A 126,380-nucleotide genomic window follows, 5' to 3' on the forward strand; every position below is an offset into this window, starting at 1 on the left:
GCAGGTTCTCGCTCTGTCGCCCAGGCTGGAGTGCAGGGGCACAATAATGGCCCACTGCAGCCTCGACCTCCCGGACTCAAGTGACCTTCTTGCCTCTGCGATAGTTTTTCATGGATGCTTCTAGTAGTTTTTTGGAGGGACGGTGTGTTAGGAACAAACTGCCCAAAAAGCTTCTTGGTACTGCCGACACTTCCCCCAAACCCTTCCGTGCTGTCCACCCCTCCCCCTAATGCTCTACAACTCTTTTCCTCCCCCAAGCCTCTTTACACTTCTAAGCCCTTACGAAGACAGCAGACTTCACTTATCAGACCTTGCTGCAATAAACCCCAATTACAAACCATCCGCACGGCACGGGGAGGCGGTGGGAAGCATAAACAAATTTTACCTACACCCTCCTGTAATAAACGTCACAAGGTAATATGTGGCAAAATTAACCAGCAAACAACCCCAGGGTCTCTTTCCCCCATATAAAACCCTCATTTTGTAAGCTCAGGGGTGCCTCCTCTGTCTGTCGTGTAGCAGCCGGCAAGTTAATAAACTTCCTCGCCTGATCGCGGGTCTCTCTCTCGTCCTTTCTCTCGGCTAACCTTACATGGTGATAGATTGGAAACTTTGAAGAACTCCTCCTATTCTGAGAATTCAGAAATTTATTTATAGCTTTCGTAACACAGAGTGAAGACTCTTACAGACCTATGTTGGACTAGCAGGCGCTCAGTCTCTGTGGTCCGAGATAGAGCACGAAGATGACAGTGTATACGCATTTTGGTGCTGACGTGGACCTGGAGTGTGGACAGAGGAGTTACTATGAAGAATCCCAGAGACCAAGGATGTAAACTCTCAATTCTAATCAACACAGGTGTGGGCTCCGGGTCTGAAACACCGTTCGTCTCACACGAGTTACGGCAATACCCGACACCACCCAGCACAACAGCTGTCTCTCTACCTGGAACCCGGATCCAGCTTGCTTCGCGGGTGCCGAATGATGACGTACCCTTGCGCCTGGCGATGATTGGTTCGCGTAGAGCGGCGTCGTCCGCCAAAGCGACTCGGACCCCGGACCTATGTTCTCGCGAGAGTTAGCGGCCTCCGGTGTGGGATGGCCGCGGAGCCGGGCGGAGCTGGCCTGCGGCTCCCGTGGCCGGCTCTCCGGCCGGAGACATGGCCCGGGGGCCCGGCCCGCTAGGCAGGCCTCGCCCGGATACGGTCGCCATGCCCAAGAGAGGAAAGCGACTCAAGTTCCGGGCCCACGACGCCTGCTCCGGCCGAGGTAGGTTAGGGGGGCAGGGGCGCCGAAACATTTTGGGGCTGGCGGCTGGGAGGGGGCTGGACCGTGCGGAGGTGAGCGCGTCTGTCCGCAGCTGGAGGGCGGCTTGGTCCGGGGGCCTGCAGCGAGGAGGAGGTCTTTGGCGGGGAAGACGCTGACGAGAGAAGGCCTCTTCCTTGAGGGTTGGTGCTGTGTTGCAGTGACCGTGGCGGATTACGCCAACTCGGATCCGGCGGTCGTGAGGTCTGGACGAGTCAAGAAAGCGGTAGCCAACGCTGTTCAGCAGGAAGGTAAGCTTTGCGCGAGCCTTTAAAGACTCATGCCGCGAAGACAGAACTAGGCATTTTATTTTGTTTTTCTTGCAATCCTTTAGTCGTCTTCCTGTAACCGTGTTTGCTCTTGTCAATGTTAACTTATATATTGGGGGCGGAGGAGGATTAGTCAAGAGTAGCAGTTTCTGCAGCAGCAGTATTTTCTTTCTTTCTTTGCATTTAAAAACATGTTTGCATACTCTAGTTTCCACTGCATTGTTCTTGGGTAATCTCTTTGCTGTAGTTCACATATATTTTACTCTGCAGTTTGCTTCCTTGTTTAATAACCTTGGAGTGTTCTTTTCCTTTTCGGTGTTTCTCTTGCTTTCAGTCTGTTCACTCATGGGGCTGAGACTTGTATTTTATGACACCTACTGCCTCCAGCTCAGGACCAGGGCTAAATTGGATTCAATTTGTCTCAAACATTTCTCTGTAGAACTTACGAGAATACAAATCATCTTGTATCTTGCAGGGTTTATAGTGGAAAAATTGTGCACACCTTTTTTCTTCAGGGCTGAAAAAAGGAGTTTCTGCAACTTTGGAGTCAGTTTGCCCATTACTTTCCTTTCTTTTTTGTATTTAAAATACTAAAATCTTTATTTTTTTTGGTGATAGATTCTCACTTTTCTCTCTCACGATGTTTTTATCCCCCCTTTCCTGAATGGATGCTGATACCTTGGCTAAGTTGTTTGTATTTCTGGGTGGAGCTGTGTGCCATCTCATTCTTCTCTTATTTTCTTCTAGTAAAATCTCTTTGTGGCTTGGAAGCCTCTCAGGTTCCTGCAGAGGAAGCTCTTTCTGGGGCTGGTGAGCCCTGTGACATCATCGACAGCAGTGATGAGATGGATGCCCAGGAGGAAAGCATCCATGAGAGAACTGTCTCCAGAAAAAAGAAAAGCAAGAGGCACAAAGGTATGGAGCTTGCTCTCTTTTGGTTTATTAGACCTGCCTGTGGCTACAAATTGAAGATGTTACTTTCCCGGTAGCACAGGAGGAGGTATAAGAGGTGATACCAGGAGAGTTTGAAGAAAACTTGGCTCTCCACAAGAACCTTGGTAGTGGGACAGGATTTAATACACTTGGGCTTTCTTTTTTCTTTTGTCTGAATTCGAGAGGGAAAGAGATTAGTATGTGTTACAGAGTTCTGGAACTGTGAACTGGACTATAGTAGCCCTTCATTGAGAACATGTTATTATCAGGTTAAAAACCCACATGGCAATGTGAAAATAAAAGGCCTTTGCATTTCTGGATTTCTGAATGTTACTGTAAGGAAGCAGAGATGTAACCAAAAAATGTTTTCCCAAATATGTGGATTTTATGTTACAAGTTTTGTTACACACAAACATAGACATTATCATGGGCTTTTAAGTGCTCTACAATTAGTAATGTCTGCTTCATGTCTAGTAACTACTGTGGGAAATAGAAAAGTAGGTGATTTTTTAAATATCCTAATGGCAATGAAATGTACACAAATGAAGCAAAGAATAGTAAACTGATGGTATATAATGTGCCAAACCATCATTCAGATTCTGGGTTTTCCTCCAGACTTAATGAGTCAGAATCTCTTGGGATGGAACTCAGAATTTTTTTTTTTTGAGACAAGGTTTTGCTCTCTTGCCCAGGCTGGAGTGTAGTGGCAAGATCATGGCACACTGCAGCCTTGACTTCCCGGGCTTAAGTGATTCACCCATCTTTTGAGTAGCTGGGACTACAGGTGCTATGTCATCATGCCTGCTAATTTTTTCTATTTTTTGTAGAGACGGGGGTCTCACTATGTTGCTTAGGTTGGTTTTGAGCTCCTGGGCTCAAGCAGTCCACCCACCTCGGCTTCCCAAAGTGCTGGGATTATAGGCATAAGCTACCATGCTTAGCCCAGAATTATTAAAGCTAAAGTGGTTCTGATGATCAGCTGCGTTTAGGTGAAATAGTGAGACTGGGCGCAGTGGCTCACACCTGTAATCCCAGCCCTTTGGGAGGCCGAGGTGGGCAGATCACAAGGTCAGGAGTTTGAGACCAGCTTGGCCAATATGGTGAAACCCTGTCTCTACTAAAAATACAAACATTAGCTGGGTGTGATGGTGTGCACCTGTAGTCCCAACTACTCGGGAGGCTGAGGCAGGAGAATTGCTTGATCCTGGGAGGCGGAGGTTAGAGTGAGCCATCACATTGTGCCACTACACTCCAGCCTGGTGACAGAGTGAGACTCTGTCTCAAAAAAAAAAAATCATCATCATAATAAATGATGTATGTATTTTTGGTCTCAGATTTACCAGTACTTTCACCTGTACCTGAGAATCAGATAATAGATATTTTTATTTGTTAAAGTATATTGAAGTAATAAGTTAATGAAATTAATGGTATGATTGCTTTGGAATTACTCCAGTTATTGTTAGTCATATTCCTCTTTTTCAGGATCCAAAAATTAATACAGGTTGAGCATTCCAAATCTGAAAAGCTCCAAAATTTGAAATTTTTGGAGCACTGACATGATGCTAAAAGGAAATGCTTATTGGAGCACTTCGGATTTCTGATTTTTGATTAGGGCTGCTCAACCAATAAGTACAGTCAGGATATTCCAAAATGCGGAAAAAGCCAAAATCTGAAACACTTCTGGTCCTGAGCGTTTCTGATGAGGGATACTCAGCCAGTATTGACATTCTTCATACTTATTTGTCCTTAATTTTTAACTTAAAAGTTGCTACTTATCACCATTCTATTAGGGATTTATCTTGTTTTGTACTTGTTCCACAGAATGGCTTAGACTTAAGAAAAAATTGAGATAAAATTTATTCCTTTAAAGTGTACAATTCAGTGGTTTTAGCATATTCACAGAGTTGTGCAACCATCAACATGGTCTAAGTTTAGAACATTTCCATTACTCTAAAAAGAAACCCCATACTTATTAGCATCCCTTCTCATTCCAAACCCTCCTCCAGTCCTTGGAAACCACTAATCTACTTTCTGTCTCTACAGATTCACCTATTCTGACACTTCGTGTAAATGGAATCATACAATATATAGTCTTTTGCATGTAGCTTCTTTCATTTAGCATAATGTTCTCAAGGTTCATCCATACCATGCATGTATCAGTATCTCATTCTTTTTTATTCCTTTTTGTTTGCTGCTATGAACATTCATGGACGAATTTTTCTGTGGACGTAGGTTTTTTCATTTTTGGTTAGATAGGAGTGAAATTGCTGTATTATACAGAAACTCTCTGTTTAACTTTTTGAGGAATTGCCAAACCATTTTCCAAAGTGTGTGCATCGTTTTATATTTCCACCAGCAGTATATAAGAGTTGCAGTTTCTCTACATCCTTACCAACACTTATTATTGTCTGACTTTTTAAATTATAGTGGATGTGGATTAGTATTTGTCTCCTTGTGGTTTTGATTTGCATTTCCCTATGGCTAATGATATTTGCCCATTTTAAATTGGATTATCTTATTATTTTTTTTTAAATTTTTTGAGATGGAGTTTCGCTCTTGTTGACCAGGCTGGAGTGCAATGGCGTGATCTTGGCTCACCGCAACCTCTGCTGCCCAGGTTCAAGCAATTCCCCTGCCTCAGCCTCCCGAGTAGCTGGGATTACAGGCATGCGCCACCATGCCCAGCTAATTTTTTGTATTTTTAATAGAGATGGGATTTCTCCATACTGGTCAGGCTGGTCTCGATCTCGAACTTCAGACCTCAGGTGATCCACCTGCCTCGGCCTCCCAAAGTGTTGGGTTTACAGATGTGAGCCACCGCACCCAGCTGTCTTTTTAATACTGAATTGTAAGACTTCTTTATCTATTCAGATTACCAGTCACTTACCAGATATATGATTTGTGGCTTACAGGCTCTTAACCATAATTCATATTTTACTTCCTTATTCTGCTTTACCTCCGTTAGGGTTCTCCATTCCATCAGACTGGTCTTTTTTTTTTTTCTTTCTAGATTTCTTTTTATTTTATTATTTTAGCAGGTGTAATGTATTTTTCTTCTTTTTTTAAAAAGCCTTTTTTTTAATGACACATGTAGAAGAAGAGAGAATAGTCTGATTATAACTCCATATAACTATTAACCCAGCTTCAACAGTGATCAACTCATGGCTATTAAAAAGTTTTTTTTTTCATCTCTACTAAAAAATACAAAAAATTAGCCGGGCGAGGTGGCGGGTGCCTGTAGTCCCAGCTACTTGAGAGGCTGAGGCAGGAGAATGGCGTGAACCCAGGAGGTGGAGCTTGCAGTGAGCTGAGATCCAGCCACTGCATTCCAGCCTGGGTGACAGAGCCAGACTCCGTCTCAAAAAAAAAAAAAAAAAAAAGTTTTTTTCTCTTTCTTTTTTAAATTACCATTTTGTTTTTATATGCTATCAACTCACGGCCATTTTTACTTCAGCCATTACTCCCCCACCCCAACACACACACACACACACACACACACACACACACACACACACACACACGCTGGCCATTTTTACTTCAGCCATTACTCCCCCACCCCAACACACACACACACACACGCACACACACACACACACACACACACACACACGCTGGCCATTTTTACTTCAGCCATTACTCCCCCACCCCAACACACACACACACACACACACACACACACACACACACACACACACACACACACACACGCTGGGTTATTTTGAAACAATTTCCAGATATACCATCATCATCTCTGTAAATATCTTAGTAGTTATCTTTTTTAAAATACCATTATCACATCTAAAAGACTTAACAGTAATTTCTCAATGTCATTAAAATCTTGTTAGACTTTTCTGTTTACTGTTCTCACATGTTTTGCTTTTCTGAGTCCCTTGGTTTTGTGTTAGCATTTATTCACTTGACATGCTTTTCCTCTTAACCTATGCCTGTCAAAATTCTTCATGTCCTTCATGACTTACCTCCATGAAGCTTTCATTTACTGATTCTATTTACTTCGTTTTGAAAACTCATTTAATAATTATGTATAAAACACTGACAGTTCTTCATTGTTTACTAAATTTTGTCTCTAAAGACAAAATTTTTGATAGTACTCTGCTTTGTAAAAGTCCTTATGGGTCTCAGTAGAGGAAATTTTTGTTTGTTTTTTTGGTTTTTGTTTTGGATTTTTGAGACAGGGACTCACTCTGTTGCCCAGGCTGGATTGCAGTGATGCAGTCATGGCTCACTGCAGCCTCGACATCCTGGGCTTGATTGATCCTTGCACCTCAGCCTCCTGAGTAGCTGAGACTACAGGCATGTACCACCATGGCTGGCTAATTTTTAAGTTTTTTTATAGAGACTGTGTTGCCCAAGCCAATCTTGAACTCCTGGGCTCAAGCCATCCTCCCACCTTGGCCTCTCAAAGTGTTGAGATTACAGGCATGAGCCACTGCAGTCAGCCACAATAGAGGAAATTTTAACTGTCATTTGCCTTCTCTTTCAGAGAGAGAAGAGGTAATATGGAAGAAAGTGGGGCCTGGACATGGTAGACTGAGTCTTGCATGATTACTGGAGATTATAAGAGGGATAAGAATTAGAAAAGATGATGTTTTAGACATATTGGGTCTCTGTTGTGAAGAACCTAGCCAAAGAACTTGATCTAATCATAGAGTTGTGGGAAGTAGTTAGCTAGAAAAGCAGGGGCAACTTTGGGGAGATGGTGTAAGGGCTTTTTCCCCAGGAAGGAAGAAAGCTGATAATTTTAGGATAGTTCTAGGACTAGGTTTGAAATAAGGGTTAGGGTTAGGATTAGCTCAGATTCAGGTTATGTTTACAAAGCATGAACCCAGCATGGATATGTTGTTAAAGAATGACTAGGTGTCTCTGGCAAGGATCATAGGTCAAACTTGCAATGAAACAAGGAGAAACTAGAAGAAAAAAACATGTTTACAGGTAGTTGTGTGTAATGAGAATGCACTGTAACTTATCTGTTTTTTTAATTTAATTTGTACTTTGAGATTTCCTTATACCATCCTTTTTTTTTTTTTGAGATAGAATCTCACTCTGTCACCCAGGCTGGAGTGCAGTAGTGCCATCTCAGCTCACTGCAACCTCCACCTACCGGTTCAAGCGATTCTCTTGCCTCAGCCTCCCAAGTAGCTGGGATTACAGGCATGTGCCACCATGCCCAGCTGATTTTTGTATTTTTAGTAGAGACAAGAGTTTCACCATGAGGATGGTCTCAATCTCTTGACCTTGTGATCCGCCTGCCTTGGCCTCCCAAAGTGCTGGGATTATAGGCATGAGCCACTGTGCCCAGCCTCCCTATACCATCCTAAAGTCAATTTTGTTTTTTTCCCGACTGAAAATGTTTAGTGGGTGGAGACTTAAGAGAAACCAAGAGCAGGGCTTAATAGCATAAAGCTGAAATTCGGAGTCAGAAAATCTTGGTTCTATTTCCTTTGAGTGACAAGGTTTTTTTTTATTAGTAAAACGGGTGCAATAATATTTTTCTTATTCTATTGAAGAATTATTAGAGTTGAATGATACAATGTGTGCAAAGGCACTTTTGAAACTTAAAAATGATGGCCAGGTGCAGTGACTCACGCCAGTAATCCCAGGGCTTTGGGATGCCGAGGCGGGTGGATCACTTGAGGCCAGGAGTTCGAGACCAGCCTGGTCAACATGGTGAAACCCCATCTCTACTAAAAAATTAGCTGGGTGCGGTGGAGCATGCCTGTAGTCCTAGCTACTCTGGTGGCTGAGGCATGAGAATCGCTTGATCCTGGGAGGCGGAGGTTGTACTGAGCTGAGATTGTACCACTGCATTCCAGCCTGGGCAACAGAGTGAGACTCTGTCTCAAAAAAAAAAGTAAAACTTCAGAATGGTATTGCCAATAGTTGTTAAGTAAAGGCCTTAAGAACAAAACCTATTTACTTGGGCAACAGGAGGTAAAAGTTTCCAGCAGCTAGGATGAGCAGGAAATGATAAGTTTGAAGCGTTTCCGTGGACCTATTTAAAACCATTTTCTTAACTGTGCAATCCTCGGGAGAAATGAAATGAACGAGTATCTTCAGATATGTGTGTAGAAGATCAGAGATTATTCTTTTTTCTGTTTCAGAAGAACTGGACGGGGCTGGAGGAGAAGAGTATCCCATGGATATTTGGCTGTTGCTGGCCTCCTATATCCGTCCTGAGGACATTGTGAATTTTTCCCTGATTTGTAAGAATGCCTGGACTGTCACTTGCACTGCTGCCTTTTGGACCAGGTTGTACCGAAGGTGCGACCACAGAGACCTCACTCTTTTATCTGTGTAGCTGATTTCATTACTGTTTGTGATTTGGAGCTACTCACTGGATGGTGACCTCTTTTCACTTTCTCTACTCCATGTTGTCTGGGCATGACCCAGCTTTGGACTCCTTGAGCTCCTCTCTAATTTAAATTTGATATTATTTATTATCCAGGTAATTGTCTTCCATGTGGTTGCCTCCTTCCCCACTCCAGTATCCAGTTTCAGCAAAACGTCTTGCTTCAAGTCCCAGAGAGAACTGTCTTTGACTTTTCTTCAGAGGCTTATTTTAGCTAGAATGTTCAAAGCTGCAGATGCCTATCTGCTCATCTTTCCAGCTGGATTAGGTGTTGCTTTGATTTGCTAGTCGTCTTTAAGTATCACACAGTTTTTGTACTTATGCAGCCTTATGTATAGTTGTAGTGGTGAGGAGTAGGTAAATTATGTGATTAGTAAAAGGGCTCATTTTTGATGCTAGGTGTGGAAGTGTAGTGACAATTGTAAACTGTCAGGCTGTGGTGGGAAAGAATGTTGAAGTAGAAAGGAGTAGAGAACTCATTGTAGACCTGACAGGAGAACCTGGTGGCTCTTCTCCAGTATAGGTTCCTCTAGGACAGGTTCTCTTTGAGCAGTTAAAGCATAATATACTGATACCAAGTCAGAGTTTGCTCTTGTGTTCAGGAAAAAAGTGAGGATTTCAACTTTAAAAATGGATGGTGAACTGCAGGATTACAAGGCAAAGACGTAAAAGTTGCCAAGAGGTCAAGTAGCACTGGGGACAAGCTACCTACTGGCCAGTGAAATAGTGCAGTAAAGTTCATACAGAGACCAGGAGTCTTAGGAGACTGACCTAGAGCAGGAGAGACAGGTCACATATTGGTAGGAGTAATGTGTCATGTTTCAGGCACTACACGCTGGATGCTTCCCTGCCTTTGCGTCTGCGACCAGAGTCAATGGAGAAGCTGCGCTGTCTCCGGGCTTGTGTGATCCGATCTCTGTACCATATGTATGAGCCATTTGCTGCTCGAATCTCCAAGAATCCAGCCATTCCAGAAAGCACCCCCAGCACATTAAAGAATTCCAAAGTAAGTGAGAATTTGTGTTGGGGTTTGACTAATGGACTCTTGTATGGTAGGCCTGTTATCATGGCTTGTCTCCAACTTCCTTGATGGGGAGGGGTGTAGGTCCCAGGCTACTAAGGGACTAATGTAAACTTTCAGGGCTCAGAGATTTCACTTCTCCAAGACCTTTCTGCTGTGCTAGCTGGCTTATCTTATACTTACCTTAAAGCTTTCCGGTGCTTTTAGTGTATTCTTTATTCTTTTTATTTTATTATTATTCTTTATTCTTTTTATTTTAATTTATTTTCATACATTGTACATTGGACCCCTTTGTACATGTAGGGGTACATGTACATGTACATGTACTTTGTACAGGTAGGGGCTAGGAAGAGCATAACTGAAATGGTAGATGTATGCTGTAATTTTTAAGAGGGGCTTTAAATCACGGTACAGAGGTATGACGTGAACGTCTCACTATTTTTCTCTTTCTAATGCAACCTTGACATCAGGGATTCCCCTTTATTGTTGACCTTCTTAAAGGATTCTGGTGTAGACTTGACTTCTGTAGCATTTGGAAGTGCCCTGTGCCAGACTATTGCCAGGCTCTGGTAGGTCATCTCATAGACTATAAGGTACCCTGATTCATAAACCTTAGTTCTCTCAAGTTCTTTCTGTGTTCTAGGCTCTTTTTATCTCAGGATTTCCCTGATATTTTATATTCATACATTTATATTCAAGTCTCTTGTCATTCTTCTGATTTGTAAATATGTCTACTAGCCTTTGGTCCATTCTCTCTTTTTCTCCTCCCTGGTAAAATTACTAAATCATCTTTGCCAAACAAGGTTACTCTGTTCCTACCTCAAATCTGATGTTCCATAGCATTTCCCATTCTCTTGTAGTTTGTTTTTATGGTATTGGACATTATATAATGATTCTTCTCCCCCAGTTTAGCTCTAGGGTGATCACATTCTACCTGATACATATTAATTAAAAGGGTACTATTGATTTCAAGATTATCGAGGTTCCCCCCAGCCTTGTAAACTGAGGTGGTCAGGGCCATTGGCTGAGCTCAATTTAATATGCTAACTGGTGGATTTAGAGAAGGAGTAGAATGCCAGGAGAGTAGGATTTCACCCAGCAGCTGCTTCTGCCTGTAATATGAGTGGACAGTGTATCTTCTCACATTTACAGTGTCCCTTCCCCCCAAAACATTTGATAGTATCATATTAACTGTGGTGAGTGTGGGGATCATCCGAAAGTTAGCCATGCCAGGAGTGAATCAATTGCTGGGAGCAGAGCAGCATTGGGCAAACTCCTCATGCTTGACACATCTTAGCGGCTCCAGTGCACAATGCAAGTGCTACTGCCTAAATTCTAAAATACCCCTATCTTCATATTCTTATCATTGTCTATTAATTTTTTTAAAGTGACTGTAAAAAGCCAAAGTAGAATGAAAACTAAGGTCTTAATCCAGATAGTAAGCCCAGGCCATCTGGCTGCTGCTTTTGTGCCTTGTTAGAGATCTTCTGAAGAGGGTGTGGGGCCTGCAGTGGCAGGTGTCCCATGCTTGGCCTTGCCACTTGTATACCCATGATTGCGTGGCATTCAGGGAGTTGCCAGCATGCCTAAAGGAAGTTGTCCCATGTTCCTGGACTCCAGCTTTTCGTATTTGATTCCCCCTCTCTCTCTTTTCAGTAGCATAGCTTGTGTGGGACACTGGAGCCGTTGTGATGGCAGCAGAAGTGTTTTCCCCTTAAAGCCAAGCCCATTAATTTTGATGGAACAGCAGGACGTACAGGGCATGTCTGAAGGGCAGGACAGCTGGCACGGCGGACGACCCACCCCTTATCCCCTGGGAGGTACTTCACTTCTTGTGCTTAACCCTAGCTGTAGCCTGGCTTTCACTGAGGGGCTTATTCTAGACAGAATTCAGCCTAGCTCTGTAGTTTCCTTACTGGCTGTCTGCTCCCAGAGGGTCCTGAGCAGTTTGCTTCTATTATAGGGCCAGCCTCTCTGCCTACCTTATGGCCTTGTATCATCTTGCCTGGTGGCTGCTGGCTCTCCTTACATTTTAATGTAGAGGATTAGCCTGCTGAATCAGAGAGGATGCCCCAGTTTCTAGATACCACGTTTCTGTCTTTGAAGATAAGAACAATAGGGGTTGATGTCAGTAACCTCTGAGGTTGACTTATATTGGTCCCTCCTCTCCTTATCGAACAGCCCTGGGATTGTCTGTTTTTATGTTGAACCAGTGTCAACTTGGGAGTCTATCTGTGCCAAAGTAAAATCTCAGCATTGGGACTGTGGCTGGCTTTAGAGCTGTCAAACAGAAAGGTTTTTGCTGATTATTTTGATTAGTGTATTTTGATTTTTTTCTTTTTCTTTTTCTTGGTTTATTTTATTTTTACTTTCTTATAGTGCTTACTTTTCTGGTGCAGAAAGATTGTTGGGAACAGACAGGAACCAATGTGGGAATTCAACTTCAAGTTCAAAAAACAGGTATGTGGTCTTCTCTTTGTTTTTCAGATAACACCTTGTTCTAAGAGATTTTCCTAGATATCTTTCTTAGTCTGTTTGTGCGGCTATAACAGTACCACAGACTCTGGGTAACTTAAAAAAAGAACAGAACTTTATTTCTTCACAGTTCTGACGACTGGGAAGTCCAAATTCTTTGCAGGTTTGGTGTTTGGTGAGGGCCTGGTCCCTTTGCTTCCAAGATAGTGTCTGATTGTGTCCTTCAGAGGGGAGGAACACTTTGTCCTCACATGGTGGAAAGTGGAATGCCAAAAGGGGCTGAACTTAGTGTGGAGACTCTCTTATAAAGGCTTTAATCCCATTCATGAGGGAGGGCCTCCCCAGTAGGTCACCTCCTAAAGGCCCTACCTCTTAATACTGTTGTGTTGGAGATTAGGTGTCCACATGAATTTTGGAGGAGACATAAACGTTCAAATCATAACACTGGACATGAAGTTGCCTTACTAAAATCAAACAGTATATAGCCTAAAAATCCAAAATCTGAAATGCCTCATAATCTGAAACTTTCTGAGTGCCAACATGATGCTCAAAGAAAATGCCTTTTGGAGCATTTTGGATTTTGGGGTTGTGGATTTCAGATGCTCAACTGGTATAATGCAAATATTCCAAAATCTGAAAAAATCGGGAACACTTCTGGCCCTAAGCATTTCGGATAAAGGATACTCAACCCGAAATGCCATGAAAACAAAAACTATGTTGTATTGAAGGACAAGGATAACAACCTACTGCAAAGAGTAAATCTTGAGTGGATCCTGGATAAGTGAACAAAGCTATAAAAGACATTTTGGGGCAATTTAGGAAATCAGAATGTGCTATGGATAATATGAAATAATTGTTAATTTTCTTATGGGTGATAATGATAATGTGGTTATATGTAAGTATATGCTGAATTATTTACGAGTGACGTATAAATGTTGAGAGAACATATTAAGAGAATAGTTCCCAAAAGATTAATTGCCATTACAGGATAGCAGAAGTCTTAAGTCACCTTTACTTTGTCAATATATTTATGTATTATTTAAACTTATTTACCATTGAAAAAAGCTTTCATTATGGAGGGGGAAGCCTCATGTATTTCTGAATGTAAGCCTAAGAGACAGAAGACAAATTACATGAACTCTCCAGTTGCCAAGCCAATGAAAATTTTTTAAAACCTGGAAAAATTATGCCAGAGGCACACACATTGTTTACTAATCTGATTACTGGCCAAGCCTTGAACAGTGACAGTATTACTCAAAGGACAGCTGTATTATTAGGTGTAATTATGATCACCCTATATTCTTATGTGGAATTATGAGCAGATATGGCAATCGGTTTATAGAAACCCATAAACCCATTTCTCAGTAGAGGAGACAGGTGAAAACACATGGAGTGGGGTGGGGTGGGGGGTGCGGGGGTGAGGTGGGAAGGGAGGTGTTTTCACTTGTCTCCTCTACTTAGTGTCTCACTGATGAGACACAAATACTATTAGTTATTCCTCACGTGATGGCAGGTGGGTTACAGATAAGTTTGTAGTTAAAGTAAACCTTATTTTCTTATTGATTTATTTCAAAAACATCGTTCTGGGGAAGAATTTTAGTTCTCATATTTTGCATTTGATAAGATCTGCACAGTCTGTGGTATTCATTAGACATTGGTAGTAAGTCCACCATAGACCTTTCTGAGAAGGAATTGAGAGGCAGTCTTAGCAGTGGTGAAATGTGACTAGAAGCAGACAGTAGGATTACTGCAGGAAAGTGAATGCTGGGATTTCCTTTAGTTCCGAGACTTGTGATTCCTTTGTTTTATGGGGTCTGGAATTAGGTGGCCACTTCTGCTTCCTTCCCTTTTGTACAGCAGATGTTCTTTGGAGTCTGACAAGTTACAAGGAATTTGCAATCTTTCAAACATTGTAGAGCCTCTGGTAGAGGCTGTAAGTTTCCATTTCTTGTCAGATGGCAAGGGATACCATCTAAATGAAGTATAAACCCGCTCATCCAAATGTATTTCCCCTTCTTTCAAAGGGTAGATTTTCTTTGATCTCTGTATAGAAACATATATAAAGAGAGAGGAGATAACGGAAAAATGTATCTCACTAGCTTTAGTTGAGCCATAGGATTTTCTTTGGTAGACTCTTAGAGCCATATACATTTCTTCTAAGCCATTGAGTTAATTCTTAGTTCTCTTTAGTCCCCTAGGTTAAAGAGCAAGTGTACAGGAGGATTGCAGCCTCCCATTCAGTACGAAGATGTTCATACCAATCCAGACCAGGACTGCTGCCTACTGCAGGTCACGACCCTCAATTTCATCTTTATTCCGATTGTCATGGGAATGATATTTACTCTGGTAAGTAGGGACTCAGGATGTCATTCTCAGCTCTTTTTTTTTTTTTTTTTATTCTGAAAGGAGGTGAACCACAGCTCTTTTTTTTTTTTTTTTTTTTTTAAAGAGACATGGTCTCACTCTGTCACTCAGGCTGAAGTGCAGTGATAGAATCATCGCTCACTGCAACCTAAAACTCCTGGGCTTAAGCTATACTCTTGCTTCAGCCTCCCAAGTAGTTAGGACTACACATGCGCACCACCATCCCTGGCTAATTTTTATTTTTTGTTGCAATGGGTGTCTCACAGCGTTGCTGAGGCTGGTCTCAGACTCCTAGTCTCAAGCAGTTCTTCCACGTCGGCCTCCCAAGTGCCGAAATTATAGGTGTGAGCCACTGCCTTCAGCTTTTTTATAGACTTTTGCTATATCTGAGGTTTGAAGGATATTTGTAAGTTTAACCAAGAAGGAAAGTATCTTTAAAAAAAAAAAAAAGTTTGAAATCAGTCCTGTATATTAGCAACAGACAGATTTGTGGAGACGTTAATTATATCTGAGAATATTTTACCTTCTTTTCTTCATTGTAGGAAAGGGAATGTTTTTGCATTTTCATGTGTAGTGGTCATTAATGATTGAGAAACATTATCCTATTAGGAAGAATGATGAGATATATACATGAGCACTGTATGTCAGGACCTTGAGGCATGCATAAGGGGTTACAAATGAGATACTAAAATATAGAGTGACCGGCTCAGCTCTGTCCTTTGTGTGATATTATCACTGTTCAAGGCTTGGCCAGTAATTAGTAAACAATGTATGTGCCTCTGGCATATTTTTCCAGGTTTTAAAATTTTTTCATTGGCTTGGCAGCTGGAGAGTTCATGTAATTTGTCTTCTCTGTATCTTAGGCTTACATTCAGAGATACATGAGGTAACCCTTCCACAATGAAAGTAACTTTTTTTTTAATGGTAAATGACTTTAAATAATACATAAATATACTGACAAAGTAAAGGTGACTTAGACTTTCACTATCCTATAACTGCAATTTATCTTTTGGGAACTGTTCTCTTAATGTGTCTGTTAATATGTACGTACTCTGTCTTAAATAATTTTGTATAATTGAGATTGTGTCATATATGCAGTTTTTTTTTTTTTTTGAGACAAGAGTCTTGCTTTGTAGTCCAGGCTGGAGTGCCATGGTGCACAGTCTCGGCTCACCGCAACCTCTGTCTCTCGGTTTCAAGGGATTCTCCTGCCTCTGCCTCCGAAGTAGCTGGGATTACAGGTGCCCGCCACCACACCCAGCTAATTTTTGTATTTTTAGTAGAAATGGGGTTTGGTCAGGCTGGTCTCAAACTCCTGACCTCAGACGATCTGCCTGTCTTGGCCTTCCAAAGTGCTCATTAGTGAGGCTTTCTTTAGCATAGTTTAAACGTGAAGCTGAGAAGGCCTTATAATACTGTCCTTAATTTTTTGTATCTTTAAAGGTTGGCTGGGTGTGGTGGCTCACTCCTGTAATCCCAGCACTTTGGGAGGCTGAGGTGGGAAGATCACCTGAGGTCAGGAGTTTGAGACCAGCCTGGCCAACGTGGCAAAACACTGTCTCTACTAAAAATACAAAAATTAGCTGGTCATGGTGGTGCACACCTGTATTCCTAGCTACTCGGGAGGCTGAGGCACGAGAATTGTTTGATCCCGGGAGGTGGAGGTTGCAGCGAGCCAAGATCACATCACTGCACTACAGCCTGGGCAACAGAACGAGGTCCTTTCTCAAAAAAAAAAAAAAAAAAAAAAGATGTTCGTGTTATAATTTAGAGATTAATCTTGTGACCTAGCCAGTGTAAATTAGTGTGGACTATTTCATTTCGGAGTGAGCTGTTGGAAACCAAGGTTGTGTAAGTTGGATACTGAATCTGCTTTTCCATTTCAGTTTACTATCAATGTGAGCACGGACATGCGGCATCATCGAGTGAGACTGGTGTTCCAAGATTCCCCTGTCCATGGTGGTCGGAAACTGCGCAGTGAGCAGGGTGTGCAAGTCATCCTGGACCCAGTGCACAGCGTTCGGCTCTTTGACTGGTGGCACCCTCAGTACCCATTCTCCCTGAGAGCATAGTTACTGCTGCCTATCCCTTGGGGCAGCCCTGAGTCTAGTCCATTAGTAATCAGATTCCAGTTTGGACGGGGCGGCTGGATTGTATATCTGGTTAGTAATGTACATGCTCTTCAGGTTCTAGGGCTCCTGTTAGGGGAGGGAGAAATGTTGAATCAAGAGGAAGAACAACTACTATGATTTATAAACATATTTTAATGTAAAAATTTGCATTTAAAAGGAGTGGCCCTGTTTTCTGTGTTAAAACCCCATTTGGTGCTATTGAGTTTGTTCTTTATTCTTTTATCCCAGTGAAAATTGTTGATCTTGCTCTAGGGAAAAATTAAACTCTTTGAATCTCCAAACAAGGAAGTTTCAGCATTCCCTTATGGATTAGAGGAACCTTAGAGGCCTGAAATTGTTGCTTCCAGTTTAGCTGCCCCTCAAATTCAAGTGAATATTTTCCCTTCTCCCTTTACCCTTCTTCAGAAATAAAGCAGGTGACAGGGTTTTCAGAATCTTACCAGATTGACTTGTGTATCTTTTTAAAAAAATAATTTGTGATATTTATTGCATACATTTTCTTTTGCCAGTTTTGGATTTTAGGTATTTCTTGCATGAGGTTGATAGTGATGATGATGACTTTATACCCTTGGTACTATACTAGGAACTTTACATAGTATCTCAACTTCTTACAGTCTTGCAAGGTAGGTGGTATTATTCCCATTTTATGGTTGAGAAAGCAGAATTAGTGATTATACCTATAACACCAGTAAAGGCAGAGCCAGGATTCTGACCCAGGTCTTTTTGTTATACCACAATTTAAAAAGATGAGTCTCATTTTTCTTGTGGTAGATGGTGGTAAAAGGGTAAAAGGGAGAGTGTACATAGATAAAAAAGTAAAAGGGTAAGTGAAAAGTTGATTGTGGTATATACCTTATTCTAATCAGCCGAAAAAGTATAGAAGATTGATGAAATGATATTTTAAATATGTTATTTCTAAGTGAAATGTAAAACCAAGAAAGCTATTTCAGGAAGAATAGTGACACTTTCATTGAACTGTTAGAAAGGCATTTATTATGCTAAAATGTCATTAACAAAATGCATTGCATGTTGAAACCAGCCTCTTGAACCATAAGCACTTAGCGACTTTGCTCTGCCCTGTACTGTGCTGCTTCTGCCGTCATCCTGTGTGCCTACAGAAGCCTGGTCTTCATGCAGAAATGCTTATGTCCTCCTGTTCAGATGACTCCTGTTGTTCAGGTGTACTCTGAGAAGAGGATCACAAACATTTTTCTGTTTTGCTAAGAGGAAAACCTTGCTGCTTGTCTCTCCTCCCATCCTCCAACATCCAAAATTAACCAGTGAGCTGGATATTACCTGGATATTGCCAGGAGGTGGGCATTAAGACAATATTCTTTAAAAATGAAAATCTTGTGGAGGAGAATCTTTGAGGCAAACTGCTAAATTTGCGGGGGTTTTTTTTCCTTACCATCTTCCCCAGGAATATTCTTAGAAAGCATCTGCTTAATTTTGCTCCTAACAGCTAACCCTATCCCACGTTGAGGGTGGTAATACAAGAGTGAGCCTGGGTCGGTCAAAAACAGAATTTGGGCATTTAAGTGATAACAGACAAAAAGCCTAAGGACAATGAGCACTTTGCAAATCTCTACAATGAAAAGTTGCCTCTTTGAGGCAGGAGGAGAGAAGCACAGTCCCTGCCTGGTTGCCTGAACTAAAGATGCCATGGAGCAGGAGTGTCTTGGTGCATTGTTCCCCGCTTAGGAGTACCTTTAAAAAGGGGGTGAAATAAATTTGGCTTAATAATTGTATTCTGACTCAGCTCTGAGTTTTTTGTGTCAAATTCCATGGTACAGTGACAGATACAGTACTAGATACTGCCTCAGCTCTCTTCTCTCAGCATAATATTGACAAACACTTGGTAAAATGTGTTATCAGTGTATCTTGGCTTCAGCCTTCCTCTGCATTGACTGAGTTGCTGTTTCTAGCATGATGCATGCTTTGTTAGTGACAGGACGTGAAGTGTCTCAGGGATTTCCTTTTGGTGAGGACCCCAGACCACCCAAAGAAGAATTGGAACTTTCTGGACTACAGGTTAAAAACAGCTTTATAACTTAACATATGTATATGTTATATATTACATATATATAAATATATAACATATATATATAAATATATACCGGGATTTTGCTCTGTCAGTCAAGCAACATAAATTGACCCTTGAACACTGTGAGAGTTATGGATGCAGACCCTCTCACACAGTTGAAAATCTGCTATAACTTTTGACTGCCCCAAAACTCAGTAGCCTGCTGTTGACTGGAAGCCTTATTGATAACACAAACAGTTGATTAATGTGTATTTTGTATATGTAGTATATACCTTATTACAATAAAATAAGCTAGAGAAAAAAATGTTATGAAGAAAATCATAAAGAGGAGAAAATTACTGTTCATTAAGTGGGTCATCATGTTGAGCAGGCTGACGAGTAAGAAGAGGAGGGGTAGTCTTGCTGTCTCAGGGGTGGCGGGGAAGGAAGAAAATCTGCATGTAAGTGGCCCTATGCAGTTGAAGGCTGTGTTGTTCAAAGTCACCAATTTAGCTTCACTTACCACCCCTCAGATCAGAATTACCCAGATTTCCCTGTCTTCAAAGAGACGCAAGGAAATTATGCCAAATGGTGAATATATAGGGTGGAAGTTAAATGAGAGAAGGTTGTATGTGTCATTGATCTCAGCTATGGCATTTGCTGCTGATACAGAACATGCTGTGTATATGTCTATAAATACATACACGTGAACACATTGCATGTATATAGAAATTGTTCACACTTTTAGTGGTGCTTACTGGGTATTGGTAAAGGATTGAGTAGGCACACTGTGATGAAACTTCACAAAGCAGATGGAAAAGATGCATTAATAGCCACAGGGGGCAGGGTAAGGGAGCAATTCAGGAAAATGGAGAGGCTTAGCTAAAATTTGTCAGTCAGTAATTCTGGCATTTGAGACTTGTTTTCATACTATGTATATGTAATAGACAAACCATTTTGTAGTAACAGTGTTAGAACAGCCAGGTGCCTGAAGGCAAGCGACACAATTCACTGAACTGCATACTACAGATGTAGTATCTGGATATCAAGTTTCCCCACTTAAAAAACGGGTGCGATCAAAAGAAAAGCAAGTAATGGGCAGGAGAGAGCAAGTGTGAAAGGTGGCAAACTATTGACAACAATTACAAGGCCGAGACTAAGGCCAATTTAGGGAACAGGCTGTTAGACTCGGAACAGGGGCGAGTTCAGAGGGAGGGGGCAGAATGTTGGCAGCACTCCTGTGACCTGAGACCCTCCTGCAGGGTAAAACCCTGGCACTTTGCCACCTCCAAGGCTGAACCAAGATGGCGCGCAGCCTCAAAGCGGCGCTCTCGTCACGTGCCGGGACCGGAGGCGCTTGGGGGCGGGAGGCGTGGCCTCGGGCGCGGCAGCCCGGCCCCGCCCAGGGGGCGGAGCCTGGGGGGGTTGTCCACGGAGGAAGGGGGCGGGGCTTCGCGGCCGGGCGCTTGGGCGGCGGAGGTTGCAGCTACCTCGGCGCCGGCTCGGTTCTAGGACGTGTCGGTCTGCACCGGTCGGGGGCGGCTCCCTGCTGCCTCCGAGCCTAGCTGCCTGGCCTTCGGCATTTGCAGGCAGGTGAGCGCCCAGAGCTTGGACTGGGGTAGGATGCGTCTTTTCCCCACCTCCAACTCCCCTCGACAGTTTGGGGAGGGGTCTCGTCTATCGTGCCTCAGGAAACAGCCCTTTTTGACTCCCCATGTGCTGTCTCCGGCAGGCGTCGGTACGGCTCCCCCCGCCGCCCCTCGCCAGCCTTTGCGGTGCCCTGTGCCCTTGGGGGTGAAGATGGGGGCGATGCCCGATCTGCGGGGAGGGTGTGGGGTGCGCCCTCTGCTCCATCGGCTTCGGGGGAGGGGGCCGAGTTGGCGAGTCTCCCGGTGGGAACGGAGCAGACTGCGCCCCCATTTCCCCTCCAGGAGAGTCAGAAAAAGCGCCTCTCGGCTCCAAGGCTAACCCCACTCCTTTGGGGACGCGCTTCTGAGGAGCTGAGGTCTTCGCTCTTCGCGGGGGTCTTAATCCTTCCCGCGTTCCTCATAGCACCCCTGTTCCTGTTGCTAGCTCTCCATTCCTCGAACTGCCAGCCTCAGTCTGTGCCAGAGATGCCCCCATCTCCGCAGTGCCAGGGCGGTGGGGTGGAAGGAGCGGCCAACCCGAGGCCTGGTGGGGGTGGCGACAGGGGTGGGCGCAACAGGAAAAGAGGGCTGGAATAGAGGTGCCTGAACTGGAGGGTGGGAGTGGGGTGCTGACTGACGTCCACACAGTAGGGATGTTTTCTAGCACAGATTTTGAGGTTTTGATGGTGGTTGGGAAGAGAGAGGTCGGGTTGGAGGACTTGGAGACATGGTGTAGGTGGTTTTTTTTTGAGAAAGAAGAGGGATCCAGGACAAGGTGCCACTAGGCGCTGATGTCACCTTTGAGGAGAGGTGTGCTGGTAGTTTCCATCAGAGGAGCGGAAGAGTTGAGGCCGTTCTGTGTGGAGAGCAAGTGGTTAAGGAGCCTTTGCTTAGCAGGGAGATCCCTTCCTGGTGTGCGCTTAAGGGTCCTCTCCAGGAGCCAGGTTCCGGGGATTTCCCATAGTCCTTTCCAGAGTTGTTGGATCTGGTACCTAGTACTTTGTTCAACATCCAGCAAACATTTATTGGACACCTACTATCTGCCGGATACTATGCTCGGTGCTAGGTCTTCTGAAGGCAATTTACAGCCACGGAGCAGCTGAAAGGTACACATAGTAGGCACACATAGTAGGTATTCTGTTAACACCTCCCTCACCCCCCACCCCCATTCTGTTACATTACTGTTGGATTAGAAAAAGAAAGAAATGTGTCCACGTACTTTCAAGCAGCTGTCTGAACTAGACTGTAGCCTACACACCCCCTACCACTATTAACTGGCCAGGTAGTCCCAGGGACGCTGCCTAAGCAAAAGGGCAGCTTGAATGATTTTCCTTGGTTATTTTCTCAGATTTTGTCCTGAGGTTTGAGGAGGCTTCCTGGGATAAATGGTATCTCCAAGTAAGGAGATAGTGAATGACAAAATGGTTATTGGGGGCCAAGAATGTCCTAGACACTCTGCGTTGTGGGAGACGCCATCTCTGGAAGATGGAAGAGTGTGGGGGAGGAGGGCGTGGAAGGGAATTCTTATCCAGTGGGGTTGGGGTTTGTGCTGCTGAGCATGTCATGATGTCAGAACTGTGCAGTGCATGAGGTCTGGCTGCTGGGCTGTAAAGGAGGGCTGGAGGGGCAGGGCATGGCAGGCAGCCAGGCTCCTGGGTCTCGTCTCTGAGTTGATTGCTGAAATCTTAAGAGTTGAAAAGAGTTGTCAGGGATGGCTTGTAGTTCCTCATGGAGCCTCCGAGGATGGCAGAGCTAGAGCTAGGCAAGAGAATGAGTAGTCAGGCTGTGGTGGTGATGAGGTGGGGATGAAGGCTCAGCAGGGCCAGGGAGCTGGGTGCTAAGGGGGTTTTAAGATACGGGCGGCTAGCCGAGGCCTTCGAATGCCAAGGACATTCTCCCCTGGGCTTTAGGCCCTACTGTGTTGGCTCCATAGGTGAGTTGCTGTAGAAACAGGCATGGCAATTGAGTGGTATGGAGGAGTGTGTGTGCGTGTATGTGCACACGTGCATGTGTGTGCACATGCGTGAGTGTGTGTGCTTGTGCTTGTGTTGGAGAGGAGAAGTGGTGGGGAGCAGGGAGGATTGAGGGAGTGAAAACTGCCTCAAAGTCTGGGTCCCACATAGGGAATTGAGAGAAATGGAGGGGAGGGAGTGGGGTCAGAGGGAGGGACAAGTGTGTATTGCAGCCACATGAAGTCACCATCTGTCCCCCTCTGGCCTGCTAGCTCACTGACCTATAATTAGCTCTGGAGGGCATACGGTGCTGGCTCACAGGAGCGTGGCACTTCGGGTGGCCAGCAGAGTGGAGGATTCAGAGGGACCATGGTCCTCGATGTACTGTGGAAGGGGCTGCTTCTAGGGGACCCTCTGCATTTGCTGTACTGGGAGGGGCCTGAGGCAACTGAGAATGTCACAGGGACAGCGCTGGTGGGGGAAACAGCAGTGGGGGAAGGAGCTCTAAGCGAGGATGGCAGGAGACTCCAGGGCTGGGCTGAGCCTGAGGCCTCCCCGCTTGTTGCCTGGCTGCTGGCACAAGAAGCACGATTGCTGCCCAGCTCATTGCTCTGCTTTCAGAGAGGCTCGGGTGCTGCAACCTCAGGGCCTCCTTCACGTATCTCCATCCCCCGAGGTGAAGTCAGCTCTAGCATGTAGTAGCCACCTGCCTTTCACTTGGTGATTGAGAGGCCTTGGCTGGCGCTGCTTCGTTTTGAGAGAGCTGGAGGAGAAGCTGCCACCAGTTAATTCAGTTGGTCAAACTCCAAGTGGTGTTCAGCACTGACCCCCTGACTGTGCCAGAGACTGAGTGTTTGGTCACGTGCTTCTCTGTACTGCTGTCCAGTGATTACATGTGTATCTGTGTTCTCTCAAGTAGCCTGTGGACTTTCTGTCTTACATGTCTTTTGCTTTCGTAACAGTATCGGATGCATGGAAATCACTCAGTAAGTGATTGTTGGATTGAATTGAAGAGGTCTGTCTTCTGATCCCGAGTTCCATGAAGCAGGGCCTCCTTGCCACTGGAGATATTTAACCTGGAGCAGCGAAACCTCTGGGGACCCAGGACACTGGTGTTACATCCCTGTGGGGGCATTAGATGCAGTGGGCAGTAGATGAAGTGAAAACTCCCCAGTCTCTCATAAAGCATGGCAAATGGATTTATAACCCTGAACAGTAATATGAATGTATAGTATGGTATATACGTATTTTATATCATGTAAATATATACTGTATATACTACTGTACAGTGATTTTACAAAGAGTACATATGCACAATATAATTTTGTAGTAAAGTGTCAGATGAAATAGCCGATTTGATTTTAGAGGCCTTTACTGCTTATTTCACCCAGCTGTTAGAGTTGAATGCTCATAAGTTAGAGATCTACTTGATGTGCCTTCATGGCCACTGTCTTCAGATAGATAACTGTCATTTCAAAGAGAGATGGGTTTTCCATTCAATGGAAGAAAAAGCTTCCTTAGAACGATGAAACCTTCCTCATTTGATAGTGAGCTCCTTGTTCCTGAAGGATAATCAGGTCAAGACTGGGCTGCCAGGGATGTTGTGAAAGAAACTCCCACACAGGGTGGGAGGTGGCCTTTGTGACCTCCGAGAGCCCTTCTGAGTCCAGCTGTGGGGTGAGGCTGGATGGGAGAGGGCCTCGGCAGCTGCTTCAGAAGATGGCTCTCCTTTGGCCTAGAGGAGCGCTGCTGGGACTGGAGGCCTGGGGAGTGGGGCCGGGCCTGGAGCTTTGCCTGAGCTGTTCTGTGAGGAGTGAGCATTTTGGGACATGCAGGGGGGCGACCCCAACAATCTCATGGACATGGAGGCCTGGGCTTGGGAGATGGTGCAGTGCATCCCCGATGGGTGAGGGTAGGTAGAAAGTTGGGGTGGCCCCAGTTCCATGACTTCAGCTCAAACTAGGCTAGTTGTGGAACGCCCCAAATTTTTGGTCCTACTTTGGGGCAGAGCACCTGGAGCTAGTGGAGCTTTCATTCTTTCAGTATCACCCCCTCCCTCCTCTCTCGCTCATACCTTCTCACACAGGTTCAAGGCCACACATGGACTTACACTGTCTCATGACCACCAATACACTTTCATGATCACACACGCATGCTGGCACAAGCTCTCACAGCCCCCATGTGCTCCTGTGAGCATGTGTGATGTTATGAATCCCAGGTGCTTGTGCATGTATGAACATACACATTTACTGTCATGGCTGTGTACCCACACGTGTATTCTCATGACCACAATTATATGCAGTCATGAGCCCTGATGTACTTAGGACCACACACATCTACACACTGTCATGAGTCTATACACCTACTTGCTCTCATGCTTATGCTCTCAGGACACCATACTTATGACCATAACTTTACACACAGACATACACACAACATACACACGCTCTCTCTCTGCCCCTTTCCCCCTCTCTCTCCCTATTGCCCACGCTGGAGTGCAGTGGCATGATCATGGCTCACTGCAGCCTCAACCTCCTGTGTTCAAGTGATCCTCCCACCTCAGCCTCCCTATTAGCTGGGACTACAGGTGCATGCCACCATGCCCAGCTAGTTTTTGTATTTTTAGTAGAGATGGGGTTTTGCCATGTTGCCCAGGCTGGTTTCAAAGTCCTGAGCTTAAGCAATCTCCCTGCCTTGGCCTTCCAAAGTGCTACTGAGCCCAGGGCTTATGCCCGAGGTATGAACTACTACTGTGCTGGCTTCTCTTCCTTTTTGCCACACATATATACCATGCATTCTCACGATGACACACACGTTCTGTTGCATGAAGACACATGACACCCCCCCATTCTCTTTTCAAACTGCCCTCCACTTCTGTGACCACATACAAATGCACATTTTGTATGATGCCTACATTCCTCCCTGCAGTTCTGTACTCTGGACTTTTTACACCTGGTGCCTATTAGCACTCTGGACCGTCCTCTTCTCTGCTCTGCGATGGCTCCCTAATCTGATGGGTTGTTCTACGAATGCAGTGACTTTGAGGATCGTGTTTAATATTTGTCCCACATGGATCCCTAGTTTTGAAATATTTTTATTCTCCAAATTTGCCATGCTTATTACTTTGTTTCTTCTTCTGCAAACATTATTTGAGGACATTTGTGTTGATTAATGGCTCTGATTAGCAGAAGATGCCTAGAGTTTTCTCTGGGAATGTACTTAATGATGTAAGTTTAGCAAAAGCTGTGTCTGTGTTCGGTGGTGCAGAGTCATATTTTGGCTTGGTAACTATATGATCTCTATTAGACATTTGGAGTGTGGAAAATAGTTGGTTGGCTCCTGGTGTTACTTGTGTAGCATTCCCAGGGTTGTCATTGTTGCACTGATGTACAGCCTTTCTGAGAACGTTTTTTTTTTTTTTTTTTTTTTTTTTTAGCAGGGGTCTTCTGTAGACAATATTTAAACTAGGGATTTTCTAACCTCTTCATGGACTTGGAATCCTTTTATACGATTGAAACCTTAATCAGATGTCCCATAAAACGGACAGATTTGGAGTTGATGGGATTAAAGTAAGAAAAGGGAATTTAGAGCCTTTTGAATTTGTCACACCTCTTCACCCTCCTTTTGGCCCTGGACTGCCCCTAAAGGTACTTTGTCATAAAGCTTAGCTTGCAAACCCCAGTCTTAAGTTAAAGAGGTAGGTGTGATGTCTATAATTTTGGGTATTTCAGAAGAGGAACTATTTGCGGGTGGGAGCTCAGAGGCTTGTAATTCTGCCTTCCCCGCTGGTTTTTGTTGTTGTTGTTGTTTTTGAAATAGGGTCTTACTCTGTCACCCAGGCTGGAGTAAGCAGTGTGATCTTGGCTTACTGCAGCCTCCATCTCCTAGGCTTAAGTGATCCTCCCACTTTAGCCTCCTGAGTAGCTGGGACTACAGATGCATGCCGCTGTGCCCAGCTAATTTTTTTTTTTTTTTTGTAGAGAGGATGTTTCACCACATTGCCTAGGCTGGTCTTGAACTCCTGGGCTCAAGCAATCTCCCAATTCATCCTCCCAAAGTGCTGGGATTAGAGGCATGAGCCACCATGCCCGGCCTTCCCCATTAGTTTTGACATTAGTCCTCCTAGGGTGGCAATGACAAGGGTGACCATATGGCCAGGTGAAACCTGTGTTCTGGTGTGATTGTTAACAGTGGTTTACTGTCTAAACCATGACCCTGTAAACCAAGAGAGTCCTGGTCTGGACAGTAAGTTCTGTGCTCACTCAAGTGATAGGCCATGTCTTGGGAAGAAGTGGCCCATGTCTAACTCCTGGGGAGCAGCTGGAGAGCTGGGCTTCACAGACTCAGGCCCAGGGGAGCCTGTCTGAACAGATGCTTCCTTCCATGTCCCCTGAATGAGCCTGGCATTAGGAGGCTGAGTGTATTCAGAAGCTGGTGCTAACCTGTGCTTGGGCGGCATTTTATACTTCTCAGAACTGTTTCATGTCTGTTACCTCTTTGAGCCTCATGACAACCTGTGAGAGCGCTAGAGTGTATTGTATGTTACAGTGTTCCTTTTCCAGACTTGGGAACCTGAAGCACAGAGGGGTAAAGTCTCACTGCTAGGCGTGTCGGGGGCCTAGAGAACTGGATGCTTTTGAAGGGATCTGTGGCTAGCAGTGGAAACTCTTAAGTAGGGCTCTTCCGAGAGTTTTTTTGCTGGGAATGGCTTCCTGTAGCCAGAATAGATGTTTAATTTTCTTATTGTAGTTCATTGGGCCCAGACTTGAGGCGCTTTGGGAGCCTAGGGTGCTGAGAGTTCATTAACACTTACGGAGTGTTGCTGGGTGCTGATCTCAGCGCTTTGTGTAGGCTGACTGTAGACATCCTGTGTCCCAGCTGTCTGAGGTGGGTACTGTTATCATCCCCATTCACAGAGGATATGGGGAATGGAAGCGCAGAGAGATTCAGGATCTTCCCAGGGTCACCTGCATGGTCCGTGGGCATGACAGCCTTCGGAATCATCAGCTGCTCTGGAGTCTGCCTTTCAAGACAGGAGCAGCCCCCATCTTGCTCTCAAGAAGGTTTAATTTTCAGACCGAGTGTGGTGGCTCACGCCTGTAATACTAGCACTTTGGGAGGCCGAGGTGGGCGGAGAGCTGAGGTTAGGAGTTCAAGACCAGCCTGGCCAAAATGGTGAAATGCCATCTCTACTAAAAATACAAAAACAAACAAACAAACAAAAAACAAATTAGCCAGATGTGGTGGCGGGCGCCTGTAATCCCAGCTACTCAGGAAGCTGAGGCGGGAGAATCACTTGAACCTAGAAGGTGGCCATGTCAGTCCTGTTTTGGAGTTCCCCTTCTTTGAAGTCAGTCAGGGATGGACTGCCCTGGAATGACCGTCAGCACAGTTCTGTTCAGTTCCATGTGTGTTAGGGCCCTGTGTTAGGGTACTCAGAGATGGGTCTACAGATGAGATGATGTGAAGTAAGAGAAGTCCCACGAACAGAGGTATAACTAGAGGGCAGCGCTGGCTCAGCGGAAGGCAGATCTCACACATTGGAGGGATCAGAAGAGACTCCATGGAGGAAGTGGTGTTTGAGATGAGCTTAGCAGGGTGATCTAAGCTCCCTAGACCAACATGGAAAGGGAGATGAGAGGCAGACCAGTGAGGAGCTGGACGAACAGGAGCTATAGGTGGGCCCTGGGAACAGGCCTCAGTGAGCAGGGCTAGGGAAGGGCTAGGGAGCAGCAGGAGAGGAGGTGGGGCTGGATTTCTGGAGGAGAGGACGAATGAGGGCCAGGCTTCTGGGGGTGCAGAGCTGGACAGGGAAGAAGGAGAAACTTCTGGGCAGCCTGAGGCATGGGCAGCTGAGCTGCAAGCCCACGGCGGGGAGAGTGTCTGAGAGTCCCAAGGATGAGGGCTCCCAAGAGTGTCTGTTTCTGCAGTGCCTATGGGAGTGGGGGGCAGTGGGGGGGACTCAGGGAAGCTGCCTACAACTTGCTGTGGAACCAGCTAGGGGCTGGGAGCAGAGATTTGGGTGCATGGAGGACGGGGCCTTCCAGGGGCGCCTTTCAGTCACCCATGGCCTCATGACCATCTTGGCTGCTCTGCAGAGGCCTTCCCCCAGGCTGGAGGAGGAGAGGGACAGGGAAGGCTGAGGGGAGCTGTCCTCCGGCTGCCATCACCCTGATGAGGGTGGGGAAGGTTTGTTGGAGGAGACATGAAGTCTGAAGGGGTTGTCTTTACCCTCTCTCTTCTTCCTCCTTCTTCTACCCTTCTTTGGCATGAGACAGACGAATTGAATCCTGGTTCTTCATTTCACTAGCTGCATAGACTTGGTTACATGACATTGCATCTCAGTTCTCACTTCTGTGAAATGGGAAGAAAAATTACATCTTCCTTGCAAATAATTATGAGGATTAAAATAATTCATACCATTTGGAAGCACAGTGCTGGGCACATGGTGAATGTGAGTGACTCATAGCAGCTCTGGCGACCGTTATTTTTCTGGAAGACCCCCGCCCTCCGCATTTCCTCAGATCCTCCCCCGACCTCCAGTCGGACGGGTGTCTGACCCTCCCCTTTTCCCTCGTAGCTGCCACCTGGAGGCTCCATTTTTGCCAAGCTGAATAGCCCCTCAGACGCTCCTAGCAGCCTTGCCCCGGGCTGTGGTCTCCGCAGGGGCTGGCAGCCTTACCCTTGTCCAGCTCTCTTCATGGCCGGGCCTGCCATCTGGTAGGCAGGAGGGAGCCAGGCCTGTGTGTGGGGCCAGCCAGAGCAACAGACCCAAGTGCCCATCCCTCCTGTGTGTTAGGAAAAGGTGGGGGTGACTTTTGGGATGCCAAAGAGGCCCCCAAGTTGCCTCTTCTGTGTTTCTGAAGGCCCAAGGCCTACTTTTTGTCCAATCCCCCACCCCCTACACGCACACTCACACCCACTCACTCTTGAGCCCTCTTCTGCTGTTTCACAGCCTGCCCACACTCCTCCCCGGCAAAGCCCCTTGCAAATGCTTGCTTTGGGGACTGGCAGCTTTCGCCTCTGAATCAGGACCTGTGAGTGTTACTTAGAAATTGTGCGGGAGTTGAGGAGGCTTCTGTTAGGCCGAGATGATAATTGCGCTATTTAAAGATGGCCCTGGAGCCAGAAGGAGCCGGAAGGAGCCAGATGCCCCACGTGGCTGTCCTGGGGCCCCCTTCTGCTCACTGTGCCTGTGCAGCGGACAGGACAGGGGCAGGAGGTCCTGGACAGTTATCTCAGGGGCATCTGCCTGGCAGTCCTCTCTGGGCTATCTCCAGACCAGCTCTACATGATGCCATTTGGCCAGGGGAGGTGGAGTTGCTCCCTGGCACCTGGTTTAGAGAGAGGCCAGGAAAGGGCTAGCGAGAAGAGAAGCAACCAAAGCCAGCTTCTCAGTTGCTAAAATGACCAGGAGGATTTGGGGAGGCCAGGTTGGACCAGATAGCCAGTACCTCACAGTGGGCAGCCTGAGGTTCTGTTCTGCCTGCCTGAGAACTTCTCTAGCCCCTTTCCTGTAAGAAGCTTTAAAAACTCCACCCACAGGCGGCCAGCACTAAGGTAATTCACACTTCCATGCAATCACAGGGTGCTTTCTACTCTTCATTTACTGCCCAGCCATGAGCTCATCCCTCTAAGGTAGGCAAAACCAGGGTTGTGGGTTTTGTCTTATAGCCAAAGCCTCAGTAGGTGGTAACAAGCCTGAGGTCACCCAGCTGATCTGTGGCAGGACTGTACCCTAGTCTCCTGAGTCCCTGCTCTCAGCTTTTTCCTATATGCTACGCTGCAGGCTGCCTGGGGATCTGCTGGGCTGGGGTCATTCCTGGGGTACCTAAACTCCTTCCTGGCACACTACAGTCTTCTCCAAAGTTAGTCTTTGCCACAAGGGGCCACTTCCCCAGCCTAGTCTTCTCTTTTGGCCTCTCATGGCATCTTGGTGGGTGTGGAGGGGTGGGGGAAGATGGGGGGGTGGTGTGCCTGGATGTGGATGAACTTGGGGAGGTAGGCTGGGGCCATATGGCCTTTCAGTCTCAGGGCTGGAGCATTCAGGGTGGAGGGGCCTGGGCATGGTGGATGGGAGAATTGGGGGAACGGCTGTTATCAGCCTCAGGGAGACAGCAACTCTGGACAGACTGGGGCAGCAGCCCCTCCTCTCCACTCACAGCTGCTCTGAGGGGCAGGGAGGTGTGAGTAGGCTGCCCTGGGAGCAGCAGTACTGGGGAAAGGAGGGGGCAGACCAAGCTTCTACTTTTTACTTCTGTAGCCTTCTGGGACCCTGCCCTCCACAGTGGCCATCTGGTTTGGGAAGGATCCCCTTGACCAGAGTTTGTGTCCAGTTTCTATGCATGGGAGTGTGTATGTGGCCATGTGTGTATCTGTCCTAGGTCTCCGTGTTTCTGTCTCAGTGCATGTGTGTGTGCACGCCCACATGCCTGCTTGCACTTCTGAGCCCCCCTGGGAAGGGCTGTGAGTGTGAGCTCTGAATTTTGAAGCTGGTGCACTAACTTTCCTTGGATCTAGACCCCGTGTTGCTCCCCAGTCTCCCTCTTCCTTTCCCCTATTTCTGCCTAGAGCATTAGTACTCTGGGGAGGGGGTCCAGGTAGGAGAGGCCAGCCGTTCCCCTGCTGGGTTCAGTCCTGCCACAGGCCTGTGCAGTGTCTGACCTCTCACCTCACACTGGATCCTGATGCTTCCTGTCCACCCTGACCCTCCTAGTCTGCCTGTTATTCTCACCCTGAGGGTGGACAGAAGGCTTTCCTAGCGTCTCCCATAAGATAAAAGAGAAGGAAAGGAGGGAAAACGTCATTTTTGGGCCACCTCCAGTGTGCCCATTGCTGTGCTGGGGGCTTCACACCCCTTCTCTCCTTCTGCTGGGGCCTCTGAAGACAGTCCTCCCTGAAAAACGACTCAGGTGGTAGCTTTCTAATGTGGACAGGGAGGTTGGAATCTGATTGCAGGCAGAGAAATCCCCAGCTGCACGCGGCCTTTCTCGTTACTTCCGCGTTACTTCATCGCTGGCTTCCGTTGCTCTGACCATTGGGCCCCCTGTGCCAGGCTCAGCGTATCAGCAGAGCCAGGCTGTGCACATGCTAACTGACCTCGCTGGTGGGTTCTGCGGTGTCAGCAATGGGTAATGATGCCGAGGGAGCAGATTCTCAGCCATGATAGGGGCCACACTGTAGCCCCACCCTAGGAGAGTGGCACCCCGCACCTCTACATCACCCCTGGGTTCCTTTCCATCATTCAGTTCCTGCCAGAGGTAGGAGGCTGTGAACTCAGAATCCAAGCCTGCTGTCTGTCAGGCCTGTGTGCTGTCCTCCTTGGCAGGTTTTGGAAGTGGGGAATGACTTGAGCCAGAGCCTCCTCTCTGAATTATGGGCAATGCAGCAGGTCAGGGCTCTCTGCCTGCCCCAGTACCCAGTCTGTGCCTCTGCAAACCCTTAGCCATGTTGTGCCAGTGTCCAGGGCAGGAACTACTCTGCCCCTGTTTCCTATGACCCCAAGAGGTCCAGCCTTTAGGACTCACAGCCACTCCCACTAAGAGTCCTTTCTACCCATCTGCATTTGCTTGGTTGACTTAAGTGATGGGGAAAAGGTTGGGGGTGGCACAGAGACCCTATTTCCTCCCCTCTCACCCCCAGGTCTCAGGAGGACTCTGGGCATCCTGCCGGCTGCTCTCCTGCCACTGACTGAATCATTTCTATATTTGGCCAGTGAGCCACATGGGTAGGGGAACCACTGCTACTGCGGCTGCACTTCTGACAGCTGTGGAGAGCAGGGGGAGGCAGAGGCTGGGCAGTAGGCATGTGCATTCCTTGGGAGAACTAAGGAGGTGCCATCAGAGTGAGTAAGCCTGGAGAAGGGGCATGCACCAGCACCTCCCTCTCCTCCACTTTCTAGTTCAGGTCCTGTCTCCTCTGCTCCACCCCCTCCCCGATGCCCTTCTCCACCCAGTTGGTACTCACAGCAGTTTCTTTTCCCACAGACACACTGCCCTCCAGAAACGATGGGTGTCGCTAGATCCAGCTGGGACTCTGCCAGCCTCAGGCGCTCAGTCTAAGAGAAGGGCCATCTTCCAGCCCTGCTCTCCCTGCCTGTCATGGCCACATTCGGCTGCTGTCTGCATGTCTGGGGACACAGGGCACCCAGCCCCAGCCCTGAGAAGTTAAGCCAGGCCTTCTGGCTCAGTTCCACAGGGGCACTCCAGACCCCAGGCCCCTTTCAGAGCAAAAGCAACTGATGCTATGGGAGAAGCCCCTGCCCACCTGTCCACTCACCTGGCACTGCCCACTCTGAGACCCATGCACTGGGTTCCCCTGGAGGTGCCAACCCTGTGAGTCCCTCCCTGTCCCCTGACGCTGAGAAGGCTCTGCCCTCCCCCACCATGTGTGAGGTGATGCCCACAATCAATGAGGGGGACCCCCTGGGGCCCCCTCTTGGCGCCGATGCTGACGCCAACTTCGAGCAGCTGATGGTGAACATGCTGGACGAGCGGGAGAAGTTGCTGGAATCTCTTCGGGAGAGTCAGGAGACCTTGGCGGCCACGCAGAGCCGGCTCCAGGATGCCCTACATGAGCGGGACCAGCTCCAGCGCCACCTTAACTCTGCCCTCCCCCAGGTAAGGCCCTAAGGCCTGCGTCTCGCTTAACCCCTTTCCCTCCCCTAGCCCTGCTAGATCCACTGGGCCCTCAGCTCATCTGCGTCTATTTGCATATCAACAATTGGAATTAACCAAGCATTTACTCTCCTTCCTCTCTCTACTTGAATTCTTTCCCTGTCACTTCCAAGCTCCTCAGTCTGGAATTGGTTTCCCCTGGAGAAATGGATGGAATTTGATGTGGATAGAAAAACGCAACCATAGGTGCCAGCTGCAGTGAGCCCAAGCGGCCAGTAGGTGGCACCCTAGACTGGAAAGAAACCTCCTCCCTGCCTACTTCTCTCCAGTGCCTTGTTCTTGGAGGTGGTGGGTGGGGAATCACAGACAGTAGAGACGGGAGAAGCCTTAGAGATCATCTCATCCATCTCCATTACTGCATAGATGAAAAAAGCAAGAGATATCACATGGAAGATGATGGGCAGAGCTGAGTCTAGCGGCCGGATGTTTTGACATCCTGTCTCACACTCCTCAACAGCACAGCCACTAGCTGTCCTGTAGTCCCGTGTACTGTGTCCTTTCTGTGGACCAGGCACTTTGTAAGGATTCTCCCACTAAATTCTTATAACCCTGAAGTTGGTGCTATTACCACCATCATCCTATTGTACAAATCACGGAACTAAAGCTTGGGGAGATGAGTAAGTTGTTCGTGGCCATCCAGGTAGTGTGTGGTGGAGGTGGGAACTGAGCCTGGGGCTAAGTGCCTGGAGAGGCCAAGTTTCTCACCACCGCACCTATTTCTCCCTCACTGCATTGGCCTGGGAGCTCCCTTCTGATGCCTGCTTATCACCCACTTGGTAGATATTCTAGGCATGGCACATGCTCTGGGGATGCAGGAGGGAGTGGGAGCCTAGATGGTTTGGTTCTTGGGCTGTTTAGCTTCTGCTTGTCAAAGAAACTGTGAATTCTGCCTAATAACCAGGCCCAGAAAGGGCTGGGGGTTGTGTGTCTGTGAGACAGTGCTCACACTGACTGTGGGAGCATCCGGCCCTCTCCGCCCCTCGTATGAGCAGAGAGATGGGTATTGGAAGCTGGCTCCAATACCCTGGCATAGCCTACCCTGACCCAGTGGGGGTGCTGCTGGGGTTGGGGAAGCAGCCCTGAGGAGCCGAAGAGCTCAAGCCTCAGTGCCAGGCCCTTGCCGGTGTGTGGGGAAGAGTACCAGGGCTGGGCCTGGGTGGGTGAGTTTCTTACGCAAAAGTGATGCTTAGTGGACAAGAATATGGAGCCCTGGTGAAGCAGCCAGGTGGGCAGGTGGGGCCCTCCTCTTTCACTGTGCACGAGGCTCTGAACTTGCCCTAGAGTGAATGAACTAGTTCCTGCCCCCAAGGAGCTCATAGACTAGGAAGGAGACATACAACCCATGTGACCGGAGAGAATGCAGAGGAAGATAAGAGAGGCCCAAAAGGGTTATTAAGCACAGTATCAGTGATAAAAATAGCTGCCTTTGATGGGCTTGGGCTAAGTGCTTTCTATACATTGGCTCATTTGACTCTCATACCAGCACCTGGAGGGAGGACTGTTACCTCTGTCTTACAGATCAGAGAATGCGGCTCAGAGAGGTTAGGTAACTTGTTCAAGGTCATACAGCTAACAGGGGCAGAGCTGAGATTTGATCCCAGGCCTACTCGACTTCCCACACTGAAGCGTCATGAGGGCAGGGGTTGTGTCTTTCTTGTCACTATATCCCCAGTGACCCGCACAGGACCTGGTATGTGATAGGTGCTCACAAATATTTGTGGTTGAATGATGGGCTCCCAAGTTGGTGTTCTTGACCACTCCTCCAAATGGCTTTCTGGAGAGGGAGAGAGCCTCCCCATGGGGAGTCTGGACAGCTCCCAGCAAGGCTTTGTCCTTTGAGATGGGCTTTGAAGGATGATTACAATTTCATCAGGTGATGACAGAGGTTTTCTAGGGGGAGGGAGTCCACTGAGCCAAGATGTGATATTAGGAAGGCACACCGGTGTTTAGAAACAGCAGGTGAGGCTGGGCGTGGTGGCTCACACCTGGAATCCCAGCATTTTGGGAGGCCGAGGCGGACACATCATGATGTCAGGAGATCCGAGACCATCCTGGCTAACACAGTGAAACCTCGTCTCTACTAAGAAAAAAAAAAAAAAAAAAAAAAAAAATTAGCCGGGCCTAGTGGCAGGTGCCTGTAGTCCCAGCTACTCAGGAGGCTGAGGCAGGAGAATGGCATGAACCTGGGAGGTGGAGCTTGCAGTGAGCCGAGATCGTGCCACTGCACTCCAGTCTGGGTGACAGAGCAAGACTCTGTCTCAAAAAAAAAAAAAAAATGGAGAAACAGCAGGTGATCCAGGTTGACTGGGTCTTAGGGAATATGGAAATGACATGAGAGAGAAGTTTGAAAACCAGGATAAGAAGTTTGTATTTGTAGGCTGGGTGTACTTTGTAATCCCAGCACTTTGGGAGGCTGAGGTAGATTGCTTGAGGTCAGGAGTTCAAGACCAGCCTGGACAATGTGACAAAACCTCATCTCTACAAAAAACCAAAAATTAGCTGGGCATGGTGGCAAATGCCTGTGGTCCCAGCTACTCGTGAGGCTGAGGTGGGAGGATCACCTGAGCCCAGGCTGCAGTGAGTTGAAATTGAGCCACTGCACTCCAGCCTGGGTGACAGAGGAAACCCTGTCTCCTGTGTTTGTAGACAGCATTGTGCTTTGGGAGATTTGTAGATAGCAGTGTGTCAGATAGGTTAGAGGTGGGAGGGAGGGTACAGATATCCTGTGGTGAGGGAGATAAGACAGCTGCTGAGCTTGAGGCCAGGAGGGGGGTAGCACCAGCCTTTTGGTGGTGGTGTCATGGTGTAGGGCTAGGTGGCAGGCTGTCAAGCCCTGTCTCTGGGTACAAGCATGTGTACTTGAGTGCGTGTGCCTGTGAAAGTGTGACTGTGTTTGTGCATAAGCTGAGGGATGAGGCAGCATTAGGCCTGGGCTTCTGGAGTGTGAGATGCTTGACCTTGACCACCTTTGGCCATGGCCCTGATAGAAAGGCAGTAATCGAGTAATAATGTCAGAGGCTCATGGTTTCTCATGCTCTGGCATCTCTTGTCCCTTGTCCCCTCCCACAACCCTTCTAGCCCCTTTTGCCCTGTCTGGAGTGATGAGAGGGGATTGGGAGTTCTTCCTTTGGTCACCAATGCTTGGTGTGTGAGGGAGGCTTCAGGTTAGGACAGGGGTGAGGCCTGTTGCATTGCTCTTTGACCTCGGACATCCACAGAGTTTGGGCCACTCATTTGAAAACCTCCCTGCAAGGAGGTGATGTTTAGCTAAACAGGATATGATGAGCCTGGAATGTGGGAGCAGTCTGTCACCCCAGTATGCTTGTCCTGATGTGGGAGGGTAGGCTGACAGTGTGGAAATGGATCCCTCTAGAAATGATACTTGGTACATAGATATTTGGTAAAGCCAGGGCAAGTGCCTTGGCATTGGGAGCTGGGACACAGCCCTTGCTTGGTTGAGCAGGGCTCCTAGAAAGCCTGACTGGGCAGGTCTGCATGCTCTCTTGCTCCTATGTAGGTAGGTCCTTTGATCTGCTTATTTCAACAACTACTTGCAGTTTGCAAAGCCCTGGGATAGGGCTGGAAGAGCTCCCTGGGTCACTCATGCAGACATTATCTTCAAAACCTCTTTCTCTTCCCCCTTATTTATTTATTTGAGATGGAGGCTCACCCTGTTGCCCAGGCTGGAGTGCAGTGGTGCTCACTGCAACCTCCGCTTCCCGGGTTCAAGTGATTCTCCTGCCTCAGCCTCTGGAGTAGCTGGGATTACAGATGTGCGCTACCACGCCTGGCCAATTTTTGTATTTTTAGTCGAGACAGGGTTTCACCATGTTGGCCAGGCTGGTCTCGAACTCCTGACCTCAGGTGATCTGCCTGGCTCAGCCTCCCAAAGTGTTGGGATTACAAGTGTGAGCCACTGTGCCGGGCCTTCTCTTTCCTCTTTCATATCCATCAGTTTCTGTTTGGACTTTACTCCACCAAACCAGAAGCGAAACTCCCCTCCATCAGTTTCTAAAAGAAAATGTCATTGAATTCCTGGAGAAATGGAAATGCCAAGTGGGAGGGAGGAAGTGATCTGGTCATATTGGTAGCTGGATGGGGAAGGGTCTGCAGAGCAGACTCAGTGACTTTCTCACTCTTGTGTACAACTCTGTTCCCTTGGATTCTAACACATGGAATGCATGGAGGACCCAGAGATGTGGACCCCTCTGGAGGAAGCACATGCTAGCTACAGGTTTACTGACCTGCAGTGTGGATGGATTGGGATTTTGTGGGGGAGGTAGTGGAAGTAGGGGATGGGTGAGAGGATCCCATCGCTGACTTGCGCGTGCAAGGCACTGCTTTGGGGGTGAATCCCCAAGCACTGAGGGGCCTTGGGGGTTTTCAGGAATTTGCCACCTTAACCCGGGAGCTGAGCATGTGTCGGGAACAGCTTCTAGAGCGGGAGGAAGAGATATCAGAGTTGAAAGCAGAACGGAATAACACACGGGTAAGTGGGGATGACCTTGTTTGTTTGTGTGTGTGTGTGCGTGTGTGTGCATGTATGGGGGTGTGTTGTGAACACCTTGACCAAGAGAGCAGGCAAGAGTGGGGCCAGGCACAGTCCTAGCTCAAGCCCCATCCTTCCCTCCTCCTGTCTCCCATCCTGGGGTGAGAGTACCTCATTTAACCACCAGTACTGGGCTCTTCACCTGTAGTTGCTGGTTCACAGAAAGCTCAGGGTGCTGGGGAGAGGCCGGGGCAGCCAGCTTGGGTAGTATCAGCTGGGGCAGCAGCTCTGTGCCCATTTGGAAGTATTTCAGTGTTTTCACAGTGGGATGGCTGTACTCATGTCTGTTTGAGGACCACGTGGACCCTGCTTGTAGCCCCTGGGGCACATGCTTACAGCCCTCCCTTTCACCCTCCCTTGCTCCCTGCCAGCTGCTTCTGGAACATCTGGAGTGCCTGGTGTCCCGCCATGAACGGTCACTGCGGATGACTGTGGTGAAGCGCCAGGCCCAGTCACCTTCGGGAGTCTCCAGTGAGGTGGAGGTGCTGAAGGCCCTCAAGTCACTGTTTGAGCACCACAAGGCCCTGGATGAGAAGGTGCCCACCTGCCTGCCAGCCCCCACATCCAGCTAGGCTGCCCTGGAGCCTCCCATGTATCCCTTCTCTGAGATTTCTGTGGCTGGTATTTAGGGAATACTGGCTCCCTCCAAACATTGTCTTAACTTCAAGGTCCTCCTTTTAGGCTCCCTCCTGCAAATGTGCTTCTTAGTAGGCCCTTCACTGCCCTTGTGCTCGGTGATGGTAGACCAAGCCCAGGCTCTTCCAGCCTGACTCAAGTGGGGTCCCCCTTTCTTCCTCCATCTCCCCTTACCTCGAGCAGGTGCGAGAGCGGCTCCGGGCAGCGCTGGAGCGAGTCACCACCTTGGAGGAGCAGCTGGCAGGTGCCCACCAGCAGGTAAGCTGCCTGCTCACTCTCTGCAGCTCCTGGAAGTCCAGGCTGGTTCACCCCTGTGCCCTATTCTGTTTCTCATCGGATTTCTCCCTGCCATGGCTGGAAGCTGCTAGGCAAGGCTAGGCTCAGCACCTCTTTATAGGAGACACTTTTTAACTAAATCAGGGGCTTTGGAAGGGTCTGGAATGTATGGGAGGTTCTCTTCTCTTTGACTCATTGCCCTGGGACCTGTGCCCTACAGGTGTCTGCCCTGCAGCAGGGGGCAGGGGTGCTGGATGGAGCGGCAGAAGAGGAGGGGACTGTGGAGCTGGGGCCAAAACGCCTGTGGAAGGTAGGTCATGGGGAACTGTGTGGCCGGGATCATGTGTTCCCCAAGGTGGGAGGTTGGAGGCCCCGCCCTGCCTTAGTTCAGTAGACCAACTGCTTGAATTAAATTTGGGGCTTTCTCCAATATTTCCCCTTCTCCTTTCTTCTTCTCCCTACCCTGTTTGCAATGAAATCTGTAGATTTTTATTTTAGTGCCCAACACATGCTGGGCACATTGTATGCTTGAATCTACTTGAGTTGTTAGTAGATTTGTGTGACTTGTGTTAGTATTTTTGTGTGACATTTGACTTGTGTGGCAGCATCAGGCAAGATTCCTTCTCTCTCTGAGCCTTTGTTTCCCCAGTCATGCCCCTTTCTGGGTTACAAGAGGCTGGCATAACAGATAAAACTAGAAACTTGTTTTTCAAGAGAGACACAGGATAGCAATGTGTTTGGTCATTGTCAGGAGTGACCTTCTGGGGCCCAGAGGGAGGCAGTTGTAGCCAGAGGAGTGCTGTGATGTTGGGGACAGAGCTGTGACCTGCTCTGGGTGTGCTGTTCCTCCTCCCATCCCCTGGGATAGGGGAGTGGGGTGGGTGGGATGCTCCTGTGACTCACAGAGCTCTCTGTCCCTATCCCTGGAGGAGGATGCGGGCCGGGTGGAGGAGCTGCAGGAGCTCCTGGAGAAGCAGAACTTTGAGTTGAGCCAGGCCCGGGAGCGACTGGTCACCCTGACAGCAACCGTGACTGAACTCGAGGAGGACCTGGGCACGGCCCGCCGGGACCTCATCAAGTCGGAGGAGCTGAGCAGCAAGCATCAGCGGGACCTCCGGGAGGTGTGTGAGGGCGAAAGCCTGCTCCATGACCTCATTGTGGAGGGTGTGGAGGGAGAGCCAGGCAAGGGCTCTGGGGCATGAGACTGAACACCTGCCTACTTGGCCTTGCTCCATTGTGGGGCGCAGTCATGGAAAGGGTGGGCCAAGGCCAGAAACTGACAGGGGAGTGTAGCTCATGCCCCTTAATGGGTTCCAGTCAGCCAGGTATGGGTGGGGAGGCATAGACAGGGGCAGGGAAAGGCTGGTGACCGTCCCTCTCTTCCCGTCTTCTCCCAGGCTCTGGCCCAGAAGGAGGACATGGAAGAGCGGATTACTACACTGGAGAAGCGCTACCTGGCTGCTCAGCGTGAGGCAACATCCATCCATGACCTCAATGACAAGCTGGAGAATGAGTTGGCCAACAAGGAGTCCCTGCACCGCCAGGTACCTCCTCGGGGTGTGGTGGGCATAGGCATTGTACTTAGCCCTGGAGGTGTCCTCGTGAACCTACTGGTGGTAGCTGAGGAGCCCCTGGGGTCCTGCAGGTCACCCTTTGAAAGGGGAAGTCAGGCATCTCGGGCAGCCAACAACCAAGATTGTCCCTTGCTGCTTCTGACCTGTCATCTGCTCTCTGCTGAGGCTGGGGTGGGGGTGGGGGCTTCAGAGCTCCCTTTTGAATCACTTCACCGCCCCCACATTGCTAGTGTGAGGAGAAGGCCCGACACCTGCAGGAGCTGCTGGAGGTGGCAGAGCAGAAGCTGCAGCAGACGATGCGCAAGGCAGAGACGCTGCCAGAGGTGGAGGCTGAGCTGGCCCAGAGAATTGCAGCCCTCACCAAGGCAAGTGGGCCAGGGGCCTGGGATCTGCCTCTGTCCTCCATGTTCTGAGCTCTCAGGGAGCCAGGCAGGGAAGGGAGTGCGCAGGAGGCGCACTGGGCCAGGAGCCAGAAAACTGCTTCCCGCCGTGTGATTCCAGGGAGCACACTGCCTTGTGCTTGTCAGTTGGAAGAGTAATCCCTGTCCTCATCACCCTGCAGGGATGTGACAATCTCATAAGAAGGGGTATAAAAGTACTTGAAGGAGAAGAAACTATGTTGATGCAAAGTGTTTTTTTTTTTTTAAAACCTCTACACCGTTGTGGTGAATACTTTCTTTCACTTGGGGCTGGAGTAGAAAGATTAGGAATTTCATCTCTGGAAGGATGAAACCCTAGAAGAGATGTGGTATATATATCCCTGAAGGGGAAAGGGGTGAGAGTTAGGTTGAGTACATCTTTCATTGCCAAATTGAAGCTTCTAGATCTAGGGACTGCTCCTGGTTGTTTGAAGCCTGCAGTTTTAGGATGAAGAAAAGATAATATGATTTTATTTAATGGATACTTCATGAAGTAGTAATTCCTGAGAGGTATGCTGACTGAAAACATAATAGGTGCCGGAAGAGTCAGGTAAATGCATGGATGTAGACATGCAGGGGTTAATCAAAATAATTTAGGAGTGTTTTCAGCTGGTTAGTCTCATATGGGATCTTCGAACCTGTGGCGAGAAGGAAACCGGTGTTTAGGAAGCACCAGGCACAGTGCTCAGAAGGGAGAGGTTGGCCAGCCAGTGTGCAGCTCAGCTGCTTCGAGGACGGAACCCGCAGCCTGGCTGTGTCCCAGCAGACCCAGGACCAAGACTGCTTCTGCCACTGACTGTCTCTGCGACCTGGGAAAAGTCATCCCCTCCCTTAACTGGGCCTCAGTGTCCTTACCACTATGGTGGAGTTAGACGGGATGGTCTTGGAGGTCTTTCCAGCCTCGAGGAACGAAGGATTGGGTCGAAATCACAGCAGAGGATGTTATGTGTGGGCTGCTTAGCAGTCAGCTTTAGTATCTCCCAAAGCTGACATGAAGGCCTGGGCTGAAATGATTAATACAGTCAAGTGAGTCATCGCAGGAGGAGTTTAAAGAAGGATTTCCTGACTGTAAGAGATGTGGCTCTCTAGAATATCTTGCCAGCAGAGACAGTAGGGTCTCCATCTCTGGACACCCATAACTGGAAAGGGAGATTACTACACCTGGGCTGGTTTAACAGCAGAGCTGTAACCATGCAAGGCTAACATTTGTTGAGTGCTTACTATGTTCTCAGTGTTCGCCTTGGATTATTTCATTTAGTCTTCGTGATGGTCCAGTGGGCTTGGGTGCTATTATTACCCACATTTTACAGATGTGGAAACGAAGGCACATAGAGGTTTGGTAACTTGCGCAAGGTCACACAGATGGTAAGAGGGAGCCAGGATTTGAACCCAGGCAGTGTGGCACGAGTCCATGCTCTTCAGTGTGGTTCTATCCATCTGGAGGCATAGAGGTTTATGGTAGGTCATGCTTTCAAGTGGAGCTTTTTCTGGAAGCATGGGGATTATTTACAGTCTCTTGAACTGCTAGCTCCAGGATGTTTTAGGGCTAGGCCTGAGTGAGGAGGAGGCAGGGGAGACCTGGCAGGTATTGAAGTACCTGGGAAGAAAGGCAATGGGGATGGTGGTCCTGCTCCAAGTTGATAAGTGGAGGCTGAACTTCATTGATACCGGGGGCCATGATCCCCAGGGCCACCCTGGCACCAGGGTGCAGGGGATATGGGATGGGGCCTGAGCAGGAGGAACAGAGATCTGCGGGCTGCACCGACCCATCCCTGCCCCTAGGCTGAAGAACGACATGGCAACATTGAGGAGCACCTGCGGCAGCTGGAGGGACAGCTGGAGGAGAAGAACCAGGAGCTGGCACGGGTGAGGGCACCCGGCTGGGCCCTCAGGTCCCCTCCTTCCCCCAGGACAGGCTCCCAGGGCGGTCTGTGGAAGGGGCATGGAGGAAGGGCCTGGCCAGGGACACAGTCACAGAGAGTGGGAGGAGGCTGGCAGGTGAGGGGGGAGGTGGTCAGGAGAGTGGAGAGAGGGGCTGCCAGAGGATGAGAAGAGGACAGGGGAGGGAGTCGAACCCCAGTGGGAGAAGGTGGTCCTCCCTGGGAGGGTGGCCTGGTGCGAGGCAGGTGGCTGTGCAGGTGCGCCAGCGGGAAAAGATGAACGAGGACCACAACAAGCGGCTGTCGGACACAGTGGACCGGCTGCTCAGCGAGTCCAACGAGCGTCTACAGCTCCACCTGAAGGAGCGCATGGCAGCCCTGGAGGAGAAGGTGCCTGGAGGGGCGGGGTTGGGATGTGAGAGGTTAGTGCTGGGTGTGGCGGGGGATGGGGGGAGGCGGGACTGCGATGGGCGCAGGCAGGATCTCACTGGGGTGGGTAGCCAGCCTGGAGAGGAGGGACTGAGACTGCACACCCGGAGGCTCAGGTCTGGATTGGGAGAGGAAGGCAGGGGCCTGGCTCACGGCTGCTCTCCCCCAGAACACGTTGATCCAGGAGTTGGAGAGCTCCCAGCGGCAGATTGAGGAGCAGCACCACCACAAGGTACCCGGCTGAGGCCAGCCCTGCCCAGCCTGGGAGGGCCGGGTTGCAGGGAGGAAAGGACACCCTGCTTTTAACACTGCTGCTCTGATATCCGGCAGTGTTAGTGCCTATGTTAGTGCACTACATACGTTATTCCGTGATTTCTTATTAGAGCCCATCATAGTAGATGCATCACTGCCCACAGGTAAAGAAGAAACTGAGGCCAGAAGCTTAGGGCAGAGGTGGACAGCAGAGAGGCAGGGCCCAGTGAGGGGCTCCACCGCAGGATTTGGAGGGAGCTTCAAACCCTGGTGCAGCCAGAGCCTGGTGATTCTAGGAGGATTTGCCTCTGTCCTGGCTTTGGCAGTGTCTGTGAGGTCTGAGAGGGCGCTGGGGCCCTCTTGCTGCCCAGCCTCATCTGCTGTGCGTTTGTGCAGTAGTGAGGCGTCAGGAGGCCTAGGCTAGTAGAGCTCTCCCCAGACAGACCCCTTCCTGGCCCTGCCCCTCTGCCCATCCTTCCAGTCACTCTCCGGTTGGACCTCTTCTCTTTTGGTGTCATCTGTGGGCCTGGCTTGGGGCCCCTGGCTTTGGACTTTGCAATACATTCTTCAGCATCTCCCCAACTCTGCTGTCTTCTTTGTCCCTCTCTGACTCCCGCCCTCCCTCTCTTCCCCTCCCTGGCCCCCACCCCCACCCTGGGTCTGCTGGCACAGGGCCGCCTGTCTGAAGAGATTGAGAAGCTGCGCCAAGAGGTGGACCAGCTGAAGGGCCGAGGGGGCCCGTTTGTGGATGGCGTGCACTCCAGGTACTGCAGCGCCGGAGGTTGGGCATGCCAGGATGGGGTCCTATCGGACCCTGCGGAAGGAGACTTCCTTCCAACAAAAGACTGCCCAGGACCTCAGGGTCCTCCTCCTGTTCAGGGTGGGACACTGAGGCTCAGAGAACTTGGTCAAAGTCACCCAGCTTACTTGGGCAGTTTGGGAGGGAACACCTGTCCTCCGAGGGCTGCTGAGAGGCGAGTCATCAGACAGTCAGTGCTCTGTCCCCGCTGTGGTAGGACATAGGCCATGGTTTCTGCTTCCTTGACAGAGGGCACACCCCTGAGAGAGGCCTGCACATCCCTTGCTTAGCCCTGTCCCACAAGGCCCACTGGTAGGGAGGGCCACTCATTCCAGTTCTCTTGAGAGTCAAGGACCACCCAAGTTCAGGCAGCAGGCAGAAAGGCAGCAGGAGAGATTGGAATGAAGCATCAGAAACTTCCTTACTGGAAGTTGAGATGCCGTGGCGATCCTACGGTCTTGGCATCCCTTTTCTTGAAACCATTGTAAGAGAGGGAGCTTACCTCCTAATGCTTGAATTAGGCCCATGTTTAGGGAACCTCTGGATTTTCCCCCACATTTTGTGGAGCAATGGGTATTGAACTCAGACCTCGAGCCTGTCCTCAGTACCCAGGCCAGAGAGGTGGGGTGAAGACAGAGGAGACTGAAGTGGATGGTGCCACTCAAGGTTCATGGCTCTTGGCTGTTTTCTCTCCAAACCAAAGTCTCTTAGATCAGAACCCTTGCCGTTCCCTTTGATCATGTGCTTGCTCTATCAGGGAAATGGGATGAACTACCGTGAAGAAAGGTTAATGGAAATATGCATATGGATGTGTGTGGAGGGGCAGTGCTTGAAATAGGGAAGGGGATGTTGAGCTTGAAGAAGAGAAGCCTGTGGGTGTCTGGGTTGGGAGAGACTTTAAGTACCATCTCCATGTTCACCAGGAATTATTGTATATGGCTATGAAGAGAAGCAGAGGATGGAGACAGGTAACAGTAGTTGGGATTTCTCCTACTTCTCCCATCCTGACCAGAAGAGACAACCCCTCAATTAGTAAAATATGGCCAACAGTACACCAAGCCATTTGCCACTGCTTGGCTTTTTTTTTAATGGTTGGGAATGCTTGGGTTCGACTATAGAATCATTGGGTACATCATGGAATTGGGGCTGAGTTGCAGGGAGAAAAGGGGAATATGCGGGAACTTCCCTCTCCATCCAGCGACCTCATATAGTCTGTATAGACACTGTGTCCCTTCATTCTGGACTCCCTCAAGGGTTCCAAGTAGAAAGGCACAGGGAAGAAGTATCACTGGGGAGGCTTTCAGATATTCCAGGGGATTGTTGCTTGGGTTCTAAAATCTCAGGGTTGGAATAGACTCTTGGGGCAGTCAAAGTATTTTCTCTAGCTTGTGTTTCTGACAGTGTCAAGGCCTCCTAAAGATTCCTAGGCATAAGGGTATGCCTGGCTTGAATTTTAACCAGGGACTTGGTCCAGATTATGGGGAGACCCAAGGAAAAGTGCTGGATAGAAGACCAAAAAACAAACACCCTCAGAGTGAAAAGGACCTGTAGACATCATCCCTTCCAACCTCTCCCAGTGCCTGGAGCCCTCCTGCGCCATGTGTTTCAGATGGCCAGAGAGCCTCTGCTCGAATACCTCTTTGATGGGGAGCTCAACTTTTTAAAAGCCACCAGTTACATCATAAGCCAACCCTTGCCATTAGAAGATCTTTCTTATGCCAAATGGAAAGCCACTCTCTGGAACTTTCTCCCCTGGCTCATTCTGACCCCCGGAGCACCAGGGCATACGTCTACTCTTTTGCTTACACGGCAGCCTTTCAGACATTTATGACAGCTCCGTGTTCTGCTAAGACGTCTCTTCTCTGAGCTGAAGATCCCTTGACTCTTTGGGCCCACTGGGTGTGAGCTGGGGCTCTCAGTCCTCAGCGCCTGTCTTTTCTCTCCCCCATCACCGCTCAAGGTCGCACATGGGCAGTGCAGCAGACGTGCGGTTCTCCCTGGGCACAACCACACACGCACCCCCAGGCGTGCATCGCCGCTACTCGGCATTGAGGGAAGAGTCTGCCAAGGTGAGGGGGTGGAGGGATCTCCTCAGGGAGTTTGGGGTCAATTCGGCCGCGTGCCTGGCTCCAGTTACGCAGACGGCTGGTGTGTGGGGCAAATCCTTCCCCTTCCCTCCCCTGTGTCAACGACAGCTGCAGCCCTGGGGTTGAGGCCATCGTCAGCTGCAACAGCTGTGCCCCCCCCTTGCCTTGGCCTCCTGGTGGGCAAGAGGTGGGGGCTGGCAGGCAGCCAACAGTCCCTGAGGCCCCACTGAAGTGTGTGTGCGTGTGCCTGGGCGTGCAGGCGTGTGTATCTGGTGGTCGGGCGTGGGGGCCGGGGGGATGCTTCATGGGTAAGATGGAATTGGCAAACTTTCTGGAACAAAAGCTGTGGTTCATGGGGGAGATGAGGGAGGGATGACAGGTTAACTGGCCCTTGGGATGGCACCTGGAGTTTTCCAAGAAGCAGCTGTGCGTTCATGCTGTCTGAGTCTGCCTAGGGAGATTAGGGGAGAATGAGGGAAGATATGGGGCAGAAAAATGCCGAGTTCGATCTTTTGGGAAAGTGCAATTATTCGTCATGTTCTGTCCTGAGTCCAGGTCCTCTAAATATCATTTAGAGCACTGGGGCATTAGAAGATATAGATGGAGAAAGAGGGAATTCTTAGTCTCAGGGGAAGATTCATTCTGCTCTTAAGAAACTCCTAGTCTGATGGGGGAGTCACAATCTGAAGGCGCCTCTTTTTCTTTCTCCCCTGACTTCTTTACTCTTTCTGTTTATAAGAACATAGCAGCTGTCCAGGAGCTGAGAGGCTGCAGGAGCCTTGAGGGGGAGCTAGGAGGCTTGGGTCATAGAGGATGGGTGTTAGAGTACCTTTCTGTCCCTGGCTCCCTTTCTTCCTTCTCTGCTCTTCTGGCTCTCCCAGCCCAGTTCTCTGCCCTCCCCTCTTCTGGGCCTTTGCCCGCTGGATAGGTGTGTAGGATGATTTCAGAGAAGCTGGCACCTCTCGGGGTTGGCCGGACTGTCCTATGATGAGCTGAAACTCTGCAGAATGTCTAGTCAGGCCTGCTTGGCCTTTCTGGCTCCCTAAGTGTAGTCAGCCTTTGAGTTTGTGTGAATGGAAAGTGATAGCTTTTATATAGTGCTTGCTTTGTGCCAGGCACTGTGCTAAGGGCTTTACATGTATTTTCCTCATTTGATCCTCACAGCTATCTATAAGGTAAGTACCTTACCATCCCCATTTTACAAATGAAGAAACTGAGGTACAGAGAGGTTAAACAATTTTCCTGTGGTTGCACAACTAGTATTTGGTGGAGCTAAGATGCACACCAAAGCAGTCTGTGTCTGGACTCTCTTCTTAACAGTTAGAGCAGTATTTCTTTTTTCTTTTTTTTTGAGACGCGCCCAGGCTGGAGTGCAGTGGCCGGATCTCAGCTCACTGCAAGCTCCGCCTCTCGGGTTTACACCATTCTCCTGCCTCAGCCTCCCAAGTAGCTGGGACTACAGGCGCCTGCCACCTCACCTGGCTAGTTTTTTGTATCTTTTAGTAGAGATGGGGTTTCACCGTGTTCGCCAGGATGGTCTCGATCTCCTGACCTCATGATCCGCCCATCTCGGCCTCCCAAAGTGCTGGGATTACAGGCTTGAGCCACTGCGCCCGGCCAGGAGCAGTATTTCTTAGAATATAATGTGCAAACAAATCACCCAGGGGTCAGCCGGGCGTGGTGGCTCACGCCTGTAATCCAAGCACTTTGGGAGGCCGAGGTGGGCAGAGTGCCTGAGCTCAGGAGTTCGTGACCAACTTGGGCAACATGGTGAAACCCCATCTCTACTAAAACACAAAAAATTAGCTGGGCGTGGTAGCATGGTGGCATGTGCCTGTAATCCCAGCTACTCAGGAGTTTGAGGCAGGAGAATTGCTTGAACCCGGGAGGCGGAGGTTGCAGTGAGCCGAGATCGAGATCGCGAAACTGCACTCCAGCCTGGGTGATAGAGCAAGACTCCATCTCAAGAAACAGACAAACAAAAACAAAAACAAAAAAACCACCCAGGGGTCTTGTTAAAATGCAGAAGTTGAATTGGTAGGTCTGGTGGTATGGCCTGAGATTCTGCATTTCCAACAAGCTCCCAGGAGATGCCAGTGCTGCTGGGTAGAGGTAGGGAGGGTCCTGCTCTGCAGTTATCTGGGTGTCTTATTACGACTCCTTTACCCTCCTCCTTTGCTAAGGACTGGGAGACTTCTCCGTTGCCTGGGATGCTGGCCCCGGCAGCCGCCCCTGCCTTTGACAGTGACCCTGAGATCTCCGACGCAGATGAGGATGAGCCAGGGGGTCTGGTGGGCTCTGCGGACGTTGTCTCCCCCAGCGGCCACTCAGATGCCCAGACCCTGGCCATGATGCTGCAGGAGCAGCTGGATGCCATCAATGAGGAAATCAGGTTAGGGCATAGCTGGAGGGCTTGGGGAGTGCCTCGAAGGGCAGGGGGGCCCTTTGTGTTGGAAAAATCCTATATGGGTTTGCTCACCTCTTACACCTGCAACTTAGAATACCACAATTCAGGGACCCTCTGTGGGTCATCAGGCCCGCTGGCCCAGTGCTGGAGTGAGAGGAGCAGGGCCTCAGTGGACTTCTCAGGCTTCACCTTCCCTCTCAGGGCTTGCGATGTGGCTGGGCTCAGGAGGATGCACGCTGTGTTCCTGCAACCCTGCAGCTGATCATAACCACTAAGAGTGTAGCTCCTGCTTACTGAGGCCAGCTCAGGGTGAGAGCTTTGTAAATGTCACTGTCTATCTTATCACAGTCCCTGAGGTAGGCAGCATGATCCCTGTTTTACAGACAAGGGAACAGAAACTCAGAGAGGTTAAGTGACTTGCCCAAAGTCACACAGAAGTGACACAGCCAGGATTCAAACTCAAGTCTGAACTTGGTCCACTGCACCATGCTTCCTGTCCCTAATGAGGCATCAAACGGAAACAGTGACAGGGAAAGTTGTGAAAACTTTCATTCTATCGTGCCTTTTTAATGAGTTTATTAATGTTGATGACACACAGCAGGGCAATATCTGAGCTGAAGTGTATCAGAGCTTTATAAGCTGTACAGGATATCCAGTTCAATGGTTCAGTGTATTGCACAGACCAGTTACAAAGAACACACACACACACACACACACACAGAGAAAGGTACAAACATAAGACCACTAGCTTTTTATTTTGCAAAGTAAAACATTAATTATAAGGACTATCTATTATCACAATCATTTTGCAAAAGAAAGGACATTTTAACATTCCTGAAGTAAGAAAGACATACTCAGAATAAAGGCAAGTCCTTCTTTGTGAAAGGGAGTGGGCATCTTTACTGGAGTATGTGTGAGTGTGTGCATGTGTATGTGCGTGCACTCGTTGCTCAGTGCCTCCCAGGCACACACGTGCACCATTTTCATTATTTCTCTCATTTTTCTGTGACACAGGGAAAACCCCATCAGGGGTCAGCATCATTTAAAAGTCCTATACTTGGAAACTGCTGACTTATACCACTTCAGACATTGCATATGTTGGGAAACTGAGGCACAGAGAGCAAAATACCTGACTCAAGGCCACCCCTGTAGTTAGGGGTAGGTCAAGAATTCTGATTTTCAGGATGGTTTATGTTCCACTAACCAAACTGCCTCCTTCCCCAGCAGCTGCTTTTGTTAAACGGAGGGAGCAGGCAAGCTAACAAGAAGGAAACATATTTCTAAGCTCCAGCGGGACAGACAAAGCCTGCCTGCCAGTCCTCGGTGGCGAGTGCAGGCATCGGCCCGTGCTGCCTCCTGGTCCTGGCTGGGTCTCATGGTGAGGTCTGGTTTTGCCTCCCTTCCAGGATGATTCAGGAAGAGAAGGAGTCCACGGAGCTCCGGGCGGAGGAGATTGAGACACGTGTGACCAGTGGCAGCATGGAGGCCCTAAACCTGAAGCAGCTGCGCAAGCGCGGTTCCATCCCCACCTCTCTGACAGCCCTGTCCCTGGCCAGCGCGTCCCCACCACTCAGCGGCCGCTCTACACCTAAGCTCACCTCCCGCAGTGCTGCCCAGGACCTGGACCGAATGGGGGTCATGACCCTGGTGAGAGGCAGCTGAGGAGCAGGCCTGGCGTCACTGGGCCCTGCACCGGGGGAGGTTTTAAGGGATGGTAGGACTCATGTGCTCTCAGCTGGGCCTGCCGTCGTCTTCCCATGATGTGTGCAGACCCCGACATGTCAGGCCACCAACCTGTCCTGGGTTTGAGAAGGGCCTAGGTCATATCTTCTTTGCCGTCTTCCTTGGACGAGCCCAGACTGCTAAAGAAACTCACCCACTGCCCTCACCTCTTCCTTTCTTCCAGAAAAATAAGCCCTGGCTTGTTTTTCTAGGCCAGCTTTTTTTTTTTTTTTTTTTTTTTTCTCTCTGGTGTGATATTCTTTCTGGGCCTGTGTGAGGCATTGAATCCTATCTTCTCATCCTAAGACTACTGGGCTCCCCTGGGGTTGGCTCTAGGGCATGGAGATGGTAAGTCCAAGCTTACCCATCCCTCTCTCTTGCAGCCCAGTGACTTAAGAAAGCATAGGAGGAAGCTGCTGGTGAGTGCTGCCTGATGGCCCAGGTACTAACGGGTTTGCTGCTCCCATGCCCTTTCCTTTCGGCTTCCTCCCCCAGGGCCCTTCAGTCTGAGTCTGAACTCAGAGAGGCACCCAGGGCCTCCCCACCGCATTTCTCCACGCTCCTCCACCTCTTCTGGGCTGGGTAGACAGGCCCGAGATCTCTCCCTCTATCCCCTGACGGCTCCACTGTCTGTTCAGTCGCCAGTGTCTCGGGAAGAGAACCGAGAGGATAAAGCCACCATAAAATGTGAGACTTCTCCTCCTTCCTCACCCAGGACGCTGCGGCTAGAGAAGCTTGGCCACCCAGCCCTGAGCCAGGAAGAAGGCAAGAGGTAAGTGGAGCAGACCCTACCTCCAGTCTCTCCATCCGCAGGGTCCTCTCCTCCCCTCCTCTGCCTCTGCAGGGACCGCATCTCCCCTGTCCCAGTTTCCTGAATGTCTTACTTCTCTTTGAAACACCATCAGGGAAGGGAGTTCCTATGTCTCCCTTGCCCCCATCCCAGTTCTGACACTTAATAGAAGTTCTTCCTGAGGTCTAACTTCCATCTTTCCTGCTGTCACTTAAGTATGTTTCCTCTTATTCTGTCCCCTTCTGGCTATCACCCTGTAGTGCCTTGGAGGATCAGGGCAGCAACCCCAGCAGCAGCAACAGCAGCAGCCAGGACTCCCTGCACAAGGGCGCCAAGCGCAAGGGCATCAAGTCTTCCATTGGCCGCCTGTTTGGGAAGAAGGAGAAGGGCAGGCTGATCCAGCTGAGTCGGGATGGAGCCACAGGCCATGGTCTCTGTCCCCTTCCTAACAGAGGTCTGGGCGGGCATTGGGGCATCAGAAGCAGGAAGGTGTACTTGGACTGGCCTTCTCTGCCTGCATCCCAGGGACCAGTTGGGGGAAGCCCCAGGCAGGTGACCTCAGATCCGCAGAAGCAGTTTTCGGTTAGAGCTATTCATGGTGGAGTGGACTGCCTTATGAGGGGGTAAGCTTCTGCCTCTACAAGTGTCAGGAAGTGGCTAGATGGCTTTATTTGGCATGCTGTGGAAAGGTCTCCTGTACTGAGTGAAAGATTGGGCGTCTGGGGTTTCTTTCGATTTGGAGATTTTCTGATGTACTGTGCTCGGGACCTTCTGGAGAAATCTCTTGGTTGTTTCTTTAGAAGAGTCAGTTCTTGATTAGAACTTATTTCTGGGTACCTCTGGCCTCTGGGACTCAAAATGTGGTAACACCTAGTTATAGCTTTGTAGACATTAAATTCAAGGAAGCTCTTAGGCAAGCATGACATCGTTATCACCTCTATGATAGTATAAAGGTCTAGTACATACTTGGCATGTGGTGAGTACACAATAAATGTTAGCTTTCATCTGCCTCCTCTCTTCTATTTCTTCTTTTCTCTTTTCTTTCCTGTTCCATCACCTTTTCTTTCTGTTTCCTATTCAGCCATTTGTTCCACAAACATTTATTGAGTAACTACTGTATGCCTTAGTAACAGGTGCTGACCAACAGTTCATTCCTTCAAGGAGTTCAGTGTCTAATGAAAAGGAAGAAGTAAAGAGACAATTCCAGAACAATCTATTGATAGAAATGTGCCCAGGGTGCTTGTGGGACTCAGAATTCGGCTATGGAATGATGGGGACAACAGGGGTGGCCTCCTTTGGTAGCGACATCTGAGCTAAAGTGTGAAGGCCACATAGGAATTAGCTGAGCCAAGGAGAGGTCTGTGTATGGAGGAAGGGGGTGGTCTGGGAAAGGCAAAGGTTTGTGGGTGTGAGAGGTTGGTATGTACTTATGCCTGTTCAGAGTTGAGAAGAAGGAGGGTGGGAAGAGTGGGGAGATGGGACTGGACAGCTAGGCTGGGGCCAGCTGTAAGGGCCTTGCAGCATCTGTTTTAGTTTAAAAGTTCCCCTGAGGCAGTGGGAGCATTGATGAATTTTGTGCAGGGGAGGAACTCATCAACTAGAATAAATGAACCTTTGGACCCCAATACATAATTAGACCTTTCTGCACCTCAGGAAGATGTGAATCAGAAGATAGCTAGCTGTCTGAGGAGGAGGAGGAGGGAGAGCATGAGAGAAGGAGGTCAGAGAAAGAGGAAGGAGAAAGAGGAATTCGCTGAGACGGGGAGAGGTCTGTGTGTGAAGGAAAGGGGTGATCTGGGAACAGGGAGGAGGAACATGGCCATGTCTGCTCACAATATGGGAGTGTCAGCCCAGAGAATGAAGTCCAGCTCCTTTCCCCAGTCCACAGGGGTGAGGGGAGTTGTGGAGCTGGCCACAGACAGGGGAAGCTGAAAGGTTTGATCAGGGGAAGAAGCATTTTGGGTGAAACCTTATGATTTCCGACGCTCTCCACACCATGCTGGCACCTAAAACTGAGACAGCACCTCAGATTCGTTTCTGGGTTACCCACACTTGTTGCATACTGTGTACTGTGTGGGGGTGACCAGGGCTTAAAAGAATTCTAAGATTCTGCCTCTGGCCATGAATTCTGTAGGGTTCTAGCATCAATTCAAGGAAATATTTAATAGAAGACAGAACTCTGCATGTTCCCCTTTATGGTTTTGTGCAAGTGAATGCACCCAGAGAAGGAGGCCCAGAGATGCAGCTCTCAGTGTGTGGATTTCCCCACCCCTGACCCAAGCCAGGGTCATCCTTCTCTCTGAGCCTTGTAGCCCACTTGTGTTTGGGGCTCTGCGTTTCCTTTGCACCTTGGCTTGGAGGAAGGACAGGTTCTGTCTAGGATTCTAGGGTGGGATAACTTGGGTCCATCTGGCTGGAAAACACCCCCAAGGCTGAGGCTCCCAGGGAGACTCTGAACTGGGGATGACCTGCTTGATGCCATTCTCTGAGACTGCCTGGATGCAGGGACACTGAGCAGAAGCTCCAGGAATAATGGTCCCGTCAGGCCATGGGTTGTCCTTTGCTGAGGAGCCTCCTGCTGCTTCTGTTCCCCACCCCTGATCCAGGCAAGGGAGGAGAGGCAGAGGGGTTGGCTGATACACGCATCTCTTTCCTTGTAGTTCTGCTAACAGACTCCGAGTTCAGTATGCAGGAGCCTATGGTGCCTGCCAAGCTGGGGACCCAGGCAGAGAAGGACCGGCGGCTAAAGAAGAAGTAAGAGCCACAGGCCAGATTCTGCCAGGATGGGGCCCAGCCCCCTACGCACTTCCCTTCCCCTGGCCTGCTGTGAAACTGAGCTCAGGGACCCAGACCCCAGCAAGGCCCTTCCTGAACTGAGTTGGCCTGGTCCATATGGGCACAGCAGGGCTGGGAGGAGGTTCTTAGGATAAGCCTAGGGAGAAGGAGGCAAGGGGGTTATGGGAGAGTGACCTGGGTCCTGTGGGTCTCTGGCAGGGCAGATTGAAATCTAAGTCAATGTCAGGTCACACGCAAACAGAGAGCTCCTCGCCCTCTGGGGGTGGAGAGGTGTTCCTGCCCCATTTCTTGTCATACTTCTTCAGAAGACGGAAGAGCAGAGCAGAGGAAGTCCAGGGTGGGGAGCAAGGGTTGTGGGTGTCCAGCTCTTGCACAGCCCAGTGGTCCCTGGAGCAAGAACAGTTAAGAGACAAGGAAGAACTAGTGAGTCTGTTGTTCCTCTTCCTATAAGACACCAGCTGCTTGAAGATGCCCGCAGGAAAGGAATGCCCTTTGCCCAGTGGGATGGTCCTACTGTGGTCTCCTGGTTGGAGGTAAGCCTGAGCAAAGGGAGTCCACTCAGGGGTCTGGAGGGAAGGATGTTTGGGGTGGGCAGAGGGGTGATGTCCTAGAACTTTTACAGTGTGTTTCTTCCCTGCCAAGTGCACATGTGCCATACCTAGCATTTAGCCCCCCTCCCCCACCCCAACACACACACATACCAGTCAGAGGACAGAGTTGATGCTACTTTTAATCTGTAAAATGAGAGAGTGAGGATTTGAGGACCTCCACATTCCTAAAGTCTGCATTTGCTATTCGAGTCAGTGGATGAGGCCTGGCCCCTGAGTCAGTGGATGAGGCCTGGCCCTTGCCCCTTGCTATTGCCAAACTCTTGGTGGTAGGGCCCAGGCCTTGAATTACCTCCCTGTGCCCGGTGTCTGCAGCTCTGGGTGGGGATGCCTGCCTGGTACGTGGCAGCCTGCCGGGCCAACGTCAAGAGTGGTGCCATCATGTCCGCTCTGTCGGACACAGAGATCCAGCGGGAGATCGGCATCAGCAATGCCCTGCACCGACTCAAGCTCCGCCTGGCCATTCAGGAGATGGTGTCACTGACCAGCCCCTCTGCCCCGCCCACCTCCAGGACTGTGAGTGGCCCTTCCCTTGCCCAGGACATTTTCAGAGGTTCTGGAACAGAGTTTGCAAGGTCTCCTGTTGGGCTTTGGGAAGATGGCAGCATTGAGCCCTGCCCCTTCCTTCCCATCCTCACAAAGGGCTCTCCCTGCTCTTCAGGAGGATATGACGTTGATTCTAGGAGGATCCCAGCAGCCTTGGTTCCCTCCCTCTCACATACCACCCATGGGGCTCCATCTCCCCATCCCTACTCTGCCAAAATTTCCAGGTCTCTGGGCAGTTTCCAGGATGGGCTTTCTGGGGTTTTATATGGTTGCCAGGCTGGGGGAAACAAAGGGAAGAGGGCATTTGTGAATATTGTCTTGGTCCTCTAACCTCAATCAACACAAGAATGCAGACTGTTTCGCCGCCCCTGGGGTGGAATCTTTCATTACTGGCCATCTCCATGATTGGGTCAGCCCCATTCCAGGTCAGCACTGTGCATTCTTACTCATCCGGGAAACATTTATCGCGTACTTCCTGTGTGCCAGGAACTGTGCTAAGCATCGTGGATATGATGATAACAGAGATGTGGCTTCTGCTGTCCACTTGCTCAGAGCTAGGCAGTGTGCAAGCTGTGGGCTGGGCCCATTGGAGGACTCGGGGAGGGAGCTTTGTCCTTGTCCTTTGGGCTCCCAGCCTGATGGGGATCCTGGGAACCCACACCCAGGACCAGCTGGGTTTCCTCTCTGCCTACAGTCTTCTGGGAATGTCTGGGTCACCCATGAAGAGATGGAAACTCTGGAAACATCTACTAAAACAGTGAGTCTGGCCCTTGGCCTTTGGCCCTGGGCCTGGGGTTGGGACTGATGACTCCCACAAGGATGAGGGAAAGGCTGTGGGCAGTCAGAGTGGGCTGCCATCGATCTCATGTGAGGTTGGTATCCCTGAGGTGTGATCTGCTCTTAGGGTGGAGGGTTGCCGGGAGAGGGGTGAGGCTGGGAGCAGTTTGTATGTGTGTGGTCCTTCCCAGGAGGTCACAAGCTTGCCCTGGGCCACTGGTGTGCTGCAGTGGAGGAGAGTTGGGCTGGGGAGGGCTTTGCCCTGCTATGGACTTGAGCCACAGGGTCTCTGCCCTTGTGCTTCCTCCCTGGTGGAGGAATGGGGAGTGTTGGGAGAGCTGCGCATCTTGCCTGGCTCCCAGTCAAGCGTGGGAGGTGTGTGTTTTTGCCACACACACATTTGCCCTGCCTCACCGCAAACGTGGGTGCACACACCAACCTTGTGTTCTCTCTTAACCATCCCGACAGGCTTTCCCCAGTCACCCAGCCAGATACTGGGACATCTTTTTCCTCTCCTTGATGGGGTCTAGGGTAGAGCTGATAGGTTTCTTGACTTTGCCTGTTTCCCCTAACACGCTGCACTTGTTCCTGCTAGGACAGTGAGGAGGGCAGCTGGGCTCAGGTAAGACTCCCTCCCCTGTCTAGAACCAGCTCCCAAAACTTCAAGACAATGTTCTTCCAGTAGGTTCTCTCCCCAGCAGGAATCTCTGAGTCCTTCTTCACATGAAAAGCCCTGGATACGGGTTCTTTGCTCCCATCAGAGCGCCCCCCCACCCCCACCCAGTACCCTCTAGCTGCTTGTTCTGGTTTCTCAGGGTGGCAGGTGAGGAGCCCTGGAGGGCTGTGGCCCCTGCATCCCTGGCCCTTCTCCTCAGTCTCACCCTTTTCCTGGGAATAATGAGACCTAGATTAGTGTGAGTCTTTCTCCTCTCGCTGTCCCTCTCAGAGGCACTCTGGTGAACTGAGCGAAATGTCTTTCTTCCATTTCATGAGCAAACATTTATTGAGCAAATATAGGGATTAGGCCTTTCCTGACTCTCTGGATATAGAAGTGAAGAAAGCAAGCCCTCATGGAGGCAGTAAACAAATAAAGGAATAATATCAGTAAACAAACCATGTCAATAGGGATAAAAAAGACAGTCTCAATAAGTAAACAAATAAAGGGACAATATTGGATAGCGATGCGAGCTGTGAAGAAGAATGAAGCAGGGAGCAGCACTGTGTATATCTGCTCAGGGAAAACCTCACGAGCAGGAGACTGGCTGAATCATTCACGCCATAAAACACCCTTGGCAGAGGTGATTGGGGGGATCTGAGACATAGGATGTTAAATGAAGAATGCAGATCCTAAAAGATGCATGGAATTTGATACCAAAACTCAAAACCAAACAAAATTAATCATATATTGTTTAGGGAAATATACATGGATGATTGTAAAAAGTGTAAAACAGTTTTTTACAACCAAAGGAATAGTCAGAAAACTCAGCATAGTGGTTCCCTTTTAGAGGGGCAGTAGGAGACGTGTGGTGACAGCGAGCATCAGTGTGCAAACAGTACAGTGTGGGTAATGCTCTGCTGCTTAGCTTGGTTGGTGTCCACTGTTGCTAACTTCATTTATATGCTTCATAATGAGCATTTTACATATAGTCTTGTGTGTATCAGCTATTACATTGTTAAAAGAGAACAAAATAGACTTTTTCCATCTAAAAACATCAAGTAAGGATAAGGAAAGAGTCGGGTAGGGTTGCTGTGAAAACTGAAGCTTTCTCAAGATGGGTGGTTAGGGAACACCCTGCCCAGGTCAGGAGGCGACGTCCACATGGCACAGGCCCTGCAGGACCACACGGCGGGGTGTGTGTGGGAAAGCAACAGAGGACCTGGAGCATTCTCGGAGCAGAGGCTCAGGCCTTAGAGAATGAGCGCTGCTGGCTATTCAGGCACAGGCCATCATCCTTTATTTTTTTCAATCTTCTGCCAACATTTAACTTCCTTGCTTCCTTCATAAAACCAGCCTTGTCCCGGAGTGAGACAGGCTTCCTTTGCCACGCTGCAGGTCCTCTGTAACACAGCCTCTCCCTTGGGCTCAGCGGGCTTGAGGCTCACTGAGAGTCAGGAAGGCATGGCTGCCGCACAATACCGCAAATGCAATCCAGAGTCAACAGGAAGGATTTCATATTAGCTGCTGCCGGGATAGCTACTTCTGTTCATTAGTGTAGATAATTGATATGTGAGTGGAACTGTATCATTTCGAGATCTTATAAAGTTCCATTTAAAATCCCCACCTCCCGCCACTACCAGCCCCCTTATTGAAGATAAACTGAAATTGTATTGGAATGCCCTTCCTCCCTCATGGGTGGAGGATGGATTCATGCATCTCCCAACCAGCTATACCAGCCTCAGCCTGCCGGCTCTACCTTTCTCCCCCATAATAGCCTTCTGCATCTCGTTTCCCTAGACCCTGGCCTATGGGGACATGAACCATGAGTGGATTGGGAATGAATGGCTGCCTAGCCTGGGGCTCCCGCAGTACCGCAGCTACTTCATGGAGTGCCTGGTGGACGCCCGCATGCTGGACCACCTCACCAAGAAGGACCTGCGGGTCCACCTGAAGATGGTGGACAGCTTCCATCGGTGAGTGCGGCTGGGGCCCAGGGCCACCTCCCTCGTGGGGGCTTCCCCTAGCTCTGAGGGTCTGCCTCCAGGAAGAGAGGTGCCTTCATCTCTTTCTGTGGCCTGTTCTGAATGGCAACAGGTCTCCCCCTTGGGAAAGTCTCCCTTGTCAAATCCTTGTCACATCCTGTAATTTGAGGATTTGATCCTCAAATTGACCAGGTTTCTGTCCTTATAATGACTAGGTCATTATGTCTAGTCCTAAAGATACAAAAAGTCATTTTTCTTTACCTTTACCTCTTTTGAGATTTTCCCCCAGGTCTGAATTTTATTGCTTGTCTTTGCACTTGCTGAATTTGCTGTGTTAACTCTCACAAGACTCAAACTGAACCTAGTGTTCAATTTAGGTGTCTCATTCCAAGTTGAGGGGGAAGATCTTCCTGGGCCATTGCCCTGCTGACATCCCAGATCGGAATCTCTCTCCTTTGGGCTCACATCCTTTTTTATAGGATGTCATCCAGTCCTTTCCTCCTCTTTGCTGAAAAGATCTTCTGTTCAAAAGTGTCTGCGGCGCAGGTCCCAAACTGGCAGCCTGTGGGCAGAATTTGGCCCACAGACTTGTTTTTGTTTGGCCCACATATATCTTAACAACTCAAATTGAGCTGCCAGTATTTAAACAGTAGATTTTATATACAATTCTGGATTTCTGGTTTCTCTTGAAGACTTGAAAGCTCTGTCAACACATTCTAGCATGGAAGCAACCAGCTGGAGTTAAAGAGCGGAGTCCACTCAGGATGGGTGGGCCTGCTCCAGGGCCTCCCAGCCCCCTAGCCTCTTCTCTCACTTGTGTTACCTGCTTGGTCCCAGCAGGCATTTGTGTTGGAGAATGCAGTTGGTGGCCATGGTGCTAGGAGTTGGCAGTTTTTAGGAAGTCCTTCTTAACATCCAGCTTCAAGTTGTGTGGGTGGCTCTTTGAGCCAAGACTTGTCGTGGCTGGATAGTAAGACCAGGAATAGGGCTCTTCAAGGTTCTTTCAGGGCTCTGTGGATGTCCTGTGGTCTCTCCAACTCAGAAATCTTATAGAAAGTTAAATCTGGAAGGGATCTTGTTAGCGTGCCTGTTTTGTGGATGAGAACATTAAGGCATGGGGAGGAGCAGTAACCCAGGTCACTCAGGGATGATAGCAGAGTACAGGGGAACCCAGGTATGCTGACTCAAGTCCAGTGCTCTTGGCACCACTCTGCGCAGAGCCTCCTGGCTTGGAACCCTTGGCCCATCTGACCCCAGCATGAGGGCTGACTTGTGAGGGAAGACTGCATCCTTCCCTCTGCACCCGCCCCCACCCAAATCAGCTAGGGCTGAAAGGGAATCATTTGTCTCTGCCTGGAGGCTGCCAGACCCAGCTGCACCTGTCCCCTTCTCAGTGATTGATAGGGCTGGGGAGAGATGAGCTGTTCCCCTGCCAAGCCGGGATGTGTCTGGGCTGCTAGAGGATCTGTCAGCCCGGCCCCAGCCAGGACTGTGGAAATCCTCCCCCCAGCCCCTCTGCCCCATCCCCAGGAGAGAACTGTGGCCTGAACGTGGGGTTCTAGGTTCAGCTCCGAATTTTGAGTACTTCAGAGTTTCTAAAGCATTTTCACATCTCACCACCAAACTATGTGTCTACCTGCTTTTATTCCATGTAACATTTCACAAGCATGTTCTTACGTCTTTAAAATTTCTTTTAAATCATAATTATTATAAGAAAGGGATATTTTAAAACCTTATTTTACAGATAAGAAAAACAAGTTCAATAGAGGTTGATTTCCATCAGGTCACCCAGCCAGGTGATTACAGAATGGGGCTCAAATCCTTGTCTCTAGACACCCCACTCAGAGCTCTTTTCCTTGGGACATGGTGCTCTATCGAGCAGGTCTTCTAGAAGAGCTCCTGCTTTTGTAGGACAAGCATGCACGATAGTCATAAATGTCACCCACTGCCACTTCCGTGCTGCCACTTCCGAGTGCCTGTAATGTTCCCAAAGGCTGGGCTAAGCCCTTGCATTTATTGTCACCTGCAAGACAGGTGTGACCCCATCTCACATTTGCTGGGTGCCTCTCAGCTAGGAAGGGGCAGAGCTGGCATCCAAACCCAGGTTGACTTAACTTTAAGGACTTTATATTTTTGCCATGGTATGCAGCAGCTTTGAAAGGAACTGGACTGGGCCGGGCGTGGTGGCTCAAACCTGTAATCCCAGCACTTTGGGAGGCTGAGATGGGCGGATCACGAGGTCAGATCGAGACCATCCTGGCTAACATGTTGAAACCCCGTCTCTACTAAAAAAAATACAAAAACCTAGCCAGGCGAGGTGACACGCGCCTGTAGTCCCAGCTACTCTGGAGGCTGAGGCAGGAGAATGGCGTAAGCCCGGGTGGTGCTTGCAGTGAGCTGAGATCCGGCCACTGCACTCCAGCCTGGGCGACAGAGCCAGACTCCGTCTCAAAAAAAAAAAAAAAAAAAAAAAAAAAAGAAAGGAACAGGACTGGAAATTATAGTGAGTGAGATTGAAACTAGACAGAAGGCATTTCCAGTCATGAGCTGTGTGTGCGCATGCCCGTTCACTGTGGACCAAGGCTTAAACCAGCGGCTTGAGCAACACATGGGCGACTTGGGCCAGAAAAGGGTTCCTGGAAGTGGCGTCTCTGAGCTCTGTTGTAGGCAGAAGAGCCTCCTGCTGGGAAGTGAGGGGAGAAAAGGAGGGAGCAGGCTGCACAATTTAATCTCACAAAGCAGTGCCCTCAGTAAGAGTCAAAAGCAGGCAGAGTTGGGAGGGACTTTCCATTCTAATTCTGTAAAGATGGAAAAACTCAGAGAAGCTGAATGACAAAGTAGCGTTCACGGAAGGAAGAACACTATAGCTCTTCCAAGAGGGAATGAGCTGCCTTGAGAAGTAATGAGTTCACTGTCCCTGGAGGCGCTCAGGTACAGGCTCAGTGACTACTCTGAAGGAAGCTACAGGGGTGACTCCTGCCTTAGGTGGGAGCGTGGACCGATGGCCTCCAGGGTTCCTTCTGACCCACAGAATCTGTGGTTCTGTGTCTGGCTTAGTTACTGAATGCTTGCCCTGCACCTGATACTGTGTAAGTGCTTTTAGTAATTTGTGTGAATTAATTATTTCATTTAATTAATCAAGCATTTGTAGAGTACCTGCTCTGCGCTAGGGGTTTAGGATCAGTGAACAAAACAAAGACCCCTGCCCTCATAGAGCTTATATTCTAACTGGAAGAGACAGTCAAGGAATAATAAATATATGGTATGTTAATAGACAAAACATGCTAGGAAAAAATTAGACCAGGGTGAGAGGGATTGGGAGTATGGGCCAGGGGTGGTGATGGTGATACTGCAATTTTAAATCTGATGAACAGTGTGACTAATGAATTGGACTGAGAAGGTGACATTTAAGCAAAGACTTAATGGAGACAAAAGGAGTAAGCTACACAGCCGACTGGGGGAGGAGTGTTCCAGGCAGAGGCAGCCACCAGTGCAAAGGCCCTGAGGCCTGCAGGCCCAGTGAGCCTGTTGTGTCTGAGGAGCAGCAGGGGTGTCAGTGTGGCTGCAGCAGAGAGAGCAAGAGGGAGAGTGGCTGAAGGGGCTGTTAGACAGGTGGCGGAGCAGATCATGGAGTATCTTATAGGCCGTTGTAAGGACTCTGAGTGAAGTAGGGATACAAAGGGGTATCTTGTTTTTGCTTTTTCTTTCACTTGCAGGTGGTAGGGGTCTTTGCATTCCAGTGCCTGGAGAGAAGGACATGTTGGTTTCATTCAAAGAACTTTTTTCCCATCAATCCAGGCCCGCTTCCTGACTGAGAGGGAGGATATGGGTTAGACAGAGAAAGGGAGTAACCCTGGGATGGTTCGCAGGCAAGCCCCTGGGGAAGGAGGAGCATGGGGAGGCTGGGGTGCTCTTTGTGCTGGAGGCAGTAGGTCTGGACGTGCTGTAGCTAGTGCTGGATGTGAGACAGGTGGCGTGGGAGTGTGGCCCCACTGAGGCTCTGGCTCGGGGGCTGTGTGCCTGCAGAACCAGTCTTCAGTATGGCATCATGTGTCTGAAGAGGCTGAATTATGACCGGAAGGAGCTGGAGAAGAGGCGAGAGGAGAGCCAGCACGAGATCAAGGGTAAGCTCGTCAGGCTTGGAGAGGGTGCAGGAGTAGCCTGCTTGGCTGGTCCCTGCCTTGGGCCAAGTGGAGGGGAGGCATTCTGTCTCTCAGGGAATCTTCCAGTCTGACAAGGAAGATGCAGCCTCACCTTAGGGAGCTCCCAGTCTGATGGAGGAGACATGGTCCATGCCAAGTTCGCTATAATCCCCTCCCTCCACCCCACATACCAGACTGCAGCCACTAACTGGACAAATGCAATGAATCCTCTGGGACGGTGTTATAGACTGGTGTGCTTGTGGAACTTGGTGATCTGGATGGGGTTGGATGGGAGATGCAAATCTTAGAGAAGACCTTGAAGGTGAAAAGAATATGAAGACTATTCCAGCTTGTGGCAGGGGGATGACCCATGCAAGGGCTCTGGGGAGAAAGCTCAGAGCCTGTTGGCCTGACCCCAGGTCCTGTAAACTGGCAGGGATGAAATGAGTGGGGGGTTGGTTCCCCAGGAGCCCAGGTTCCAGGGAGGACAGAAAGAAGATACAGAAAGTTGGGGATGGGGTGGGGGCCAGAGAGCAGGGTGGACTGGGGCTCTGGGTTTAGGGAGTTCTGCTTCTGTCCTTGGAGGGTCCTTGATGAAACGTAGTATCTTCTTCCATCCCTTTTCTTTCCCCACACTCCAGATGTGCTAGTCTGGACCAACGACCAGGTGGTTCATTGGGTTCAGTCTATTGGGCTCCGGGATTATGCCGGAAACCTGCATGAGAGTGGTGTGCATGGAGCCTTGCTGGCCCTGGACGAGAACTTCGACCACAACACACTGGCCCTGATCCTTCAGATCCCCACACAGAACACCCAGGTGGGTAGCCTTTTAATCAGTCAACCTGTCTCTCCCTGTCTCCCTTACTTGCTCTCTTTCTTTCCCTCATACACAAAGGCTTAGGTATCTTGGGGTTGGGGAGCTTTTCTAGGGCCTATGCCAGAGGGGATCACAATGTCCTCAATCCTCCTCTAAGTGGTCCCCTGTGCATAAGCAAGCCCTCATGGGAACACATGGTCTTCACATACAGGGCACACCTAGCACGGGCCTGGCACACAGTGTGCTCTTACAATGCACATCCCCATCCTGCCCTGGGTACCTCCATCTCCTCCTAACCCCACTTCATAGCTGAGACGCTGAGCCTTCCTTTTCATCCTGCTTCTCTGATCTGACTTTTCTTAGAGGGGAATGAGCCCCATGGCCCGTAGGGACCAGAGAGCCCACATCACCTTTGTCTACCACCCTAGGGATCTGCTCCTGGGCCCCCAGGCTTAAAAAAGCGAAATATACCAAATTACACAGCCCAGAGCCTCTCCATGCCTGGGCTTTGGCTCTCTGTCAACAGCTCAAATGATTAAACATCTCATGAAATTACGTTTCATCATTTTTATGGAGCTGTCATCTAAGAATATATCTAAATTTTCTTGAACCTATTTATATTTTTGGCCTTTCTAACTTCCTGTGGGTAATAGATTCTAGAAGTGCTGCTTGTTGTGTGGAGTACTTCCTGATTTTATTCGTCCTAAGAATGCCCCTGTCAGGCCCCTGGGGAAGGAACTACCTCCTCCTAATAGTTTAGGTTTGGTAAGGCTATTTGTATTTAACCAGTTCTCACCTTTTATAATTTCATAAACTCTGATTGTATTGCCTCTGGGCCCAAGCCTTTGTCTCTCCAGACAGAGTGTTCTTAATTCTTTTAGGCTTTCCTCATATAGACTTGCCTCTGTTCCCTGATTGTTTTAGCTGCCCTTGTCTGGACTGTTTGCAGCTGTCAGATCTCTTTTGAAATTCAGCCACCAGAGCTGCACAGGCTATTCTGGGAGCAGACACGTTTTGGCTCGAGTGCGGGTAGGGCTGTGTTGTCTCGTAATTCTGGGCAGTGTGTTGGCCTTTTAGGGGTGGTGGCAGTGTACAGGGCCAGTGTGTCCTGTAGGCATTCTGCAGTGACCCCCCACCCCCACCCCAGCCAGTCAAAACGGATAGGACAGATCCCTTCATTCTCCAAGAGAAGCCTGGATTTCTCCCCCAAGTACAGTTTTCTCCACTTGCCCACTTTGGACAAGCCTCATCTGCCACTTTCCTACCCACTCACATTGCTTTGTGAGATGCTTCTGAAATGTACACCTGTCCTCCTCCCCTTTCACTGCCCAGAGGAGCAGTGTCATTTGGATACTTGAAATTTACTATGCTTCTCCTTTCAGATCATTTCTAAAAATGTTATGTTCCCAATACTGGCCCAGACTGTCCTTATTGAACTCTATGCGTAATATTTTCTACCCATAAATGGACTTTTCTCTTTCTTTGATTTCCTATCTCGAATGCGTTCAGTTTTGGAGGAAAGCAATAATTCTGTAAATAGCAGCAGGGACACCTCTCCATGGCTTTCTAACCTTTCTTAATATCCTGACCCAGTCATTGAGCTGTCGGAAGAAGTAGTGTCTGACCCAATATGGAATCCCTCATTTAAAATGGTTAAAAATGGCTCGATGTGGTAGCTTAGGCCTGTATGCTCAGTATTTTGGGAGGTCAAGGTGGGAGGATTGCTTGAGGTCAGGAGTTCAAGACCAGTCTGGGCAACATAGTGAGACCCAGTCTCTACAAAAAGTTTAAAAAATTAACTGAGTTTGGTGATGCATGACTGTAGTCCCAATTACTGGGGAGGCTGTGGTGGGAATTTTGCTTGAGCCCAGGAGTTTAAGGCTGCAGTGAGCCATGATTGTGCCACTGCACTCCAGCCTGGGCAACAGAATGAGACACTGTCTCACTCAAAAAAAAAAAAAAAAAGAAAAAAAAAAAGGTCTGGTAGCAGTTTTGAAAACTTTTCTGTTTCTGGCATTTCTGAAAACTGTGAATGAATTAATCTCCTGGGAGGCCTAAAGAAAGTCTGTATGTACACAGCCCAGGGACAACCAATATCCATAGCTGAGCAGGCTTCCTAATTTTAAGTTTTTGATGTGAAAACTTATCAGATATATTTATTTAATCCAAATCAGTCACATTCTGGTTATCCATGGTTTACATGCTGACGTACCCTTCCAGAAAGACAGGCACGATTTTCCCCTTTCAGACAATTTTTTTTTTCCAACTAGGTGAAGTCTCTTTATCTATGTGTTCTATGATCCTACTTATTTTTTTCTTAGAGACAGGGTCCTGTTGTATCACCCAATCTGGAGTGCAGGTGTGATCATAGCTCCCTGCAGCCTCAGACTGGTGGGCTCAAGCTATCCTCCTGCCCAACCGGTATCTGGGACTGTAGGTGTTCACAACCACGCCCATTTAATGAAATTTTTTTGTTTGTTTGTTTTTGTTTTTGAGACAGGGTCTCACTATGTTGCCAAGGCTGCTACTTTTTTAAAAAAATTGTTTTTCTAATTTGCTGTATATGAAAGAATCCTAGGCTTACAGCTTTACTTATGAGTTTGCTTGAAGGAGCAGCTTCAGAAAGGTGTGTAAAGGCCTCTAACAGGCTAAATGCACTGAAGCCTTGTATCTCTGCCCTTGGACCCTAGGAAAATGGTGAAAGATGGCATAAAGGTAGTTAACTATAGCCCTTCCCACCTTTCCCTCTCCTGCTCTATGGACTCCAGGCACGCCAGGTGATGGAAAGAGAGTTCAATAACCTGTTGGCCTTGGGCACAGACCGGAAGCTGGATGACGTGAGTACCTGGCCATGAATTAGAAACCTTGGGGATTTGGTCATCTTAATTGGATTGAAGTTCATGAGTTCTGCCTTCCCTGGGCTAATTGTTGGAAGGCTAGTCTAAGGGAGGAGAGCCAGAGGGGATGGGGATGATGAATGTCAGGGGGTTGAGGAAATGGACCAGCCCTAGAAGAACTTGTCTGGGGTAGTAATAGGTTGTGGAGAAGTCTCTGTGAAACTCCTGTGCAAAAGCTGAAGGCCCATGTGTTGTACTTCCATCATCTTCTAATTCTATGCCCTGCCTTCCTATCCACATAGGATCAAAGATTTTCCCCAAGGGCCATATCTTTGGGATCACACCTTTTTCTTGATGTCTCAGACCGTATTTCTTCAGTGCTGAGCTCAGCACACCTCCAGCCTACTCAGTAAGATTCCAGCCCATCCTTCAGGAGTGTGGGTGTGTGGAGGCAGATCCCTGCTGAGGTTGTTAAATTACAGGTTTGCTCTTCTGCTCACCAGTGCAGTCTGCACAGCTAAACACACGCTCAGGCTTTTACCATCCCAGGTTTCCCTAGTTTCACCCTCTGGTCTACCTTCACACCAAGTTAAAGTTTTCCTCTCTCCACCCTCCTGGTCACTGAAGGAACAGTCCCTTGCACTTGATTTCATCAGGCCTTCCCCTTGAGTTGAGGCTATTCTGAGCTATGGTCCCCTTTGAGATGCCAACCTAAGCATCCTGCTGTTTTGTTTTGTTTTGCACTGGTTTGCTGAGGTCATAGCCCCTCCTTGGCCCCCGTCTCCTCTTCTTCCCTTCTTCCTCCCGCCTCACTTTCCTATCACTGCCCTTGCCTGTCAGGTCTGCCCTAGTTGATTTGGTTCCAAACAAGTTAAAAGAAAGCCCAGAGTGTTTTTCGCTGCTCCGTCTTCAGTCAGATCACTGTTTCTTAGTAGGGTTTAAAACAGGGCTAAAATCCACCTTTGTAGAAGGATTGCTCTGCCTCAGGGAGACACAGGGTACTCTCAGGAATTTTTGTGGAAGTGTTTTCTTCACAGAGGTACCTTGAAGTTTGGGAGAAAAAAATATTTATATAAGTATTTGTTTTGGTCATTTAGATACCTTAAAGGGGATAAACTGGCAGCCCCCCCACCCCAACCCAGAGCTGTTGCAACTCTTGAGAGATCTCTGTTTTCCTAATGCCCCTGTGGTATTGACCCTCCCACTAATTCCACGTGCACTTAGGATCTCTGCTTTCTTTGTTGCTCTCTGGAGAAATGACTCCCATATATTTATTAGTGTGGTGCTGTCTAATTTAGAAGCTATGTAGTCCTTCGCTCCTTACAAAAATATTCTTTGAATGCCTGCCCTGTGCCAGGTATTGTGCCAGGTATGGTGGTTAGTGATGACGATGTCTCACTTTATGGTAATGATCACCACATGAGATAGGTTATGATGCCCATCTTACGGATGAGGAAATTGAAGCTCAAAGAGGGAACTTATCTGCTGTGGCAGAGCAGGACCGGAACAGATGCGAGTCTGATTTCTGAGCTCTTCCCCCTTGTTCCACTTCCTCTGGGAAGCTTGTGGAGCTATCTGACCTGTCAGGCCCCAGACACTTGGGTGGAGTTATTGATTAGACATTGGGGTGTACATAGAGCTGTGCAGTGGAGTTTTTGGGACTGCAACTAGGTGTGGGCTAGAGAGGATGGTTTTTGTGGGAAGTGTAGAGTAGAAGCCAGGTCCTGGGAATAAGGTAAGATTTGAGGGTGAGGGGAGGGTCTGGGGTCCAAGGAGACTGCTTCCTGTCCAGCTGTCTAGCACATCATCAGCAACCTTGAGCTGTCTCTTGCAACCACACCCTCTGCCGATTTTGGTTCTTAGTGTCCCTTCTGAAGCTTCAAGGCTCTTAAGGGCGGTATCCAGTTCTCCCTGTACATGGAGATGAGGACTGAAGGGAAATAAGGAAGAGGGGAGCGGGAAGGAGTAACATCTGACGATTAGGGGACAGGGGAGGAATGCAGAAACAGGTCCTTAGGGTTGGCTGAAGGTGGAAATGGAGACAAGGGGAAGGCAGGAGAGAGAAAAGAGGCTCTGGGCTAGTGTAAGAGCAGGATCATGGGGAGGATAGCAGTGACAAGGCAAGTTCCCGACAAACTCAGGAATGGGACTCCTGCATAAAGAGCCAGCTGCCACCTATTCATTTAATGAATATTTATTGAGTACCTAATGTGATCCCAGGCACTGCTCAGAAGTTGGAGATACGTTGGTTGGAACAAAAAAGATTATGGTTTCTGCCCCGTGGAGCATAGAATTTGAGAGGGAGAAAGAGTGAGAGAGAAAGTGAAAGGTATGGAGGTAGGGAGAAAGGAAGGAGGTGGGAAAAGGAGGAGGAAAGAGATGCAGTCATGCATGGCTTAATGATGCTTAGCCACGGGGATAAGTTCTGAGAAATGCATCATTAGGCAATTTGATCACTGTGTGAACATCATAGAATGTACTTACACAAACCTAGGTGGTATAGCCTATTGCACACCTTGGCTGTATGGTATAGCCTGTTGCTCCTAGGCTACAAACCTATGCAGCTTGTTACTGTATTGAATACTGCTGGCATTTGTAAGTATTTGTATAACTAAACATAGAAAAGGGACAGTAAAAGTATTATAATCTTATGGGACCACCATTGTCTATGCCGTCCATCACTGACTGAAACATTATGTGGTGCATGACTGTATTAATGAAATAATCTCATAAATACATATAAAAGTGCTACTAGGATGAGTGCTGTGACAGAGAGGTACATGGTGCTGAGAATTTATCAGAGCATTTGACCCACTCAGGGCATGTACAACAAACCCTAGGGGGTCAGGGCTGGGAGGGGTTGTTGAGGCAAGAACAGGCGGGTGAATGTCCATTGTTCCTGCTAGTCCCACTTTGCCTGCATCAGCTCCGAGAACATGGGGTGGAGGGAGATTGGGCATGACTTCCAAGCAGGGTGATGGAGGCTCTAAGTGTGGGGTGCGGAGGCCTGTGCAGAGGGGGATCCTGTAGGGTTGGGGTCCTGGGTGCCCTGTGGCAGAGATGGTTATTTTGGAGACATGGCTGGCATGGGTGAGGGGGGGCAGATGGCAGGGGGGCTGCCTGCCATGTCCTTTGGAGAAGCCTGCGTCTGCTTGGTGGTCTGCCTGACCCATCCCTGTTACAGGGTGATCTCATCTGATCCCATTAGTGATAGGCAACCTGAGAAACAGGTCGGGCATTTTACCGATGAGGAAACAGACTCAGAGGGGTCACTCACCTGGTACAGGGTCACATAGCCAGTAAAATGGCAGAGCCAGGTGTCTGACTCCCGCCAGACACAGTACTCTTCCGGCATACTGGGCTACAGCCATTCGGAGGCCCCAGAAGGACAGGACGGTGTATATAGGGACTGGCTGTCACCTCCCATGGACTGAGGCTGAGGAATGCCTTGAAAGGTGAATGGTCATGCCAAGCCCACTTTGAGAAGATTGCGGTGGGCTGGGAAACAGTTCAACTGCAGGATGGCAGACCCAACAAGATTCTCCCTCACACACTCCCTCCATCCGCCACCCGGAGACAGGGAATTTCAGAGTCGCAGGGTTTCCCCATTCACTGTACAGATGGAAAGACTCAAGGCTAGAAAGGGAAAGTGACCTCGCTCCCTCTTTCCAAAGGGGTGGGAGTGGTGCCCCTAGAACCAGCTGCGACTGGCCCCCTCCAGGCAGGGCATGAGGATGGCAATTCCAACAGGCCCTTGGGCCTCTGGTGTTCCCCACGGTGCAGGGGGATGACAAGGTGTTCCGCCGCGCGCCCTCCTGGAGGAAGCGCTTCCGGCCGCGGGAGCACCACGGTGGCGGCGGCATGCTCAGCGCCTCGGCGGAGACCCTCCCGGCGGGCTTCCGTGTGTCCACCCTGGGGTCCCTGCAGCCCCCACCGGCCCCGCCAAAGAAGATCATGCCTGAAGGTGAGTAACAGGCGGGCTGGGCATGGCCGAGGCCCAGCCGAGCGCGGGCTCCTTCCTGGCACCCTGGGGCCGGGCCGGGTGGAGAGGGGCGAGGCCGAGGCTGGTGCCCCGCGCTCTCGGGCTGCCGCTGCACTAACGCCCCGCGGGGAGCGTGTGCGCGCACTAACCCGCCGCTCTGTGTGTTCTCCCGCGGCTGCCGACTTCTCCCAGCCGGGACGGCGGGGGCGCAGAGACTGGAGACCTCCACGGTTCGGACCTACTCCTGCTGACCCCCCACCCTCCCGCCCGGGGTCTGACGGGGGGTGTGCCCGTGGCTCGGGGTAAGTGGGCCAGGCCCAGGGACGCAGGCACCTTGCTGCTGGCCCTCGGCCCCACGCACCTGCCTTTGGCTGCCGGCCTGGCCCTGCCGCTCCAGCCCCGCTTACCAGCACTGCCCGGCTTGTCCCTTCCTGCTTCGTCTGGCCCGGGGCGCTTTGCGCTTGGAGCACGCTGCATTGCCGCTGCCGCACACATCCTGCAACCTGTCTCACAGTGTGATGCCTGTCTCTCTTTCTCCCTCAGCTCACTCCCACTATCTCTACGGACACATGCTCTCCGCCTTCCGGGACTAGCCACGGCCCCCAGGGCTGGCTTCCTTCTTCTGGGTTTCACAGGCTCTACTGGCCCTGACCCCTCCTGCTCGTTCCCCTTCCTTCTGCGGCTCCTAGTCTCGTCCGTGACTTTACGGTTGCCCTGGATCTCAGAATATATTCGTCCACCCCCTCGGCACCCCACTACCCAGAGTCCCACCGTGTGTCCATTGTAAGTCTGGTGGGTGTGGCTGGGGTCTCCTGGTATTGTGGAGGCACCCAGGTTGTCCACACTTGGGATTCTGGGGGAAGGAGAGAAGGGCCTCCCAGGGTGGATGTGAAGCCACCCTTCCTCTTCTGGACCCAGCCTGGTCTGCACCGCAGCCTCCACCAAGACCAGGATCCTGGGCCACGGGCTGGGATGATCCTTCTAAGAAAGGGTCATTTCAGACGCAGCCCTGTTTGGGCTATTCAACCTTAGGGTCTCTTTCCACGTCTGGCTGTGCCAAATGGTTTGGCAGCTGGTTTTGGCATCCCCAGCATCATCACTCTCCCAACCCATCACCATGACTGCGGTTCCTGTCCCCATTCTCTTGGGGACAGGGAGGGACTGGGAAGGGCTACTGAAGACCCCATTCTCCCGCAGGATGGTGAGGCTGGGAGGAGGAAGACTGAGGTAGAGATTCCAGGCCCTGGCATAAGCTGAATCCCAAATGTGGGTTTGGGAAGAACCAGAGAGAAATGGATCCCTGAGCTCTGAGCCAAGGGTGAGGATGGGGAAACTCTAAGCCCCTGCCCAATAAGAGGTGCAGGCAGACCAGCCAGAGAGAGAGCCGATGGCCTCTGGGTAGCCTTAAGCCCAAAGGGCAGGGGGAATGTCCCCTGCCCCAACCATCGGGTGGAGCTTCTGCTGGGCTGTGGGGAAGGGAGGTTGTGTGGATCTTGACTCTGGGGCAGAACAGATCTAACCATGCATTGCTAGCTCTGCTCCCAGCATCCCTTTCCCTTCTCTCCTCCTCTGCCTCACTTTAGTAATCCCAGCCCTATAAAAATGAACATGATGGGCGGATGGAATATACATTGACCCTAAAGTCAAGTTTGGGGAAAAGGCAGACTGAGGCCTCCTTTCTCTGACCTCCCAGGAAGAAAATAGTTTCTCCTACAGTGATTCATGTCCCAGATTCAGGAAAACCAATGTTGGTGAAGTCAGCCACTCTCCTGCTTGTCCCCACATCACCTAACCCTCATCCAGAGCTCTTTTGGTGTATAGGGACTGCCTCCTCCTGGAATTCCTAAGATCCACCCAGCTTCCACCATTTTCATTGCTTTCCCCAGCAGCATGGTGGGAACCTGAGCTGAGGGATACAGGTCCTGTTTTGGTAGGAATATTATTCCCAAGAAACACCCCCTCCTCACCTACTCTCTCATCCTACCTAGGTGCCTGAAAATGTTCAAGACTTATGTTCAGGGTGGGATGATGGAACCTAGGGCTTCATCAAAGTGAGAGGAAAGGAAAAGCATCTGGCACGTGTTTCTTGGAGAGGGGCCAGTGCAGTGCCATCCTGCAGGTGGCTGGAGCAGCTGCATTGCAACCTGATCACCTTGAGTTCTGAGCAGGGGCTAGGCTTGCAGGTGAGATAATGGGCCAGGGCACCCAGTCCAGAAGGAGCAATGGCACCTGGGCAGTGCCAGGGCTTAGAGCCTGCTGCTCCTTTTCAGTAGAGGAGAGGCTCATCAGTGGTGTGGTGGGGTGGGCTCTCCCCTAGGCTTGGGCAAGGCAGCCACTTGCCCTTGCTCTCCCTTAGTGTTCCCTGGCCTCCCTGCCATCAGGTTGCTGGGAGTGGAGATGGAGGGATTATTGTGCAGAAAATGAGTTGGATGGAGATAAAGAGCTCCCATCCCTGCATAATGGTTGTTAAGATGATGGAGATTCCTAAGATTGGTGGAGTTGGGCAATGCACAGCCATCTGACTCCTTCAGGGTGCTCTTGATGGGCTGGCTGTATGGGAGACTCAGTCCCAGCCTCTCTCCTCTACAACTCCTGCCACTGTTGGCCATGTTGTAAGGCAGTAGCTGTGCCAGGAAAGCTGGGTCCATTCAGAGCACCCTGAGAAGTATTGCAGGGAGGTGTTAAGAAGAGAAATCTGGAGAAATCTGTGCAAACAGTGATGGAAGGCTATTGTCTTGGTGTATCCCTTGCCTCATAGTCAATATATTTTTTTCTTTGGTGAGTCACCAGTGACCCGAGCCCTCCACACCAGCCTCCTGTATCTCATCAGGTCCCTTCTCAGTACTGTACTTGCTCAGTGCATCAGGAATGGGTGTATGGGTGTGTGTGGGTGTGAGTGTGGGTGTGTACGTACTAATAAACAACCTGGTTTTAAGATAATGTACAAATGGCCTCCAGTCTTTTTTTTTTTTTTTTTTTTAAACTCTGAACTCACCTGAGATTTCCAGCTGCTTTCACAGTCGTAAAGGCTGCTGTACTCTGGGAAGGAAATATACAATTTTCAGAACTTACAGTCAATAACTGTCTGTTTATGTAAGCACAGGATTGATAGATTAATGTTTGGGTTACATGTGCCCAGTGGGTAAAGGACCAGATAAGGAGAGAGGAGCCTGGTGTCTTCTTTCATCTCTCTCACCTGGTCAGGCTGTCACCCTTTCCCGCTGCTCCTGGAGTTCCTTCTCCTGAATGCCGCTTGGTCACATCACTCCACTGTTCCCACTTTCAGCAGCTCGAAGCACCTCTAGCTCAGAGTTGCAGTTCCTCCTCAGTGTGGCCTAAGAAGCCATTCATGACTTGGCTCCTTCACCTCTCCTCCTCCCACCAGTCCCCAGTCCACCTAACTCAGAAACATGGTGTCCACCCAACCCCGTCACCAGAAGGCAGCACGACTGCTTCTGTCCTTACCGTTGTAGTTTTGAGCTGATAAGACCACTTCAGGCATCACTGGGGAGGCATCACCTGCCTTTCCCCAGCAGAACTAGTTAACCAGCAACCTCTGCTCTCTGGACACTCTGCACACTGCACAGGCTGGGCAGTGATTGCCTCCCACGCTGGACTGCGAGTTCCCTCCTTTGGGGCAGCCTCGTTGATCTCTGCACCCCTAGGTGTATATCCTCAAATGAATAAATGCACCAGCCTTCTCTCAGAGGGTTGTATAAGGATTAATATTAGTAAAAGCTAAAAATTACTGAGTATTATTGTTTGCCAGACACTATTCTAAGCATAGTAAATATATTAACTCATGAATCCTCACAACTCTGATATATTCTTAGTATTCTATAGAACAGGACATTTTAAGACGAAGATAATACAGCTGGTAAGAGACAGATGTGGATCTTAAACCTAGGCCTTCCTGACTCCGGTGCCTTGTCCTTAATTATGATATGTGTGTTCAAACTCCTGACCCAGAGCCAGGAGTTTTTGTCTTTGTTTTTTTCATTAGGAGTAGCATGATGAAAAGGAATGCTTATCAAATGTTGCTATCTTCTCTTTTAAGTGAACTCAAGCCCCTGCCCCTCAACAAGCCTTCCCAAGCTACCCAGCTCCCTTTCGCTGACTCCTTTGTGTGTACAACTCACGTGGTCTTTGGCTGCTATGAATCTTTGGGGGGCTGTGTTTCCCCTGTTCCCATGAGTGGTGAACTCCCCTTTGTGTAGCACAGTGCACCCTGCATCCTTGTGTCCTCTTTAAGGCTGATGGTGCCCCAAACATGGATGGAACAAGGACAGCAGAGTCCATGGGCACAAGTGACAGGAGGGAGTGGGACAAGGCACCCTGGACACAGCCCAGGGAGGGAAAACAGAGGTGAGGGAAGGTACTGGCCCTGTGCCTACAGGCCTCTGGGAGTCCCTTGCTACCCTCTCCAGGATCAAAGGTAAAATTGATGAGCCTTGGTGACTGGCTAGCCATGGGAATGAGATCTTCACTGGAGGGATCCAGGAAAACTATGACTTCGTTGTGCTGCCTTCCACTGGGACAGGGGATATAGACGGAGCCGACTTATGTGGAAATGGGAGTTTGATTTTGGACATGCTGGGCTTAAGGTGAGAACTGGACATCATGGTTCCATCTGCACTTGTATGGAAGAAGAATCTAGGTGTCTTTCCTTGAACCCTTTCCTTTGCTCCCTCTAGGAATGTTCCAAGCATTGAAGGGCCAGGAGCCCAGATCCAAGTGGGGACCTGTGGCTGAGGGGGACAGGGATGAGGCACAGCCAGAATCGTGGAGGGGCTATGATTGGAGTTCCCACTCAGGACTGGGTTGAGCTTCCTTAGCCAAGATCCCGGCTCAACCTGAAGTCTTCCAGGCCCACCCTCAGGCTTTTCTGCCCCAGCCTGGGGTCCAGAAGCCCGGGGAAGCCCAAGGAACCTAACATGTTGGGGTGGCGTTTTATCCAGGAAACAGATACCTGAGCTGAGGGGTATCTTTTCCTCTCACCCTCTGCCATCCCTCCGCCGCCTCCCTCTCCAGTTGATCCACCCTGTCTACACCTGCAGCACTTAAGAAGGTTTTCCAGTCTACCAAATAAATTACTCTGAGAGGTGAGATCCCTAGGAATGCTTATCGGAGTGCCACAAGTAGCACTGTAAGCATTCAGTTCACACCAATTATCTCAGCACTCTAAGAAGTTCCTATTTACACACCAACAATTGGTATGCCAATTTTAAGTAATATTTATCTTTTCATTGTAGTGGATTCCCTAAAGTCCATTATTAGGCAACATTTGATTAACCCGGTTTGATTTATTGTAGGTGCTTCCAACTAAAGAACACATTTGAGCTAATCTCCCTAAAGAACTCCAACTCATTATTCATTAATTGGAGTCTTCTCTGTAATTCTGTTGTGAAGATTAAGCATTTGCTAATTTAAGGAAGTCCCCATGTGGCCGGGCACAGTGGTTCACGCCTGTAATCCCAGCACTTTGGAAGGCCGAGGCGGGTGGATCACGAGGTCAGGAGATCGAGACCATCCTGGCTAACATGGTGAAACCCCGTTTCTACTAATAATACAAAAAAATTAGCCGGGCGTGGTGGCGGGCGCCTGTAGTCCCAGCTACTCGACAGGCTGGGGCAGGAGAATGGCGTGAACCCGGGAGGCGGAGCTTGAAGTGAGCCCAGATCGTGCCACTGCACTCCAGCCTGGGCGACAGAGCGACTCCGTCAAAAAAAAAAAAAAAAAAAAATTCCTCCTGCTTTGATAACAACTGTTTATTCTGTGAAAGTAACGAGTGAGGCTGGGCTCCTGCTTAGCAGAGTTTGCCATTCACACCTGTGGAATTCTAGCAAATTGTTTTTCCCTTAAGGACTTAAAGACATGAAAAAGTGAGTAGACAGTGACTACACTCCACCATGGTAGGGATCTATTGCATCCAGTGTCATTGCTGAGGACTGTTCATTCTTTCCAGAGTCTGAGCGAGACCCTCACTGTCTAATTGTCAGAATAACTGAAGAGGAGTAGACTTAAAAAAATATATCCAGCAGCCCCAGAACCTGTGCTTCAGCAGAGCTGAGTGCCTTCCTTGGCCAGCCCTTCTTATCCCAGTGAGAAGGAGGGTGAGGGATGGGCAGGTCACAGCTGCAGGTGACAGGGCTGTTTCCACCCTAGGAGCGCGGGAGGTGCCAGAGGCAGAGGAAATGAACTTGAGGGGAGAAGATCCTCCATGAATGTGTTCTGAGAATTTTTAGGGGGTAATAAAGGAGTAAATGTAGATTCCAGAGCCAAGGCATTGCAGCCAGCCCAGTTGCCCTCCTCATTCTCCAGGGCAGTGAATCAGAGCTAAGAGTCATGGAAATGACCTTGGTCTTTCTCTCCAGCCCCTCCAAGGGGGAAAGACTAAACTCAGTGACACCAAGTTGAAAAGAAGAAAATCCCACCAATGGGAGCAGAGGAGGCCAATTTGGAATTCCCAATAAGCCCTGCCTGACTGGTTTGGGACAAGCAGGCAGTGGGGGAGACCCTCCCTTCTGCACCCTCACCTGAGTTCTGTGAGTCTCCAGAGGCTTCTTCTGATTGTTTTCCTTAGGCAGAGTTTCTGAAGAAACTGGTGGGGCACAGTGTTAACTCTCCTCTCCAGCAGTAAGGTCAGGAGGGTGGGTGTGGGAGAGATGGCCCAGCTGAGCTCAGAGCGGGTGCAGGGGGGTCGCTAGAGCCTCAGGCAACACTGGGTTAAGTCCATTGTCAAGGGCCCCAAAGAATTAAGTAGGGCTGGAATGTACCATGCTCTGAATCCCTGCTTTGGTAATGATTCTGAAACTTATAATTTGCAGTAAATCAGATGAACCTAGCCCCAAGCTGTTGGAATTAATAACGTTTTCAGTAGATGTCCATGTTCCGTTTGAATTCTAGCTCCTGTTAACTCCCCAGTTAATCCTTGTGTAATGTCTAACCAAAAATCTCTGTTCTCAATTTCCCACCCACCTTCTACCCTCAGGAAGCTAATATTTGAAAAATAGCACCCCAAATGAAGAGAACCCAGCTTCTCTTCCATTGTTCTTTGTGGACCCCTTTACCCTCCCCGAGCTAAATCTGAATCTCCTTCATGCTGGGAGCTGCAAGCAGGAACCACAATCCCCTTCTGCCTGGAGGGAATGGAGGAGAATGGGGAGGGGCCATGCTATTTGGCCAGCAAGGAAATGACAGTGTGTGACCCCACTGCCTTCCTCACCTCCCACTTCTCTATAGGGCTCCTGGTATTGTGACACCAGGGCAGAGGTGGGGACTAGGAAAGGGAAACCACAACTTCTAGCTCTGCACCCTGGCTGTAGGCTGAGCACTGGGCTCACGAATTGCTCAGTTAACTGAAACCGGAGGACCTGTTGGGACATGACGCAGACCACAGCAGCCTGTGAGCAATGGCTGTGAAGTATAGTCCTAGCCAGTTGTCCTCCGTGTCCCACAAGGATGTCTGTGGAATCTGGTCTCCACCTAGACTGAGGTCTAGACATGCTCGACTTCCTTCCTCATGGTGAAAAGAGCCGGGGTCCCCAGTGCCTAGTGACCACCAGCAAGATGAGGCCCTCAGCGCTGTGGAGCCCCGCCCACTAGGGTGTGTCTGGACTGCTCAGTGGGAGGGGGCAGGGCTGTCAGTCATTTCCCTCCCTCTGCATCATCACCGACACTCTTCTGGCAACCAGTCTTTATTCATTTTTTAAAAAAGGAAATCCAAATAAGTTAGCAAAAAAAAAAAAAAAAATACAAAACAATGGCAAAACCACACGATGCTTAGTTAACAAATCACCCCCAAGAGCCCCCAACCCCCTTTCCCTGCCTGTCCCCGGCAACTTCAGCACAGGAGACCTTGGTCAGATGGCAGCTTTACAAACAACACACAAAACAAAACAAAACATAAAACCACTGGAAGGTTCCCAATATTCACTGCAAAAGTTTGGCCCCCCAGGGACTTGGGAACAGAGGATTGTTTCTCTCCCTTTCTTTTCTCTCAATTCAGGGCAGGCCCAGCCCAGCCACTGGCATCGGGAAGAGACCAGAACAGGAGACGTGTACAGCTTGTCCAGGTCAGGACACTGTCTGTGTCTCTCAAACCGTTTCACTTAGGGGGTGGAATTAGAGGCCATGTTATGATAAAAAGGAAACTCCTGAGTTTGCCCCCTGAACTGGGGCATACATGAGGGGGCGCTCTGGTCCCCTGCTTTACCTTCCTGGAAAGGGGATGCCCTGTCCTCTAAGGAGGCAGCTGAATGAGGGCATCCAGTACCTTGCTGGGGGGTGGGTTAACCTTACATGGATGAGGAAGGGGATAGTCTGGCCTATGGCACCCCAGAGCTGGCTTCCTAGCATCAGGGCAGCCTGGCTTAGGAGGCCCCTGCTACAGAAGCAGTGGCATCTGTGGTCAGCTTGGGGGGCTTGCAAGGATGCCTGGCTTGGCAGACAATCTCAGTTGGGCATGGTTTCATCTGGGAAGGCCACAGACACATCTTCCACTGTGATGCTGTCCACGATGGAGGTGAGGGAGTGCAGGTTGTGGGCATCTGTAGGGTCAGCCGTGAGCAGATGATCTGTAAGGGGAGGTGGGAAGGTGGTACCTGGGTGAGGAGTGGGGGTTTTTGAGGCCCAGAATAGAGGATGGGACCCTTGGGGTGACACAGGTTTTCCAGGACAGATGGGGGATAAAGCTCCGGAGTTCTACTCCCTAGTCCCTGCCTTTCCCCATGCTCTGTGTGTGTGTGTGTGTGTGTGTGTGTGTGTGTGTGTGTGTGCGCGCGCCTCTTCTCTGAACTCCCCTAGTGAGGTAGGGTTTGGAAGCAGTCACTCAAGTTGGAGCAGGATGGAGCTCCCCAGAGACTGGACCTGCCCTTTGCTCGGCCCGGTTTTGCAGCACTGACTCAGCACTTCGCAGGGACCCCTGGGGCAGGGACATTGTCCTCTCTGTGGAGAAGGTCAACCACCAGGCATCAGCTGGGGAGCTGCAGGAACCACTATCACTCCTTTGCTGGTCAAGACTGCAGGGCTACACAGAACCTCCCAGCCCACCCTTTGGGTCCTGGAGTCAGCAGGTCCCTGGAGAGACCCAAGGGAAGAGGACCGGAGCAAGGAATAAGGTAAGAGGGAAGAACGCCCAGGGAGGGACTGAGGGATTGGAGTCAAGGTTACCAGGGTCAAGCCTCACTTACCCCCGGGGTTGGCGCCGAACTCCAGTGCGCTGCCCCACTCTGGACTGCAGGAGGCGCTGTGAGAGCTGCATTCGCTGGGCACCTGTAAGACAGGGCGAAGGCCCAAGGTCGGGGCACAGCCGTTCTTTGATGTGTCTCTCTGCCTAGTCCCAGTGGGCAGAAGCACCTGTGGTGGGGTTGGAGGGTGGGCCACAGGCTGTGGCCTTCCAGCCCAGGCCATCCCCAACCCCAGAATCTTAGTAACCAGCTCCTCTCATGTCCTAGAGGCCCTGCTTCCAGGCTTTCTTGGCTTCCATCCTGAGTGGTGGTTCTGCCCTCACAGGACCCCAGGTTAAAGGTCCCTGGTTCTCCTGACTCTGGTGATAAGGGTGATGGAGACAGATTTTCTGGCCCAGTGAAGGTCACTCTGTGCAGGCCTGCTGGAGTTCCAATGAGACTGAGTGGGTTTTCTCTCTGCTCAGCCACACCCAGGATGGGGGTGGGGCAGGGGGCAAAGCAGCCTTCTCTGGTGAACTTGGCCTGGCTTTTTAGGCTCTGACTCAGGCTCTGCGATTAATCCTCACCCTTACCCGGGCTGACTGTGGCCTTGCTCCTGATCCTTTCTTCAGTCCTGTGTTCCCCACCCCCACCCCTTCTGCACTTCCTCCCCACTGCCTCTATCTCGTCTGGAAAGAACACAGGACACAGGGGGTCAGCTGGATAGCCCAGCTCTGACCAGGGAAGGGCTCCTGAAGCCCCTCGACCCTGTCTGGCACCTGCTCCAACCCTCTGAGCCCCTCTTGGGGTCTTGAGGCTGTCCAGGTGCCTCCCTCTGGCCCCCTCCCCCTGGGGCAGGGGGACGGGATGGCCACTTACCCCTGGCTGGGGCCCACCCCCGCCCCGGTAGCGGAGGTCACGCTCCTCCTGGTTGAGGGAGCTGAGCAGGGTCTGGAGGCGCTCGATGTATTGGATGGCGCTGCGCAGGATCTCCACCTTGGGCAGCCGCTGGTTGGGGTTGAGCAGGGTGCTCCTCTTCAGGGCCTCGAAGGCCTCATTCACCTTCTTGAGCCTGCGCTTCTCCCTCAGTGTGGCCGCCCGCCGCCGGTCCACGGACACCGACTTCCTCTTACACACCTTACACGCCCACGGAAGGCACTGGCCCGGACAGTGCTCGGGGGTGCCCAGCCCCTTGTCTTCGAGGGGCCCTGGGGTCTCGGGGCTCAGGGTGAGCTCCGTCCGCTCATAGCCTGGTGGCTCGAAGCCCTGGAGGTGGACAGGCAGGTAGTTTTCCCCGTCATAGAAGCGGGGTTCCTGGTAGAAGTAGGGGGATGTCTCATACAGCTCCATGGGGTCAGAAAAGGCTTGTTCCTGCCACCAGACCCCAAGCTCCTGCAGCCCCTCACGCCAACTGCTGGGTGCCATTTAAACCCTCCCCGCTGGCATGGAACCAGAGATAAATATAGCCAACGCCACAGAAACCTGAGCCCCCTCTAAGCTGTTGCTGCACATCAAGACGTTTACAGTGGATTAGATGTGATTCCCCTTCTCTCTCCCCCATGGCCCCCACCCCACCCAGCCAGCCTGTCCCTGGCCCAGGCGGGCTCCTGTGCACGGGTCGGGAGGCCGTCGGGTGTAATTTGATTAGTTTTCATTTCTCAGCAGCCCCTGTGGGGCAGGGGCATTGGGGGAGGACACATTCCCCTCTCATCTGCTCCTTTCAATTACTCCTAGCTGGGCGGCCTGCCTGCTCTCTCCTTGCTAGTCCCCAAGAAGCTGGTGGGTGTAGGGGGAGGAGGGAACAAGGAAGGGTAGGCTTAGGCTGGAAGAGGCCTTAAGAGCCAACTTATCCATCTCCCTGCTTCCTGACAGCACCTTAACCACACTACATCAGTCGATGAGACTCTTAAAGACCTCCCTCCCGAAAGAATGGGACTGCTTCAGATTCTGGGCATTCATGGGCACTCAGTATCCGGGGATAAAAGGGATCAAGACTCAGAGCAGCTAATAGATTCCACTTTTGGGGTTCCCAAGCAGCTCTGACCTGTATGTTCTCTTAGGTCTCATGCGATGGGGGGTAAGTTGAGGCAAGAGAAATTATTTGGGTTTTGGTTTTCTTGGCAGGGGTCAAGAGAAATTTTCTCTTTAATACAGCGGCCGTGGTCAGAGCAGAGATTAGAATTTACAGCTTACACGTGCCACCTTCGCCAGAGCCGCAAGGTCAAGATGTACTAAGCTCCCTGTCTCCTCCCTGTCTCACTCCGGACCATTGATCTGTCCTTCTATGTTACCTCCTCAACTCTTTTTCCAACACCAGAATTTTCCTGACTCATTACTGTGGATGGGGGTGAAAAAGGAGAAAAAACAGAGCCCTTCAAACTCAGTTTAAATCTCCTCTCTCCTTGGCCATCGGGCTTGGTTGTTCTGCCTCTTCATCTGAGCCATCAATTTTACATGTATCATGCAGGTCTCAAATGTCAGGTGGAGCAGGGACTGTATAATCTTCGGGCCTCTCAGGCCATGGTCACCTCTCAGTAGGTGCCTCAGGGTCTGAGAGGACAAATTCTTTCCAATGCAGTGGGCAGACCTCAGACACCAGCAGTGAACAAGGCTCAGTCTTAGGGCTGGGGATTATAGGGACACCCCAGACAGGGTCCCTGCCCTCGACCTTACCATCTGGTAGACAATGGTGGTCACCTCTTTCTACCTAGCCCCTGATGACCGAATCTCCTCCCAGGCAATCACTGTTCAGCTTCTGCTCACGTTAGGAGACAGCCCGTTCCATTGACGTGCAGCTTTGAGCTGCAATCTTCTCCCTCTGTCTTTTACCCTTTGTTCCTAGTTTTTTCCCTTAGGCCCCATAGACCAAGTCTGATCTGTCCTGCTCCTCATCCTATGACAGATCAAAATGACAAGTTCAAGCCGGTGGCAAGGACAATGAGAGGAAGGGGAACCCTGCTGGGGACTCAGGGGAGATTACAAGGGAGATGAGATCTGTGCAGCATGTGAAGAACCAGTGTTCCTTCCTCTCATTGTTCACAGTAGGGAGCCAGGAGAATTCTGATGTCCTTTTGGGATAGGAAACGGGGGGGGGAAGGAGGGAACATAGCTGAACAATAAAAGAGCCCTAAGCATGTTGAGGGAGAACAGTGAGGTCTTAATTCTGTTCTTGGCCTTACCAGCATGATAGAAAGTAGCAGCATAGACTGGGTGTGGTGGCTCATACCTGTAATCCCAGCAGTATGGGAGGCCGAGGCCGGTGGATCAAGAGGTCAGGAGTTCGAGACCAGCCTGGCCAAGATGGTGAAACCTCGTCTCTACTAAAAATACAAAAATTACCCGGACATGGTGGTAGGCACCTGTAATCCCAGCTACTCAGGAGGCTGAGGCAGGGAATTGCTTGAACTCAGAAGGCGGAGGTTGCAGTGAGCCGAGATCGCGCCACTGCACTCCAGTCTGGGCGACAGAGCGAGACTCTGCCTCAAAAAAAAAAAAAAAAAAAAAAAAAAGAAATTAGCAACATAGGTACTGTGTGGGTTCTAAACTTTGCTTTCCCCTGACAAGCTGGGCTGAAGAAGAGTCTCTATTTCCAACACATCCCTTGCCAAACAAAGAAAAAAGAAAAAAAAATGCCTCAGTTTACACTCCAATCCTATGAGCCCTGAGAAAAGAAGTCATGTTGAAGCCACTATAGGAACCCCCGTATTTGCATCTTTTGTTATTCCAGGATCCAGTGTGACTTACCTCTAAATAATGTGTCTTCTTCCTCTAAAATGGAGGCAGAGCTGGCTTGCTCTATGGTGATTTCAAGACCTTACTATCTAGTTGGTGAGCATGGGCTGACATGTCAAAGCTGGATTAGAAGACAAGGGAGAGTTATGATGATTCCACAGCAAACATGGGGGCTGTGATCAATTGCAAACCAGTAGATTCTTCAAAAGCGTTTCGGGAATTTTTGGGACGGCAAAATCGCTGAAGGCTGGGGCTCTGCAAAAGGCTTGGGGAGCATGCTGGGCCAGCTCTTGAGAACTGGTAGGATTCGGATGAGGAGAGAGGAGCAGGGGAAGGGGTCTTTGGGTAGGCTGGTTTGTATGGAGCTTGGGGTTCAGGTAAGGGGGTGATTGGAGACAAACTTGCACAGAGGGGAGGAGGCCCAACTGGGCAGGGAAGGACTTAAGAGCTGAGGCAAGGAGACCACACAGAACAGCGTGATGGTCATCCAGGAATGAGATGATGAAGGTCTGAACAACCCCCTCAGAGGCAGGAGGATAAATTCGACTGGGAGAGGGCGCATGTTTCAGACTAGCAAAGGATGGTGAGTATGCACGCAATAGGGGAATGGTTGTATTAAATGATAATGTACTTGGCACATGGATACTCCTGGTAAATGTTATTCCCTTTTCTTGCTTTGTCTTCTCTTCTACTTCTGCGTGCCCTGCACAGCAGCAGGAATGGAGGAGGGAAAACCTGGCTCCACCCTGGGTGTGTTTATTCATTCATCCATTTTTTTTTTCGATCAAGTACCGTGCATTCAGCACCTTGTGCCAGGTGCTTGGGTTACTAAGACATGCCCTCTCTGCCTTCAGTGTGTTCACTGATGCGTAAGGAGAATGAGTTCACAAAGTCATCTAACCAAGGTAGAAAGAGCAGGCTAGAGAAAGTGCTGATGTAATCCAGAGAAGGAATTTATTCATTCACTCCATCTGCTCAACACACATTTACTGAGAACCCACTCTGTCAGTTCCCCGGCTGGGACCTGACCTGGGGCAAGAGCAGTGCCTAGACTCGGCGCTTGCCTGCAGAAGCTCTGTCGGGCATGCGTTTGGCCTTCTGTCTGGATGATGTTTGCCTCTGACCAAACATGAGGGCAGAGCTGGGAGGTTAGGGTGACCTTGTGTGCCTGGTTTCTGTGAATCCCTGTCTGTGCGTGTGTTTGTGTATGTCTGACTACAGCAGCGTGGGGACCATGTCAAAGCCCAGCTATGGGGCACAGACCCTCCTAGGACTGAGCTGATAGAGTGAACCAGGTGTCTTTGACCTCTCCATACCCTGATGGTGGGGGGATTGGCCCTTTACCCATCTTGTTCTTCTCTCAGAGCCAAGCTGTGGAGACGCCTCATCTAGAGGCTTGGTCCTCCTCCCCCCGCACCCCCACAAGCTGCCCTCTGATGGATGGGAACACATTGGTGCCAAGCACAGAACAGCCTTTGTGCTCCGCCACCAGCGGCGATCCATCAGCTCCAACCTGACAGCAGGGCGTCCGGCCCTAATCCCCATCCCTGCTGGCTTGGGCACACAGGCCCCCTGCCTCTACTGTAGCCTCCTCCTCCAGCAGTCCTGCGCCCTCCAGAGGAAGCCCTTATCCCCTACTGGGGCTCCAGAGCCACACTGTTGGCTCCCCCACCCTGACTGTCTCAACTTGATTCTGTCTGTTTGCATGCTGGGCTGATGTCATTTGCATGGTAGCAGCTGGATTTCAAAATGCTCAGAAATCCCCTTCACCTGCTCCTTGCTCCGTACTACCCCTTCTGCTGCACACCCAGTCACAGCTCTCTGGCCTTCAGCATCTTCTAGTCCCTGCTGATGTTGCAGGTGGGCTGACCTGGGCTGCATAGTACTTGGCTAAAATCAAAGCAAATTTTCCATTCTGGAGTCTCATGCACTTGGGAATAGAGGAGCAAGAAGGAGAAGGGTCTGGAAGGGTGGGGGCCTCTCGCTACTCCAAACAGGTCTCCCACCATATATTTTCCTAGGCTGGATAGGATGAGGTGGGGGGGGTGGGGGGTGGGAGGTGGGGGAGGTGGGTGGCAAATGCATGTGCATTTCAGTAGGATGTAGATGCATTAAAATTACATGCAAATCAGCACTGATTATTTGTGGGGCAGTAGCTTTGCAGCAGAATGAGAACAGATCACAGAATCACAGAATGTCAGAGCTGCAAGGCAGTCTAGAATCCACTAGTCCACCTTCTTCCTCCACACATGGGGAAATGGAGGCCCAGAGAAGGGAAGTGACTTGCCCAAGGGTACAGAGGATGAATGTCAGAAGTGTGAAGAGTGCCTGTTCTGAATCCTGGAGCCTCCTCCCTCCCTGCGGCTGGCAGGTGAGGAAGTGTAAGTAGTAAGCAGCAAGTGAGTAGATATTTCCCGGTGGGCCTGGGGTCACAAGTAGGCAGACAGTGAGGGGTTGGAGAGTTTGAATGGAGGGTTTAGAGAGGCATCAGGAGAGGTACTGCTGAAGAGATGAAAAGAAGATACAGGAGAGGTGTGAGAGAGAGAGTGGGCTGGAGGTGCCGGGCAGAGGCCTGAGGGATTGAGACAGGGGAGATTTGGAGGCAGATGCCAGGATTGAGATGTGAAGAGGAGGGGAGGGTCCCCCCTCCACCAGGCCTCTGCAGCCACACATTGTTTCCATGGAGGACTGAGCATCAGATGACCACTGGGAAATCCCGTCCCTGCCTGGAATCTGATGCTCAGAGCCAGGATCATTCTTCAAGAATTTCTGGCTTTAGGGTATGGGAAGGTGCAGACCTGGAGGTGGAAGGGGTTGGGTTGGAGGAGAGTGGGTGAGGGTCAAGGGGAGGTGTTTGGTGGAGACAAAGCAGAGAGCTGGTTTTAAAAATAACCAGCACTGGGCTCAGCAGTGTGAACTGGGGACCTGGCTCTGGTGGGGCCTTTGGAAATGCGGGCGGGGATTTCTTACAAGAATCCTACATTCCTATGGGAACAGGGCCTTCGGGCCTTCAGCTCCTGGTTAGGACAAATACCATCAGGATGTGGAGGGAAAGTAGAAGGAGCCCTGGATAAGGCAGTTCGTGTTGCTGTCCTGTCTCCTCTTTGGTTCTCAATTTCCCCATCTGTAAACCAAGATGCTGGACTGACTGGTTAGGATGCCTTTTGTTTGTTTGTTTGTTTGTTTTCCTGACTTAGCATGTGCATCTGGAGGAAGTGCTCATGGAATCAGGGCAGGAGGACTGTTTTGTCTGAACCAGGTTTAGCCCCGAAGAGTAGACTCACAGGATCAGAGACGGTAGATTTCCTAGAGATACTTTGTCCTTTTCCCATCTCCACTTCGGCTCCCAGGTTTAACCTCACTGAAAGGTAACCAGATGGTTCTCTGGACCCATTTCCACCTACTTAGAACTGCTTGGCATATATTTGTCATACTCACCTCTGGATTTGCCCCCCTGGCTGTCCCCTTCCCTGCTACTCCCTCCCAGCCCCGCAAATCTGCCCTCTCTGTGGGTTCAGAAGCCTTAGCATGCTGCTACCCACTCCATTCCCTGGACTGCATCTATTTCTGCCCCTTTGACAAGTTGTAACATATTTGCAAGCAGCTGCTGCCTGGGTGGAGATGCCTTTGCTCTCCTCCCAGCTCTGTCCTCTCCTCCCCAGTCCCTCTCCGGACAGCCACCCCTTCCCAGAATGTGCCCTATGACCCTCCCTACATTCTCCTCTCTGGGACTCAGACATCCAACATTTCCTAGGTTTCTGCAGGGGTGGCCAGGGCTCTACACTGACACAGAGGGAGCCTTCTGGGATAGAAAGTCATGTGGCCAGGGGTGGGGTCAGATCTCTTCTATGAAGTCCCAGGCTGTATGGTTTGAGGCAATTCTCTTCCCACTGTGGGCTTCATTTTTCTATTTTTAAAGTGTGGTGATGAATCATGTCTTCCCCACCAATCATAAGTAACTTTGCCACCTATTAAGTGTAGAGACTTGGGGACATTCTGCCAGTGCTGTTGATCCCATTACTTTTATCTCTTCTGAGGACTTCATTCCATTGTTTCTGTCTGCTGGGCTTTCCTTAGATAGATATGCTGATCTAAACATGCTGAAGTCTCTCCCATAAAAATAAAAAAATAAAATAAAATAAATTCCTTCTCTTTTCCATGGAGGCTTCTCAGCTATGGCTTGAAAACTAACCTTCCCTTATTCACCAAATTTCTAGAAAGAGGAGTCTACACTTACTCTTTCCACTTCCTCACTTCCCATTCGCTTGTCTGCTTATTGGCTTCTACCTTCCCAAGTTACTAAAATGGGTCCTCCCAAAATCAAAGAGACCCTCACTGGGCACCATCCCGTGGATATTTCTCAGTTTTAATTTTACTTGATTGGTCTGTGTCTTTGACAATGTTGACCATGCTTCTCTTAAAACTCTCTGCTCACTTAGCTTCCAGGACCCCTTCATCTCCTGGCTCTTCTCTAACTTTTCTCACCATTTCTCCTCCTCTCTTTGCTTCCTCTCTCCTCTCCTCTTTGTTCTTTTCACGCACTTCACCCCTGCCACCCTTTAAGAAGGATTTTTAATTTTTAGTCTGCTTTTTTACAGTCTCCCTTTGTAGTCTCATTCTTTCACCTAGTTTTGACTACCATGTGTATAAATGCTTGGTAAATGTTAACATCTCTTAACTTTATGTACCAAATTATGTATTTATGTTATGTATTAATTACTCCCAAGTCTATATTCTAGCCTCTGCCTCTTCCCTGAGCTGGATCACATATCCAAGGTGCTAGTAGACTTCTCCACTTCCATGTCATGCAGACTCCTAAACTTAAATCTATCTGATATAGAATTCACTCACTCTGTCCTCCATTCCAATATCCCTCTTATATGGTGACTGATGCCACCACCCACCCAGTAATTGCTCTTCATTTCTTATCCTTCCGCATCTAATTGTTCAACAAGTCCAACAACCCTGCTGTCTTCTTCATCTCAGCAATTCCTAGGCCAGGCATGGTGGTTCATGTTTGTAATCTCAACACTTTGGGAGGCCACGGTGGGGAGGATCACTTGAGTCCAGGAGTTAGAGACCAGCCTGGGCAACATGATGAGATTCTGTCTCTACAAAAAATAATTTTTAAAAATTAGGTGAGCATGATGGAGTGTGCCTGTAGTCCTAGCTACTCTGGAGGCTGAGGTAGGAGGACTGCTTGAGCCCAAGAGGTCTGAGGCTGCAGTGAGCTGTGATCACACCACTGCACCCCCAGCCTGGGTGGCAGAGTGAGACCCAATCTCAAACAAAACAAAACAACACAAAACAAAAAAGCCCCAAACAATTCCTAGATTCACATAGGGCCAGGATTTTTTTCAATTCCACCAGTCAAAGTGAGAGGGCTCATTGAAGACATGGGGCATTTAACTGAGATCACAAAAGGGTCACACCTTAGTAATAAAATAAAAACTACTCTAGATCTGCCTTCAAAAAGTTTCAAACAAGCCTCAAAACCATCAAATTCATTTAACTGTCTTCCAAAACAAAGTCCAATACTTTTTAAAGGACTATAACAAAATCTAACACTCAGTTATGTAAAATTCACAGTGAGTCATCCAATAAAAAATTAGCAGACAACAAAGAAGCAGGGGAAAATGTGACTCATAATCAGGAAAAAAATTAATTAATTGATATAGACCCAGAAATGGTAGGAACATGATAGAATTAGCAGATAGGAGTCTGGGCACAGTGGCTCACACCTGTAATCCCAGCACTTGGGGAGGCCAAGGTGGGCAGATCACTTGAGTACAGAAGTTTGAGACCAGCCTGGGCAACATGGTAAAACCTGGTCACTATTAAAAAATACCAAAAAATTATCCAGGCATGGTGGTGCATGCCTGTAGTCTCAGCTACTTGGGAGGCTGAGGCTGAGCCTGGGAGGTCGAGGCTATGGTGAGCTGTGATCATGCCACTGCACTCCAGACCAGATAGTGTGAGACCTTATCAAAAAAAAAAAAAAAAAAAAAAGACTTAGCAGATAGGACCATTAAAATGGAGATTATAAATTTGTTCAGTATGCTCAAGGATTTAAAGAAAAACATGAATGTAAGAGAGAATTAGAAGATATAAAAAGGAATCAAACTTTTACTGGCTAGTATTATGTATTAGTCTGCTCAGGCTGCCGTAACAAAATACCTAAGACTGGGTAGTTTAAACAACAGACTTTTATTTTCTCATAGCTCTGGAGGCTGGAAGTCTGAGATTAGGGTGCCAGCATGGTCAGATTTTGGTGAGGGCTCTTTTCCTGGTTTGCAGATGACTACCTTCATGTCCTCATGCTTACCTGGCCTTTCTTTGGTCTCTGAATGGAGAGAGAGAGAGAGAGAGATAGAGAGAGAGATATCTCAGGGTCTATGGTATCTCTTATAAGGACACTAATCCCATGAGACCAGGATCCCTCCCTCATCATCCAGTTATCCCCCAAAGGCCCCATCTCTAAATACTATTACATTGGGGGTTAGGGCTTCAACATATGAATTTTGGAGGACACAAACACTCAGTCAATATTAGATCAATAGCAGATTAGACATTGCAGGAAAAGTTTGTTGAATCTGAGTACAAAGCAATAGAAACTACCCAAAATGAAATACAGAGAAAAATACCAAAACAGAAAGAGCTTCATACTTGTGGAATAATATCATATCAAGTGGGCTAACATATGTGTTATTGAAGTTCCAGAAAAGGGCAGAAAAGCCTAGAAGAAATAATTTTCTAGGTTCCAAATCTAATAAAAACTGTAAACTCACAGATCTAAATAATTCAATAAGTCCCAAAAGAATAAACACAAAGAAAACCACACCAAGGCACATCATCAAATTGCTGAAAGCCAGTGATAAACAGAAAAAATTTTAACGCAGCCAAAGAAAAAGAGACACATTATGTATAGAGGAACAGATAGGAAAACTGATGATTTCCCATCAGATAGAATGAAGGCCAGAAGACAATGGAGCAACATCTTTAAAGTGCCAAAAGAAGAGGCTGTCAACCAGGAATTGTATATCCATTGAAAATATATTTCAAGAATGGAGGCAAAATAACTTTTTCAGACAACAGTATGCTGGGAGAATTCATCACCAGCCATTCTTCACTGTAAGAAATGTCAGAGGAAGTTTTTTACACGGAAGGAAAATGATACAAGATGGGAATGTAAAGTACATAAAAGAATGAAGAGCATCAGAAGTGGTAAACATATGGTGAATATAAAAAGACTGTTCCCCCTCGTTTTAAAATGTCTTTCAAAGACAGTTGCCTACTTAAAGCAAAAATAATAATGTGTTGTGGGGTTTGCAGCATAAATAGAGATAAAATGTATGACAACAATAGGATGAAGAATGGGAGGCTAGGACTAGAAGTTTACTGTTGTAAGTTTCTCACATTATATGGGAAGTGGTATAATATTATTTGAAGGTAGACTGTGATAAATTAAAGATGCATATTATTAACACTAGAGCAATTACTAAAAAACAAAACAGTTATAACTAATCAGAGATAAATTGGAACGTTTTAAAAATACTCAGTTGATCTAGAAGAATACAGGAAAAGAGCAAGAAGAGGAATAAAGAGAAGATGAGACAATTTGAAAACTGTTAGCAAGATGGTAGATTTAAACCTAACCATATCTATAACTGCATTAAACATATAGTGGATTTAAAAGCAAGATCCAACTATTGGCTGTCTGCAAGAAACTAATTTGACACATAAAGATACAGCTAAGAGTACAAGGATGGAAAAGTGTATGCCATGCAAAAGCTAATCATAAGAAACCTGGAGTGCCTATATTAATATCAGAAAAAGTATATTCCAGAAGAAGGAATATTGTCAGGATTAAAGAGACACATTCCATAATGATAAAAGGGATCAGTTTATCAGTAAGACATATTAATCCTTCATTTATACGTACCTCACAACAGACCTTCAAAGTCCAAAAGCAAAACTGAAAGGAGAGATAGACAAATCCAAAATTTTAGTTAGAGATGTCAGTGCTCCTCTCTTAGTAATTCATAGAACAAGTAGATGAAGTTGTTATGGAAATAGAAAACTTAATCTATCAATTTAACCAGTTGATGTTCATAGGCTATTCCACTCAACAATAACTGAATACTCATTTTTTTCAAGGACACATAAAACATTTGCCAAGATCATACACTGGGCTATAAAATAATTCTCAATAAAATTTAAAATACTGATAATAAAGAGTATGTGCTGTAATCACAATGGAATTAAATTAGAAATCAATAATGGAAATTTCTGGAAAATCCCCAAATATTTGGAAATTAAAATTCTATATAGCCCATGGGTTATTACTTACTAAACTAGGTAAAAATAAAGCCCTGAGTTAAGTGCTACATAAACCATGCCACATTTAATCCTCACAATAATGCCATAAGGTAATTACGGTGATCACTGTTTTGCAGATGAGCCCCCAGAGCTCAGAGAGGCAGCTGGTAGGTTGTAAACCTAGGAGCAAAAACCCAGGTCTGTCTCATGTCAAAGCCTAGTTCATGATCAGTGTGTTATTCCACAGGCAACTAGTTACAGCAATCAAGATGGGCACCCACAGAGAGCTGTGCTGAGTACCCTGTTGGGTATGAGGGGTGAAGGATGTATTGCTGATGCTGCCTGCCTTCTTGCCAACTCCCTGTCCACAATCTCACCCCTAGGCTTGGTGCTCAAGAGCCTTCCCCATGGAAACTCTACCATTGGGTGTTCTCTTATGTTCTTCCTCACTCTTGTTCTTCTGTTGTGAGCTTCCTATGTCCCCAGTGAGTTATTTCCTCGGCAGGGTCACTGGCTTTCCCTGGGTGCTTGATCCAAACACCTCATAAGGCCTTCTTCCTTTAAGGGTCTCATCCTCACTGCTTTTACTTCTGGCTCCCCCATCCTGATCTCAGCAGGCCTGCTTTGTAATCCAGGGCTTTCTGGACCCTTATCCAGAAAGATGTGGATCCAGGTCCAGATATTGCAAGACCTGCAACACTATTCTTCTGTTATCCTTAGGCAGCCTTCTCAGACCAAACCAACTGTCGCTGGCCCACCTGGAGTCCACCAGTAGCCAGGGGATCCCCAGAGTCTCCAGAACTGCTCAGTGGCTCACTTTATCTTTCTCTTTTACTTAAGAGATCTTTGAACCAGACTGCCTGGATTTTAAATCCTGGAATTATCACTTGATAGCTTTGTAATCTTATGTAAGTCATTTTACGTCTTGGTGCCTCTGTCTTCGTCTTTATGCTGCTATAACAGAATACCACAGACCGGGTAGTTTACAACAGACAGAAATTTATTTGGCTCATCATTCTGGAGGCTGGAAAGTCCAGAAGCATAGCACCAGTATCTTGCAAGGGCCTTTGTGCTGGTGAAAGGTGGAAGGGCAAGAGAGGGCAAGAGCAAGAGGAGGGCCAAACTTGTTTTTACAACAACCCATTCTCATGATAATTAACCCACTCCCAAGATAATGACATTAATCTATTCATGAAGGCAGAGCTCTCAAAACCCAATCATCTGTTATTAGGGCCCATCTCTCAATATTGTTGCATTGCAGATTAAGTTTCCAATACATGAACTTTGGGGGACACATTCAGACCATAGCAACCTCCATTTCTTCATCTGTTTAATAAGGATAAGAATGGGATGTGTCTCACAGGATTGTTGTACAGATTGAATGATTTCATATGTATAAAGTGCCTCGCACTCAATAAGCATTAGTTCTATTATTTTTATGAAACAGGGCCTCATTCTGTTGCTTAGGCTGGAGTGCAGTGGTGCAGTCATGTCTCACTACAGCCTAAACCTCCTGGGTTCATGTGATCCTCCTTCCTCAGCCTCTGGAGTAACTGGGTGCGTGCCATCATGCCCAGCTAATTTTTTTGTTTTTTGTAGAGGTGGAGCCACCCTATGTTGCCCAGGCTGGTCTCAAACTCCTGAGCTCAAGCAGTCCTCCCACCTCAGCCTCCCAAAGTGATGGGATTATAGGCATGCGCCACCATGCCTAGCTCTGTTATTAATTTACATCCTTTTGTCCTTGTCTCCTCCATCAGACTGGGAGCTTCCTGAGAGCAGAAGTAATGTTTCTTCAATCACTCTATTATCCTGGGAGCTCTCTGGCGGAGTAGGGCTGCATCTCTTCTAAAGAATGGGGGCTCCCTGAGGTCAGGGATTGTGTCTCCACCATTAGACAGGGACTGCGTCTGCCTCTCAGGCTCTGAATTTTTTTGTTTGCCTGCTTCTCAGTTCTCATAAGAGGACTGTGAATATGGGAAGCGCAGTGGAGCTCTGGGCAGTGAATATATTCTGGGAGGGGCCCGGGAAGCTCTTTCCAGTGGATAGATCTGGCCTTGCTGAGGGAGCCGGGAGATCCTAGGCAGATTCCTTCCCAGAGCAGCTCCAGAAACAAGATCCCAAGGCAGCTTCCAGGAGCTACTTCTACCCCCAGGAAGGGGCAAGCTGGGGAGTTCTTCTAAGACACTTCTGTCTATGCACACCATGCACACTATTCTGAGGAAGTTCAGCCTTAGCACAGTTTTACCCCTTTCAGTCTATCAGAAGACAGGAGATGCAATATGGCATTGGGCAAAGAGCAGACTAAGATAGCATTGAATTCTGGCTCTGCCACTTGCTAGCTGCATGGAACCTTCCTTTAATATCTTGGGACCTTCATTTCCTCATAGGCAAAAATGATAATAAGAAAACCTTGTTCTCCAGTCATATTGTGTGCTCAATAAATGTTAGTTGAGTGAAAGAATGCATATTCATTTCCTTTCTTTGGGGGAGTTTAGGGAGTGGCATAGCCAGCCCTGCCTCTGGTAAATTGAATTCTACCATCTGTGGGCTGAACAGGTCATCAAGATGACATTTAGTTCATTCCCAGCCTTTAATCCATCTCAGGCACACACTTAAATAAGCTCCCAAAATGGAACCCTTGGTAATGCATTCCCATGCTTCGGTCATGAGAAAATCCCTTCTAACATCGCATTGCCCTCTCCCTACCCCACCCCCAGTGGCACATCACAGGCATGTCTTTTCTTTGACTCTTTTCTGTAACTGGAGTAAGGAGTGTGGAAAGTTGGGACGTTAGATTCTAGTTCTAGCTCTGCCATTAACCTCTATGTGACTTTGAGCATTGGAAGCTGGCATTTATTGAGCCTCTGCTCTGTGCTGAGTACCTCACTCCCTTCTCACGGCGTGACTGTGGAGATGACAGGGTCCCCATTTTACAAAAGACAAACCTGAGGATCAGAGAGGTTAAGAAACTTGCACCAAATCACACAGCTATGGAGTTCACATCTCCCTGACTCTACACTCTTTTTCCACTGCACAGTGCTGACTTCCCTAGGGACCTATTTCCTGATCTGTAAAATAAGGGAATTGGATTTAGTGTTCTAGAAAGTTCCTTCCAGTGTTGGCATTTTGTCACCACCTGCTCTGGGCCTTCTGGAAGAATCTGAGGAAATTTCTGCTCAGCTTCCTGGCTTGGCTTCCTTGCCTTTCCCTGACCTTCTCGTTTGTTTGTCTATTCTCAGGACTTCCTTACCATCCTCTCCAGTGAGTTGGTGTGAGACAAGGAACCAAATGTTTCCCTGGAGTTAGTGCAGTTCCATCTGCCGCGTTCCCTGCATAGCGGTCCGTGGGAACACTGCGTTCCACCCTCCAGACCCTGGTGCCTGGAGTGTTTTCCTTGAGCCACACTGCCTGTCTGCATTCCCCTTTCTGTGGGGGCTTGGGCCAGCCTAAGTCAGAACCCATTTGCTTTTCTGTTTCTGACAGCAGATGGCTTCCTAGTGGTAGGGGCAGGGTTGGGTGGACTTGCTTCCCAGGCACAGGGGTTTTTATCAGCAGGCTGTTTCCATTTCTAGAGTGCCAACCCTTGTGTCCTCACACCACTGAAGGAGTTCATGCAGACATTCAGTGATTCACTTGTTCCACATCCTTAGCCCGTTTTGGCTGCCCCACAGTGGAGACAAAGCCCTGACTTCAGATTTCTAGCTGTGGCTCACCTCACCTGTGGTTTGCTTTCCTGCGCTTATAGGTGGGGAAGTAGAGGCATTGGGAGGTGGGTCAGGGGCCGGCCTGGGATAGGAGCTCAGGAACCTGTCCTTCCCTGATTCGGTGTCCTCCTACCGTGCTCTTTCAGTAGGGCTGCAGCCACAACACGGGCCTCATTTTTCTTGGCTGTTACTAGATTTCTGAAAGCAGCTGTTTGTTGGCTTGTGAGCTCTCATACTTCTTGATCCAAGGGCAAGGAGCAATGGTTTTGTGTTTTCTGTTTGTTTGTTTTTGTTTTATTCTTGAACCTAGAGCCAGCTGCATTCTCATGTAATGTCACCTGGTAGGGGTTGGATGGTCAAGGAAGTACCTGGGCCCAGAGTAGGATTGCCTCAGGAGGACAATGTGACCATCATCACTGTGCCATCATCAACAGTTGCATCATCATTTAGGACCTTCCTGTTTACTGGCACTGTGATAAATGGATTAGGCACATTAACTATTTTGTCCCTACATTGAATCTATGAGCTAGGTATTATTACCAGTTTTCAGACCGGGAGTGGTGGTGTGTTAGTCTGTTTTCACACTGCTCTAAGGAACTACCTGAGACTGGGTAATTTAGGAAGAAAAGAGGTTTAATTGACTCACAGTTCTGCAGACTGTACAGGAAGCATGACTGGGAGGCCTGAGGAAATTTACAATTATGGCGGAAAGTGAAGGGGAAGGAAGCACCTTCTTCGCATAGTAGCAGGCCATGGGGGGGAGTTCCATACACTTTTAAACAACCAGATCTTGGCCGGGCGCGGTGGCTCATGCCTGTAATCCCAGCTACTCGGGAGGCTGAAGAAGGAGAATTGCTTGAATCTGGGAGGCAGAGGTTGTAGTGAGCTGAGATTGTGCCACTGCACTCCAGTCTGGGCAACAGAGCAAGACTCCATCTCAAATAACAAACAGACAAAAAACAAAAAAACCCAACCAATTCTCACGAGAACTCTATCACGAGAGAGCACTAGGGGGATGGTGCTAACCCCTGAGAAACTGCCCCCATGATCCAATCATTTTCCATCAGGCTCTGCTTTCAACACATGGGGTTTGCAATTTGACATGAGATTTGGGTGGGGACACAGAGCCAAATCATATCACATGGTTAAGAAATTTGCTGTGGTGCTAATGGAAGATAAAGGCAGGATTGGAACCCAGCCCGGCTTACTCCAAAGTCAGTGGACAGTCTTCTCCATTAAGATCTACAGCCATTAAGGCTGACCTTGGACAACCTTAGTGACAACTCCTCTTTAGAGTGTGTTTACTGTAGATGTTCAGCAAGTGCACATTGTGGATATTCACTACACGCTCATTGAGTAGTGAAACTAAGCAATAAAGGTCATGTCATCGAAGCAAGTCTGTTCTATGGCACAGAATGAGAATTCAGAGATCTGAATCCTCTGAATAGTTGCATGCTCTGTGACCAGGGGTGAATTACTGGCCATTTGGACCTTGGGAAAAAACAAGGATGTAATTCAGAGGGACATAGAACTGTAGACTGCATCCGGGGGCTGGATGACTTGACCTTCAAAAAGATTGTTGCAGCCGGAGGAGTAGGTGAGCTGCATCAAGTTGCCTGGGGCTTTGTTTATCCTGAGACAGACAGCCTTGCTCCTGGAGTTGTGAATTTCTGAGCATTCCATCCACCCATTGGTGGGGGTGCCTGGCACCAGTGCCTGGAGCCCTGGGAGTGGGTGTTGGCAGGATCAGTTGTGCTTGTGGTGCCTCACTCCCTGCACATGCTGCTTCTGGGCTCGAGCTTGGGGAGCAGACAGTGCCTCCTGACTGGTTTTCCTTTTGCTTTGATTTTGCTGGCTGTCCTTGCCAGGGCTCGGCTGTCAGCCTTGGTGGTTGATAGCCAACCTTTGACCTTTGACATCCAACCATCCCCCTCCCCCACATGTGCTAACCACAGTGAAATCACAGATGCACAAATTATCAACTGGGAAGAATCTTAGACCAACTGCATCATTTTAAAGAGGAGAAACTGAGAAGGAGGGAGGAGGAAGTCCTTGCCTAAGGTGACAGATGGCAGAATGGAGTAAGCCACATTGGACTTTAGCAGCCTGTCTGCCTTGTCTTCAAGAGCCAGGAAATATTCATTTAATATCTTCTACATATAATCATACCACTTTTACCTAGGTGATCACTTAGGTACATACACACACACACACACACACACACACACACACACACACACATACGTTGTCCAGAGCCTCCCTTCTGGACTTCTCCTGGGTCTGCTAAGCCCCAGATCCTTCTAGATTCCTGTCACTGCCACCCAATCAAAGCTCCTTGCCCAATTTTCTACCCCTAGTGATCTTGCCTCTGTTGGGTGGCAAAGGGCTCTGACATAGATGTGATATTAGACCCTTGGCCTCTCCTCCTTCCCATACGGAGCAGGCAGAGCACTTCACTACTTATGGATATGAGGCCTTAAATTGGTTCCTTACCCTCACCAAGCCTCAGTTTTCTCATTTTGGAAATGGGGATAATAACGCACTTAGCTTATTGCCTGGCACCTGGTTAGCTAATACAATGTTAACTATTATTTATTATTATTAATGGGACTATGATTATTCCTAAAAGCAGTGGCTCTCTGGAAGACTTCTCATCTAGCCTGTAGGAGGGGGCTTGGGCTCCATAACCTTTCCATGGTGGTACCCCCATCCCTAAAACAAAGTCCTGCATTCTAGGAGGCCTTGTGGAGGTCTCAGTCCCTACCCTGGCCCCAACCATTGTCAGCCAAGCCTCTTGCATTTCACGGATCTCAACTCTGCCTGTTGCAAGTTATAAATAACCCTGGCCATCTGTGCTATGAAACCCCAATACCGAGACCAAAGCAGAAGCTTCCTAGATCCCTGCCTCCTTCCCCATCTTCCCCTGCTTCTGGCAGGAGTTTTGTTTTCTCTGCTTTAGAATTTAAAGCTTCTTCCCTTTTGTGCTTCCTCCCCCATACCCAAGCCTGTGCATGGACTCTCCATCACTGCAGATGTCGAGGAACTCTCTGGGGAACAGTTCTCTTAGAAAGAAGTGCCCATTTCAATAAATTGCACAGAAGTGGTGTGCTCCCTCCTGAGCCATTGGCTGGACAGGGCCAGCAGCTGTCAGGCGGATGAAATGTGCACAGAAAACACGAGGGGACTAGAGGCAGGCACCACTCACAGCAGAGGGGCTTCGAAGTTTCAAAGCCAAGCAAATCCTCAACCTCGTTGGGGGTTGAGGGGAGAATCCTTGGGCTCTTTCCTCACTCTCATTCTCACCCTCTAAGAAAACATACTCTTGATAAGTCCTATGCACCTGGGCCCCTCTCAACCTGCCAAAGTGATAATTAGCTAATCTGCGTGGCTATATGTTAGGGACTAAATGCTTGTGTTCCCAAAATTCATGTACTGAAGTCCTAACCCCCAGTGTGATGGTCTTTGGAAATAAGGCCTTTGAGAGGTAATTAGGATTACATGAGGTCATGAGTGTGGGGCCCTCATGTTGGGATCAGTGACCTAATGAGCTTGCGTGCACACTCACTGTCTTTCCCTCACTGCCTGTCTGCACCCACGGGTCATGCATACATCAAGAAAATGCCAGATGAGTGCACAGGGAGAAGGCAGCCATCTGCAATTCAGGAAGAAAGCCCTCACCACAGCTGGACTATGCTGGCACACTGATCTCAGTTCTGGCCTCCAGAACTGTGAGAAAATAAAATTTCTGTTGCTAAAGCCACACAGCCTGGGATATTTTGTTATGGCAGCCCAAATTGACTAATAACACTATAAATGGAATGGCCAGGACATTCCCTCTTCTTAGAAAGAACATGTGTCATCAGGGGCTTCCTGCAGACAATGCCGATGACTGACGGCCTGCTGGGTTAATGAATTCTAGTACAGAGGCAGCCATGTGTTTTTCCATCTTGAGCCAGATGATCCGACATCCATAAAGTTATAATTGTTGTACCAAATTTTACTAAATAGAAGGAGATATTTACAAATCGTAATGTACAAAATAATCCAACAACATTCATATCCCTGCCAATCTGGTTTAAGAAAGAGAACCTGGCAGCATTTTCTTTGAATAATCTTACCCATTCCTTCCTTGAGCTGAGCTATGTCATCGCTAATTTCATGCTTCTAATTTCCTTGCTTTTCTTTGTAGATTTATCATTGTTTATTTGTATCCTTAAATGATATGTTGTTTGATTTTATATGTTTTTAAATATTTTGTTAATGGAGTCGAAGTTTACATCTTCTTTTGTGACTAACTTCTTTCATCTGTGTTGTGTGTGTTGCAATTCATTTTCTTTTCATTGTAGTGCAGAATTCCATTGTATAAATAAACCACAACTACTCCTCAAGTTTATTACCAATGGAAAGTATTTTCCCCCAGTTTGGGAGTACTAAATACTACGCTGCAGTGAGTATTCTACTTCATGTCTCTTGATTTCCTATATGGAAAAGTTGCTTTAGGATATATATATAATACAGAAGTGAAATTGCTGAGTCACAGAGTATATGCATCTTAAATATTGCTAAATAGTGTAAAAATTCTTTTCTAAAGTGGTTGCACCAACTTACACTTCCAAGAATAGTGGTGTCAGACTTAATTTTTTAAATTGTTTATCTGGAGGTAATAAAATTGTATCTCTTGTGTTAAAAGTTAAATATTCCTGATGACTAATGAAGTTGAACATTTTTTCAAATGTTTACTGGTCATTCAGATTTCTTCATTTGTGATATTCCTATTCAAATAGTTTGCCCATTTTTCTATTGGATCATTTGTCATTTTCTCATTGATTGCAGAACTTCTTCAGATATTCTCAATGGCAGTCTTTTTGTAATGTGCTGTGTGTGTGTGTGTGTGTGTGTGTGTGTGTGTGTGTAATTACAAATGTCTTCTTCCCCTCTGGTTTGCTTTTTCACTCTCTTAAGCATGTCTTTTGGTGAACAGAAAATTTTTATTTAAATGAAGTCTAGTTTGTCAGTCTCTTACTTTAGGGTTAATGCTTTTCATTCCTGTTAAACCTTTGCTCATTGTAAGGTCACGCAGATACTGTTTTTCTGTTTCCTCCCAGGAGTTTTATTGTTTTATGTTTCACATGTAGGTCTTCGTATGCCTGGAACTGAATTTTGTAGGTGGTTTGAGGTGGAGGAATAAACATTTATTTTTCCCATCATATGGATGTTCAACTGACATCATGTGATTTATTGAAAAGATGATTGTTTCCCACTGCAATGCAGTGATATCTTCGTTGTAAATCAAGTAACTATATATATGCATTTCTGGACTATATTGTCTCCCATTTACCCTTGCACCAGTTGTTTTGTTCTTCAAGACTGTTTTCTTCATTTAGAACCAGCTTGCCAATTTCTCCCAGAAAACCAACCAAGCAAACAACAAACAAAAATACTCCTAGAATTTGGGGAAGGACTAACATCTTCACCATATTGAGTCTTTTAACCCATGAATTTGGTATATCTCTCCATGTGTTTAGATTTTTCTATAATATCTCTCAGTAATGGCATGTAGTCTTCATTGTAAAGAATTTTAATATTTTTCACTAGATTTATTCCTAGGTATATGATTTTGGATGCTGATATATAAAGGCTCTGTAAGTTTTTTTATTTTAAAATTGTGTATTGCTAGCATATAGGGATACAATTACTTTTTAATACTAGCTATATATCCAATGACCTTGGGAAATGCACTTCTAAGTTTTAATAGTTTACATATATAAGTTCTTTTGGACTTTTTATATTCACAGTCATGTTATTCTCTAATAATGATAGATTTTTGGTTTTACATTTCTTATTCATTTTAATTTCGTATTGCCTTATTGTACTGGCTATATCTCCAGTGTAATGTTGAATTGAAATCATAATAGCAGACATCCTTATCTTGTTCCTGATTTCAAAGGGGGACTCTATATATTTTACTACTAAGCATAATATTTGGTGTTATTTTAAAAATACTTTAACAAAATCAGATTAATGGAGTTCCTTTCTTTTTTTTCCTAGACCAATTCTAAAAAATTTATTTTTTTGGTATTCAGTCTTTAATAGCTACAAGGGATAAGGCTAGAATTTATTCTTTTTCTTTGATAATTTTTTAAATTATACTTTATGTTCTAGGGTACATGTGCACAATGTTACCTATGTATACATGTGCCATGTTGGTGTGCTGCACCCATTAACCCGTCATTTACATTAGGTATATCTCCTAGTGCTATCCCTTCTCCTCCCCCACCCAACAACAGGCCTTAGTGTGTGATGTTCCCTTTCCTGTGTCCAAGTGATCAAATTGTTCAATTCCCACCTATGAGTGAGAACATGCGGTGTCTGGTTTTCTGTTCTTGCAATAGTTTGCTGAGAATGATGGTTTCTAGCTGCATCCATGTCCGTACAAAGGACATGAACTCATCCTTTTTTATGACTGCATGGTATTCCATGGTATACATGTGCCACATTTTCTTAATCCATTCTGTCATTGATGGACATTTGGGTTGGTTCCAAGTCTTTGCTATTGTGAATAGTGCCGCAATAAACATACATGTGCGTGTGTCTTTATAGCAGCATGATTTATAATCCTTTGGGTATATACCCAGTAATGGGATGGCTGGGTCGAATGGTATTTCTAGTTCTAGATCCTTGAGGAATTGCCACACTGTCTTCCACAATGGTTGAACTAGTTTACAGTCCCACCAGCAGTGTAAAAGTATTCCTATTTCTCCACATCCTCTCCAGCACATGTTGTTTCCTGACTTTTTAATGATCGCCATTCTAACTGGTGTGAGATGGTATCTCATTGAGGTTTTGATTTGCATTTCTCTGATGGCTAGTGATGATGAGCATTTTTTCATGTGTCTGTTGGCTGTGTAAATGTCTTATTTTGAGAAGTGTCTGTTCATTTCCTTTGCCCACTTTTTGATGGGGCTGTTTTTTTCTTGTAAATTTGTTTGAGTTCTTTGTAGGTTCTGGATATTAGCCCTTTGTCAGATGAGTAGATTGCAAAAATTTTCTTCCATTCTGTAGGTTGCCTGTTCACTCTGACAGTAATTTCTTTTGCTGTGCCGAAGCTCTTTAGTTTAATTAGATCCCATTTGTCAATTTTGGCTTCTGTTGCCATTGCTTTTGGTGTTTTAGACATGAAGTCCTTGCCCACGCCTATGTCCTGAATGGTATGCCTAGGTTTTCTTCTAGGGTTTTTATGGTTTTAGGTCTAACATTTAAGTCTCTGATCCATCTTGAATTAATTTTTGTATAAGGAGTAAGGAAGGGATCCAGTTTCAGCTTTCTACTTATGGCTAGCCAGTTTGCCCAGCACCATTTATTAAATAGGGAATCCTTTCCCCATTTCTTGTTTTTGTCAGGTTTGTCAAAGATCAGATGGTTGTAGATCTGTGGTATTATTTCTGAGGGCTCTGTTCTGTTCCATTGGTCTATATCTCTGTTTTGGTACCAGTACCATGCTGTTTTGGTTACTGTAGCCTTGTAGTATAGTTTGAAGTCAGGTAGCATGATGCCTCCAGCTTTGTTCTTTTGACTTAGGATTGTCTTGACAATGTGGGCTCTTTTTTGGTTCCATATGAACTTTAAAGTAGTTTTTTCCAATTCTGTGAAGAAAGTCATTGGTAGCTTAATGGGGATAGCATTGAATCTATAAATTACCTTGGGATTCCTTTCTACTCCTAGTTTTCAAAGAATTTTACTATAAATGAGCATTGAATGCATTTTCTGCCTCTATTGAGATCATTCATTCTTTTCCTTTCTTTGTTCTGTAAATGTGGTGAATTATGTTGATTGGCTTTTGAATGTCAAGTCATTTTTATATATAATTTTTATACCATTGCATTTGATTAGCTAATATTATGTTTAGACTTTCAACGATGTTCACGAGGGAGACAGATGTATAATTTTCCTGTCTTACAAAGTTTTGTCAGGTTTTAGTACCACATTTATAAATACTATCCTCATAAAACAAATTGTGGGATGTTTTTCTTTTTCTATTATCTTGAAGAGTTTGTGTAAAATGTATGCCCAGTTCTTCATTAAATGCTTAGAAGAGTTCATCTGGGAATCCATGTAGTCCTAGAGCTGGGAAATTTTAAAATTACAGATTTAATTTCTTCATTAGAAATAGGACACATAATAAGTTCTGTTTATCTTAGTGCTAATTTTCATAACTTGTATATTTCAAGAATTTTTCCATTTTGTGAAAAGTTTCAAATGTATTGGCAGTTGTTCATAACATTCTGTTACATTTTTAACGTTTGTAGGATCTGATTTGTAGTGATGGTCCTCTTAACTCCTGATGTTGGAATATATGTTTTCTCTGTTTTGTCTTTGAAGAGTTTTTTATTAGTCTTTACAGATAATCAACTTCTGGCTTTGTTGATTTTTTATTCTGTGGTGTTTTTTTTCCAACTGTTTCATTGATTCATGCTCTTATCTTTATTATACTCTCTCTTGCATTTTCTTTGGGTTTAACTTGCCCTTTTTTAATAGGTTCTTGAAATGGATGCTTTGATTATTGATTTTCATGCTTTATTTTTATTGTATGTATTAAGGCTTTATTTCTAATATATGAATATAAATTTCCTTCTAAGAACTGTTTTAGTTGTGTCTCCCATGTTTTGATATCTTGGGTCTTTATAACCATTTAGTTCACAGTATTTTCTAATTTACATTGTGAATTCTTCTGTCCTCTGTGGGTGATTTAGAAGTATGTTGTTTAATTTCCAAACATTTGGTGATATTCAAGTTATCTTTTGTTAGTGGTATTTTGCTTAGTTACTCTGTGGTCAAAGGACATGCTCTGTATGATTTCAGTTATTTGAGGGATGTTGTCTGTCTTGTTCCTCACTGGATGCCAGTTTCTAGTGCAGTGACCAGAATATATTAGGGGCTTAATAAAGGGGTGGTCCAGTTCTTGACTTCAACATGGGGCACAGCAGTGATCTGATTTGCCTTCTGTGCTACAAGTGAACCTCAAAAGCTGGAAAGATGCTGCACCTGAACACATCCTGGGATTTTGATTGAAATTGCGTTGAAACTACAGATTAATATAGGGGGGAGTTGACATCTTTATAATTTGAAGATAATTGACATCTTTATAATTTTATGTATTTCAATCTATAAATAGGATGTCTTTTTCCATTTATTTAACTCATTATGAGAGGCAACATAATACAAGATTAAGAGCATGGATTCTGTAGCTAAGCTTCCTGGGGTCAAATTCTAGTTCTGTCACTCAGTAGATTTGTAACCTTGGGATAGTTTCTCATTTGCTTATCTGTAAATGGAATGATTATAGTAATAGTGCCTTTCTCATAGGTGTGGTTGTGAGGATTTAATAGATTAGTAATTGTAAAGCATTAGAACCACTGGACATGTTGTGGGTCCTGCACAAGTGTTTGCTACATGAAGTAATTATTTAATGCTTCTCAATAGTTCTACGCATTTCTCCATAAAATCTTGCAAATCTTTTGTTAGATCTATTGCTAGTTACTTTACAGTTTGATGTTATTTTGAATGACCATAGTTTTTAAAGTTACATTTTCTATCTGTTTTCGCTGGTTTATGAACATGAAATTGATTTAGTAAAATTGATTTTTGTATATTGATTTTTGTGTCAGTAACCTTGCCAAGTGCTTCTATTTATTCTACTCATTTATCCGTGGATTATTTAGGGTTTGCCACATAAATAAACTTATCCATGAAAAATAACAATTTTGGTTCCTCTTTATCAATTTTTACAACTTTCCTCCCACCCTCCCTCCCTTTTTTTTGCATTCCTCCTTCTGTGTCTAGCTTGGAACTTCCAGGTTGATATGGTGGTAATGTACAATCTCTTCTTGTTCCTGATATTTTAAGGAAGATAGTCAAGGATTTGCCATTAAGTATATTCGCTGTGAGTCCTTAAAAGCAATCTTTTATCAATATCTTTCTGTCCCTACTTTGCTGAGTTTTTGTCACAAATAGATTTTTAATCAAATACTTTTTTCAGCAGTAAGTGAGATGATTCCTTTCCTTTCATCTATTAATGTGGTGAATTACATTAATTTATATATTTTTTAAAAATGATAAAGCAACTTTCATTCCTGGAATAAGCCCATCTTGGTCAAGATGTGGTACATTTTTATATGTTGCAGCATCTGGTTTGCTAACATTTTGTTTAGACTTTGCATTTATATTCATGAGTAGAATGTCCTGTAAAACTCTATTCTCATACTTTTTAAAATCTGGTTTTGACATCAAGGTTCTGCTAGGTTCATAAAATGAGTTGGGTTTTTTTCTTTAAGTCTTCTGGAGTTTTTGTAAGATTGGACTTACTTGTTTCTTGAATTTTTACTAGAGCTACTAATGTAATTTCTTTACTATTTATAAGACTATTCAGGTTTTGTTCTTGACTTAGTTTTGGTAGGCTATATTTTTTCTAGGAATTTTTCCATTTCATCTAATTTTTTGGCACAAATTTTTTCTTAATATTATCTCACTATCTTTAAAAAGTCCTTGCAGCCGATATAATTTTGTCCCCCCTTTCAATTCTTAGTATTTTGGAATTGCTTCTTCTGCTTTTTACTTGATCACTCTTGCCAGAGTTTTATAGATTGTATTGGACTTTTCAAAAAACTAGCTTTTGGCAGTTTGTTCCTATTGTTTCATTTCTTCTTAATTCTCTTTTAATTGGTTTATTCCACTTTCTTTGAGTTTAACCTTTTTAATTTTTTTGATGAAGTTTTGTTGTAGGGGCTGTCCTGTGCATTGTAGGATGTTTAGCAGCATCCCTGGCCTCCACCCACTAGTTGCCGGTAGCACCACTCTTCCCTTCTCCCCCCGTTGTGACAACCAAAAATGTCCCCTGGAGGGCAAAATTATCCTGTCTTGTGAAACATAGTGCTCTCTGTTTTTCCCCCCATGAGCTGTCCCTCACGGTGTCTCATTTTCTTGTGTTTAGTGATTTTTTTTTTCTAACTGCAAACTTGTATTTCTCAGAGCTATGTTTATGAGAAATAAAAAGACCCTCACAGACTTTTATGAACACCTCTATGCACAAACTAGAAAATCTAGAAGAATTAGATAAATTCCTGGAAACACACAACCTCCCCGGGGAGGTTCAATCCAGACTGAATCAGGAAGAAATTGAAACCCTAAACAGACCAATAACAAGTTCCAATGTTGAATCAGTAATAAAAACCTACTAACCAAAAAAAGCCCTGGACCAGATGGATTCACAGCTACGTTCTACCAGACATATACAGAAGAGCTGGTACCAATCCTACTGAAACTATTCCAAAAAATTGAGAAGGAGGAATTCCTCCCTAATTCATTCCATGAAACCAATATCATACTGATACCAAAGTCTGGCAAGGCACAACGAAGAAGAGAACTACAGACCAATATTCCTGATGAATATAGATGAAAAAATCAACAAAATGCTAGCAAACTGAATTCAGCAGTACATCAAAAGTTAATTTGCTACAACCAAGTAGGCTTTATTCCTGGGATACAAGGTTGGCTCAACATATGCAAATCAATAAATGCGATTCACCACATAAAATTAAAAACAAAAACCATATGGTCACCTCAATAGATGCAGAAAAAGCTTTTGATAAAATCCAGCATCCCTTCATGATAAAAAGCCTTCAACAAAGTAGTCATCGAAGTAACATACCTCAAAATAATAAGAGTCATTTACACCAAACCCACAGCCAACATTATACTGAATGGGCAAAGCCTGGAAGCATTCCCTTTCAGAACTGGAACATGACAAGGATGCCCCCTTTCACCACTCCTATTCAACATAGTACTGGAAATCCTAGCCTGAGGGATAAGGCAAGAGAAAGAAATAAAAGGCATCCAAACAGGAAGAGAGGAAGTCAAACTCTTGTCTCTTTACTGATGATATGATTCTATACCTAGAAAACCCTAAAGACTCGGCCGGAAGGTTCTGAGACCTGATAACCAACTTCAGGAAACTTTTAGGATATAAAATCAACATACAAAATCAGTAACATTTCTATACACCAATAATGTTCAAGCTGAGAGCCAAATCAAGAATGCAACAGTAGCCATGCACGTGCACCTAGGGATATAACAAGAAAGTGAAAGATTTCTACAAGGAGAACTACAAAACACTGCTGAAAGAAATCATAGGTGACACAAACAAATGGGAAAACATCCCATGTCCATAGACTGAAAGAGTCAATATCATTTAAATGTCCATACCACCCAAAGCAATCTACAGATTCAATGCTATTCCTGTCCAATTACAAATTATTTTTTTCACAGGATTAGAACAAACTATTCTAAAATTCATATGGAACCAAAAAGGAGCCTGAATAGCCAAAAAAATCCTAAGCAAAAATAAAAGCCAAAGGCATCACATTACCTAACTTCAAACTATATTACAAGGCTACAAGTAACCAAAACAGCATGGTACGGGTACAAAAATAGACACATACGCCAACGGAACAGAATACAGAACCCAGAAGTAAATCTGCACAACCTACAACCAATTGATCTTTGAAAAGTCAACAAAAAGAAGCAATGGAGAAAGGACTCCCTATTCAATAAATGGTGCTTGGAAAACTGGCTAACGAAATGCAGAAGAATGAAACTGGATCCCTGTGTATCACCATATACAAAACTCAAGATGGGTTAGATACTTAAATGTAAGACCTCAAACTATAAATATCCTAGAAGAAAGCCTAGGAACTACCCTTCTGCACATCCTGCATGGCAAGGAATATGATTAAGTCCTCAAAAGCAATTGCAACTAAACAAAAAATTGACAGATGGGACATAATTAAACTTTAAAAAGTTTGTGCACTGCAAAATAAACTATCAACAGAGAAAACAGACAATCTACAGAATGGGAGAAAACATTCACAAACTATGTATCTGACAAAACACTAATATCTAGAATCTATAGGGAGCTTAAACAAATCAATAAGAAAAAAACAAATAACCCCATTAAAAAGTGGGCAAAACATGAACACTTTTCAAAAGAAGACGTACATGCAGCCAACAAGCATGTATATCAACAAACTCAACATCACTGATCATTAGATAAATGCAAGTCAAAACCACAATGAGATACTACCTCACACCAGAGTAATTATTATTAAAATGTCAAAAAACAAAACAAAACAAAAAACCAAACAGATGTTGGTGAGGTTGTGGAGAAAAGGGAAAGCTTATACACTGTTGATGGGAAGGTAAATTAGTTCAGCCACTGTGGAAAGCAGTTTGGAGATTTCTCAAAGAGCTAAAAATAAAACTACCATTCAACTCAGGCACCCCATTACTAAGAATATACCCAAAGGAAAATAAATAGTTGTACCAAAAAGACGCATGCACTTGAATGTTCATCACAGCACTATTCACGATAGCATAAACCTGGAATCAACCTAGGTGCCCATTAACAGTAGACTGGATAAATAAAATATGGTACATACACACCATGGAATACTATACAGTCATAAAAAAGAATGAAATCCTGTCCTTTGCAGCAACACGGATACAGCTGGAGGCCATTATCCTAAGCAGGTTAACTCAGGAACAGAAAACCAAATACTGCATGTTCTCATTTATAAGTGGAAGCTAAATCTTGGGCACACATTTATATAAAGACGGGAACAATAGATACTAGGGACTCCAAAAGGAGAGCGGGAGGAAGAGGGGAAAGGGCTGAAAACTTTTCTATCCTTTCTATTGGGTACTGTGTTCACTGTCTGGGTGATGGGATCAATAGAAACCCAAACTTCAGCATCACACAATATACCCTTGTAGCGAACCTGCACATGTACCTTGAAAATTGAAATAAGAAAGAAAAAAACTGTATATCTGGGAATTCTCTGATGCCTGGCTTGAAGATATTTTCCTTTCCTCCAGGAGAGTCTTTCATTTGCATCAGCCAGGCATCTGAGGGAACTGCCAGCCCTGGATCACAAGAAAGTAAATTATTGGCTTTAGGTTTCTAGAACCATGAAGATAGTGTGAATTTGTACAGCAAAGCTACATAATAAGGGCTAGCTGGTAGTTGTTAATTTTCAAGGGAGATGTTTTTCTCCCTTCCATTCAGTGTCAGGTTTAAGGCAGGCAGGTAGGGCACTGATTTATTCTGAATTCACCGTTAGACTGAATTGTAGCCTTTGGGTTTCAGGTTTATGGGATGATGCTGGGGGTGTGGTCCCCTATTGGACTTCCCACTGTTGACAAGCCCTTGGTTTGTGGAAATTGAAGCTCAGTGTAAATGCTGACATCAGTACAAGGCTTATCTCTCTGGGTGCCTGCTTCTCATGATTTTAGGCTTCTGAATTTACCTTTCATTCTTTTCCAATTTATTAATGTATTTACAAAGAGGTTTTAAATCTTTTGTCTGAATATTTGTTGTTGTCTTTACTGAGAGAACTAATTGGTAAACTACTCACTATACTTCAGAACTGAAGTCTATAAAGAATATAGTTTGAAAAGAATATAGTTTTCTGGCCGGGCGCGGTGGCTCAAGCCTGTAATCCCAGCACTTTGGGAGGCCGAGGCGGGCGGATCACAAGGTCAGGAGATCGAGACCACAGTGAAACCCCGTCTCTACTAAAAATACAAAAAATTAGCCGGGCGCGGTGGCGGGCGCCTGTAGTCCCAGCTACTCAGGAGGCTGAGGCAGGAGAATGGCGTGAACCCGGGAGGCGGAGCTTGCAGTGAGCCGAGATCGCGCCACTGCACTCCAGCCTGGGCAACAGTGTGAGACTCCGTCTCAAAAAAAAAAAAAAAAAAAAAAAAAAAAAAAAGAATATAGTTTTCTATATTAGTGAAGCTAGCTGAACAGATTTATGGTTTGTTAGCAACAGTACAAAAGCAGTTGAATTAACATAATTTATGTAAACATGCACTCTTACTGGCCCATGCTAGATGTGGGTCAATTTTGAGAACATCAGTGAAGTCCACAAGGATAGGTACTTAACAAATGGCACCATGGAGTGTGCTTAGTCAGGGCACATCTCAATACACGTCCCAGATTTTCATCACTGTGATGGCTCTCAGTGCTGATCCCAGTCACTTCATGAAAAAAGAGAAAATGGACTCAAACATTCCCAGTGTTAGACCACTGACCAATACAACATTTCGGGCTCTGGGATTTATCCAGTGCTTTATAAAGTTCTAGGAAAACTGAGTCTTCTTGGCGAGCATAATTCACTTTCAGCTTAATAAGTTCCCTGGAAATGAGGCCCCACTCACTGATAGGGGGTTATTTATTATAAATACATTGTCAAGTTTATACACAAAGTGGTTAAAAGCACTCAAGCCAGATTGCCAGACTTGGAGTCTAGGTTCTCCACTTAAAAGTGTGGTTGCCTCTTCTCTGTGCCTCAGTTTTCTCATTTGTGAAATGGGAATAATACTAGACACTATCCTGCAGGTTTGTTTGTAAGGCTTGAATGCATGAGTCCGTGTGAACATCTGGAATGTGCCTGGAACATAGAGGTTAACTTCAAAAAGGTAAGCATACAGAAGCTTAGAGTAAGATTCAGACTTATCAAAACCTGAGAATATATCCTAAAATATGACTTTATGTCCATCAAATAGCATTGCATTCATTGCATTGCTTTTTCTTTTTTCTTTCTCTCTCTCTCTCTTTCTTTCTCTCTCTCTCTTTCTTTCTTTCTTTCTTTCTTTCTTTCTTTCTTTCTTTCTTTCTTTCTTTCTTTCTTTCTTTCTTTCTTTCTTTCTTTCTTTCTTTCTTTCTTTCTAGACAAGGTTTCACTCTGTCACCTAGGCTGGGGTGCAGTGGCACAATCGTAGCTTATTGCAGCCTCAAATTCCTGGGTTCAAGCAATCCTTCTGCCTCAGGCTCCCGAGTAGCTGGAACTACAAGCACATACCACCATGCCCAGCTAATTATTAAATTTTTTTGTAGAAACAAGGCCTATGTTGCTCAGGCTGGTCTTGAACTCCTGGCCTCAAGTGATCCTCCTGCCTTGGCTTCCCAAAGCATTGCAATTACAAGCGTGAGCCACCGTGCCTGGCCTGCATTTCTTTATGATTAGTGATTTTATTGTGCTTAGAATAGTCAAGCGGTAAGAAATGAAAGCAGGTTCCAGTGGTCAGTCACCTCGTCCATGTGGGCAGCTTAAGTTCAACCCAGGCATCAACATTGTTTCAAACAAGATTAGAGTGTTTACAAGTCTTGTCACATCAGTAAGACCTCAGGTCAGATGAGTTGAGTCCTTCAAAGCCTTTTAATTCTCCATGGTCCTTCATTTGGGGAAGCAGTTCAGTAAATATTTCTAACAAGTTTCCATGACTTCACCACCCAACAGCATCAACATAAACAATATCTCCACACTCTGCTTCATCTTCCAAAATTTCAGTAAATACAATAGTTGAAGCATGAGACCAACAACAACAAAAACTTCACAATTTTGGTGGCTTCCTTTATGATATAATGCAATGAATGTGATTTGCAACGTGCACAGTCTATACTCTTCAAACGAATAACACGGTGCAAACTCTGCATGGGAAGAAACTGCTGAGATACCTCTTCCCTCATCTCTCCCCTCATTGCAGGTGTCCCATCTGCCAGCAGTGAGCTGAGTTTTTGCATGTTTATAGCCACACTCTCTTTTTAACAAGCTCTTCTTAGTTTTGGTTGAGTTCTCGTTTTGTCAAGTCTCCTGTGACCTGCCTTTCAGGGCCAGGAGTCGCATGTTCCTCCCTGGTCTCATGGAGGAAGGGAGAGAGGCACCTTCAAAAGTATGAACCTTGCTTTACATTTCTGAATTTTCTTGTTTTCTTTGTTAATATTTATTGAGCATTTACTATGTGCCAGGCACTATTCTAGGTGCTTTTCATGTAATTCATTCTATCAGGAAGGCAACAAGCTCTTTAAGCTACATTTGCTTTTTTTGAATGGGTCAGGAGCAAAGGAAGAGTGAGAGACCCAAATAAAAATTATCATCTGCCTCTAGACATGTGCTAGACATGGCCTTACTCTGTGCCTCCTGTCTCAGTGGATGGCTCCACTCTCCACTCTCCACTCACCATGGGAGGCAGAAACTTAGAAGTCATACGAGACCTTCCTCCATTCCCACAGCCCATCAATTCCTGGTCTCATGGCCGCAGCCCTACTGGCTTATCTCAGTCATAGCTCTTTTCACATTGATCTGTAACCATCTGTCTTCCCTGTTAGGACACAGACTCTCTTTGATCTCTGAATACCCAATTCCATAGCAGGCCCTCAAAAGACACTGGCTGAATGAATGAATGAAGTTCTGTCATTTCTACCTAAGAATTTATTGGATTATCCTTCTCCCCTCACTCCATTGACTGCCCAACATAGGGTCCTACTCTTCTCAACAGAACTCTTACAGTAACTTCCTAATTGATGTTCCCTCTCTCCGCTTTGCCCTATTCCTACTCACTTTTCTCATTGTCTCTAAAGGACAAATCAGGGTGTGCCTTTGCTCTGATTAAACCCCTCAGTGCTTCTCATTGCCCTGGGGATAAAGTCAAGGCATCATCTCTTGTCTCTGTCTCTCCTGGGTCCTGTGTCTAGCCATATGAATGGTAGTGTACGTGGTATGGGTGTGTATTTAGGCCTCAGTTCCTTTGCATGTGTGCCTTTTACCTAGGATGCTACTGCCTTTTCTCTGCCTGAAAATCTCCTGTCCATCCTTTGAGCCCCAGCTCAAATGTTCTTTGGTCTGTGAAGCCTTCTGGAACCCTACAGCCTCAACCTTTAGAGGATTAGATCTCTATTTGAGTGTTTGTGGGCTGGCTGTCATAGTCTGGTCACATATCTATGCCTCCATCTCTCCCCACCTGACTAGACTCTCAGCCACTGAAGAGCACAGTCCTGAGCTTGGTATCCCTAGCTCCTTGGCAGGCTTCAAAGAATACTAGAGGGAAGAAGGGGGGAGATCCCGTCTTCTACGAACAGTGAAAGCTGTTGTTGATCCAAAGGGTCTGGAAGAAAAGCCTGCATCGACACTGTGACTGACAGATCTGCTGAAGACAGCCCAGCCCTCATACGTGGGCTTGATGCCAGCTTCCCTCTTCTCATTTCCCTTCTTCAACTCTCTCCTCTCTTTCCTTCCTTCGTGCTCTTCTTCCCTCCCTCCCTTTTCCCTCTTTCTCTTTTATTCACTTTCCTTTCCTGCCTTCTTTCCGTTGCTGTTTCATTTTAGCATTAATCATATATGCACAAGCAATATTACAGCAATATTAATGGAATTAAGTAAATAATAGTGCCCCCGCAATTCTGCTACTCCAACAAATCAGATTGGTTTCATTTGTCTATATTCCTTTCCCATCTCTGTATGCCCACATCATTTTGCATAGTTGTCATCATAATGTAGTTTTAATTTTGTAGTCTACTTTGTAACTTAATATCAGAAGCATCCATGCTCCTACATAATCTTCACAATTATTATTTTAATGACTGAGTAATATTCCACTGAATGGATATGCCGAGTTTTACTTAACTGTTTCCTTTCTGTTGTACAGTTCCAGCTTTGCCCTGTTGCAGAGAGTGCTGTAATAAATAAGCCTGTACTTTTACTTCTTTCTCTTTCTTGCTTCTTCTGTTCCCTTTTTTTTTTCACCTTTTCTCTCTTCACTTTTTTTCTTGTATCTCCTTTTACCTCCTTGACTGCAGCTCTCTCTCCTAGAGCAATAATTTGCTTCTGAGTGGATACAGAAATCATGATAGTGGGACCTAGGGTTTTGAAAAAAATTACTAAAAATTTGTAATAAAATGTTCCCAAGGACACATTTATTACATTTGTGCCCTTAGAAAGAGTTACATGATAAATCTTTTTGTTCACAAGAGGTAGAAACACAGGACCAGGTGGGACCAGGTAAGACTAAATTGGAGAAGGCTAAAATCTGTGACAGGGACATGTTATTTGTAGTGGGAGAAATTGAGACACAAATGCCTATCAATAGGGAAATGGCTAAACAAACTATGATGTGTCCATGCTAGAATTATGTATCATTTAGAGGTTGCAGAGCTATATGTACTGACTTGATAAGACGTTTTTAGTGAATTTAGTTGCAGAATATTTGTAGTTTACAATTCATGTAAAAAAATAACAAAACCCAAACCCATGATAGTACTACATATTTTTTTATATATTTGCATATATAAATGTGTGTATAGGGGTATATACATACTCTTATTTATATGTAATGTAAACACACTTCTGTGTAAATGTACATATACACACACACTTATATTATGCAAATACATAGAAAAATTCCTGGAAATATGCACATCAAACTGGTAACAATGGTCACCTCTGCGTTTAGATGAAAGGGTCTTGATTTGGGTAACTGGTCAAATGGAATTTGAGCCTGAACTACAGTGGTTTCACTTTTTTATCAAGGAAAGTGCATTCACATATTGCTTATATAATGAAACATTAATCGAAAATGTTGCCACCGTTGTGTCTTTCTGCTTACCATCTTGCACTGACCAGCTTCCGATTTAGGGGCTGGCCATCAACAAGTGAAATGTAATAGGAGAATGCTATTAAATATGCAAATGTACTTTGGGAAGAGTGGGCTTTTTGCTTTTTCAGTTGTAATGTTGGTCTTTTGGGACAGTGCTGGTGGGCCTGGGGCAGGGGAGAACAAGGCCTGCTCTTCTAGGACATAAGGAGCCCCCCAAATCAGACATCATACCAGCCAGTCCTTCCCACCCCCTCCTGGCAGGTGGAAGTTGGGGGGTTGAAGTGTAGTCTCTTGCACTGAGTCCTGGATGGAGGACAACAGATGGGGCCACACAGCCCTGCTGCTCAGACCGAGGGGAACAGGTGGAGGTTCTGGGGTCAGAGTGTGAATGCTGGCGATTCATGAGTGGTGCAGGTGGGCAGAGTGCCAGCTCAGGGGCAGCGACAGCTGGGCAGCATGTGGGCGGGGGAGGGAGTGGGGCAAGGGGGCTGGGAGACTGGGTGGGTCCAGCCATGGGGGAGGAGGTACTAGAGGGCAGAGAACAAGAGAGGGAAAGAGGGGGAAGCCCCCTCAGGCTGGGCAGGAGTGAGGTCAGAGGTGTCTGGCCGACCTGAAAGGCTTAGGAAGCTGCAGGGTGAGTGGACATACTGGTAGAGAAGGGTGCCCCTGCTCTGCCTCCTCACACTTCTCCTTTACCCCCAGCTGTCCCCTACCTAGGCCTAACCTGAGGCATTTGGGCCATTGCAGCAGCTGTGCCAACCCTTTGGCACTGTCAGGGCATGGGCAGGGGAGGGACGCAGCTGCCACCCACCCCCTTGCAGACAGGGGGTGGGAACGCAAGGAGGTGGCCAGGTTGGAGAAGACCCAAGCATGTGATGAGGCACTCTGCACGTTTCTCTCCAGAACTACCTGCCCATGTACCCTTCACCCCATTCTCTCTTTAGTTAAGTGTTAAGGTAGGATAAGTAATGGTCATTATTAACATTTACCAAACACTCACTATTAAGCAAGGCACAGTGCTGTTGATTGTATAATATGTCACTGAATCCTCCCAACAGCCCATTAGGAAAGCATTATAATTTCCATTTTACAGATGAGAAAACGGAAGTTTCTTGGTTCAGTAATGTGCACAAAGTCACACACTAAGAAGAGACATAAGTGAGATTTCGTGCCAAATATGGCACTAGAGACCAAACTTAAAACCTCTGAGGAGTGTTGAAATAACAGAGGGTTCTATGCCCAGTCGAGGGCCAGCCATCCCCCAACAAGGGGTGACTTCTGGACGTGGTGGATCAGTCTAAGTTAGCCTTCTTCACTGGGGGAATTGAGAGCAGCTAGATGAAGTGGGGTGAAAGTAAAGGCGCTGGAAGGCCGGGCGCGGTGGCTCAGCCTGTAACCCCAGCACTTTGGGAGGCCGAGGTGGGCGGATCACCTTAGGTCAGGAGTTCAAGACCAGCCCGGCCAACGTGGTGAAACCCAGTCTCTACCAAAAATAGAAAATGAACCGGGCATGGTGGCAGGCACCTGTAATACCAGCTACTTGGGAGGCTGAGGCAGGAGAATCGCTTGAACCCAGGAGGCGGAGGTTGCAGTGAGCCAAGACCGCGCCATTGCACTGCAGACTGGGCGACAAGATCCAAAGAGGAGGGTTCTGTTCTCTTGGGACTGGCTTAGGAGATTTGCCCGGAAACGGGAGGAGACAATGCTGTGGGAACAAAGCACTTTGGACTGGTTGTTAGGAGACCGAATCTGTCTCTTCCCTCCAAGGAGGAGGGTCTGTTGGGCCTTCATAGGCGCCGTCCCGTTTGGCCTTTCTGCAGATCAGCTCAGGAGAGGCTCCGGCAGGTGGGGAGCTGAGGCGCTGCCTGTTTTGTCTGTTCTGGCCCATGATGCCGGGTGAAGCATCTCACCTGAAGCCTTGCGCAGTGCTCCGCCAGGCGCTCTAATCCTGAGCCCAGCTATGGCTCCTCCTCCTTCTCCCTGCCGCGGGAACCCAGCACCCAGCGCGGCGGGGCAGGGAACTCAGGCTGCGGGACTGGGGTCTGGCCCTGCCCAGCTCCTCGCCCACGCCCAGGCTTCCATTTGGCCAGCAGGGGGACCCCGAGCCCCGGACAACAGCCCTGAGCTGGGCGGATGCTTCTGGCTCTAGATCCCGCTGCTCAGCAGATCCACCCTCCCCGCCTCCCGCCCCCAGCCTCAGTTTCCTCCTCTGCGAAATGGGAAAATGATTATACTTATTTCACCGGCAATGCCATGAGAGTCAAATGACTTCTAAAGCATAAAGCGTTGTGAGACTTCCTTCTTGTACTCTCAAAGTGTATTACTCTGAACACTGAACGTTCGATCAATGTTTCTGGAGCTCTATGCACCGGGAGCTATTTTAAGCCCTGGATCAAGTCTGTCCAACTCCGGCCAGGGATAGTGAATGAAATAGAAAAGCTCAGTAAGTGAAGGGCTTCTCTGTGTCTCCCACCCCACTTGACGAGCCAGAGGGAGTGAGTGGCTTTTAACTACAGAGTAGACAGACACCTCTAGCAAGCTGCTGTGTGTTTTTCTGGTGTGGAATGTGGGACTTTGGGATGAGCCCACAGAAGACCAGGGAGCCCAGGCCATCCACTACCTCTTTACCCTGACCTGAGGAACATGCACTTAGCGCAAATTCCTTTCCATGCCCAGTGCTGGCTGGTGACAGGGTTCAGGGCAGAGGGGGTGAGGCAGATCTCAAGGGAATGATTCTAGACTAGCACTTTGGGTTCTGCTTAACATCAGGGATGTTGGGGCCAGGATAAGACTGGAGCTGAGGGAATGGGCTGAAGCCGGAATCAGTGGCCAAGCCTGTGTGACCAGTTCTGATTCCTGAGTGTAATGAGTGAATGCCTAGTGTTTCCACACCTGGCTTCCATTGCTGCTGGGAAGGGCTTCACTCAGAGAAATAACTATGAGAATGTGTGCATGGTGGGCTCTCCTGCAGGCTCTCAGGGGACCCAGGGGTACTGGGTGAGGACAGGGGCCATCATCTTAGTTAGCTTTTTACTGAGCGGAGCAAAAACTTGTTCCTTCCATGAAGCCTCTGGCTTCAATCTCAGCCCTCACACCCCAGGTCATGGCCCATGAAGCACCTAATTGGGACTTCAGAAGGATGAGGTGATGGTTCACATGGAAGATGTTGCTTTTCAGTTCCTTCTGTTTCATTCCCTCAGTGGACTGCAGACTCTCTGAGTGGGCTATTGTGATGAACTGGAAAGAACCTTGGAGTGGAAATCAGGAGGCCTCAGCTCAGGGTTCAGCGCCAGCACTCAGTGGTTTCAGGTCTCTCCTTGAGCCTCAGTGTTTTTTTTTTGTTTGTTTGTTTGTTTGTTTGTTTTTGAGACGGAGTCTCGCTCTGTTCCCGAGGCTGGAGTGCAGTGGTACGATCTCGGCTCACTGCAAGCTCCACCTCCCGGGTTCACACCATTCTCCTGCCTCAGCCTCCTGAGTAGCTGGGACTACAGGTGCCCGCCACCGCGCCCAGCTAATTTTTTTTTTTTTTGTATTTTCAGTAGAGACGGGGTTTCACCATGGTCTCGATCTCCTGACCTTGTGATCCGCCCGCCTCAGCCTCCCAAAGTGTTGGGATTACAGGCGTGAGCCACCGCGCCCGGCTGAGCCTCAGTGTTTTAATCTGTCAAAGGGGATCATAATAGCTTCCCACCCAGGTGGGGTAGATACAGGGGATAAATGTGAGAAAGGGCCAGGCAGGTGCTCTACCTTTCATTCTGTCCGTATCTACCCTAGAGAAATGAAAACATATCCTCATATGAAAACCTGTATGTGGGCCAGGCGTGGTAGCTCACGCCTGTAATCCCAGCCTTCCAAAGGCCGAGGCGGGTGGATCACCTGAGGTCAGGAGTTTGAGGCCAGACTGGCCAACATCGTGAAACCCCGTGTCTACTAAAAATACAAAAAATTAGCCAGGTGTGGTGGCTCACACCTGTAATCCCAGCTTCTCAGGAGGCCAAGGTGGGAGAATCGCTTGAACCTGGGAGGCGGAGGTTGTAGTGAGCCGAGATTGCACCATTGCACTCTAGCCTAGGCAACAAGAGTGAAACTTCATCTTAAAATAAATAAATAAATGAATAAATGAATAAATAAATAAATAAAAGCTTGTACACGAGTGTTCATAGCAGCATTATTCACTATAGCCTAAAAGTGGAAACAAGCTAAATGTCCATCAGCTGAAGAATGGATAAACAAAATGTGGCTTGTCCACAGGATGGAATATTATTCAGCCTTAAAAAAGGAATGAAGTATGGATACATGCCACAGTTCAGATGAACCTTGAAAACATTATGGTAAGTCAAAAAAGCCAGTCACAAAGGATCCTATGTATCCTATGTATTGTGTGATTCAATTTATATGAAATGTCCTGAATAGGCAAATCCATGGAAGCAGAAAGTAAATTAGTGGTTGCCTACGGATGGGTGGTGGGGGGAAGGGTTGGGAAGTGACTACTGATGGGTGCAAAGCTTTTTTGGAGGAAAGGTAATGAAAATGTTCAAAAATTAAATGATGGTGATGGTTGTACAATTCCATAAGTAACTCAAACCATTGAATTGTATACCTTAAATGGGTGAACTTTATAATATGTAAATTGTATCTCAATAAAGCTGTTAAAATTTTTTAATTGGGTATCCTGAATTTAGTCTGGTAACTTTATTTCTGCCCATCCTTCCTTCTTTCTCTAGTCTTGACAGCCTTCTTCTCCCGATTGGAACATACAGAAGGTAGTGGGGGTATTTGTCTTTCTTGAGGGACAAGGACACTTCTTGATGGGTGGGGAGGAATAAGGGAGCGATTAGGGAGTCAGATACCAGGCTGCCTCACCTCCAACAGACATCACATCATCTCCCCTGCCTCAATTTCCCCTTCTGCCTAGTGAGGGGCGGGGAAACAGAGGATTCCTTGCCTTTGAAGGCTTGGAAGTGCTGTTGGAGGAGTCCAGGAAGGTGGGGTGCATGTGCTGGCTGGGATGGGGTGGGCTGCACAAGGCAGCATGAGTGCTTATGAGTCTGTCACATGGTGGATCTCCCAGACAGTGGCGGGGTGGCAGGTAGATTGCCCAGAGGCACCTCTTTGGCTGCAGATAGGGGCAGAGAAGCCAAGAAATCCATGACTGGTACCCCATGGGCTAGGGTTAGGGGTTGGGGCTGGGCCACAGGCTGTCAGATGAAGAGGAGCTGGTGCTGGGAGAAGGCTGAGTCTTTAATGGAACTGCAGTGTGGCTGGCCAACTGCTGGCCTTGTGTCAGGTCGGGGAATGGAGGGGCTTCAGGGAAGGGCCAGGTTGGGGTTGAAGACCTGGGAGCCTCCCCTTAGGACCCAGTGGCAGTGGGGGAGGGCTTGGAACTGGTGGAGAACTAGATACTTCCAGTTCTGGGGACATCCAGAGCTCTGTGCCCAGCCAGCTGTCATTAACTGCTTAGCTCCTTGGGGTCTGTGCTCAGCCTCGTTTCCCTCTGATTCATCTCTTCCTTGCCACGGCTTCCCTCCCTCAGGTTGTGAGCATGCTCAGAGCTCCCCATGTAAAACCAACCTCTTTTTGACCCCTCTCTCCTGCAGCTCACCATCCATCTTTTGTTATCCTCCCTGCCAAACTCTTTCAAACTAGACTCGTCTGCACCCACGGCCTCCACTTTTCCTACCTGCTGCAGCATCAGCCTATGAGAAGCGCTCCTACTCCCCCATCCCCTGAAGCTTCTTTGAGGTCTCCACACCCTTCTTTCCATGAAATCCAACCACATCCCCCTCAGACCTATCACAGCTGCCCTTCAGCTCTCAGCCCTGAACCACTCAGCACCCCTGCTTCCTGAAACGTCTGGTAGCCTGCTCCTCCCCTCTGGCTGCCCTCCCTCTTGATTATTGTGGGCACAGCCCAGCTTCTCCCCAGCATCTTCTCTGCATCCTCTCCTAGGTGGCCTCATCTCTCCCAGGGCCTTGACTGTCACCTCCATTGCAGTGACCCAGCTCCAGCTCCAATCACCCTTTGGCCATTTCCAGAAGGCTGCTGGACCCCTCCTATGGGCACAGCCAGCCCAACCTGTCCAGGAGTGGGCTTCATATCCCATCCTCTGTCCCCCCAACCAGCCTGTCCATCATATCTTCCTCATCCTCATCAGCATTTCCCTGGGAACTCAGCTTGAAATAGAGTCATCTTTGCCTCCTCGGTCCCCTAGCCACTATGCCCGGAAGTCCTCCCACGAGACATCTTTCCTGTCCATCTTCGTCTCTGTTCCCACTGCTTCCTCTTAGGTTTAGCTTTTCATCATCTTTGACCATGACTGCTGCCTGCAGGTCTGCCTGCTCTCACCCTCTCCTCCTCCCCTCTGCACGGTGTCTTGGATGATCTTCCTATAGCATCTTTCAGGTCCGTCAGAAAATCCTCAAAAATCCTCAAAAGCTTTCCATTATCAACAGAGTAGAGTATATTTGTCTAGTGATTTACAACCTAAAAAGCACTTTCACATAAAGTCAAAGAGGTAATGTTCTTCTTCTTCTTTTATGGATAAGAGAACTGAGGCTCAGGGGTGTGTGGGGAGTGGTCGGGCTTCACCCAGTGCTACAGGGCAGATCTAGGACTGGGGCTGAGGCCTTCTGTGGGTGAGGCTTTTAAGTGAGTGCATCGCTTACTACAGTCCTCTCAGTCTGCCCTGGGGACCTCAGCAATGTGGCCCCTAGTTGTCACCCTGCTGCCCAGCCTGGATCCAGTGCCCCTGCCAAGCCCTTGGTTTTGCCCAAAACACACCGGGTAGTTTCTCACACTCCTTGCTCAGGCTGCTCATTCACTCTCTGCCCACAAAGTCCTCCTCCAGGCCATCAGCCCGTCTCTGCAAGCACAGAGCATCCGGCGCCTCCTCCAAGGCCCAGGCTACGTGTTGCTTTCTCGAGAATCCTTCCCAGCCCCTGCCAGCCAGTATGCTCCTCCCTTGTCTGGGACCCCTGGAACACACCGCTGGGAGCTCCAGCTGATTCTGAGCAGGAATTGACCCAGCCGGGCCTCCAGCCCTCATGCTTGCAGCCCTTGGGGGGCATCTTAATAGTAGGTCCTCCACAAATGCCAAAGAAATAAATGGTGGATGGGGCTACCCGAGATTCTCCTTGAGGAAGCCCTTTCAGACCAATTGGCTCAGCAGTTCCAATTACCTCCCGACCGTCACATACACCTTTATGGGTAAAATGCATCACACGGCCGGGCGTGGTAGCTCACACCTGTAATCCCAGCACTTTGGGAGGCCGAGGCGGGCAATCACGAGGTTAGGAGTTTGAGACCAGCCTGACCAACATGGTGAAAACCCTTCTCTCCTAAAAATGCAAAAATTAGCCAGGCATGGTGGCGGGTGCCTGTAATCCCAGCAACTTGGGAGGCTGAGGCAGGAGAATCACTTGAACCCAGAAGGTAGAGGTTGCAGTGAGCTGACATCGCGCCACTGCACTCCACCTTGGGTGACAGAGTGAGACCCTGTCTCAAAAACAAACAAAAAACAAAACAAAACAAAACAAAACAAACAAAAAACCACACATCATACGTGGCGCAGGCCTCAGATGGTCCAGGTTCTAGTGTCAGCTCTGCCACATGGCTTCCCTTGAACCTCTCTCATCTGTGACCAGGGACTAATAACACCTGCTTTGCTATCTCCCTGGTGTGTAGTGAGCATTCAATGGGATACCGTCTGTGAGAATTTCTGTATTTTTATTATACCAACAAGAATAAGCTTGAAGGGAATTCTCTTATAAACACTAAACTTCTGTGCACCTGTGAGGGGCTTTATAATTAAATACAGGTGTGTCACCTAACACTGCCTCCCTCTCCTCTAAGGTGGGGAGGGTGTGAAAGCCCAGAATCCTCACTTCATCAGGTTCTAAGGTTAAAGGGCTGATGCTTGAGGGATTCTCGAGGGATTCCCTGAGGGAAGGTGGGACCAGGGCTCAAAATGAGGCTCACCTCCGGGACCTTCCTGGGCACCAAGCCCTGCCCCTCACTGCTGGATGGGTATGGCTAAGTTCATTCCTTCTCTGGGTCCCAGTTTCCTTATCTGGAGGGGTTGGATTGAAGCTCAGATTTTCACTTTTTGTTTTTAAGAGCCACAAAGCTAATAAAATCTTATGTTCAAAGAAAGTCTTATACCAGGAACCCATATATGAAATAATCAGAGCTGCTTCATTTAAAACAGGGTGACTCCCTGAGACCCCGAGACCTGACCCTGCTTCCTAGCCTCAGAGGTCCTGAAGCTCCTCTGTGGAGCCCTAAGGGGTCCTCAGTGTATCAAGACCCAGGAAACACGTCCTGATCCTCACTGGAGGGACTGTGTGTTGAGGCCCTTCATGCCTTCCCTACCTGAGTGTGAACTCTTTCTGGAGCCTGCAGGAGAGACTGTGGCTGTCTTATGCCTCTACCCCTCAATGCTCAGCTCACTGTCTGATACACAAAAGGGGCTCAGGAAATGTTTACCCAACAGAATAAATGAATGAATGATGATGAGATTAGGAAAGAAATGTGAACGACAACCTTGCATTAGGAGGTAGGAACAGTTCCATGCTGTCTGGAGGAACAGGAACTAGATGGCCTTGACCTGCCCCGTGCCTCCCTGCCGCCTCACACACACACAGGGAAACACGCTGCCTGTGTTCTTCCCGTAGGCCCAGTATCTGGCCCAGAGAAGCCCTGACTGGGGAGAAGTGAGCTGGAAGGAGGGAGGGAGAAGGAGGCAGAGAGCTCCAGAGTACAAATGAGAGCAGAAGGAGGGTGGTGGAAAAGCAGAGGAAGGGAACTTCCAGGAAGTCGCTGCCGGGGCAGACAGGCATGGTTATGCGCCCCTCAGGGGAAGAACTGAGGGCTTTCCTGACACCCAGAAATCTTTTTGTCCCAACTGCCTGCTCTTATCCAACAGTTCTTCTCCTTGTGCACACACTGGCCAGAGCAATGCTGAAAAAAACAAGACAGGGACCAAAATATCCTTCTGCCTGCTGGAAAGGACAGAGAAAAATTATAAAACCTCCTCCAATCCCCAAGCTCTCCCCACAGGGCTGAGCCAAGCCTTGACAGCCACTACTCCTTGCCTTCCTTCCTGGGCTGCTGAGGGGTGTGCTGGGATACTTCAGCCTCCTTGGGCAGCCCTTTCTGACCTGGGAAATCTAGTCCAATTTGGAGAGTTCCAGGGAGAAAAGAGCAGGGCTGCTCAGCAAGGTTCCCCTCACCCAGGAGTGCTTCCCCTTCAGCCCTGCCTCTTCCCCACCCGCCTCTGCCCTCAGTGGGGATGCTGCAGGTACAAGGAGCCAGTGGAGAGACCCAGGACAGGGGCTTAGGAAGAAAAGAAGTAGGATCAAGAGGTAAAAGGACCCTAGGGGATCTTTACGTTTACTGTGGCATTATCTCACCCCCTGAGCCACATGGGAAATAGTAGCTTTGCATTGGGCATCTTGGAGGGCACCTAATCTTGGTACCTGTGGGATTTGGTACCAACATTAGCATCCCTGGTTGCACAGTGCAGATTTCGTAATTTTGCACTCTTTCTCCCTTTCCACCCCTGTGCTTCACTGGCCTGGTGCTGCTTGCTTGCCTTTTTGATAAAATATCAGTGCTAGACACTTTCCAAAAGCCAGCTCATTATGTTCTCATAACCATCCTACACAGAGGGGTATTCCTACACTGCTGTTACAGATGGGGAAACCGAGGCTCAGCTGTTGAAGGCAGGTGAAGCTGGGAGGGTCGCATGGCTGCGGTGTGTGATGGGACCCTGGTGTGGGGACGGTCATCTTGTCTAAGGGTCCTGGACACACTGTGAAAGCCAGAGTTTTGGCTCAGGATACATTCCGGACACCTTGGTTCCACCTGTTCTGCCTACAGCCTCCCTCATTGTCCTTTCCTCGCTATAGACCTGTGACCTTGCCTCTTTCTCTACTTGTCTCCATCACAAACTTCCCCTTCTCTCACCCCTGTTATCTGCCCCTCATGGGGGAGCTGGTAGTTAGAAGGTTTCCAGGGGGAAGGACCCAGTTCTGTGGTCTCCATCTCAGCCCATCTCTCCCACCTTGGAATGGACTTACCAGCTGTTGATGTAGGATGGGTAAACTGAGGCCAGGAGAGGAAAAGTGGCCTGCCTGAGGTCACACAGCCAGTGAGTGGCAGAGTAGAGCCTAGAAGCCAGCTTCCAGCTCTTCTGACTCTTGGTCAAGTGCTCTTTTCACCACACCAAGTGACCCTGCCGCCCAGGAGATCTTAGCACCGACTCTCCCACCTCTGTGTCAAGCCAGAGGACGGAGGAGACCTTGTGCTTCCCCCGGGGCCGCTCTCTGGAATAGACCCTGCCTTGGCCAGTTCTGTTTTCAGATAGGCTGGTCTAATCCCTGAGGCCTGAGAACAGGCAGGAGTGGAAGGATGGAGAAGAGAAGGGAAGAAGATTTTGGCTTATTTTGCCCAGAACTGTGAAACAAACAAATTACCTACAGGTATTATGCAAATGCATCCACTACATGTCAGCAACCTGTGTGGTAAGACGAATAGGAGGTGGGAGTGTATGTGTGTGGGAGGTGGTGGTGGGTGCTCAGGTGCCTTCCAGAGCTGAAGATGCTGCCAATAGTTAGAGAGGGTGACCCCACTCACCCATCCCCGTCCCCAAGCCGGGCCCATCTGGGTCTTCGCAGTCTCTTCTGACATCTAGATGTGTGACCATTGGCAAACTGAGTGTAAACTGAGAGAGAAAGCCTTGAGCCAAAAATGGCTTAAGCCAAGGAAAGGGTGGAGGGGCAGGGGATGGTCGCAAAGGCCTGCATGTCTGGGTGGCAGGGGGAGTAGGCAGGATGTCAGGTGCCCTTGGGCGTTTTGACAAAGTCAGCAGGGGAAGTGCAGGGGGACGGGGAGGAAGGAGAGTTTACACTTCCTAATTTCTCCAGCTAGCTGCTAGGGAAGGAATGTAATTTTGTCGTCTGAGGCACTGATTCCTTGCTCCCCCTAAAGGCAGAAATGGAAGTTATCTTTCCCCACAGAGGGCTTCCCCCTCCTCCTCAGAAGACTCAACTGCCCTTCCTCCCTGCCTCCCAGCTACCCAGGTTCTGGGTCCCACATCATTCCTCACTGTGATTCAGTGCGGCCCCCAACGGAAGCAACGTGCCCACCCTCGTCTGGGCAGAACCCTTTTCCTTGCATTCTGAGATCCAGTGACGGAGCAGTGCCCCTAGAGGCCCGGTTGGGTTGTGGCTAGCTAACATTGGGGTCCCCAGCCTGACTCTCTTTGCCCTCCTAGGACCCTGGCCCAATACCCACAAACAAGGATTTCTCAGGTTGGGATCTCTGTGAGGCATCCATTCATTTCCAGGGTCTGGTCATTAGTTAATACCAGTGGACTGCCTAAACTGAAACTGGCAGAAGGTGGCCAGGGGAGGGGTCTGAACACAGTGGAGAGAGTCAGGAGCCTGGGATTCTTATTTTGCTCCTGTTAAGATTTTCCCTGTGACCTCCGGAATTCCCTTCCTTCCCTGAGCCTGCTTCTTTATCTATAACATGAGGGGATTGAACTGGATGCCTTATGGCTTAGCACTGTGCTACGAAGAGGGAGAAGGAGGAAGGAAAAGGAGCGCAGAGCCGGTGACACCGACAGGCGATCCTGGGAAGCCAGGTCCCTTCCCTGAGCCTCAGCATCCTCATCTGCAAAATGGAAATTGCTAATAGACTAAAAGGCAGTTCTGAAAGATGGATGAGAAAGGAATATAATGACTCAGGGTAGAGCCTGCAAAACAGTGTGGGATGAGAAGATGCAGGGACTGGTTTCATAGAGAGAGTGGGGTTTTAGAATTGGGGGAGGGTGCCAGGACTACAAACTGACTGCTTTGGGAG

The 126,380-nt window shown here is 47.9% G+C and overlaps 3 protein-coding genes across 19 annotated transcripts; 2 read left to right on the forward strand and 1 right to left on the reverse strand.

Annotated features, from left to right (window-relative positions):
• The first annotated feature begins 1,065 nt into the window (after positions 1–1,065).
• On the forward strand, positions 1,066–17,303 carry LOC105484758 (transmembrane protein 183A). Of its 4 annotated transcripts, none has more exons than XM_011746683.2 (8): positions 1,066–1,267; positions 1,465–1,554; positions 2,320–2,487; positions 8,625–8,784; positions 9,698–9,878; positions 12,273–12,353; positions 14,559–14,714; positions 16,619–17,303. In XM_011746683.2, exons 1-8 carry the CDS (start codon positions 1,159–1,161, stop codon positions 16,802–16,804), a joined length of 1,131 nt encoding a protein of 376 aa, XP_011744985.1. In that variant the 5' UTR covers positions 1,066–1,158; the 3' UTR covers positions 16,805–17,303. The 4 variants fall into 4 exon arrangements, with proteins under 4 accessions (XP_011744985.1, XP_011744986.1, XP_024649524.1 ...); XM_011746684.2 differs by having other exon boundaries at positions 8,628–8,784; XM_024793756.2 differs by having other exon boundaries at positions 1,079–1,267; positions 8,628–8,784; positions 14,567–14,714.
• Positions 17,304–20,327: 3,024 nt separating this feature from the next.
• On the forward strand, positions 20,328–73,056 carry LOC105484759 (PTPRF interacting protein alpha 4). 14 transcript variants are annotated; one of them, XR_011612859.1, is made up of 32 exons: positions 20,328–20,480; positions 32,454–33,086; positions 37,531–37,632; positions 38,064–38,228; positions 38,512–38,586; positions 38,825–38,914; positions 39,534–39,725; positions 40,002–40,148; positions 40,409–40,543; positions 42,380–42,463; positions 42,736–42,867; positions 43,076–43,138; positions 43,831–43,922; positions 45,918–46,026; positions 48,228–48,436; positions 49,858–50,098; positions 50,557–50,592; positions 50,812–50,945; positions 51,224–51,393; positions 53,624–53,717; positions 54,211–54,292; positions 54,683–54,883; positions 55,608–55,670; positions 56,286–56,312; positions 58,146–58,321; positions 62,357–62,454; positions 63,114–63,289; positions 66,058–66,126; positions 69,910–70,090; positions 70,301–70,410; positions 70,652–71,426; positions 72,097–73,056. XR_011612859.1 is itself a non-coding variant. In XM_011746686.3 (30 exons), exons 2-30 carry the CDS (start codon positions 32,853–32,855, stop codon positions 70,699–70,701), a joined length of 3,627 nt encoding a protein of 1,208 aa, XP_011744988.1. In that variant the 5' UTR covers positions 20,328–20,480; positions 32,454–32,852; the 3' UTR covers positions 70,702–73,056. The 14 variants fall into 14 exon arrangements, 5 of the variants coding, with proteins under 5 accessions (XP_011744988.1, XP_011744991.1, XP_011744992.1 ...); XR_989200.3 differs by having other exon boundaries at positions 70,652–73,056; XR_011612853.1 differs by lacking the exon at positions 20,328–20,480 and adding an exon at positions 22,160–22,448 and having other exon boundaries at positions 70,652–73,056.
• A 3,179-nt stretch (positions 73,057–76,235) lies between these two features.
• LOC105484760 (myogenin) lies at positions 76,236–80,676 on the reverse strand. The gene is made up of 3 exons (XM_011746692.2): positions 80,155–80,676; positions 79,300–79,381; positions 76,236–78,684 (listed from the first exon to the last, which is right to left on the reverse strand). Exons 1-3 carry the CDS (start codon positions 80,623–80,625, stop codon positions 78,563–78,565), a joined length of 675 nt encoding a protein of 224 aa, XP_011744994.2. The 5' UTR covers positions 80,626–80,676; the 3' UTR covers positions 76,236–78,562.
• Between the last annotated feature and the right edge of the window lie 45,704 nt (positions 80,677–126,380).

The sequence above is a fragment of the Macaca nemestrina genome, chromosome 1, assembly GCF_043159975.1.
Source record: "Macaca nemestrina isolate mMacNem1 chromosome 1, mMacNem.hap1, whole genome shotgun sequence".
Lineage (NCBI taxonomy): Eukaryota > Metazoa > Chordata > Mammalia > Primates > Cercopithecidae > Macaca > Macaca nemestrina.

Excerpts from the sequence above, each read along its gene's own strand:
- LOC105484759 (XM_011746686.3), top strand. The coding sequence starts at position 32,853 with ATGTGTGAGGTGATGCCCACAATCAATGAGGGGGACCCCCTGGGGCCC. Across the intron at positions 40,149-40,408 it reads AGGAGTCCCTGCACCGCCAG|TGTGAGGAGAAGGCCCGACA; the intron begins GTACCTCCTCGG and ends CCACATTGCTAG. Across the intron at positions 50,099-50,556 it reads GAATGGGGGTCATGACCCTG|CCCAGTGACTTAAGAAAGCA; the intron begins GTGAGAGGCAGC and ends TCTCTCTTGCAG.
- LOC105484760 (XM_011746692.2), bottom strand. The coding sequence starts at position 80,625 with ATGGAGCTGTATGAGACATCCCCCTACTTCTACCAGGAACCCCGCTTC. Across the intron at positions 79,382-80,154 it reads GGGGTGGGCCCCAGCCAGGG|GTGCCCAGCGAATGCAGCTC; the intron begins GTAAGTGGCCAT and ends CCTGTCTTACAG. Across the intron at positions 78,685-79,299 it reads GTTCGGCGCCAACCCCGGGG|ATCATCTGCTCACGGCTGAC; the intron begins GTAAGTGAGGCT and ends CTCCCCTTACAG.
- LOC105484758 (XM_011746683.2), top strand. The coding sequence starts at position 1,159 with ATGGCCCGGGGGCCCGGCCCGCTAGGCAGGCCTCGCCCGGATACGGTC. Across the intron at positions 12,354-14,558 it reads ACTTCAAGTTCAAAAAACAG|TCCCCTAGGTTAAAGAGCAA; the intron begins GTATGTGGTCTT and ends AGTTCTCTTTAG. Across the intron at positions 14,715-16,618 it reads TGGGAATGATATTTACTCTG|TTTACTATCAATGTGAGCAC; the intron begins GTAAGTAGGGAC and ends TTTCCATTTCAG.